Here is a 144,179-nt window from a genome sequence, read left to right on the forward strand (position 1 = left end):
AGAATCTTCAAGGAGTTATCACATAGATTTACAAGGAGAGATAGTGTTGTTCTTAGATCATTTGTTTAGACTGCTTTCTTAGCATTGCATATATTTGTAAGCTCTTAACCGAGCAAGCTTCGGTAGTATAAATCCTCTTACAAGGTACCTCCCAGAAGGAGTGTTTAAAAATCCTCTAACTATGTAGCTTTAACATGTTTTTTGTAATCCTCATAGGTTATGAACATTTCTAATAGAATGTGTTCTTTGAAAGAAGAGTTGTAGCCTTTTAACATGGCAATCTTTACATGCATTAAAGGGCTATTAGGTAATATTACTCCAACCATGGTTTCTATCCTCTTGTCGAGGGTTTCCACATACAAGATCATTGTTTCATTGATGTATGCATTTACATGTGAGTCTGAATGGTTTTATAGTGTTGTATTTATTGTTTAGTTGTTTCTTATAATACTAGCATCAAAGGCTATACAATTTGGAGCACATAACCAATATAAACCTTTGTACTAATTTACCCACACACCCCCCCCCCTCGTGGTCCCCACCTCTCACTACTGGTTTGGGACAATAATTAGTATTAGAATGTAAACCCTAGTTGTAATGAGCTTAACAACTTGAGGGGAGATCTAATGGAAGCCTTTAGATTGTAGAAATAACTCGATAAAGCTTTTGACACTATTGAGGATTTGAAGGATAAGGTGGGAGAGTTATTGATCAAGAGGAAGAAGCTAATGAATAAGTTTAGTAAGAGTTATTAACTCATTGAATAAATTGAAGATAAAAGCAAATCAAAAGAATTGGATGAAGTCATAATCAATCTCAATACTGACAACGAGAGGCTAAAGAAAACCATTGCACAAACGAAGAAAGAAACGAAAGAGTTAGCATCAATAATTAGAAAAGAACAAAAGGAATGAGACAATGTCATTCTGAACAAAGATGAAGCTGAAGAAACACTAAGAATAGCCCTAGAGGCTAAGAGAGAAACTAAGGAAACAAGGAGAAGAAAATGTGCATATATAGTGCAAATGGGAGAGGGGCGTAATCATCCTTACAAGGAATAGTTCACACAACTGACAAAACAAGTGCTCAAACTAGCTAAGGAGCTAAAGAGTGTGAATGATAGGAATGATAAACTAATAAAGTTTAATGAGAGCTCAAAGAAGACATATGAACATCTACAAGCTTAGAGGAGAAATAAAGGCACCACCAGTCTTGGGTACGAAGGTGAGAGGAAAACTAAAGTAGGTGAGACTTTTGGAGGAGAAGACCTGAACTTCAAGAAGTAAGGAATGACATCACCAAAAGGTGAGAAACGTGAAAAACCCACTTATTACTATTCTGGTAAGATAAGTCATACCTCAAATACATATTGGTTCAAATAGGTATCACCTGGTATTCATTGTACCTTTAATGAGTATTGTCACAATTGCTACCAGTATGGTCACACTACACAAGAGTGCAGATCTCATTTCAATGAGAAAAGGATTGACAGATATTGTTACTACTGTAACAGGTATGGTCATAAAGTTGAGGATTGCAAACCTAGAGAAAGATCAAATTAGTCTTCCCCAAAGTCAACAAGTCCTAGTGGAAGGGACTAGTTTTCCACACCAAGGTGTTCAACTTATGAAAATAAAGGCCACCTTACACCCTATTGCAAGATGGGGATAGGTTAGAGAAACAACACTTGACCCTGGCAAGGTACCAGAATGACATGTTTCAATTGTCACAAGATAGGACATCCAACCAGAGATTTTAGGAGAAAAAGTAGACTAGATAACCGATTCCCTAATAAGGAAGGAAAAAGCCAGAATGTTGGTAGAGAAGAAGTCAAGAAGGACTTTGCCAAGATGTGAATTATGAAGAGTGAGGAAGTGGAGGCAGTTAAACTTGTAGAGGTAGTGATCTCATTGGTCGGTGGTGAGACATCTAAGATAAATTAAGCTATCTCGTAGCTTAAGGGGTTATGCAAACAAGGAAAATCTTACACCAGTCCTTGAATCTAAATTGGTAAATTACATAATGTGATTCCAAAGATAGGTACACTGATGAATATGCACCACCTATAGCTATCAATAGAAGTAGTGTTAACACGATTGTTTCTCAACAAATTACAAGGATTAATGACATGGGTTAAGTGGTAGGTAAAAGTCTTGCTTACCATTGTAACTCCAATGTTACAATTCCAGACACATGACAAGTCATTACCACTTTTTAAACTTGAAATCTCTAGAGCTTTTAAACTTGTGAAACCCTATCTTTCGATATAAGCAATTGCAAAGTTTTTAGTGTTGAGTTGTGCAAGAACATAAAGGTGCAAGGAGTAATTTTCTTGTTAAGTTATTGTAACAAGTTGTTTAATAACTATCATAGGAAGATCCAAAACAATGGCTAAAGAAATCAACAAAATGATGAGGTCGATGGGAGGTTCATCAAACATCCTAAATATGAGGACACTCTGAGGGAGATGAAATAAATGTGGAAGGAGCACCGTGTTCAATCCTAATTGATGTTCTTATACAAGATGTTAGCGAGTATGTGGATGCCAAAATCCAAGAAATCAATGACAAGGTGATCCATCAATTGTATGAAACCTTTGGCACTGACCAATTTTTTAATGAAGAACACAAGCATTTGGAGAAGTCTAACCTACACTAGGCTATAGACATCCCAAACTTCTTCCATGAGGAGTGGGTGAGATTTGTGTTGGGCAGGGTTCATAATTATTATATGTAGTTGGAAAAACCATATAAAATCACAAAGGACGCAATACAAAGAGTTACCAGATTCAACTCTACTAGAGCAAAGATAACCACCAATCAATTTTGATAAATATGTTTTTAAATCTCACGAGAGGAAACCATAATGGAAGGGCATGCACAATAAATGACATCTTGAATCATGAGGTAATATTCGCAATTATGGTGATAGGTTACAAAGTATACTATTCAAGCAAGGAAAATAATATTTCCAGTGGTGCATATTATGGAGCCCATTAGATTATATATGAACAAGCTAAGTAGATGACTTCATGGGAAAATTATTGAGAACATAGGCAAGATCAAGATAAACTACAAAAATTGAGTTCTCAAGTTTGGTTCAATATTAATATGCATATTCTTCTACTTCAAAGGAGAATTCCCAGGGTTCCCACCCTTCAAGTGGTTAGAGGAGTGACCTGTAATAATACAAATCAACCGAATGTACAAAAATTAAAGGGAAAAGGTAATGTTATCCTGTGGGAATATTTCAAGAGGTTTCAACAAGAAATGCACTAGTGAGAAAGAATTCCTACCAATTTGGTGGAGAAATACAAGAGTGATATATGCTTCATAGCAAACACAAACAAGTGCATCGTGTAAGTCATACAACCAAGAACTTACTCTTTGACTTTTTCAGTGTGAGGTGAGTGAAGAAGTGGCTAGACCACATATCGTGTGGTTAATTTAGCTATGCCAAAAACCTGATTCTATCGAGATTTGGCACCTATATAGAGATACAAGACATACTTCTTAAGCAGAAGGAGGTAGAGAAAATTACATCAAAGAAGGTGACATGATGTCATGTAATGAGGTCATCCAAGTTCATAGAATTTGAATAGATGGATGATGAAGAAATGGAGGATGAACTCACAAGAGGGTTCCTTGAAAAGACTCAATCGTTCATGGATGAAAAAAAAGTTGCATACACACTGAAGATAGAAAGATGAGAAAGAATCATCACCAACACCACAGGAGAAAAGGTCATATGAGATAAAGACTGACATCGAGGTAACATAGATAGTGAAGAAAGGCAAGAGGAAATAAACCTCACTCTCATTAGATGATTTTCTAGAAGACGTAATGGAAAACAATAATTACACTATAATGTAAAATAGATTTTCTAAGTTCATAGAGAAAACAAGAACAAGATTGTATGTGTGATACTAGTAACCATAAGGACAATTGACAAAAGGCCATAAAAAAAAGAAGCAAACTACCTAAGGAACTAGGAGACATAGTTTTTGAAAAGTGGAGAGTAGGTGTGTAAAGGTATGTAAAGTTACTTGATGATATTCTATCCAAATTAGACACAATTTAGATGAAATGGACAAAAAGACACTAATAGAAGTATACAAACAAGACCTCAATATGCAAAAAAAAAAAAAAATCAAGGATAATCACTAGTCAATTGGAAGATGTACAAGATAATGCAGTTGATGACTCAAATGTAGTAGCTAAGCAAATAGATGAGTATATCATGAGGAGAAAATAAGGAGTCACAAAGTGACATAGTACGATGGAAGAGTGTTAGTGAATAGATTTGTCCTTCAACAAAAAAACACACATATTAATTCAAAATGCCCAAAAAGAAGAACAAAATGTACTAACAATTGGATGAGTTATCATTAATTGATAAGTCTCATCTGAATTGAGAGGTACAACTCCCTCTTAAGATTTTTAATGAATAAAGAACTTGATATGTCTTTAATCAAAAGACATTAAGGCATACAAACATCCATTCATAAAAATGGAATGAATGTGACTATGAGGTTTATCAATTTTGAAAAGAGAAGAGGCAAGCAAACAAACTCAAGACCATGCATTCAATCCTTCGCATCAGAGAGATAATGAAGGGAAACATATGTTTTATTTTGCAAACTATGAGTTTGTGAACCAAATGATTTATAGACATATATGCACTTGGCATGACAATACAAAATTGTATTCAAAACATGAAAGAAGTGACCACACGATCAGTTTCAATCCAAGAAATCTATATTCAAGCCTCAAGATCTAATATATATAAATTCGTTTTCATTGTAAACACATAACAGGATGACTGCACAATCATTTTGTCATTGCAATTGCAATTGAGGTGCAGAAAATAAAACAAATCCCCTTCTTTCCCTCTATTACAATTTGCACAAGAAAATGTATTCTCCCTCTCACCTAGCCTCAAGAGCACTAGAAAAAGAAAAACCATATTCTCGATTTTCCATCTCATACTTATTTTCACTTTCAATTATAAAAATTGATTATTGCTTATTCTTGTATTGTATCTATTTTCATCACTTCCTCCTTGATGCTTGATGTTTTATAAGCGTTATGTTTATAAAGATAGGAATGAAGACACCTATTGAATTAAGGGTTGATGCAGCTTTGATAGGTGACATATAATTTAACTTCAAACTTTATTTGCTCTAAATTTGGTGTTAATCCTTGCTATGGTTTGTTTGAAAATCGAGATGTGTATGCTTATAGTTAGCCTATTTTCTAGAATTCCAAATGGTAGTGACATACCCTATATTCCCTTTCAAGATTATTTCGATTTAAACTAGTAAGACTACCTATGTTTGTGCTCTACCCATTGGCTAGAATAGTGTCTCAAGTTGCTTTAACCCAATTTGACTCTATCATAATTGGGTTCCAATTTAAAGGTTCTTATGATGTCATTTTGCTATCATATTATGAGAAGAACTCAATTGTCAGGTCCTAGGAAAAAAAAAATTTGCATTTGGTTTGTCCACCATATACAAATGATATATAATCTCTCTCCAAAAATTATCAAGTCAATGGGCCCTTGGTCTACTGGTGAAGTTGAATGACTCACAAAGAGCCCACCAGGGATCAAGTCTTGCTGAGTGCAAGGCTTCGACATCATAAGGGATGAGGCCGGGATCGTACCCTAGATGATTTCAACGGTGTAGATGCCCTTTAGTCCTTGGCTCTAAGCCGAAGAGGTTTTAGACACGAGTGTGGTAGCTTTTACACTGTTTCTCCTTAAGAATAACAACTTACAAAATTTGATTGACACCTCGCCAATGAATGTTGATTCATTCTGTTTGTAACTAATTCTCGTCCTTAAGGCACTCGATGGTCAATCAAAGGGCTCTTTTGATTGTTTAAGCTTAATCATGATGCATTTCCAGGTCGGGCCCAACTCAACATTCACAACACCCATCTACATTGGCAAAAATTCTCGAATATAGCTCTGGTCTCTTCCTATGTTGGCTTTCCCCATGTCTTGAATTCAAAACCTCAATAGCAATGTTTGATTTCCAGTAGTTTCACTGCTATTAGGAATGCTGATTCATTCTCCACACTCGGGCTATGTGCAGGCGCCTTGTCCCATTCTTCACCTTCTAGTCATTCCAATATGATATACGCTTGGCTCTTGTTCACACATTGAGGATCTATACTACACCTTTTTATCTTCAAATCCAATTTGTAATTAATTGGTGCAGCCGCTCTGTTTGAGATCTTGACCTTATATTTGAATGGGCTTTCTGATCCTCGATTCATGAGAATCATTAGGCAAACTTTTATAGTCTTTGGGTGCGGCTGCTCTGTAGTTGTCTCCTATCTGTCAGCAATGACTGTCAAATGATGCATCGGGCTTATCAATCATTTTGATATCAGATTTGGTGCCTCCCTTAATGCATGCCACAGGGACAAATATTTTCTTTTCATACGCTTCAAAAGATGCGTTCAATTTTGCTCTGACAGAGTTCAATGGTTGTGTTTTCAACTCAGATGGTGCTGACATTTATCAGATAGTTTGCAGGTTTTCTTTCATCATGCATACTACAAGATTGCATCTCTTGAGCTTTGAGACAGGCATCGGCTACAGTGCAACATATTTGCAGTCGGAGAGCACACATAATCCCATCCATCCTGACATCTACCCTTAAGCAGTCCCATTTGGAATAGTTCTAAATTCATTTAGATTTGTAACTTATTATTATTTTGATACTTTTAGCCAGTCCCAAAATTTAAAATAGTTAGTGAATTTATTTAGATTATTCTGTTTATAATTAGTTTTTTAACTTTTTATTGTTAATTAATTATTATTGTGTTGAATATTTTTACTTTGGATAGATTTTTATTGTAGTATTTATATTGTAAAACATAAACTTATTGTTTTGTAATATGGATTTGTCAAATAAGTAAAAGAAATTCTATATGTTTAAAATAAAATTTTAATATTAAGATTTTAGTAATTTGGAAGATGAGATGAATTTTGTACTTATATTCTAATAAAATAAATTTATATATTATTAAATGAATTAATCATATAATATAAAATTAATTAATACATAATAATGCTATCAATATATTTATTTGAAACAAAATCAAATCTATGTTAAAGCACATAAACAAAAAAATTAATTTAGTGTAAAGCACAAAATAAAAAGTTTTAAAAGGAAGAAAAATTTAGATGACAAAGCCAAGTAAAATGATAGAAATAAATTAAGTCATAATAGCATGATGTAGAATTTTAGTTACATTTTTAATTTAGAAATTAATTTAAAATACATAATTTAAAAATTATGATCATTTTAATTTTATATTTATAAACTTTCAAATAAGTTATTTTACCACTAAAGTAGGAGAATAATGAATAACACCATAAAAAGTTACACATAAGTGTCAAAGACATAAAAAGTTACACATACATCATATCATATCTTAATATTATCCTTGAAAAATCTTTGTATTTTAAAACATTTTGAAACAACATCAAATCTAAGATATAAAATTTAGATTAAAAAATTATACAAATAAATTCTTAAAAACTTCTTAAAGTATATTATATTTTATAAAATAAATCAACCATTTTTTAAAATTTAGATATATTCAAATATTCTATGTTATAATATTAATGTTATTTAGTAATTTATTCTAAAATTATTTTATTAGATTTTATAATATATTGACAATAATATGAATGTAAAAATAAGAAACTATTTAATCTTCATCATCTATTGTAAATAAAAAATAAAAAAAATTCTTTATAACATTTTACTTATTAATTTTAAAATTTACAAATATACAAATATAATAATAAAGATTTATTTACAACAATACAAATATAAGAATAAAAAATATTTATTTTAATATTATATACTTTGAAAGTTTCAAAATTTACACAATAATAATAAGTTACAAATCCAAATGAATTTAGAACTATTCCAAATTGGGTCTACCTAAAACGTCTAACAAAATTGCAGCAAATGTCAGGATTTATGGGACTATGTCATCGCATGGGGCATATGATGTGTGGCACTCGACCAGTGCAAAATATGTTGCATCGTAGCTTGTGCCCTTGAGACAAGAAGGCCTTGATACAACTTATCATGTTTGATAGTCTAAATTGTGAACTCGAGGTGTTTGGTGTTCTATGATTTGGATCAAAACACAAGGTCCTTCACATGAAATATTTGTTGTGTCTAGAGATAGACCATTTTCTGAAAGTGGTTTCTTCCCTGGGGAATTATCACATTTTCTTCTTTTCATATGGGGTCATCATTCAATAATGTTTATGGTAATCCATGAAAACTTTCTCTTTATCTTTCAACTATTAAGATCACTGAATGCATAAATCCACTAGTCTTTAAACATTCAAGCCCATGTAGTTAATTTATAAGCTTTTAAAACTCCAATTAGAGCCAAATAGATGGAGTTAGATATTTTTTAAATCTAAATTTCTTCCCATCAAAGCCTGAACTATTTAGATTTCCAAACTTGTTGAATTTTGGTCATCTAAACATTCTGAATTCATACAAGTTGTACCAAAAACTTCAGATGTTGAACTAAGAAAATTATTGTTTTGATCATGTGGACTTGAACATTTAAGTTCAAGCTTTTAAAAGTATAGGTATCCATTTTAATTATGAGCCTTCAGACTTTGAACCTTGAACTTAGCAATTTGTGGTTCAAGTTCAGTACCACTTGCTAATGTCACCTTTTCGCAAATTATAACTTTAGAGAAGTATCGATAGAAAAACCAGGGAAAGTTTGGGGAAATTTCTCCTTTGGGCTTGATATCAAAATTTTAAAGGTTAAGTGTCAAAGGAAAGCCAACAAAGAGCCTAAGAAAAAGAAGAGTAGAACACATGGAAAAGGAGTCAATAAAGGTATAGGTGAGGAAAAACAAGTTGAAGCTTCAACAAGTCTTGTAAGAGAACAAGTGCCACAAGAGATAGACACCATAGACAAGCCCAAATCATCAATAAAATTGGGTCAGGAGAAACAAGTTGAAATCACCAAGGAAAAGTCCCTCGAGTCACTAGAGAAGCAAAGCGCAACATAGATTCAAACTCTTGGCTCTAAATGACAAAGTAGTGTTCTATTGGCCACACAAGACAAAGTGTCAAGTATAGACTCCCCTAAAGGCCAATAAGTGAAGATAGAGTTGAGTCACCTATCATCATGACTAAACTTAAGATAGAGGAAACCATCATAATGGCCAGACAAATAGAACAAATCATTTCCATATATAGAATAGGAACCAAAAAAGGACAAGTCACCTGAGCCAACATAGATCTCGATCAAGGAAGATGCACCATCAAAGGAGAAAAATCCTAAGCAGGAGGAAACACACAAATTGAAGAAGTTACTCAAAAAAGAAAAGTCTGACACAATAGTAGAGGAAGTACAACAAGAAGAGGTATAATTGCCTATAATAGAAGTGACATCATCGAAATCCAAGGTGTCTAAAGATAAAACATAAGTACAAAGAAGTATAAGAACCAAGTCTTCTAGAAGTAACTTGAGGATGGAAGGAAGTGAACCTGAAAAGAAAATAAGATGGAAGGGTCGAAGAATTCAACCCGCATCATCCTCGTCACCTAGTTCAGAGGATGAAGGAGAACTTTTTGAGTGTGATGTAGAGATTGAAGAGGAGAATAATTTTCTTGATACGATAATTGTAAAAATGAAGATGAGAGTAAAGAAAATGAGCCTTCCAGAACTCAAGCAATACTCAAGGCTAATTGATAAGTGTGAAAAGCTCAAGGTAATGAGTAAGAGACAATAGAGGGCTATAATACTAGTAAAGACTAGAGACATAATTATAGAGCTAGCTTCAAAGGCAACCTATGATCCTAACACTTATCTAATCAGTTAGCTTACTCATTTAGTTGACAACATTGAGGAACAACTTAGAGATGTTGAAATAATACCTAAAATGAAAGTCAAAGAAAAGAAACTTGAGTAACTCGTAAACCTCATTGAGTTTAGAAATGTGACACTACATGAGGTAAAGGATGAAATGTTCATAGCACTTAAGGCAATAACATATGTAGTACAAAAGGTGTCTCGTCCAAGTTTATTTACAAGTGATTTAAAGAAGATAGTACATAAAGCTCGACAAGAACTTTAACAAATGCAAAGGTCATTCTATACAGTGACATATTCAACAACAACATATATAGTTAAGACTCGAGGAACCCTTTACCTAATTTAGAAAGTAAAGGCTGAACAAGAAAAGTAGTATCTAAAACTTTTTGAACATTAAAGTATTTTGTCATCCCTAACAGGTGTCATCCAAGGGCATATTAAAGATACAAAGTCACTCATTGCCAAGCCACAAGTTAGTACACTAGATGGAATCAAAGAACACTTGGTCGATATTCGAAGTGAGACCATTTCTCTCACCAAATTAAAGGCATCATGGACCACACACCTTGCAAGTGCATATAGTCAATACGAAGATATATTTGACCAACAAAAAACATTTGCCATTAATGACAAAAAAAGGGAGAATGAATAAGAAAATGAACAAAAGAGATGAGAAGAGGGAGATTAAAACAAACAAGGAAAAGAAAGGCACAAGGAGGAAAAACACAGAACAATGGAAATATAATAGAAGAGACAGGGGGAGAATAAATAAAGGAAAAAAATCCATACTATGAGGGAGAAGTAGAATAAAAAGGAAATAGACAAGGAAGAGGAGATTGTTGACAATTGACTAATGAAAATATGTAATTGTTGTCGTTTATGGCAACACATGATGTACATGTTTATAGAAAACCTTGGAAATAAAAATACTTAGCTTTTGGTAATCAAAAAATTGTCTAAGTATGGAATTTGATATGCAACAGTATATTATTTTGTTTGATTAAGTAAAAGTAGGTTTTAAAGGACTCGAAACCTTTTTACAAAAAGTCTAGCTAGAAACTGAGATAACAATTAAGAGCAAACAAGAAATAGACCTCCAAGAAGAACAAAGAAGAGGTCACAAAGAGAACTGCTGAAAAAGATAGCAAACAAGACAACAAAGAACCAACTAGGTAGCCTTGATCAGGTCTAATGCTTGGTCCGCTAGAATCTGCATGTTTTCAGCCATTGCCTTCACCTTGTCCTTTTTGCTAGTGTCCTCAATCTTCTTTGAGTGAGCCCTAGTGCTCTTGTTGGGACCTTAACTGTCAATAGCCTAAGGGGAGTCCTGACCTTTCTCCATCTCCAATTTCTTTAGTAGAGTACTCACATTCTCAGCCATTTGTTTAATCAGTTTTCCCAGGTTGCTCATCTTGGTTTCCATCTTTGTGATCTTTCCCTAGTTAGCAATAAAATCTTTGTCCATTGCCCTATTCTTTGCCTTCAGCTATGGGATCTTTTGCATTAGGTTTTAACATCTTTAGCACTCCTGACTACCTCCATTAATCTATCAATGTGTTGCCCAAGAGTGCGTCCTCTGTGAGAAATTTTGCTGGCATGTCCAACTTCCTTCCTTAAAGCTTGCATATCCCGACCAAGCATTTGCATTTGATTTTTCATAACCCCAATTTCTTTCAGAATAGTGCTAGGGTTACCATACATCCCTTTAAAAGCCCTTGGTGTACCTATATACTTCTCACCAAACTCAAGGTGGATCCCCTGTTCTTGAGAATCCTCATCTCCCGCCTCTCTTTTATAGCCAAAATGCTTCTCCAAACGTCTTGAAGGAAATCTTTTCCTTTCCAACCTACAAGCTAAAATTTCATCATCTAAGGGGAAAAAAGCCTCTAAACTGAACTACCCTTAATCCTCTTACCCTTATTCTCACTTTTCGATTTATAATCCCTCACCAATTCTTCCACAAAATCACTCTCCTTCTTTGAATCAAAGTGACCAACCACTCTTTTCTTCTTCTTTGAACTACCCCTAGTGCCCTTGTTCAACTTCTCCTCACCCCCTTTAGCTTCATCCTGGGTTTCAGAGTCATAACCCTTCTCTAGGATGCTCCCTTCCATATCATAATCAACATCCTTCATGCGGCCTCTACTCCTCGCTATCCTCTTAGATTTTAAAACATTCTTGATGAGAACCGTGAGACCCTCATGGTAAACATGTTCACCATTCGGGTCTTTCTGAATGGATTGAACAGAAATACTAAGAGATTGCTTCAGATAGTAAGGAAAATTAATCTTGACACTGTGCCTAAAGTGGTTGGCCAGCATAAAATGATACCCATAACATTTCGTAAATCTCTCGTCCAGGGTTAAGTACTCCATAATCACAAATAAAACAAAGTGCCATGGGTACGAGACAGAGGCCAAATTGATACAGGACTTACCAATTTTAACCAGGTGACTCTTCTCCTGCTCGGATTCCATGAATTCCTCAATAGCTCTATCTGAAAGTTCTCGCTTCCTGTAGAAATTGATAACCTCAAGCTCCAAGCCCATGGCCTCCGCAATCACCTCCTTTGAAATCTCCATGCGCTGGTTGCCTACCATAATAGAGCCCTCCTTCCAAGTTTTGATAATATTATTTTGTTTATAACTTGTTGATGTCATATTATGACTAGCAAAGTTAGATGGAGATAGTATACATGTTGGTGATGACGGGTATAATCTCGGAAGTTAGTATGGATTGTAGGAAAAAAGAGATATTTGTGTTGTAAGTGAAATAGAATAACAAAATGGAAGGAAAGGAATTTTTTTTTACAAAATAATTACTTGTCCAATTAGGGCCGACATCCTAGATGTTTGCTCTAAGTTGGAAAAGTGTATCGTGGTCTTAGCTGACTTAGTAGCGATTTGTGTAAAGGCATGGTATTTATGCAAAGGACATCTTCTGATGAGAAGTGTGATTATGTGTGTTATCATGTAATTGTGATGCTGAGCAATTGTATGCAAAGTTTTGTGAAAGTGATATATGTGAAGTTTTGTGAAAGCTATTTTGTGATCCAAGATCAAGTTGAAGATTAGAGATCAATCGAGAAAGAAGTTATAGTACTTATATTCTAGAAGTTTGATTACTTGTTTGGGTAGTGAACTCTTCTTGTAATTGGAAGTGCATGTTTGGGTCATGGGCTCATCTTGCATCTACTGTACTACAACTCCTAACAGGGACTCCTTATACTGAATTTGCTCATTGACTCCTAACAGGGTCCATCCTCTAACAAGGAACTTATATTTTAGTATATAATCTAGTGGGTATCATCCCCACAAGGGTTTTCCCTTGGCCAAAGTTTCCCTAGTTAACAACATATGGTGTTATGAGTTATCTTTGTGCATGGTTATTGTTACTATTCAACATTACTTTATTACTTTGTTATGTATGGTTTAAAGTAAGAAATAATATCTAGTTGGCGACTAAAGTTTGTCGATTATTGATTCAACCCACCCACCCCGCCCCCTCCCCCCCCCGCCCCCTCCTTCTCAGTAATCCCTATTTCTAACAATTGGTATCAGAGTGTAGTTACTTTGAAGAGGCTTAACAGCTTGAGTAAGATCCTTATGGATATGGAATAGTTGATGAAGAACCTTAAAGAGGCTCTTCAACAAATTGATCTCCTTGCTGAAGAAAGAGATAAGTTGAAGGACAGATGTGAAGACTCCAAAGTATACATTGGACAATTGAAGGAAAAGATTAAACTTCTCAAATCCAAGCCTGAATCTACCATATTTAGAACTAGTGATGATGATTATTCAAAGTTGAAGAAAGAATAAAAGATCTTGAAGCATGAATTGAAGATTACAAATCTCAAGTTGACTTTGAAGAATGGTCCTAACAAAGTTGAATATGATTTGAAGACTGAGAATGTAAATCTTAGAGCAAGTCTAGCAAAGAAAACATCTAAATCTAAAACATTGAAAGAAGATCATTAAGAACTTCATAAGTACAATACTATTGTGAAAGGTGAATTAACTCAGTGCAAGCAACAACTTGAGAAGCTCTATTCTAGTAGAGAAAAGCTTGATGATTCAATATCAATGCAGAGACCTACTTATGATAAGATTGGTCTTGGTTATCTAATTAACATGTCTATGAAGAAACTTGAGATTAGATTAGATCCAAAAGAGAAAGATAAATCTGATGGTAAGATTGAATCGAGTCAATCTTCTGATAAACCTAAAGAAGTTGGACAAGATAAGGAGGTTGAAATTTTGGATGAACCAAAGCAAGTGGAATCTCCTAAGGAAACCAGGTATGAATTTAGAGGTAAGTGTTTTTTCATGTAATGAAATAGGTCGTATGAAAAGAGATTGTACAAATAAGTCATTTAATCATGTTAAGGATTTTTATTGTCATAATTGTCATTATATAGGTCATAAAGTAATTGATTGTAGGAAACCTAAGTATGATAATGATGGAAGAAATAGTAGAATGTCCATAAATACCAACCCTGTAGATAGAAGAAGATCTAATGAAAGGACATCGAGAGAAGAAAGACCTGATGAAGACAGAAGATAGATCGTGTGTTATAAGTGTAACAACTTAGAACACATTGCTCGGAATTGTCATGCACTTGATGATCAATAAAATCCTAGTAGCAAAGCACCAATATGTTAGTTATGTAACAACTTTGGACATACATCAAAGTATTGCAGAATGGACAGAAACTTCAGAGATGGAAGGAACAATGGAAGAAATAGAAGAAATAGAAGAAATGATGGAAAGAACGTTGGAAATGACAAAAGGAATCATGAAAGGAACTCAGGAACTAACAAAGACAATGAGGAACAAAGAAACGTAGTCAATGAACTTTGAGAAGAACTCAATGAGGCATTTGTAAAAGGATTAGACATCTCAAAAGATAAGTTGGATGATGGTGAAATAGGGAGATCGAAGTCTGTTATTGAGTTTGATTCAATTAAGTTGAATAAGCTTGTTCAACACATCAGTGATAGGCCAACACTGGGGCAAATAATAACAAAAGAATTAACAATTTATGACAAAGTTTGGCTGGTCTATACGTGTCAATCCGAGAGCATAAGCTTGTGAAAGGTGTCTGAGAAATATGCTATCAAGGGGTGCAGCTTGTGATATGAGCAATTATGAATGCATCTACAACACACGAAATTGAAGCTATGAAAAAGCCAAATAAATTCCAGCGACAAGAACTGTCACTTCCTGGCGACAAGAACATTAGAGACAGAAATAAACATTAATCCATAAAATAAGAAAAACAATAATTTATGAAAGAGATAACAATAACATAAATCGTCATAAAAATAATAAACTCAACTCTAAATCAACTAATCTGAACATTACTAAATAGATACAAATATGAACATCTATATTAAAAACATCAAATTCCTAAGTAATACATAAATTAAACACACCAAACTTAATTACAGAAATCAACAGTGTGAAATATAAAATGATTTACAATATTAACAACCTCACTAGACATTCCAAGAGCAGGCCCTTTCTCTGGTCTGCAAGGTGAGTGAATAAACTATACTGTTTTACGTTGGGCTGATCAACATAATCGTTGTTTTATTTCTCAACTTTTACAAAAGGAGAATAATGATACATTTCAATCTGCATATAGCTGCTCATATACATGCAACAAATAACAAACCTACAAATTTAGACCTGTTGTTAATAACTTACATAAACCTTGGCCATACATTATAGGCCAAAATGCTTGCTGTTATAACAATAGATCAATACGTTTCTCCTTAATATCCATCTCCCGATGAAAAGAAAGAGATGTAATCTGAAAATGAGTGTTTATGCAATGAATATCACAGGCAGATATTTCATGCCAAGAATAGATAATGTTTTTTTAAATATTTCCAACAAGCACCATTGTCTTCAACCAATTTTTAGCAAGCATCGTTGTCTTCTTAGCAGCAATAACCTTTCATGCTTGGTTGGATTCATTGTTGTCCACATAAGAATTTAGCTGAGCTGGAGAAGTTGAGTTGGTAATATGGTCATAACAGCAACATAGATAGAATAGACTTTGAAAATCAAAATCCCAACCCGTAATAGAAAAACCACGTTTTGAAAATGACCTCTAACTTTTCCATCATGCACGTTTTGAAGATTCTGCTACGTGGGATTGTAATTGGGCATGTTCTGGACAATACCCATGTCTTAGATTTTTGAGATTCATTCATATCTGTTCACAAAAGGAAATGCAAAATTGCCTATCCTTATTTTTAGTTGCTAATTTTTTGGCTAAGTTCTTTCTCAACATACTCCTTGGTCAATACTCCTGGAAGGAATAATGCTTTAAATTGTTGAGGAAATAATGAATTCTAATAAGATATAACAAGCAATACATTTCAAAGTAGATGAAACTTTGTATTTCTAAAATAGCTATATGAAGGTTTGTAGGCAACAAGAAGATCTGTGCTATAAATCAGCATGCTACAATATTAAAGATTAGTAAAACATAATCAACAATGGATTTTCCATATTTTAATCCCAAAACAATATTAAATACTACTTAATTATATTCAACTATATGCAACGTAAAATGGTAAAATGGGTGGTAATCGAATGGAAATGGAATATGGAAATGAGTAGGTAAGTGCATAAAATGGATTAAAATATGGTATTAAATGGGTCGTAAATGGCTCTCATCATTCCCCCAAACTTAGGTTATTGCACGTCCTCGTGTAATCATTATGATCATGAGGTCTTTAGTTTTAACTGAAAGCACTTTAGGTTTATGGGTTTTAGCTTTTTCTCCACTTTGAACCATGATAACTCATAGATGAACACAAATCCCTTTCTTTGCTTTACATGACAAGCTTTCTTCTTCTTCTTCTTCTTCTTCTTTTTTCAATAGGGATATCTCCTTTAACTTTCATAAATCATTTTTATTTTCTCTTTTATTTTTTTTATCTCTTTTCATTTTTTATAGCATCATGGTTCAAAAGGTTTCATATAGGAGAATTTATCTCAATTTGCATAGGAGGAGTTCAAATGGGTACAATAGGAGAGATGAGAGAGTAAATGAAGGCTTTTGTATGATTGATAAAAGGGATAATATGATGGGTTTGGTAAGGGCGATGGATGGAAGATAATATGGTGACATTCTTCCCCCCAACTTAAAGGTTGACCGTCCACGGGAAACAAGGAGAGGATAGGAAGGGGTGTTGCATAATGATCAACATAATTAAGTAATATAAATAAAGTTAAGAGATAAAATAAGGAAAAACAAAATCGATTGTTTCACCAACATGCATGTGTAGAGAGACTAAGGCTGGAATAGAGAGTAACTCAGCAATTGTCACCACCAAAATGGATGAATCATCAATAATGAATGAAGAGAGTCATCCAAAATTTCAACACCATAGAAGACCACGATCTGACGAAAACCATTGAAGAGAAGACCACTGGAAGGAACCAAAAAATTAGGAAAGTGATTGCAATTGGTGGGGCCACCATCAGCAACTGAACTAGTATAGATCATATGGGAAGGAGCACATTTCACTTGAAAATACTGCAACTAAATAGGCAACTCAGAGTATGGGCAATCAAAGATTTGCGGATCACATTGAGGCTCAAAAGTGAGTGACAAGAAGTGCCAAAAAGGAAAGAAGCACTGAAACCAATGAGTGTTCCTGAAAAGAAGGATTAGCAGAAAGACTAGGAACACAAGTTATTGCTTTTTTTTTTCAATAACTACATAAAATGACCAAAGAACAAGAAATTATGATATGGATGATGGAAAATTATACCATCCAAAGTTTGAGTTTTGTCCATGACCTCACAGAAGGCACTATTGAAACTTGATTGCATAAGGAACTTGAAATGATCACCAAGAATAACCTCATCAAAACTGGAACCACAAATCAAAGGATGATGATATAGCAGTTGGTGATAATGATTTGTTGTTGAAATTGGAGAAGGATAAAGCAGAATACATATTTCAAACATATGATGAAATTACCCAATCAGCTCATCAAGCATCCTTAGAGAAGGCATCGCACAAGAAGATAGAGTATATTATGAGGAAAGCTTTATTAGAAGTCGATATGACTGAGAGTGAGTCTGAGGCAGTCAGAAAACCATGAAACAAGACATACTAAATATACAACCTTTGGTAGTATTAATAGAGCATTCCATGTGCAACAGTATCAGATGTGTAACTTAGTGAGCCAAAGAGAAAATCTGAGAGATTAGTGGAAGCAATGACCACAAAGAAAAAAAGATTCAAGCAACAAGCCACTGGACTAGGAAAAAGACAAAATATATTGTTGACAATTGTTGAATCTAGCGATGAAGAAGAAGAAGAAGAAGTCATCAAACAAGCAGAGAAGGTAACAAAGTAATCAACATGAAAAGCTTGACAACCCTAGAAGTCGAAGATAGAAAAGATTAACTCAGCTATTGCTATTGAGGGTAACTTTGTTCAGATGAACACATTTTATGATTTGTATAACAATTTTGAGAAAGATTAGATTGATATCTCTACTATGAGATACATTATAGAAAATAATTTGAAATTGAAATATATTGAGGGTATAGTAAACCAGAAAGTCTATGATAGACTTATTGAGAAGAAGGCACCAACAAGAGAAGAAGATTTACAAGTTTAGAAGTCTATGCTATTAACTATTTCCAAGACTGATGACGAAGAAGAGATTATTGATTAATCTTGCACCTTATTTGAGGAATAAAGTAAGACCATTTTTGTTTATGGTGGGTGAGAAAGATAAATTAAGAAGTGAGACTACAATAATAACAAGTTAGATGTTGACAAAATCTAAGGCAACGTCTCCACAACACTTAGAACCTCAGAAGTGTTAGTGAGTGGTGACACTATGCAAATGGATCAGACCAATGTTACCATTAATATTGATGATACTAATCCATTTGAAGGTTTCAAATAGAATGTACCTAATACCAAGAATATTGAAGACAAACTAAGATAAGTTGAAGAGGAAAAGAGGTTATTTGAAGAAGAAAAGAAGAAAGTAGAAGAGGCCAAGCAAAAATTGCTTGAGGATGAGAAGAAAAAAAAGGAAGAGGAGGAAAAGAAAAGAATAGCAAAAGAAGAAATAAGAAAGAAAACAAAGGAAGACAAGAAGAAGAGATTGGAAGAGGAAGAGAAGAGAGAAAATGAAAGAAAGGAAAAAAAAAAGAAGAAGAAGAAGAGGAGAGAAGAGTCAAAGAGGTAGCCAAGAAGCAAAGGGAGGATGACACTAAACCTTCTAGTTCATCTACTCTATCCAGCTTAGCAACTAATGATGATGATCAAACCAATTTGATCTCATCCTTATCAAAGCTTATTTAGAAGAATAGAACAATGAAGAGCCTACAGAAAACCTTGATGGAGGTTATTGACAAACTACACAGTACTTTAGCAGTTTAGCACACAAAAGCAAAGCCAAAACAAAGAGCACAGGCAATGCTAAAGTCATTTGATGAATAATTTACTAATTTGTTAAATGTTTCCAAAGCAAAGGCAAAAATTTCACATGATGCTAACCTATTTAGCACCATTTGTCAAAATATTAAGAATAATTTGATGAGTCTTGATACTTGTATCAAGAAACTTAGGAAGTGTCAAAAGGATGGTAAGATATTGTAAATTAAGTGTACTCTATCATATAAACTAACTAAAGACATTGACAATCAGATTGGAAGGAAAGATGAGTGAGCTAGAGGCTCTATCTAGCCCGTTACAACATCCACATTGTAAAGTTGATGATTTTGAAGGACAAGTGGCCAACATTCACAATGATATCAGGAAACTGGAACTTCGGAAAGAATAGATTTTGAAGAGATTATCAAATTTTAGAGAGTCCATTGTTCTGAAAGTATCTTTTGTTGAGAAACAGTTGGAGGAATGTGTCAAGGCCAAGGACACTTATTCTAACTTTTTGTATTCAGATCTGAATGCAATTGAGAATGCATCATATGCCTTGTATGCAATTCTCTGTTGGAAATCTGATTGAAAAAGAGTACTATCAAAGAGGGAGATTGTTGATTAAGAATGTTTTCAATCATTTTTTTGTCACTGATGTCAAACCTACTATTTGTTGGAATCACAATTGCTTATAAGATCCAAGTACTATCACTTAGTTGATTGATGAAGATGATTTAATCAACAAGATGTAACGAGAGTACCCAAGGGAAAGGTTGAGTTATGGTTTTGTAATGAAGTGCAAGGATAAATTAAGACATTGGTAAAATGATGTATTGATAATATGCTTGAAGATATAGAGGTTGGCCACACTTAGAAACATTGGAAGAATAAGTTGTAACAAGGTTGTCTACAAAGCTTAACTAAGTTCATTAGTGAGTGTTGAGCAAGCTAGTTCGAGCCAAGCAGATTTTTAGTCAGTGTCGAGCAAATGAAAAATCTAGTGTGTGTCGAGTGATACAAAAGGAGTTGAGTAAACTTCAGGTGTTGAGCATCAGAAATACTTAGTGGATGCCAAGTGAATCCATGATAGGTGTTGAGCATTAATAAATGTAGTTAGTGCTGAGTAACATAGTGTGTGCCGAGCACAAGAATTTTAATAGTGTCGAGTTGTTGCATTATGTGAAAAGTCAAAGATTCACCAGATCTGAGCTGACAAGTTTGTTACCTTTAATTTTGTGAAGTAGATGGAGGATAAGGATGATGAGCTGGTGGCACACAATTTTAGATAAACTATTTTTAGGTGAATTCAAGAGGATTCTTCATGATGTTTCTAGAAGGAACAAGACATGGGTTAGATTCAATGAATCCTACTTAATCCATTTGAATTGAAATTAAAGGAGTTCCAGACTTTTATTTGAGGAGTCGCAGGCCAAGAAGTTAGAGTTGCTGGGGCGCCAAAATGTGAAGTTGTTGAAGGATATCAAGGAGAAGGCATTAAGAAGGAAGAACAGAGCACATAGACTTTGCTTTGGTAAGTGGTCATATATGAGATTACATTGGTACATCGAGCATGAAGACTCAAGGAGACTATGCTTGAAAGAAGAACAAGTTGTTAGAGTTGTAGAGATTGAAAGCTAGGCAAATTGTGAAGAGTTGAACTGTGATCTGAAATCTGCAAGTTAAATTTGTGAGTTATATAAAGTCAAAAGCCCTTGTTGTTACTCTTTGACAATTGTACAAGCTAGGGTAAAATCCTATGGACTTAGGTTGGTTTGACAACCATTTGTAAATCCTTTAACAAGGTGGCATTCCAAGTGAATGTTCTAAAGTTCTCTAACTAGGCCCACTTCTAACAAGGTGGTTAAATTCTTTAACCAGGTCACATTTAATGGTGTGTTGTAGCCTTTAACAGGGCAAGCCTTTCACAGGGCATCACTTCAGAAGAGTGAGAATTGAGTAGCATGTTACTAGTGGTTTTTCCCAAATTGGGTTTCCACGTAAATCATTGTGTTATGTGTTGATATTTCATGTGTTATGCTTGCATGTTGATTTACAATAACTTGCTAAGTAGGAAAAGTTTAAGCTCAGATGAATGAATAGTTTGATGAAGCTCACTTTACTTGATGAAAAAAGTTTAAATAAGATATTTGGACCTTGAATAACTGATTCACCCCACCCCCCCTCCCCCTCCCCTCAGTTATTCTAAAGCATTTCTAACATTCTCACCTCTGTTGAATCTACCAAGGAGACATGGACTAAAGATATGGACAGTTTGAAGGCAAATTTTGATGATTTCATGAAGATTCTAGTAGCTTAAGGCAGAAGGACAACATTTGTGACAACAAATGGATAGTTTTGGACATATTTTGACATTTTGACCTTTGTCATTGATATCAAAAGGGGAGAAATACAATGTGAAAATTGTAAATCAAGTAAAGAGAAGATAAATATTGTAAAGTGTATTGTAAGGGGGAGCATATGTAAAAACTTAACATAAATAATAGATGGTAGTTTTAGTTACTTAGCTAGTTTTCTCCATTTGTTGCCATTAATGCCAAAGGGGGAGATTGTTGACAATTGGCTAATGGAGATATGTAATCATTGTCATTTATGAAACACATGATGTACATGCTTACGGGAAACCTTAGAAATAAAGATACATAGCTTTTGGTAATCAGAAAGTTGATTTAGTATGGAATTTGGTATACAATAGTATATTGTTTTGTTTATAACTTGTTGTTGATGTCATATTATGAATAGCAAAGTTAGATGGAGATAATATACATGTTGGTGATGATGTGTATAACCTCAAAAGTCAGTACAGATTGTATAGAAAAGAGATATTCATGTTTTAAGTGAAACAAAACAATGGAATTGAAGGAAATGATTATTTTGTTTACAAAAATAATTACTTGTCCAATTAGGGCCGACATCCTAGATGCTTACTGTAAGTTGGAAATGTGTATTATGGTCTTACCTGAGCTAGAAGTAATTTTTGTAGAGGCATGGTATTTATGCAAAGGACATCTTGCGATGAGAAGTGTGATTATGTGTACTATCATGTAATTGTGATGTTGAGCAATTGTATGCAAAGTTTTGTGAAAGTTATATATACAAAGTTTTGTAAAACCTATTTTGTGATCTGAGATCCAGTTGAAGATTAGAGATTAATCAAGAAAGAAGTTATAGTACTTATATTCTAGAAGTCTAATTACATGTTTGGGCAGTGAGCTCTTCTTGTAATTGGATTGGGCAGTGAGCTCATCTTGCATCTACTATACTACAACTCCTAATAGGGCTAGAATCTCCTGACAAGGATTCAAAGTCTCATAACAGGGATTCCTTATATTGAATTTTCTCATTGACTCCTAATAGGGTCCATCCTCTAATAAGGAATGTATATATTAGTATATTATCTAGTAGGTATCATCCCCACTTTGGCTAGGGTTTCCCTAGTTAGCAAAATATGGTGTTATGAGTTATCTTTGTGCATGGTTACTGTTACTTTTCAACATTATTTTATTACTTTGTTATGTATGGTTTAAAGTAAGAAATAATATCTAGTTGGTGACTAAATTTTGTAGAATACTGATTCATCCACCCCTCTCAGTAATCCCTATTTCTAACAAATATTACATCAAGGGGGCTTCCCAACGTTTTTCAACAAAGTTGGCCACATCGGTGTAAGAGTCTTCTACCTATTTAGTCGAACAAATAAATAAGAAATAGATTGAAGCCAAATATTTTGAAGGAATGGTCCAAGGATTGTTTCAAGTTTTTCCATCAATGCCAAAGGGAGAGATTGTTGGACTTGGTAAGTGAATGGTGAATGATGAATGGTGATGACTATCATGTAGCATTACAAGACATTGAGTGTTGACATTGAATGAAGATCAATTGGAGAAGATGAAGAGGTTGCATGCCATTGTAATCATTGGTAGAAGGGTGTATTGGTTAAGATGCGTATGGTGACTTAGTCGAAGTCACAACAAACAAACAAGAAAAATAAACAATTAATGAAGGAACAAATATGAAGGGTCGCCGAGGCTATGACATGATGAAATGACAGTTAGAGAGAGTCATGCAACAATTATACAAATTGAAGCAGTTGAAGGATGTAATAACGTAAACTACTTATAAGCTTACTCAGAGATTGGTAGGCCTACCAGCGTAGACCCCTACTAGTAGCTGTCATAGGTGTTATGTGACTAGCTTGGGTATGTGATTCAAATTTTGAATACATCAACTTTGAGAAGGATTTTCTTTCAAGTGTTGACACCCAAACATTGGTGAATGCATATAACATGTAAACTTCATTTTGTAAATTGTCTCTTAGGATCAAAGAGAAATAGAGTGAAGAAGAACACAGTTGCAAAGTAGAGAGCTAAAGTGCAACATACTAGTAATTAAAAAACATAGTCTAGTAGGAAGAGAGAAAGGTGACACAATAGTGATCACATAGAAAACCAAATAAAGGAAGAAGATTAGAGAATCTTCGAAGAGTTATCGTGGGGACCTATAAGGCAAGATAGTGTTGTTCTTAGATCATTCCTTTAGAATGCTTTATTACCATTGTATATATTTGAAAGATCTTAACCAGGTAGCTTTAGTAGTAATCTTTATAAATCCTCTCACATGTACCTCACAAAGGAGTGTTTGAAAATCCTATAACCAAGTAACTTTAACAAGATTTTGTAATCCACACAAGTTATAAACATTCCCTAACAATGAAACCTTTACATACATTAAAATGGTAGTGGGTATATTACTCCCACCATGTTTTTCATCCTTTGACTAAGGGTTTTAATGTACAAAATCCATGTGTCATTGGTGTGTGTGTGTGTGTTTATATGTGGGTTTGCATGGTTTTATAGGCATTAATTATTTTTGTTGTTGTTCAGAACATTGGTGTCAAATGTTATACATTTTGGAGCACATATAACAAGTTTAAAGTTTGTATCAATTTACCTTTCCTCTTAGTACCGGTTTGGGATAACATAAGATATTTGTTTTTGTTTAGTGGTGAGATAGAAGCACTTTAATAGGATGTAGACATCCACTTCACATTAGAGCATTCAAATATGTGTGTGTAGGGAAAGGGAGTATTTCCATATATGATTCCCTTTTGAATCCAAATTAGATTAGCAAGATCCCAAATAAAGAAAGGGATGTCAATATTGAATTTGAATTGTGTAAAGTAATGCAATATAAGGAAATTCACTCTTTACTCAGTGCATGATAGTGTGTATGCAAAATTGAGCTAATTGATTAAGTAATGTAAACCTAGATGTTAAGTGCATACAATCAACCCAACTAAGATACTGAATGGAAATCAAAGATGGAAGAATCACCTTGAATTATGTAGAGGAAGTTGTGTCTTATCTTTGAAAAGTAAGGATTTGGACTTGTAACTAAAAATCAGACTGTAGATCCTTGAACAAGATGAAAAACCAAGAAATTGACTTTTCGGTTGAGGAGTAGAGAATAGGTTGACTTGGAAATAATTATTTTAGAATGATTCCTATAATGTCGTCATGTTCTTGGGGCACTATAACAAGATCAACCTAGATTCATCGAAAATCTTTCAAGGAGTCATTTTTTAGATTGACAATTACAATTTTGCTATCCTGCTCCTACACACGTAAAATTGAGGTTTTTGTTGTTGGGTGGATGAGGGCTTGCCTTGGTCAAGCCATAAATTAAGAAATCAACCTTGAATTGAAATGTAATTGAGAAAGGAAATGCTAAAATGTAATAAGACTGAATAATATCTATGAAAGATACAATCACCTTTGTAGATACAATTGAATTTGATAGGTGATCAAGTATGTAAATGTAATAGCCTTGACTCAAAGAAACAAAAGGGAAATAAAAGAATCGAAAACCTTATTAATAGGAATCTATGTGACATGCCATGATGAATGATAAAATAATTTGAAGGATCTGGGAATGATAGATCTCCTCCTCTAAAGCCAAAATCCACTACCACCTTGAAGGAAGAAGCTTGAAGTAAGAAGGAGATGTTTGATTTTGAATGAACATTTGATTTTTTGAACACCTTGAGATCTTGAAATCCTTAGATGCTTCATCATAAGTAATTTGGATGTAAGCTTGTTGTGAAAATGAAGCCTCCAAGCCTCCTTATACACTAGTTTGTAGGTAAGAAATAATACAGTCCAATTTGGAGAAAGAAAGAAATAATTTGTAAGTTCGAGAAACATCATGCCCCACAACCCAAAATCTTTAAGGAAGAGGTAAAATTGTAAGGGATGGTTAACTTGGGAGAGAACATGTCGACCTTAGGTTGACTTGTTCTAGAGTAGGTCAACCTAGGTCAACCTATTCCTGGAGAAGGGAGCAAAAAGGGTCCCTAGAGGTCTTAAAGAAGGTGCAAACATAGATGGAAGATGGTTGAAACTCCAAGAGATATGGTCAAAAAGGTGATAAAATAACACCTAATGGATCATGCTGGGAGATGAGAAATGATTTAGAAGTGTGAGATATATTGGGAGAGGAGAGAGAGAGAGACAAAAACTCTGCTAAGGAGGGCTAAAAGGTCTCAAACTCAAGTGCATCCTTTTAAAGTCGGTACAATTGTAATGTCCCTATTCATATCTTATGGTGTTTAGGGTTGAGTTTTTTGAAATTAAATTACAAGATGATTCTTTTATCTTTTGAGTGTAATATATAGTTAATATTCTTCTTAAGAAGTATGCATCAATGCCAAAGTAAGAATGACTCTTAATCTAGAGCCCCTAACATAATAGTATTGACATCAATGTCTAAACAAGGATATTTTTGATATTTATATAGGCATTTTCAATCTATAGGTTGGCAACGAAGACCTCTTTATAATTATTGGTTGATGGGTATTCTTGACAAGGGTAAAATATTGAATTTGAGAAGCATGAATTTATTTTGAGTATTAGTTTAATACCAATATTGATCACTATGGAAGTAAATTATCAGTATGGGACATGGAATGATGGTATGACTTAATATATTAAGGGTTTGCAAATAATAAAATTAGGATTGCTTGGTTATTGATTTGATAAATAAATCTATGCATCAATATTCATTCGCTATTTTCATTTTTAAGCATCGTTCACTGATATTCCCTTGGTTAAAAGCACATTCTCATTTTGTGGGAACTTTAACAATAATAAAATGTTCAATATATTTTTCCAAATTTTGCCAATAATTTATTCTCTCTTATTAGTACTTGTCAGTAAGCTAAATACTATTTTGATACTTTTTGAATTTTATACTATAACCAATGATTAGTTTTTTTGTTTTCTATGTGTTCGAAATAATCATTCTTTAAATTTCCTTATCAAACTATTATATTGCATATTATAGATGCAAGTTTTTTAAATTTACAATTTTTAGACAATAGTTTTCTACAATTTGATTGGGTGAACTCATTTATCTCTTATATTGACCCGATATGATGGATTTTAAAACAAATACTTTTTAGGACTGATTTATTATTAGGCTAATGTGATTCATTAATGTTTAATAATTTTTTGAATGTAAGTGAGTTGATTTAGATTTTAATATTGTATTTTCTTATAATATACTTTGTCTTTAAAAATACTAAAAAAATTATATTATTCATATTATATAATCGTTTAAGAAATATTATTTTATATTGTTATTATGAAAATATTACTATTTTCATATTATAATTTATTTATAATATATCAATAATTATATTTATAATTTTTTTTTAGCATATTATAATAAATTTATTAAATTAAAAATAGATTTATATAAAAACTAAAGGAAAGTACTAAGCCACTATGTGACACTTGTTTATTTTATTTACTAGTGACATCTATTCAATCTTCTTACTGTAATATCTAAAATGTTCTATGATATCCAACAATGAAATAAATTGTGAATAAGATTTCTTCATCACTAATAGTGATACTAGGATAGTTTTTAGTCTAATATGTTTATATGACCAAATAAAGCTTGCTTATTACATGTTTTTACGACCAAGTATTGCTTCTAATAATTAGGAGTTGTATCTATTTATTTATATTCGTACTTAGTTATATTGCTAAGTATGTCTCCTTTTTTCCCCCATTCCCCAATGATTGCATGCGTTGTCTTATACTTAGTAGTTGGAAAGTTTACTGAGGCACAACCCATTATCATCTCTTTTTGATAGTGCTAATTGCACCACTAATTGTTGAACACAACCAATCTAATCTAAATATTAGTTTCTCCTTAATCATTATCTTCTCAAGGCAATTAATAGTCTTCGTAATAGTGGATGAACATCTAATTGACTCACTATCAACTTGTCTTCTTAATGTTGTATGAACATCTGATTGATTAACTATCAACTTGACAAAGGGATATAAGTTATCACTTCTTGGTAGTATATTTTGTAGAAAGGAGTTTTGGAGGATCATATTCTAGAAATACATTTCTAAAAGTTATTTATATCAAGGTTGTAGAACTTAGGAAAACCTATAAAAGCCCTCTTTATGATTTCATCAGCTTATACAAGAATAAAACTCACTATATGGCTTGGTGAGTGCTACATTTATCACAATATGTGTTTCAATCCTATGACAAGTTTGAGATTGAGTTATGATGGGAAATGTTTGAAGAATGTGATGAACTCTTTGATGCCAAATGAATGCTCCGATACCACAATTGTTGCTCAATTGTGTAGTGGGACATTTTTCCCCAATTTGAAAATAAAGTTAATAAATAACTCTTCAATATTAAACAAATATAGAAAAATAAAAGATAATGTGATCCTTTGGTTGAAATAGAGATTAATAATTACAATTAGTTATAAATAATATTTTTTAAGTGGGAGGAATAAATGTATTTAGTAAATAAGTTATAAATAAATATGTTGTGAAAGGGTGGGATGCTTTGGAAACCATCCCTCAAGTCTTATACACACCATTTATGTGGGACTTGGAAAGGGATATGGAAATCACTTAACAAAGAAGAAGGTGGTTTGGTGGGATATAGAAATTAAAGAAGAGGCAAATAGAATTTGTCCAACTCAATGTACAAAGCTCATTCAAGATTGTCTTGGTTGGGATTGCTACATATGTTGAGTGATTACTTTAGAGTGTGTCATGTTATACACATTCAATAATTACTCTAGAATATAGTGTGTTTCATATGTTGATTGACTAGTATTGAGCATGTTGTGTTATGCATGTGAAGTAATTTCTCTAGATCATGCTATTTTAAGTTTGGCCTTGAGAACTAGTGTTGAGTGTTTACTCAGTTGACTATAATTCCAGACTACTAATGTTGAGAAATTCATTCATGTTGAGTTCCATTTTAAAAATGTTCCTTATTATGTGTATCACATCTATGCGACCAATAACACTAATATTCCTAGAGTGAGAGTAAAATTTCCAAGTGCTCTAACTTAGATGAGGATTGAAAATTATTAATGACAAAATATATTGAGATTACACAAACTTTGATGTTAATTTGATTGCATTATTCATTTTACTTTATTAGTTAATATTAGTTGTTTGTATCTATTTTGATGAAATTGTTTCGACTTTTGTAATGGCTATATTTAAATTCATTACAAGTACTTCATTACCTTGTGAGAAAAGTAATATTTTTTGGTGAATGCATGCTTAGCTCTAGTGGAATCAATTGTCTTTCCAATTTCTCTCTCTCTATAAGATGGAGCTAAAAATATTTTCATCTCTTGATCTTCCAAATTACCAAATATTTTATCATTTTTGAAAGATGGGTTAACTTAAGGGAGGCCATAAATTGATATCCCACACCTTGTTTTAAGTTGGATCTCATTCGTATAGTGGTTTTAGTCCTATCTTCAATTATCCTAGGAGTGTTGTTGGTAGTCTTTTGAACTGAATGCAACATTTTAGGTAGGTTAGGATATTCAAAATTGTTATGTAAGTTGATGGGCATTAATGAGGCCGTGCAAACATTGGTAATGAGTTTTTTGGTAGTAAATAATGTAATGTGTGTTTTGTAGATATGTTTTCACACCCTCTTTTATGTTATCTAACAACCATGCGATGATTGCGAGATTGTGCAAAATAAACAAACCAAACAATCATAATATTTGTGTAGAGTCACCCTTTTGAAAGAATCTTCATTAAAGAAATAAGACAAATACATAAACCTTCAAAAAATAGATGCATCTAGTATGCAAACCGTCTCCTCACTTTGATAGCCTTCAATTGTAATTGTATGCCTATGAAAATCTATTAAATCGTTATCTCATGGCTCTAATTTATAGAAAATGGGAGAGAAAAACCAAAAATGATTTTCCATAATAAGTACCATTAAAACATGATAAATGGAAAAAAAATCTACATCCAAGGTTATAAGATCTTCCAAGAATAGTAAATTTAACCCCTAATGAGTTGTGAATGATGAAAATACCCTCCATACCAATAATTTAGACAATTTCTTAGACCTTTAACTATATGCAATTGACCATATTTAATATATATGTCCAATTTCATCACACAAATTGTATGAGACATACCAACAACATGCAAGATAATTTACTAATTGATTTGCATGCTTAAGTTTAATATATTTGCACTTGATATATGTTTGAATCCACCAATTAAGGCACCACCTTCTTTGTGAGTGCATATAACAACTCGAGACACCTAATTTGATTGTCAAAATCCATAGCCAAATGTCACACATAAAAAAACAAAGAATCAACGCAAGAATGTGTGAGTTTGCGACCCCTTAGACTATTTAATTTCACGACATAATTAAAGTCCTTCAATTCAATTCAAAATTCATTTAAGATTAAATTCTTGATCTCTTAGACATTTAGTCTCATAGTGGACATGAAAGGTAAAAATTGGCTGCTAGTGGCATAATTAAGAATGAGATCCCATCATTTGTGGTGTGAGATGGGTAGGTGGATAGTGCCTAAGAAGGTTTGGAAAGAAAGAAAGTGCATCTATTGCAATAAAGGGTGTGTTGAAACAAAATGACAATTTAATTTTGAGTACATCGCCTAATAATTTAAGGACAATCTGAAAGAGGGCCAACAACTTTTTGAAGAAACAAGACTACTAAAACAATTATTTTTTGAAACAAATTCATAATAGACAAGGTGACATTAAAAAATCATAAAAGAAATCCCATTAAATTGTTGACCTCTAAACCTTCATTCATAGAAATTATTAAAATTTCGTCATTCATTTCCTCCTGTACTCTTTCAATCCTTTAATTTGAATCACCCGAGCCATTCCTCGTAATTTTTTATAACCAAAAACAAAAATACGAAAGAAAACAAAACAAAACCAACAAGAGACGTAATGCGTCATAGTTCCTGCCTAATGCATAATGGTTGTAGAGGTGTAGATGAGTGAGAATCTAAATTAACATTATGAATGCATTAATTTTTTGCTTAGAAATGCACTTGTGATCTGATAGGATTGATCATATTTTGTTGTTAAATTGTCGTCCTAGAAATGCGCTTGTGATCTGACAGGATGGCTCATATTTTGTTGTTAAGTTCTCGTGCTATATTATTATATCTTTGGGCATTTAAGCCCAAGAATAAGAGGCCAAAGTCCCCACTACGACACTAAGTACTTAATATCATACTATGATCAATACATATGCTTTAGACAAATTTGCACCTTCTACATTGACAACTTAAATTATGTGCCATGAAGAAAGATATCCATACCAATATTTGAATTATAGAACTTGAAGAAGTGATGAAGCATTTGGAGTATCACATTATACGTTTAAGCATACCATGCATGTTACTAGACAACCATAAGTAGTTGGAATAACTCCTCCAACTATGTATTATTCTCATCTTGATTATCAAATGGAACTCACACTATTTTTAATTAGTAGCACTGGACAGAAACTAGGATAGAGATATAGATAGAGATAAATAACAGTATACAACAATAACAACATAAACATATATGTAGAGGAAAAAATGATAGATAATATAGAGGAGGAAGAGGAAGACAGATAAAATAGTAAGATAGAGTGATACCAACATAAGTCGTGTGTGTGTGTGAGAGAGAGAATTAAATATAATTATTTTTCTTAATAAAACAAATAGTCGAAATAAAATCATGGTTATAATAAAGAATTAAAATATATTATATTTTAATTAATGAAACTAAGACTTTAATTTTTATACAAAAACTAGGATAGAGATATAGATAGAGATAAATAACAATATAGAACAATAACAACATAAACATATATGTAGAGGGAAAAAAGATAGATGATATAGAGGAGGAAGAGGAAGAGAGATAAAATAGTAAGATAGAGTGATACCAACATAAGTTGTGTGTGTGTGTGAGAGAGAGAGAATTTAATATAATTATTTTTCTTAATAAACAAATAGTCAAAATAAAATCATGGTTATAATAAAAAATTAAAATATATTATATTTTAATTAATGAAACTAAGAATTTAATTTTTATATTAAAACTCACATTTCTATAAGAAAAAATGAAATGTATTGAAATATAAAAATATTTTATAAGTAAAACTAATTGTTTAATTTTACACAATAGTTTACTATTTAATGTTTTGTATTTCCAATTTCTCATAAAATTAAGTAATTTTTAATTATGAAATAATATCTATATAATTTAATATGTACATTTGTAAATAATAAATAGACGTAATACATATAAATTTGATGTTGATGAATAAATATGATGTAATAAATAAGAAATAAGATATAACTATTTAATTTTAATACATAGTTTATAAAAACCTAATAATAATTTATATATCTTTTAGAATTGAATTATTTCTATTTTGTGGTTATTTCTTTAGTATTTTTTTAATATAAAATATAATTATTAATTTAATATTAAAATATATATTTAAATTTTAAATGTATTTAAACTAAATGATAAATTGTTTAAATAATAAATAATAATAATAATAAATAATATAATTTAAAAATTGTAACACTTATCAATTATGTATATTACAAACACTATTATAAAATTTAATTAAAAAATAATATTGTTTAATTTATTTTTATAAAAGTAAAACAATAGTGATAATTTAACTACTTTTATTAAAAAGCAATGTTCTAAAAATATTAGAAATTCAAATACAAAGATATAACATATTGAAATTATATTAAAAAGACACACACACACACATATATATAAAAGTATAATTTGAACTTATACATTAGATGAAGTTTTAGGAACATGATATTTGAAATAAAAAATAAAAAATATTTAATAGATTGTGATAATTAATATTGATTAGACATGTTGTGTGAGGTGGAAGATAACATGATTGAGAAAATAAAATCTTATCAATTTGTGACAAATATGGAAAAGATAAAGTTATAATTAATACATTCATTAACAAGATGAATGAAGTTGTTAAAAAATATTTATATTTTTTAGTTTAAGAAAATTAATTTTCTCCCCACCAAAAATAGTATAGATCATAAAATTGATGGAAAAAATGTGATTTATAAAGTAATGAAAAATTAGAAAAATATATAAACATTTGAAATTTCATATAATCTTTTAAATTCTTAAATTTGATTGATTAGTGTTAATGTCATATTTGGATTGATCGGCCTTCGCACGAACTAATATTCCTGCCTTGGCACAAACTAACAAAGATACAAAAACCCAATCGCACGTCTGCGACGTCCAACGAACATACTCAAAACTGAAGGCTAAAGAAATTTGAAAATATTCACTGGTTATTGCTGAGACACTCGGGACGTAAATTTGAAAAGCAATGCATCCGCGAATACTACCTATTCGAATATGCCGGCTTCAATTTCGTCGAATGTCAGATCTAGTTCCTGGTAACAGAGCCTGCTTAGTCGATACCATGGCCCTGGTATGGCCCATTTACAATGGTTCTTTGCTTCTTCAAAGTATCTTCTGTTATCTCATCCTCTGATTGTTTAATTTATTTCAATAGGCCTTGTCGTCTACTCGGTATTAATTTGATTTTTCTTTTACGGTAGTGAAGGTAAAGAGGTTGGAGAGAGAGGGCATGACACAGAAACAAGCAGAAGCAATAACAGCAGTTGTGACAGAGGTTCTCCAGGACAGTCTGAACACCATTGGTCACTCCTTTGTCTCCAGAGAAGAAATGATGAAGGTAGGCTTGAAATTACCCAAGCTTCTCTTTCTAAAAGAACTATATTCCACTTGCAAGGGTCACTTGAAATGGGGATGCCTAAAATTATTACCGCTACCCTGATTGATATTTGAATTAAGCACGGCGGCTGCGAGAAGAAGATGGGGACGTGGTAGGCGGGATAATATTTAATTATAAGATCACTTGTTTGCATTATTTGTGTTTGGGATAAGGTGAAGTGAAGAGTCAATCCTATAAGCATTTCTAAATGGGTCAAAACCTAGTTGGGATTAGGTATAACTTTCACTATGTTTAGTTTTGTTAGGCTAAAGATTCTCTTAACTGGCTGTCTAATACTCAGGAAAATTATATAAACATTCCAAAGCAGCAACTTGTGGACAAAGATGTGCTTTGTGGACAAAGATAGTCCTGTTCTTATTATCAATAAGGCTTTTGAGGAATGTAAAAGATCAAGGCCCAAAAGAGATGCCAAGAATACTTTCATGGATTAATCCATGGTTCGATGATGAGTGGAAGATGACAAAAAAAAATATGAGAGGGAAAATGAATAAAGAAAACAAAAAGGAGAATGAAAAGTTGTTAAGACGAAAGAAAGAGCAGTATGTGGTCTTAAGTAGGCTTGAGTTGATCAACCTTGCTAAAAACAATCCCAAGAAGTTTTGGAAGAAGCTTTGACAAAAAAAGAAGTAAATAGAGACTAACATCACGGGGACTCAATGGCTGAAGTATGCCTAGATACTTTATGAATGCGAGTTACGAGAATGTAGAACCCCGATTGGTGATAACTAAGAGTCCACAGTGGATCTATTCAGCAATGGAGATATTATCCAAGGCATAAGGAGGCTAGCTGCAGGTAAAGCACAAGATATTGATGGGCTACAAGCTGAATATTTAAAATGGGGGGTTCATATTCATGCACCTCATATTAGTCGTATCTTCAACAATGTCAATGAGGAGGGTTTCCCAAAAAAATGGACAACTAGTGTGGTGATACCACTTCACAAAAGTGGAGACATAAACAACCCTTCAAATGATTGGACTATCACGATCAACCCCCTCGTCGACAAGTTATTTGGCAGCATAATAGAACGGAAAATTAGTAAATGGGCTGAAATAGAGGGAAAAAGAGCAAAGGGGCAGGCGGGTTTTAGACCGATGTATTCCACTATCAATCATGGGGTCACTCTCAGATACCTGGTTGAGAAAATATGGGACACCTAGGGGGCTGAGGCCATTTGCTTTACAAAGGCTTTTGACACAGTGCCATGAAACAAACTCTTGGGTAGAATGGAAGAGCTGGAAAGGAACTTAGGATTGTAATTCATAGATTGTATGAGCACAGGCTAAATTTAGAATTACGGATTGGCTGTCCGAATGCTTTGGCAGCGACATTGGGGTCAAACAAGGGTGTTGTTATCGCTTACCTTGTTTGGGCTTTACATTGACAAGTTTGAAGAATGGTTAAACAAGGCCAGCGGTGAGGGGGAGCAGCTGGCTAGCTATGTGGTAAAACTACTTTTATATGCGGATGATCTCATCATGATCGCTAAGACAGCTAATGGTTTGAGAGAACACCTGAAGGCATTGGGAAGCTTTTGTGAAGAGGTGGGTATGCAAGTGAACACTAGCAAAACCAAAGTTACGATCTTCTCATTGAAGAGAAATAGGAGGTTCTTGGGCATGCTTCTCTCTGAGGGCAATCTAGAGATTGCGACTGAGTGCAAATATTTGGGAATCAATTTTCAAAACAAACTCAGCTGGGAAACATGCAGAACAAGAAGAATTCAAAGGGGCTGGAAGATGTTGTATTCTCTACAAAATAAGTGTAGGAATGCAAAATTACGGGGTTGGAAGACCAAGAAAATGTTATTCGGTGTGCTTGTCATCTTGGTGGTCTTGTATGGTGTGAAATTTGGGGCAGCAGTATGTCAGATAAAAAATGGAGATAGGTTGAAAGAATACAAAAACACTACCATGAGCAGTCTCAAAATCAAAACCACTGTTCCTTATGAGATCTTATTGGCAGAAGCTGGTTCCTTCCACTTAGAAGCCGTTGCATGGGCTGGCTGTTATGTTACTTAAAGAAAACTCAGGGTATGGAAAGCCATTGCTGGCCTAAGTTAGTCACTGGGAAAAAGCTTGATAGGAGAAAAGGCACCTGGATGAAGCAAAACGACAAGTGTATACAAAAATGGGATGTTGACATTCATAGGTGGCGGGCTAGTAATGAAGAAATAAAGAAGTTTGTTTGTGAAAAATTTCATAGTATCATATGGACAAGGCACAAGGGGCGGAAAAAATCTTATTACATCAAAGAATTTATTCCTATTACAAACCATGAGGAAAAACCATATATAGGAGCAGCTATTAAATGGAGAGAAAAAATGCTTATAGCTTAGCTTAGAACTGACTCTCATTAGTTAAGATGTGAAACGGGTAGATGACGGGTGTGAAAAGAGGAATTGGAAAACATGATGTGCTTATTTTGTGGCATGGAGGCTATTGAGACGGAGCATTGTTTTGTTATGGAGTGCTTGGCGTACAATGACATCAGATTCTGGTATGTGGAGATTTTAGAGAATGGCTGCTTGAACTACTTATTTGAGGAAAAGAAGTTAGGCAAAACTGCAAATCTGATTATCTAACCACTGACAAAGAGATGAGTTAGTCAGGAGGTTACAACTTGCTTATGTTCTTTCCCTTTTTTCTGGGGCTGTGTGCTAGCATGTGGGTCATTAAAATCTTTCATTCATTCATTCAAAGCTACAAGGTTGAGGAGTTTCTTTTAGGAAATAAACATAAGCAATCAATTGGTACTCTTGAGGCATCAAAGTATTGGCAAAGAAATCATGAAGCTCACCTAACAAAGCTGATGAATTACTTTTGGGAAGTAAAAAAATAATCAAGTGATAAGTCTTTGGTAAGGACTTCCTGACTTGATATGGGAATAATGACCATTTACTCGTTGTATATTGCTGGCGATCTCTTCTGTTGTGATCTTATCATTCAACAGGGGCTTGAGCTTGTATCGATTCACTTTCTCCGGACCACATAAATATTTGTTCTAGTGGTCGCTAAATTCACTATAGCAGTAATAGAATAGATCAGAAGAAAAATGCCATGAATCATGTAGGTGCACAAGAACTTTGTATCAATCGTCTGCACAGGACTTAAATCCAGTACCCCCAAGCTAGTTGTAGACTCAGTTTGTCATGTCACTCGTAACAGGTTCAGCAAAGATTACAGAATATCAGATACATTTATATTGTTGCCAGCTCGGCTCTCACAAGGAGTTAATGATCATTTTAACATTAACCAGTTAGAGAGTAGACAAGACCATGGACTTAAAATGATAGCTAAGGATTGGTCTGAAGATTTTGGTAGGGAAATAAATTAGTTGTCTAGAGTTCAAAGATTGAACACCAATTAACATCAAGGTCTATTGACCATATGGTTTTAAACTTTTAGTTATGTAAGAGGTTCGCTATGTTGTATTTGGTATTTCATTTGATATTCCAATAAAATTCACTGTAAAGCCTTTCCAATAAAATTCACCTTAAAGCCTTTATAAATGTCATATTATTTGATATTTCAATAACAATCATTGTAAAACCTTTAAATACTTGTGGTGTATCGTACCTTCTAGGCGTACGTGGAATATTTGCATTGGCTTTGTCATGAAATTCAATCTCAGTAGATTTTGTGATTCTGATGTTGCTTTCTTCACAGTGACAAGGCAAGCTGCATGTCGACATTTTTTGGAAGCTCTAGTCTAAATATAATATTGTCCTCTGGAGCTTTTCAAAAGAGTGACCTCTTGTACCTGTATGTGAAGGTGATCTTTCAAAAAGGTTGTTTTCCACATTGCACAGTTTTGAAGTTTCCATTGTTCTTCCTTTTGCATCTTCTTATGCGTGGACCTCAAAGTTGTTCCCCTTTCTAATTACAAGGGTCCCACAAATATATTTCTGTATTTTGTCTAGGTCGACAACCGAAAGGCTCTTGCTGCAGTGCATTACAAAAGGATTTGTAACACCATTTCTTCATGTTGTTATGTAATGTGAGCATCATCTTGAATCTTGTCTTCATCAATCTTGAAGGCAGAGTGCACCCAAAATTCCACGTTTGAAAGTTCTTAAGTATTTCAGATTATCTGGCACTATACCATCCTTGCTCCTTGGGGCCTCAGGTTCTTCACTTTTTGTTCAATTGAGAGAATATGTGCAATATGCTCGAATCTTTTTATTTATTTAAGATCTTTTGTGATTTACCAGGCTATCTCCAGCTGAACCGGTCTTAAAACTTCCATTTGAATTTTGAAAGGCACTTTTGAGGAATTACCTTGTAAGTCTTAATGTAAATACGGCTTATCTACCCCTATCAATCTTTGATGATTACTCAAAGCCTGTCAAACTTTCTGAGTATTTTCTCTTTATCACTTATGTCCTTCCTCTAAAATCCAACCTATTTCTTGACAATATATTCTTAGTGAGTAGGTGATTTTACCTAGTTGTTAACTAGGCAAGGAAATTTTGAAGTAGATCTTGCAGCTAGATACCAAGCAGCACGAGAGCCCTCAAATTGTTGATGGAAATAATTAGAGAATGGCCACACATGCCAACTTCTTTTGTTAATTATCAAATTTATATACTTGCAAATAAGCTCCAACACTTGATCTCCCAAGGCGAGCAAGGGAAATATAAAATGATTTTACTGTAGACACCATACTTGAAAACAGTGTTCTGTAATACTTCTTAGGTTGACCTACAACATGGGTTAATGATTTTCTTACATTTGTCTAATGTGCTTGTTCGGGAGACATCAATAACAAAAGGAATACTGAGATATCCAATAATCCGAACTGGCTTGTTAGTCTTCTAGCAAGAGTTCAAACAGGTTGATCTAGTAACTTGACCAAAACAGATGCCTGATTTTTTTTCTTTTCTGATCTCTACACCTGGAGGCTTTGACAAAGATTCCAAAAATGGCATTGGCCCTTCTGTGGATTTTGGAGTCAGCTACGGAGTAAGAGCAGAACCATGTACAGTACACATATTGAGAAGCTGCTTACCATCTTAAAGAAGGATTGTTTTGATTTGTTTCCAAATTCTTTCATCCCTGAGAAGATAAATTAATTGCTTCAGTTTCTTCTACAAACAAGTGTGGTGGAAGAGGGCATCTTTCTCAGATTAACCTTTGCAGTAAAATTTGCTCCAAGTTTTTTCATTAACATTGATTTCATCTAAATTTTGGAGGAAATGAGGAGCAACCATTACTCATCAAAGCATGTAGAGGATAAAGTTCCACTCTTTATTTCATTGAATTTATGAAAATGTATCTTCATAATCAATTCTTTTCAATCTATTTCATTGGTGCACTCTATGCTATATTGGCTGTCATAAAGCTGCCTTTGATGAAATCTTCTCTTGCTTATGGTCATAGTTTTAGCTTCAAGCATCTAGTAAGCAATATAGGAAATATAATAAGATATAGGATGATGATGAATTCACATAGCTTGTAACACAAACATGCATGCACACACACACACACACACATGTCGTATATTGAATTTTGAGGGAGAGGTGCAAGATTATAGCAGGATTCATGAAAAAATTGCTTAATGTTACAATAAGAAGCCTTAATATTAACATTGCTATATTATGTTGAGATATCTTTACTTTGTTGTATTTTTGGTGCTCCAATGTACTTCAAATGCATGCCTTTTTGTGACTGTAAGTGTAATTTTGTTTTGTCTTTTAAGTTTTAACTGTGCCACTAGGAAATCTTTTTGATTTCAGATACTTATCTATTGCACAAGGATTAAAGTAGCCTTCGAGGCATACACACCTAGTTATCAAACTGCTTGAAATGAAAAAAGTTTTATCATTTCATTAATGTTATTCAATAATTTATAGAAGAGGCAAGATAATTTTTTCTTATATTGACACTAAACCTGGATATGGAACTAGCCTGGGCACTTATATTTTTGAACCTTGCAGTCTATTCATCTTTAGAACTTCTTTTTGTTCCGTTAACTTGATCTGTGAACACAAAACCTTGATTAATTTTAGTTGTTACTTGTGTATTCTTCTTGGATTCCTTATGTTACCTTACTATTTCTAATATAAATATTTTATTTACTCATTTTAAGGAGGCTATTAAATTTATTAAACTATTTAATATTACTATTTGTAGACATTTGACCTTTCCTAAAAACTAAAAAGCTTTAAAGTAATTTCTTTCATTTATATCTTGAGTAGAGCTGTAAATATTGATGGGAAGGGCTTTCTAGGTTCTAGTCTATACATTTCCTTTTCAATTTTTCTAATGTCACATACTATCATCTAATACAACAAAGTATATTTTTTATCTGCAGAGTGAAATGCTTTATGAAGCAGCTTTATCAAAATACAAAGGAGAAGTTAAGAGCTCTCAGGTAATTTTTAAATCCACGTTCAATGTTGAACTCAGTATTGAATATTTGTATTTACTTAATGAATCATTTCTATGAAAATTCATTGCAAAGTCTAAAAACAACCAAACAACCATGTTTAAATCTCTATTATCATGTTTATATGATTGAATTAACACTATTGTTTCTATAATAGCTATTGTCAATGAGGTTCGATGCACCGATTGACAGTTTGTTTCTATGTTGATTTATTTTGAAGAAAACGCATTATTAAGTGCGTATGTTCTCTCACTTGGAGGCTTAGTTGTATTTTCTAATGGGGCAAGCACTTTGTATGCCACAGTCCCAGGGTACAAGAGATTTGGGAACAAATGTTATGATCTCAGATGGCAAACCTGCTTTAACAGCTGTAAACCTTTGATCACCTGGTCTGAAAAATTTGAATCTGAAACGAAGAAACAGAAATCTAAATCGTACATCTCAGCTACAGTTGTTTTTTCAGGGTAACCTCTGCTTGTGTTGCACAAATAACAAAACAAGATGTTAGACCATATCATCGTAATCTATGGGAAATAAAATGAGCATATGCATTCCATCATCCACAATGTTGACATATTATAAATTATAATATAATTAATATTTAATTTTTTTATCTGTCACTCGGCGAAAACATTTATTAAATCTATCCTGATGAAATCCCATTTTTGATCGTGAAGAGGGGATGGCTGAAACCAATTACATTACACATTATTTATGCTTCTATCCAATAATTTATTTCTTACCTTGAGGTAAGGCTTAAATAATCAAATATGACCTGTAATAGGTGGAAAGTTAAATAGTAAATTCGGTTAAGACATTGTCTTTGTACCTACAGTTGGGTGCTTATGTAAGCGAGTATTCAACTCTTATAGAATACTAAATCACATGGAAATGTATATATGCTTCTATATTTAAGTGCCTTCTTTGGATCTTGTACCATATATCTTCTATGTCTTGGCATGCAGAAGACCATGGCAAGGACTCAGCCCTGTGAAGTTTTTGATGATTGAATTCAAATTTACAAGTAGTATTCTGATCTGCATCTAGAAAAAATAGTTATCACAAGTTCAGGAGGGTGAATGATGTACTCACCATGAGATTGGTTAGAGATATACAAGGAGATTTCAGCTGAAAAATCTCTCCCAAGGCCTTTCAACTGATTGACAAGTTCGGAAGTCACTTATTTAGTCTTAGCGGCTCACCTTCATCAGAGTAGGAGCTTATGATGATCTACTTCATTCCTTGCCCAAATATGCAGAGGATAAATTTGGTCTGATTGAAATATGCAGGCAAATTTCAGAGGGTAATAAAAGATGTGCAGAGAGAAAGAAACCAAGAACCTGATTCCCCATTGGACTTGAATGTTATCTGTGCAAATCCTGATCACATGCTCTCAACATTGAGAGAGACAAATGAGGTTTCATGACAGTAAGGATTTTGTGAAGAACAATTTGAAGGTTGGCCACTCATTTCAACTTGTCCCAGAATGGAATGTTATTGGGCAGATTGTTTAGATGATTGTGAGGCAAGGAAAATAAATTGGATGAGGACAATCCTAAGACATTGTAATATTTGGATTGGGGTGGGATTAGTATTGGTGTTGAAGATGATAATTCTGATTTAACTGATCCCATCTATACATCTTGCACTCAAATGCAACCAGTAGTTTCTTGACTGGAGTCTTAAGCAACATAGGGATCTTGATTCTGTTGAATTTGACCTAGAAATAAATGAATGCAGAGAACTGAGATTATAACTAGCAATCGCACCAAAGGGTGCAATAGGTACGCTGAATAAGTAATTTGATTTGAGTCAATGACAAAGTAAACAATATATTTGTAACAAAATAATATATGCAAATGGAGAGTAAAATTGAAGTAGTCTTTAATTTTAGTATGTACCTTACATGGAATTCATCAAAGTTTCTTCAAATGTGTTTAGATGTAGATTCGTTATTGTTTGTAAATTAAGTTCTTTTTTTTTTTTTTGCCAAAAGTGTAAGTCATTGCTATAGTAATAAGTAACACTGGTACAAGGTTCATGAGGGAAAAAACCAACAAGAAAACCCTCAGTCCTTACCAAATACAAAAGAATGCATAGTTAGAGGCTAATAAGGTAACTCATAAGAATAGATAACAAGAGAGTGGAGCTTGATATCTCAAAAGTAGAGGTGTTTAGTGGGAGTTGTGGAGTGCCCTTAAAGTTATCAATAACCTTTCACTACTAAAAATGTTTACTTATTAGTGTCCATATAATGTTGCCCTTTCAAATGTCTATGTTACAAATAAAGGAGGGGTGAAAATTTATTCAAGCTGAAAGAGAAACAAGAACAAAGAGAGAAAGGGCATCAGACAACCCTGTCAAGATCAACCAAGTGATCAAGTTGATGGGACAGGATCATCGGAAGTTGAGTCTTATCAACAGAAGCCCACTTCGCCAAACAATCACCAACAATATTCCATTCCCTAGGAATATGAGTGAAAGTAACAGACTCCAAAGAAGTACACAAATTATGAATCTGGTCCGTAATCAAAGCTAACTTCCAACTAACAACTTCAGAATGTTGCTGATTCAATAGATGTATCACCACTTGTGAGTTAGATTCACAGATTAGCCTTCTCCAACCAAGGTCACAAGCATTCTTCACAGCATACAAAATAGCAATGGCCTCCGTCAAGTTGTTAGTGTGATGACCTTTATAAATAGAAAACACAAACTGGACATCCCCCTTGCTATCTCTACCAACACTACCAATGCCAACAGGGTTTGGATTTCCCTTGGAAGACCCATCCGTGTTGATTTTAAGAATACCTTACGGAGGGGCACTCCACTTCCGCATCCTATTTATCTTTCGCAAGGGATGTCTACACCTCTTTCTTAGCAATTTTCCATGTGAGGGGGGAAAATCAGACGATTATTGAAAATATCCTCCCCTGGTTCCATGGCCTTAGAAGTATCACATTTTGCAGAAATAGTTTCCCCCAAAGAATGGAGAATTTTCCACCATAAGTGAAGAACCTCTAAAAACTCATCCTTAAAGATACAATGGTTACTTTCCAACCAGATATACCAAATAATAAAGGAGGGTCCAAAAGTCCAGGCAACTTGAAGAAATGAAGTTTTGACAGGAGCCTTACCCCAGCGAGCAAAGAATTCTGCCAATGAGGAAACATGCCATCAAGATTGGTTCCACACATTCCACCAAGAGTGCCAAATATGTCTAGTGAAAGAGCATTGGAAAAAGAGACGAGAGATATTTTCTTCACTAGTTCGACATAGAACACACATTGAGGGTCCTTGGAAACCACACTTGCATAAATTATCCCACGTAAGACATCAGCTATGGACCACCAACCACATAGAAAAATTACATGTGGGCCAAGAAAACTTGTACCAGACTTGCTTCCACCAAGGCATCTGAATGTCCCATAACGTTTGCCTATGAAGCTCAACATATCCTGTAGACACTGAAAATTTTCTAGACAAATCTTCGCTGTCCCAAGCAAGAACATCATTACCAACCAAAGTAGTACACTCACGAGATTGCAAAATCTGAAACAACTCCTTTCTATCCTCCTCAGATCCTCCTGGAGGCCATTCATAAGGGTGTTTCCAACGAAAGGAGGGAGCCAAACCTCTAACGCACCCATCTTATAAAAATCAACTGTGTCCCAACCAACAGCACTAAAATTTTGATAGAGGGCATGTAGCTGAGGATGAGTGGTAAGAATAGGAGGGTGCCCATCCCAAGAGTCGAGCCAAAATAAATGTTGTGATCCTGAATGACAAATCCAAAAGAGACCATCTTTAATCAAACTGCAAACTTTAGTGTATTCCAAATCATGGATCCTCTCCCTTCCAGAGGAAAGCGGTGAACTTCCACCACATCAATATCAAGAAAATACTTATGGGTGAGAATACGAGCCCAAAGTTGATGTTGGTTAGTACACCAACACCAATAAAGTTTTGCAGCGAGAACCTGTCCATTTAAAATAGCTGATCATAAGCCAAGGCCACCCTCCTTCTAAGGTCTACACAGTGTTTCCCATTTAACCAAACTCCATTTAGAAGTTGAAAGGTTCCCACTCCAAAGGAATTGATTGGATAGAGCATCAAATTCTTGAAGAAAATACATAGGAGCAGCCTGAACAGAACACTTGTAAATAGGAAGGGCTTGAATAACCGATTTTAATAGAGTCAGGCGAGTAATAATTGATAGCCATCGATGAGTCCAATGATTAACTTTTTGCCGTAGTTTATCAAGCAAAACTTGCCAAGAAGATCTAGGATGTCTACCAACAGTAAGAGGGGTGCCCAAATAAAAGAAGGGAAGAGACCCAATCTGAAACCTCAAAATAGCAGCAATACGCCTTTGAATAGCCTGGGGAGTATTGAAGAAAAAAATGGAGGATTTGTTCTCATTAACGTTCTGTCCCGAAGCTGCAAGATACACATCCAAAGCATGCCTAAAAGAAGTAGCTTCCTGAAGATGAGCCTGTCTCATAAATGAAGTATCATCCACAAATTGAAGATGCAAAATAGGAGGCAAACCAGCACCTCATTTCCACCCATGAATCAAACCCTGGTGAACATGAAGCTTAAGCAAGTGGTCCAAACCCTCAGCTAGAGGCACCAAAGGGTTCTGAAGGAACACCATTCACTAGAACAGAGAAAGAAGCTGAAGTAACACAACTCATAATCCAGTTCACCCACTGTTGGCAGAAACCAAAGGCCAAGAGTATCTTTTGGAGAAAACTCCATTTGACTTTGTCATAAGCCTTAGCCATATTTAACTTAATGAACATAGCTCGCTCTTTTGATGTATGCATAGAATGTATAACTTCAGAAGCAATAACAATTCCATCAAGAATTTTCTTACTAACCACAAAACCGCCTTGTTCCTTTGAAATCACAACTGGAAGGCATATCTTGAGTCTGTCAGCAATCAATTTGGTGATAATTTTGTACACAACATTACAAAGAGCAATGGGACGATAGGAGTCAAGATTATTAGCACCTTCTTTCTTAGGGATAAGAGTCAGTAAAGTACAGTTTAATGCACGAAGCATTTGCTTATTCTAAAGGGATTCCTTAACCACCTCCAAGAGATCCATATTAATAATTTCCCAAAATTCCTGAGAGAATTGCACAGGGAAGCCATCTGGGCTTGGAGCTTTACCTTTATTCATCCCAAACACAACCTCTTCCAGTTCAAATATCAAAATTGGACGAAGAAGAGAATCATTCATAGCACTGGTGATAAGAGAAGGAATGCATGAAAGAATTAAGTTCTCCTCCTCAGCTGTAGGCTGAGAATCCTTAGTAAAAAGGTTAGAATAAAATTGAAGGGTTTCCTTGGTCATAGCACATTGAGAAGAAATCTTAAGTCCTTCAGCAGTAGCAAGAGAAGAAATATACCCTTTACTACGATGAGCCTGAACAAAATGATGAAAAAAAGAAGTACTTCTATCCCCTTCCTGCAGCCAATCAATGCGAGCCTTTTGTTTCCAGTAAATCTCTTCCCGAAGTTCCCATTCTTCCACATCGTGCATAGCCTGGGATTCAACCCTGCCAAGAGCCTCTGTAAGCCCAGAGTCCCTGATTTGGCGAGTTATCACTACAAGATGATCATAAGCATTCCTCTTTCTAGATTGAAGGTTCCCAAAGCACGAAGTATTCCATCTCTTAAGATGATATTTGACATATTTAAGTTTCTTCTCAAAGACAAACATAGCCGTGCCATAAGTTGGGCCACCCTCTCTCCACCACTTAGCCACCAAATCATAAAGGGACGAGTCTCGAAGCCACATAAGTTGGAATCTAAAAGAAGGGTTCTTAGGGAGTGCAACAAGAGAAGAAGAGAACTTAATTGGCTAATGATCAAAACCTCTCCAATCCAGAATTTCAGAACTCATAATTAGGCCACCGCTAACCCAATAACATGAAACAAGAAACCTATCCAAACGTTCTGAGATAGCTTCCTGACGACTCCTTCTATTGTTCCAAGTGAAAACCCCATTTGAAGGCCTAACATCAATAACAGAAAGAACATCCACTTGGGCTTGAAAAAGATCAGAAGCAGGGCCAAGCCCAGGCCAACCTCTTCTTTTCTCCTCAAGACTTAAAATAGAATTAAAATCGCCTCCTAAAATCCAAGGAAAATAAGGAGCACAAGAACACACATACCTAATGTGATCCCAGAGATGACTCTTCCCACATATGTGAATAGGGGCATAAACATTTGTCACAAGAATAGTCTCACTAGAGTCCAAGGCAGTAGCCACCATAGAGATTGAATAATGACTAGAAATCCACCAAAGGGGAGAAATCTTTTGAGGGTCCCAGAACAAAGCCAAACCTTTAGAATTGCTTTGTGAACCAATACTTTGATAGTGACCAGCATACCAAATATGTGGAGCATGCTAATGCATAACCTCAACAGAAACCTTAGTCTCTTGAACGCAGAAGACATCCAGAGAATGAATTGCAATCAAATCATGAATAGCTTTTTAACAATAGGTGCTATTCAAACCCCTCACATTCCAAGAGAGAATAATCATTGAGGGTTTTGAGAAAAGTGAGCATCGATAGGTTTAACAAACCCATATTCCACCAATAGATTTCTAGTCATTTTTATCTTTTCAAGGTCTGTCTTCCGCCCTTTTGAGGAGCTGTTAGTAGGACCTTTCTTAAGGGGTCGTTTTTGCACTCCCAATCTATGAGATGAACCCTTATTTTGAGATGAAACTAAAACTTCTCTAGCTAAATTTGCCAAAACAATGTCATCCTCTATGGAATTATTTAAAGTCACTTGAGCCACTTGTTGTCCCTGAATAGCTTGAATTGGTTCTAGTTCAAGAGCTAGTACAACCTCCATTCTGACCCCAACACTATTAGAAGTGACCACATGTGGGAACCCTTCTTCCAAAACTAAATTCTCTAGCACCTCAAACCTATTAAAGCCTCCATCTATCTGTTTATCCTTGAATGGCCTCTTCTGACCTCGTCCTTTAGCCTTAGTTTTAACAGGTACAAATCTTTCGTTGTCATTTCCCTGAGGTTCAGCCATCATGGGAGCTTTCCCTTTGTCCTTTTTACCTAGAGGAGGTGCCGAAGAGGGGGAATGAGCTTCCTTACGAAATTTAGGGCAATGTCGTAGGAGATGGCCATACTCATGACAAAACTGAAATAAAAAAGGTAGAGATTCATAATCTAACTATTGAATCCATGATGAAGATCCCAAACAAATTTCCATTGAATCCGACAGGGGATTATTGAGATCCATCTCAACACAAATCCGGGCAAAAGAAATCACCTATTTATCTAGGGTTTGTGTAGCAACTGCCGCAGGCTTTCCCAAGAGACTAGCAATCTTATGTAAAATGTCTTTTCACCAAAACTCTAGGGGGAGGCGAGGTAGACGAATCCAAATAGGAACTCGAGAAGGTATCTCTTCAGCTGAATTAAAACCTGCATGCCATGATTTAATAAATAATCCAACCTGATTATAAAAATACGCGCCACCTTCAAAAACTCTATTGTAATTTGCAATATTCGAGAAAATAACCATAAAATAGCTATTTGCCGCAAGCATAATGTCCATATCTCCTTCAATCTGCCAGGAACGCCGAATCCAAGCCTCAAGAGTGGACAAAGGAATATGAATACCAAGAAACTTGCACATTAGAGCATGTCTACTCCAATACGAGACATCTTCTTCCACCAAATCAGAAGGAATGACCAAAATTGTGCAATCCTGGGTTCTAGGAAGACACCCATTAACCTTCTTCATATTAGGACTAGCACTCGTATAAAATGTATTGTGCATGCATGCTTGAAGAGGACCCATTATGAGCCTTGTCCATGCGAGAAAGACCCACAACTGATGCCATAGAAATCTCTGCCGTGCAAAGATTGAAACCAGGAGAAACAAACAAAAACCAGAACAGCTGCCAGCAAATAGAAAAAGTCACCGCAGATGCCAAACAGAAACAAAACCCATTGCAATAAACAAAAAACTACTTTGCTGGTGAAACGCTTCTATAGAACACCCGCATGCGAACCTGCAACCAAGCTAGGGCACCTGCATCTCTCCTTTTGGTTTACACAAATGTATATGTTAGTATCAAATAGTTTTGGAATTTTGATAGACAACTAATGCTTTTCAAATTTCTCTAAATGTTACTCGCAATTTACTTAATTATTTATACACTTTAGTAATATAATGTTTCAAACTTTAATTGATTGAGTTTCTGACTTTGTACAATTAGTAACTTTGAATGTAATAAATTTTGTTTTTTCAAACACCTGCAGAACATATCAGATCATAAAACATTGGTTAAATCTTCATCAATCAAAACGTCAAATGAATTTAATAACACATACTCCGAATATGACTTCCTTTTATTAAACAAATTATTGTGGTTATTTTGATACTATAGCTTGAAAACAACACTTGTGTAAATATTTATTAAAGTAAAAATATATTCAAGGCAAAAAGAACTTTGGTTATTGTTGATTCCCTTTGTCATTTATATTATTAAACTTTCCACTATAATATAATTATAAGGTAATAATATTTAAGATAATTAAATCTAAAATAATTATTTAAACTAAATTAAAAATTTAATTTATAATAAATATTTAATCAAAATATAACCTTGAACAATAAATAGTATTAAAATAAACTCTAGATATTTAATTATTTGCGAATTATCTAAAATAATTATAGTATTGTATAATTATTTACTTATAAGTTTGTTAAATGAATTGAAATATCTAACTAATTTAATCTTAAAAATTATACTTTTTAGACATTTAATAAATAAATAAAAAAGAACTTAAAACTTTATGAATTTTCAAAAATTTCGAGATAAATTCAATCAACATGTGACGACAGTAGTAAACATAACAAAACAAAATAAAACAGAGGAAGGAGGAAGTATTTACTAGGAACATGTCATGCTGGGAACTTGGTGTCAAAAATAAATGAGATCACGAGTCTCTCAGAATCACCAACAATATTTAATCTAGAGCCAAGTCTGTAAGTTTTATTTCCATTCCTAACAAGAAATCACTAGCAGCTACATTCCCGATTGGAGAGGGATTTTTTTTTCCTATCACATATCTGCTCTTCCTCATCATTAATTAAAATAGCAACTAATAAACCAGCTTGTTCCAGAGAAGTTAGATTTTAAAAGAAAACCCCTTTCCTAAAGGAGAAGTACATTCATGTTTTCTGATACATGGTTAAGAAAAGAAAAACAGGGCACATCCAACGCCTATCATCACAAGCCAAAAGAAAAATGAAATCCTTCATACGCTGCCTTTCAGAGATCAGCTAGACAGATAATAGGTGGAAATGCTAAAAGTTTCTACAGATACACTCAGACTGGATTTTAAAAGGCTTTACTCATTAATGGCATACCACGGAAATTTGGCTTTCTACGAGCTAATACGACGTCTCCTTTGTCAACTAGTGACCCTCTGCATGATGAAGCTTCTCACTCATTACTGAGACGACCCCTATTTGTGTTCTCCTGAAAATCTCTTGGTTAAGGAACATAAATTAGATAGTTAATCAAACCAAATAATATATTTATACGAACAGAGCAGCTAGAAACTGCTAAATAGATTGATATAATTCCTTTTACAAAGGATCTTTCCATTTTTTCTTCAATCAAGTAAATAGAAATGAAGAGGGAAATCAATCGAACAAACATAAATGATGAGGGAAAGAATCAATCATTCCATTCAACACTAAATGAAAATATACCCAATCAATCAAGAGATACCAATGAATGAGCAAATCAATCAGTATTATTCAACGCTAAATGCAATTCTGGAACTTGGAAACGTAATCTATAGAAGTCGAACTTACCAACATAAGGCTTTGAAGAGTGCAGCCAAAAATGTCCAAAGACCAAATGATTGCAATCGTTTGGCAACACTTCAAACAGAGTTTGACAACAAAAATTCCTTTTATTTGCAAATGTCATTGTGATGAGCTGAATTTTATGAAGATGGAAGATATACATTTATAGACTGCAGCAGAAGATTCTGGGGAATTAGGAAACCACTACAGATTGCAGGAAAAAACGGAGAACTTTTCAATCACTTGTCATATGGTTGGAGAATAGGGAGGGAAGCGTGATAGACATGACAAGCAATTATATTGTTTGATTACAATTGAACATTCATTGAATTGACTCCCTGGTCACCTGCCGAGGTAGACTTTTCTTTCACGTCTCAATATTTGTGGTCGCCTGAGTTTTGGCTTTATCAGATTAAAAAATAAATCGTGACAGATGGACTCCAGTGTGTGAGTAAAGTGGAACAGAATAAACTATCTACATTTTATAGCATTTCAAAGGGACAAGCATAAACATGCCATAGAATGCTAAAATCGTTTTAATCTTCTATAGCTCGAAGCAAGCAGATAGCCCAAAACCCTCCAGCCATTGGGCTTCACAATCTCTAAAAAGTAAGGAATGTTTGTGCTTTAAGTCATCGAATAAAAATGGCAGGTGCAAAAATAAAATTCCCCTTAAGAACTCAAATATGGATTCGTCTAATAATTAGCCCAATGATGAAAGCAGATTTCCAAGCTATTATCACAAAACAAAATACCCTAAACAACTTTCTAATGCATTCAAAGCCTAAACGTATCCTGTCCATGGAATCCACAATATATCACAGATGCTGCCCTCCCTAAGGTAATCGATCAAAGTATGGAAGCAGGATGGACAGTTGTTTGCAACCAAAAGAAGAAATTAAATCACGACAGATGGACTCCAGTGTGTGAGCAAAGTGGAAGAGAACTAATCAATGGACATAATGATTTGAAACGTCTTGCAAGGAGTTTAATACACTTTCAACCATTGATAAAAAATAATAAGCTGTTTTCCTCAGTATAATATGCCTTTGGTGTAAAAATAGAGAACATAAGAATTATCCAGGGAAAAACCCTCCTCACCGAGGGAAAAAATCCAGCCTGTCAAAAGTTGAAGCCTTTAGTTTAAAACTCAGATATAATTACAATATGATTGAATTCTTCAGGATCAATCAATCAATAAGCCAGAAATAATTCAGATCATCATACATCTAATATATATATGCTGAACTATCACAACATGCTAAACAAATGTCTTTAGCAAAACTAGACAATTGACCATTGATTGCTAGACTCAGAAAACATACAAGCAATTGTAATATAGGGTATAAAACTGAATGCAGACCAAAATCGGAGTACCCTGATGCTATGACAGTCCGTTTACACAAAATCACAGAATTTAATATCAATCCCGACAACACCTTTCATCACATGATAGCACACCCGAAGAACATCTTTGAGAAAAAATGATATCATTGAGAAGAGGAACATCTGAATAATTGCCATTGTTTTAATAAAAGAACCAACACATAAAGAAGTATCGCTAGGAAAGGCGAACCATGGCAAAACTGTTCAGCTTTCGTCTTAACTGACATCAATATTAATAAATGTGACCAAGGAAAAGTAATCGATGCCGAGAGAAGTCAAAGAAGCACCAAGTCATGCTGCCAAGTAAGAAAGAAATGACAACAAGGTGAAGAATGATAACTGGGATTAGGAAGCCACGATGGACGAAGACTTCAATGCACAACTTGCTGTGAAATAGAAATCATAAAAAGCACAAACATGAAGAGCCTTCGATGTAATTAGGAGAGCAACAAAATTCTGAATGAACAAGAGAAGCCGAATGAAGGTAAGAAAACAACAGCCACAAGAAGAATTTGGAGTGAGAGAGAGAGAGACTAACGATAAGGAGGGAAACAACTCGGACACATAGAGGAAATCTGAGAAAAACTTAATGTAGGCGAACATCATTGTTGTGAAGTCTCTATCCCAGCTATACGATTCAACACTCCCTCTTAGCAAGAGAGAGATCTTCAGTTTGTCTTCTAATGACAAGTAAACATTTATGCAACCAAAGATAATGTCAACACAAAAATCTCATCATTGTTTTTCTCAATAATTTGTTACCTCAATATAACAATATTCACCATAGATACTCCTAGAGGGCGAACCATAAAAGCACAAAATGTAGTTAAGTAGTCACACTCATGGCATCCCCCATGGTTACATGCAGCGAGTGGATCAAGGGATTTCACCTCAAATTTCTCTCTCAGAGAAGTACTCATTAACAAGGGATTGCACCTCAAACTTCTCTCTCAGGGAAGAACTCATCAAGGGATTGCACCTCGAACTTCTCTCTTAGAGAAGAACTCATTAACAAGGGATTGCACCTCGAGAACTTCTCTCATAGAGAATAACTCATTAACAATGGATTGCATCTCAAACTTCTCTCTCATAGAAGAACTCATTAACAAGGGATTGTGCCTATACTTCTCTCTCAAAGAAGAACCCATTAACAATATGCATGGAATCATTGAAGATGGGATTCTCTCTTAGCAAGAGAATCATTTTCCACTATGCCAAGCTTATTTTAGAAGTACCAAAACTTCACTCTTGGAAGAGGCTTGGTAAGAATATCTTCAGTCTGTTCCTACATAGAAATGTATTTGAGCCCAATAGCTTGCCTTTGAACCATATCCCTTACATAGTGGTATTTAATTTCAACATGTTTTGACCTGTCATGAAGCACTAGATTAACTGAAAGCTTCACACAACTTTGGTTATCACACATGATTACAAAAGGTAAGGCTGTTCAAATAGATCTGCAAGTAGTTTATGAAGCCACACACCTCCTTTTATAGCCATACATGTTGCAACATACTCTTCTTTAGTTGTACTCTGAGCAACACAGGATTGCTTTCTGCCTAAGTTGCTGATTTAGGTTCTGGTTCGGGTACGGATACGTGGTTCGGGTACGTGGGTACGAAATTTTTTTCCCTCCTTGCGGATTCGGGTTTGTCCATATATGTATGTATTTATTTTCAACATCAAAGTTACAAATACAAAAAGAAGATTGATGCTCATAAATCCATATTGGGCAATAAAATTATAAATAAATAATTGTATTACTAATATGGTTTCAGATTACATCCGTTACAAATTGACATCAATTCAAACATGATCAACAAACATAACTATTGGCTGGATTATACAAATCTATCAACAGTAATATACTCAGAGCTTCAAAAAAATAAAAAAATCAATTCGTGACCATCAAATGAATCAAAGTAGGTCTGTTCACTACTGTCATAAACTAAGGGCATTACATAGACCAATTTTAACTTGAATAATACTAGCAAGCTGTTGCAAGACACTATCTAAAGCTAATGCAAAGAGCATGCTGATGAACAAATCAGAAATACATACATTAACTAACCTATTGCCTTGAGGTACATCCTGGGTGCCCACGTTTGTTGTGTGTCCTTCTATGAAGGACACAAAGAGAATCCATGAAGTACCCTGGAAGAACCAGTACCAAAACTGTACCAGTACAAGGACCTGGGCCTAAACAGCAGTACCCAGTAACTGAGCTTTCTGCTGCACCATGAGATCATGGTTGGTGCTAAGCTGAAGTACTCTTCCTGTCAAGTACATGCCATGCCCAATTTGAAACAAAGAACCATTGTAAGTTCAGCTCAATACTCAAGGAACATTTGAGCCCATATCCTACTGTACCGCAAACATGTCTCAATATATGTTTAGCTACCACAAAATGAATTTGCCTCGGTTCACAAATAAATGGACTCAATGTATTAATTGCATAACATGTATTAGGTCTTGTGTTAACCAAGTACATTAAGGAACAAATAAGTTGCCTGTACATAGGAGGATCATCTAAATCTGAAACATCTTCATGTAATTTTTTTAGATTTACTTCCATAGGAGTGCCTATAGGTTTACGTTCTAGCATTCCAAATCTTTTCAAAATATCTTTTGCATATTTACCTTGAGACTTAAAATAATTTCATTTGATTTTTGCCATACCTTAAGTCTAAGGAAATAATGCAACAAACCAAGATCCTTCATTTCAAATTCTGAAGTGAGTTCTCGCTTACAATGAATAATGAGATCATCATCCCCAGTAAGAAACAAAAGTACAAGAATCAACACCTTGTCATCATTTACCTTGAAGTATGAGTTTGGATCAGCATTGTTTTTATGGAAACCTAAGCTTAGAAGATAATAATCAGTTCTCTCATACCAAGCACGGGGAGCTTGCTTAAGACCATAAAATGCATTTTTTAACTTGCAAACGCAAGATTCCCTATCATGAATCACAAAACTTTCTGGTTGCTCAATATAAACTTCCTCTTCAATCATTCCGTTTAGAAAAGCTGTTTTTACATCCATCTGGTGAAGTTTCGGGCCCTTCACTACTGCAATAGCAATGATAGTTTTGATGGAAGCATAGTGAGCTACAGCAGCATAGGTTTCTTCATAATCTATCCCTTTAGTGTAAAACCTCTAGCAACAAATTTGGCCTTATATTTTTCTATACTACCATCAACAACATGTTTAATCTTAAACAACCATTTAGAAGAAACTACCGATTTACTTTTTGGTCTTGGAACTATATCCCATACATTATTTTTAATGATTGACTGATACTCTTTCATCATGGCATCTTTCCATACTTGCTGATTATAGGCTTCTTCAATGCTGGAAGATTCAGATGCAATAATATGGCATGCGGGGCTGCATATTGTTCAACTTCTTCCACAATAGTTCTGGCCTACAATTGTCTTTTCTTGTTGGCTAGAGTATTACTAGGACTGGCTGAAGTATTGATAGGATCCACTGGTTCAGCTGAATCATCCAAATTTGCATTATCCCTCTGAATCTCAGAAGTTGGATCCAGATCAGCCATTGCTGAATCTAGAGGAGGCTCAAAATCTTCCCTATCATTTTGCATGTTAGACTTATTGGATATCTTGCAAGCAAGATCTTCATCAAAAATAACATCCTTGCTTATTTCAATTTGTCATTGACCTAGAATATAAATCCCAAAGGCTTTTGAAGAATCACTGTATCCAATAAAGATACCTCACTTTCCTGAAAGTTCTAATTTTTATCTTCTCTCTTTTGGAATGTGAATATAAATAGGACACCCAAAAATTACTGAGTAACTAATGTCTTGTTTGATACCTATAAAAGCTTCTTCAGGGGTCATGTTGTCAAGAAACTGATGAGGACCACGATTCTGAATATGAACTGTTGTCCCGCATGCTTCAACCCATAGAAAAGTTTGATTTTGATCATGAATAATTGCCCTTGGTGCCTTAATCATTGTTCTGTTCTTTCTTCTAGCTTCACCATTTTGTTGAGGATTTTAAGGAACACAAAACTCCCTCTTAATCTTAACTTCTATTACAAAGTAATTAGTAAAATACTAGCTTGTTAACAGTGATCAATAGATCAATATATACAAATAAATAAATGATGTTTCTTTAGGGAACGATTGTAAAGAATAAAAATTTTCTATTCTAGCTAATAGTTAACTAACAACTAACTAAAAATTAGAAACATTTTAATATTTCCAATAGATTACAAATAGATAACCATTAAACAATAATAGAAATTATCTATAATCATAATAGCCTCCTTTAATGGTTAATTTATCTACGACACCAAGCTGTACCCCGAATTTGACAAACTTATTAGGACCAAGAGGCTTGGTGAGAATGCCTGCAATCTAATCAGCTATAGGAACGTATTGCAAGACTATTGTCCCGTCTTCAACTAGTTGTCGTATGTAGTGACTGTGAACATCCACAGGCTTGGTTAGTTCATGGAAGATTGAATTCCATGCTAATTTGATAATGCCTTCATTATCAACGAAGAAAGTGGTCGGTCTTACTGGTGACATCTGCATATCCCCAAGCATTCGACAAAACCAAACAACTTCACAACCTGCCTTAATTGTCTCTCTGTATTTAGCCTTTGTAGAGGAGAGAGAAACTGCCTGTTGCTTCTTATTGGTCCATGTGACAGTGCCGGATCCCAAACTAAACACATATCCAAAAGTTGACTTTTTATCACCAATAGAACCTACCCATCTGAATCTGTGAGCTCACTGATTTTAGGATTAGAACTCGGAGAGTCAAGAATTCCATAGTCTGTAGTGCCCTTCACATAACGAAGCACACACTTTGCTGCCATCTAATGAATAGTCTCAGGAGCTGTCATAAAATGTGAGATGTAGCTGATTGCAAACCTAATATCAGGTCTAGTAGCAGCGAGGTAGATGAGGCTGCCTACTAGTTGCTTGTATGTAGTGTCATCAACTGGAGGAGCATCAGACTTGGTTTTTAACTTTAGACCTTTCTCCATGGGTGTGGATGTAGGCTTGCTCCTGCATATGAAATTTGTATAACAGAGCCCTGACATATTTGGACCGAGAAATGAATATACCAAAAAATTGTTGCCAAACCTCAACACCTAGCCAATAATGCATGAGCCCTAGATCAGTCATTTTAAAAGACTGGCATAAACTCTGTTTGATTCCCTGAATCTAAGATGCTGAACTGCAAGTGATGATCAAATCATCCACATAAATGACCAAAAGGATGATGTCATTGTCAGTAGTCTTGATGTACAAATTTGAGTTTGAAGAACTCCTCTAGAAGCCTTGATCACCGAGTTAGTTACCAATTTTCATGTTGTTGAACTGCAAGTGATGATCAAATCATCCACATAAATGACCAGAAGGATGATGTCACTGTCAGTAGTCTTGATGTACAAATTTGAGTCCGAAGAACTCCTTTGGAAGCCTTGATCACCGAGTTAGTTACCAATTTTCATGTACCATGCCCTAGGGGCCTGCTTCAAACCATAGAGAACTTTCACTAACCTGAGAACTTGATGTTCTTTACTAGCAACCTTGAAACCAAGAGGTTGCATAATGTAGACCTTTTCTTGTAGTTCACCATTCAGGGAAGCACTCTTGATGTCCATTTGATGGACGTTCTAGCCAAATTGAGCTGCCATGGCTAGGACTAATCCGATAGCTCTCATCTTTGTTCTAGGAGTAAAGGTCTCGTCATAATCAATGTCTTGATGCTGAGAAAAGCCCTTTGCAACTAAACGAGCTTTGTGCTTATCCAAAGTACCACCAGACTTGTATTTTATTTTGTAAACCCATTTGCAGCCAATCAATTTTTCCCCTGATGGAAGATCAGAAAGGATCCAGGTGTGATTCTTCAGTAGGCTTTGGTGTTTTGATTGCATGGCCTGTTCCCACTCCGAAATTCCTTTAGCCTCGGAGTATGTTTGAGGTTCAAACACTCTATAAATGTTGGCCATAAGAGCAAAATTAATTGACTCTGTAGTTTTGCTCTTTTTACGAGTAGTTCTCCCATGATGAGCTCATCATCTCGAAGATCGACAAGTGTCTTAGCCCACCACTTAGGCTGCAGAGAAGGACCAACATTAGCATTAGAAGATGCTCTACGATTAGGTTTCTCATCAGAAGAATCCAGATCAAGGTGAAGCATCTACAAATCTAGGTGATCCTGTAGGAGAAGTTGGAGGTGTTTGTACAGGAATCACTAGTAGAATTGGAGCCGTAGGAGCTATTGGAGCCCTCCCATCAGGTGGACCTAATGGAAGTCGAACTCCCAAATCATGATCCTTTATAGTCTGATCTACTAGATCAGGAACAAGAGAAACATGCATTAATGGTCCTTGTTGTTCATCAAAGACTACATCACAACTGTACAGAAAACAAGATGTCTCAATGTCGATCAAGTGGTAGGCTTTGTGAAGACTATTGTATCCAGCAAGCACGAGTTTGTGACTCTTGGCATCCAACTTGGCATGTGACGTATCAGGGATCCAAACATAGGCAAGAGAGGCAAAAACCTTCAAGTGACTGATTTTGGGTTTGCGATCTGATCTGGCCTCTTTCAGAGTCTTACCTTTGACTGCCACAGTGGGTGACCAGTTCAAAAGATAGACCGCAGTGTTAACTGCTTCTGCCAAAAAACTTCTTCGGAACATGTTGATGTTGAAACATGGATCTGGCCATCTCGGTGATTGTTTTGTTTTGATGTTTAATTACACTATTCTATTGTGGTGTGTGGTTAATTGGCGCTTGATGCCATGAATATCACAAAATGTAGAGAATTCAGTAGAACAAATTGCCCCCCCCCCCTTACACCTCCTAAGAGCAATAATAGATTTCCCATACTCTTTTTTCAACTAGAGGTTTGAACTTCTAAAGTATTGTAAACACATTTGATTTATTTTAAAGAAAATATATCCACATATTTCTATTGAAATCATCAACAAACAACAAAAAATACCTAGACCCAAGAATAGGAGTAGCCATAGGGTCGTAGATATTGGCATGAACAAGCTGAAGTAATTGAGAAGTGCACCATGAATCGCCACCAGGAAAAGGTGTGCAATGTTGCTTCCCAGCCTGACATGCATCACAAACTCCAAGCTGAGTCTGATCTCAGGCAAACCGAGGACACACTCTTCCCGAGCAAGCTAAGAGAGATAATGCACATTTAAGTGCCCATACTGCTGATGCCAAAGTGAGCTGACAAAAGACCGCCGAGCAGCCATAGCTAGGTGTTGAGAATCACCAGAATCAACAAGTCTGAAAAGACTACGATCCTCAAGGCCAACTGCAACAACATACTGAGTATGCCTATCAGTGATGGTGCATTGATGTGAACTGAAGATGATATCCAACTGTGGAGAGTGTCGCAATGTCTGACTGACTAAGAGTAGATTGAGTTCCATCCCTGGAACATAGTACACATCGAAGAAAATGAGATTCTTCCTAGTAGATTGAATTTGAATGTTGCCTTTATTAGAAAGTAAAGTCCACCAAGATAGCTAGGGGGGGTGAATCAATTATGCAATTAAAACAACTCTTAATATTTTTATTAATTCCAAAACATGTAAACAATAGATGCAACAACCATAGTAAGATCACTATACACAATAACACCAGATTTGTTAACTAGGGAAACCATTGATCAGAGGGAAAACCCCAGTGGGGATGGTACCCACAAAATGGATGCTGTTAGGAGCCCATAAAACACATTCAGTACATATCAGTCCCTGTTAGGAGACTTTGAATCCCTGTTAGGAGATTCCAACCTTGCCAGGAGTTGTGGAAGACAGAAGGACCCACTATCCAAACAACTTTAGGGCAAGACCATTGAACTCATTGTCCAGCTGGCCTTAGTATTATCCTTAAAAGAATAATACAAGTTTACAACTATCCACAACAACTTCTTTCCCAAATATAATCCAAACATCAGTAGCTACTACACAGGAACTTTGTCTATACATTGTCTTCACCAAATCTCGAATAACTTTGCACTATCTTCATATTTCCGCATGCACGCTTAACAATAGCATCATAACACTTTGTAGAACATATCCTCAAGTTTGCATAAGCTCTTGACTTCATTCCTCAATCCTCGCAAAACCACTCTCTGTTTGTTGCTCTATCAGTTTTTACAGAATAACCAGTATGTTGACATGAATGACAAACACAGTCATGAATGCAACACACAACTTCTGAATCATGTCTTTAGCAATGCTAGGATCCTCCCCCATAGGAATATCACCAGCATTCATACTAATAGCCTTTGCCAACAACAATGTACTCTTCCCCTCCACAAAAAATAACTGAATCTGCGAAAGGTTGGAGTCAGTAAACTAGTCTCTTCTGTGGGTGAAATAAGAGAGGCACTTGAATCAATGTACCAGGTAGAAGACATCACATGATCTATAGGTCTTTTAGCCATGAAGGCGTAAAAGGCAGATTCTGTTTGCTCAGTGTGCTCTACGTTGTTCGCTTTGGGCTGCAAACTAGTTTGCTTAGCTTGGGCAGCTAAATGTTCCCCACATTCAACCTTCATGTGACCATACTTCTGACCATTGAATTTCTGATTTTCCTCAACCAGGATATTAGTGAAAGATGCCATATCATGTTTTTCAGTGAAAATGCTTGAAAATCTGTGAAGGCACGTACTTCGAGGCAAAATTTCAGAAGACCTAGAAAAAGTGAAGAGGTACCTAAAAGAGAGCTTGAAAACCTCCCAAAAAATGTGTTGTCTGGATCTGTTGGCTCAAAAATTGAGGCACAAAAATCGAGGCACCCAAAAAAATGGATGACAACCCAATCGAGCTCTCAAAAAACCTGCCAAAAATTTGTATTTTTTGATCTGGTACAAAAAATTAGGGTTTCAAAAAAAATTACTTGGATTGAAGAAAGCTTAAAAATGGTAGATTTTGTAGGAAAGTATTGCAGTTGCTGGGCAGAGATTAAGAGAGGTTGGTAGAAAACCCTAGACTCTTGTAATATAGCAAATGATCGAAGAGGGTCAAAAATTTGAAAAAAAATCCATGTTTTTGAAGAAATGGGTTAAGTAAACAGGCGAACAAAAAATTACAAATCGTGGCCCAACAATAAAGAGAACGATGCCCAAAAAAAAGCCTTATTCAGGTTTTTCAAATCATAGCCCCAAAAAGGATGCATGAAAAAATTTCGTTTTTCAATAGTAAATAAATTTTTCATTCAAAATTTTTCAAATAAACGAAAGATTTTTTGAGTATTTGCTCAGCTACCATGTTACAAAGTAATTGTAAAATACTAGCTTGTTATTAACAATGATCAATAGATCAATATATACAAATGAGTAAACCAGTGTTTACGTCCCCAGTATATTTTCAGCCGTTTCCATCCCAGAATTGTCTCGGAGACTTGGGGACATCTAGGGGACTTTGCCTTCAACTTCTAGAACAAGTTAGACTTTAACTCTCAAAGTAACACAAATTTGGCGTATGAATTCTGCTGATTCTTATATTTTTAGGTTCTATTATGTATAAGTACATGCTTTATCCATGTTTTCATATAAATATTTTGAATTTCATAATGTTATATAACTGTCCCTATTTGACGCCTCCTCTCGTCCCCAGAATTGGCAAAAAAAATTGCCGTCACGGAAACGCATCACACTATCCCTTGCCATCCCCGTTTTGGAAACTTGGGGGAACATAGATATAAACGATGTTTCTTTAGGAAATCATTGTAAAGAATAGAAACTTTCTATTCTAGCTAACAACTAACTAATAACTAACTAAATATTAGAAACATTCTAATATTTACAATAGATTACAACTAGATAACCATTAGACAATAATAGAAGCTATCTATTATCGTAATAACTTCAACACAGAAATCATGATATACCAAAGACATATTCTCTGTAACATATTGAAATTTCAGAAACTCACAAATTTTAATTAGGGAAAACATATCACAATTTTTAACCGAATGAAAGGAGATACCGTTAATTCAGATATTGAACTCTTTCACATGAAATGGAAATACAAACTAACTATAACCACATATCAAATAATTTGGAACTAACAACCATCTAACTACCATATTCATATGACATACAATTACTACCTACTACTCCATTTGCAAAATCAATTTTGAAATATTATGATGAAAACATGTATAGCAAATAAAGTAGAAGTAAAACATAAAAGGGTTACTAGAATAAAAGCAGTTGATGTCACTGAGTTGTACAAGCCTTGGCATTTGGAAGAGAGGAGAAGCATTGTCATGGGCTTAACCTCCTAACTGCGAACCCTTAGTATCTCCACACAATCTCCAATGAGAAAAGCCCTCCCTACCCTGGAAGTTGGCTTAGGACACTCTTATCTAGCCACTGAGCATCCTGGTGTTAGAGTGTCGACTAGTCCATTGTCGAGACTGAGGACACATTTCAATCAACTTATCCTTTAATTGCTAGCAGCTTGACCTCTGGTGATCATGATTACAAACACGCCATTAACTGCCTTGGCCAAGGATTTCGGATGGGCAACATATGTGCTCGATCACCCACCGCTCAACTTGACAACAAGATAAGAAATACAAAGGATTCTCATGAACTATCTTTATATTTGATGTAGATGTTAAAACTGATTACATGCATCATGCTGTATTCGACCTATGGCATCATAAGTTATTATGCTTTTCTTTCTGTTTGATATCATCTACAAGGAGAGACATTTCGTCTCCGAGATATATTGATTATATCCCAGTATGGGTCTCATTCAATCAAAACATCTATATATGCATCACAACATTCATTCCAGGCAGAGTATGTCGGAGATTCAATAAGATTTCTATGGAAAATGTTCACATCTGACTCTGAACTTTTATCTAATAAGAAAGGCCAAAGCTGATATGAAATCGACAAGTTCAAAAAATAAATATATACAATGAAAAACAGAAAACATGACCTGGTCAATCGACGTGTTTTGATGTAAATGAGAATGGTAGTAATGCCGAAACCCGAGATTCTATTGGTGCCTGATATGTGCCATAGTCTTAACCCGCGAGCTTCGGCTTAGTAAAAATATAACCACTGTCTAGCATTTGAGTGTGAGTACAAGCAGAGAACACGATGATGTGATAACAAGAGGAATTCAGGAATGTAATGAACAAAGAGCAAAAATGTGTGTCCCTGCGGCAAGAACATATAGCATAAATAAGAAACAAGAAATCAACCTTGATGAGCAATGGTCACTCGCGGTGTGCTCGGTTATGCCAAGACGGAGGTGGCAAGAAACATTGCAAGACTTTTAAATTCAAAAATATCAAAAGTGATATTATAGTCCAATGCCATAAGGTGGCAGATACTATATAGGTGGTCATTCCAAGCAATTAAATAAACGACCAAAGTCAAGGTCAAGAAAATATATAAAGTAAAGATGGTAATATATGCCCGACCCATGCGTTAGTATATTAATATCATCCCTATATATTCGTGCTTGCCTGAGTAATTATGATATGTAGGTATATATATACATACATATATAAGTTAATGATGAGTTTTGCATACATACACACACACACACACACACACATATATATATATATATACTTATATGTGTATATATACATATTTCTTACCCACCCAAGTATGAGTATAGACATGATATTACTATACTAAGACATGATAGCTCGCAAGGTACACAAAGATCATTACACAATGAAGGTAGCATTTCTTATTTAATTCTTTATACTATTTTGGTTATCTGGATAGCTCATGGTAATCCTTGTACTTTTCTTGGTTGTCAAGTTGTTCTAGTCCTTGGTCTAGGTGGTTAGGTTCATACATGTTGGCTTGACGGTGGATTTGGGTGTCCCCTTCCTAACTCTCATTTTGGCAACACTTCCCCTCATTGTCATGCTCTTTGCAAAATGGAAATGGTCCTAGGTAATAAAATATTTCCAATTTATTTTTCAAATTCATCTTAAGGGCTAACTATCTGTGTGTCAAAAATGTGGACACACTTCTATAAACCATTATACTTGAGAATACCCATGATGAAGAGCATCTCAAGAGGCGGCTTATAGCTTCCTATCTATGACGTGCAAGGCTGAAGCAAGCAAATAACAATATAATAATGGCTCTCAAATGAACCCACTTAAGAAACCCTTGCAGGGTGCACCATAGAGCGGAAGATTCAAATGAAATACAAGATGCTAAATGAGATGCAAGACCTAGCTATGGTGAAAGTAAAAGTGCAATGCAATGCAATGAAGACAACAAGCTAATATAGGAATGAAATGCAAGATGGATAGATGCTAACCTAGCCATGATGAACAAGATCCAAGATGCAAGATGAGGGCAAGCTCGAAGACACCAAGAATGCAATGAGATTCCAAGGTACCAAGGCTTCAAACTGGCAGCGTGACAATAGCTCCAACTCCTTCACCTATATGCAAGAATGGGGAGAGAACCTCCTTTTTTAAGAAAAATGGACGGTGGAGATTAAGAGGCAAAAGAGGGATAATCAGGGGAGGAGAATGCATCTTGAGTAATCCATGTGCACAAGCATTTCCACCAATCACAATCAATAGTTGACTTTTGAGAGGGTTTAAAATGTGTGAAGGAGAATTGAAGTTATTTTAAAAATAAAAGATTCCTCCCAAATAGAAAGTTGTGCATTCATGTGTAGACAAAACTGCCTTTTCTTTTATGTTTAAAATAGAAATAACGCTTTATTGTTCACACATAGGATAAGTGAGAAGTGGGGATTTTTATTTAATTAAAAGGGAGAAAGTTCTTATAATTAAATAAGAGATTTAGGATAAAGTGGTCAAACTGTTACAAGATTCAAGAATTGGTAGATTAACGGATTTCCGGATGATTGATTGATTAACAGAGGAACAAATGTGTTCCTTATAAAGAATTACAAGGACGTAACATAGATTGAAGACGAAATTAGAAACAAAACTGAAGATAGGATAGGAAACATTCCTATCTGGATTGAAGACAAAAGAGACAGGATAGGAAACATTCTTATCTAGATTGAAAGACGGACTACAGACAAGTAGTTGATCATTATAGAAAGTATAAGATATTATCTTAATACCCTCCCTTAATGGTCAACGTATGATGTCAAAACATTTTGTGATAACTGAGACCCTCCCTGGATCTACAAAATGTTGAAACCAAGAAGCTTTGCTAGAAAAGTGCTATTACTCAAAACAGGGTGCAATTACAAAACTTCGTTTTTGTGGAAAAAACGGTAAAACCCAGAATCTCACGCAACCTTGCGTATTATAGACAACATGAAATGATTTTTGAGGAGAAAATCAATAAACCCAAAAAAACAAAAACAAATTCAGAAGGCGAAAAATGTAGCTTCGCCTTGATTAGGAAGCTCGACAACTTGTGTTGTTGTTTCATGCTACTCCTTCAGATATTTCTAGATTTTTGCAACAGACTTGCTGGAATGAATCTGTAGTAGCTGATCATTGATAATAGAGAGCTTGAGAAGCATAACAACCTCTCGATTGCGATCATCAAACTTGTCCTGTTCTGCTTGGTTGGAGGTTAGACAAGTCTTTGTGCCTAGAACAAGCTCATCTAGGTGATAGTACTCGAAAACAGTTAGCATGCGCTGCTTCCAAGTGTTATAATTGTGGTCATTGAATCGTTGACTGCCCTCCAACATCATATTAGTCAAAGATGCCATTTCGAAGAATTTGGGTACAAACTTCAGGACTAAAATTCAACAGGCACGGATTTTAAGGCAAATTCCTAGCTGACCTAGAAAAAATGGATAGGTACCTAGAATTGATACAAAACCTAGAAAGAATCTGAATCAGATTTCATATCTGTCGGCTCTAAAATCAAGGCACGGAAAACAAGGCACACACAAAAATCTGATGATGACCCATTTGAGATCTCGAAAAACCCATCAAGAATGTGTGATCAGAAAATTTTTCCGAGCCAAAAAGTTAGGGTTTCGAGAAAAGAACCAGGTCGGCAGCCATGGAGGTCAAAAACAATAGAAAAATGGTGGTTGTAAGTAGAAGAACTGTCTGTTTTTTTCGGAATAGGGGCGTCTTGACTGAGACGGTAGTTGGGAAGAAGATTTGATACTTAAACATGCGGATTTTGTTCCTTAAAATTGCGAGTTTGCTGGTCGTGCGACTTCTCAAAACAATCTCAGAAAAAAACGTGTTAGATAATGATCTAAACCAAAACCATGGATTCCATGTGTTTTGGTAGGAAGATACGAGCCCTAGCAATTGCAATGTGAGCCTCCAAATAGCGCGGGTGCAGGTTGAAGACGCGAAAATGAAGACTGTAAAAAACATGTTAGCCAAAATGTCTGAAAAAAAAAGTGAGCAGAAAAAATGACCAGAGCAAAAAAAAAATTGCGATATTCATGTGATGAGGATGCGAGTTGCCAAAAAACAACCTCCAGATCTGCAATTTTCAGCAGACGTTTCTTCTAAAAAAAAAAAACCCAAAAAAAATTAACACATGAATTCTTCACAAAAAAATTGAAACCCTAGCCGGGTTTATGTGAAAAATCTTAGAAATTTGAAGTATTTGCTCTGATACCATGTTACAAGATTCAAGAATTGGCAGATTAACGGATTTTCGGATGATTGATTGATTAACAGAGGAACAAATGTGTTCCTTATAAAGAATTACAAGGAGACGTTTCTAAAAGAAACAATGTAGACTGAAGACGAAATTAGAAACAAAACTGAAGATAGGATAGGAAACATTCCTATCTGGACTGAAGACAAAAGAGATAGGATAAGAAACATTCCTATCTAGACTGAAAGACAGACTACATACAAGTAGTTGATCATTATAGAAAGTATAAGATATTATCTTAATACAAACCATAGGTTATAACTGAATAAACAGATTTGATCAGGATAAATGATTTATGGTCTAGCATTAGAATAATTTTAAAAAAGCAAAAGGGGCCTTATAATTTACTAGACCATATTTTGGTGATTACATTTGCCCCTCTTTGACTAATGTGTGATCGATCTGGGAACACATTACATCAAAGAATGACGATGTCAAAGAAAAAGAGAAAGATCCTACCCTAGAATGAAACAAGTGGCTAAGAAAAGGGGTCTGAGCAAAGACAAATCAAGGACTGAGCAAATTGCGCAAGAATTGAGTAAAGATGAAAGATGATTGAAGACTGAGCAAGATTGAACAAAGCAAGTCAAAGACTAAGCAAAGACTAAGCGAGGCCAATTGGAAACTGAGCAAATTGAGAAAAGATCCTGCCCTTGAATGAGAACAAGGATCAAGTAGTAGATATGTCTGCCCCCTCGGGATTGAAATCGAAATGATGATAGAGGATATGCAAAAATCCAAATAGATAGATTTGATCAAATCGATAAAGAATTAAGTCCAAGATAATCGATTAATTGATGTAGATAAGTGACCACTAGAATGACAGAACATGCCCCAGTGTAATCAAGTTGACCAAGAATGATAGAGCATTAGAATTAGGTCAAACACCTAGAAAAAGATGAGATAATGCCTCAAAAGAATAGTCAACTGTGCCGAGGAAGAGAAAATTTTAAAAAGCCAATTTGACAAGAAAGATGAACTTAGATTTTGATCTGGAGCCCGAAAATTGATCCAAAATGTCAAAATCAAGTAAGAGGTCCAAAAGGGTAGATAAATGTGAACTCCTTTTGACGACATGATAGCAAAGAGGCGAATGAAAGATCAAGAAAATGAAGAGATATGATCAAGAAGAAAGTGAAAATGAATGTAGTCGACTATAAGTCCATAAAAGATGGAGTAGGTTCTCTCGACACTTGAAATGCAAGACTACTTCTAAGAATGAACCCTAAAATTCAAGCTACACGATGCAAGGGTTGCAAAAGTAGGTCCTCTTTATTGGTATTTTCTTATCATCGAGCCTTATTAGGGACATCGCAAGATCATACAACCATCACTAGGATGACCTATGGAGATATGAATATGATCTATATCATCAAAGACGTATAGGTCAAGATGACTACGCAATTAGATCCCCTTGTATTAGTGTAGCGAGATTGTGCTTGCATCAAGACACAAGAAAGTCGAGATGACCATAAGTACACACTCGCAAAACAAACAAGGATGAGGCCTTTGAATTGATCCAAGTGTCCGTGTCCATGGGACCAAGCAAAATGCTTAAGACACCTAAGATAAAATCGAAGAGAACACCCGCAGACAAAAATCAAAGGAAAACATGCACCATGCCCCCAGTCCTCTAGTCCATGACATCCTCAAGAGACTATTAGGGAGGGAACGCTCATCAAAGAAATCATCATAGACAACACACAAAGAAAAAGAAGTCAACAAGTCTCAGCCAGTTTTTTTCTAAGTGCGTGTGTGTAAGTCACATGACTGTCTTCTTTAGGACATCAAATTTGCTAGTGAGAAGCATCACGACATTCTAGATTGTAGCAAAGTTATCTGATAAATTTTGAGAAACACTCAATGTCAGGGAGTGTTGAAAAATACTGTTTGCAAGAGTTGCCAAAGAAATGCCAATGCAACAAAGAAACCCTACATAAAGCAAAAGACTACCTATGCCCCCTAGACTAGACTAGGATTAACTCCAAAACCAGGAATACCAAAGGACATATGAAATGGTTTAAGCTTAGAGCGCAAAGCGATATGCTGATAGACAATAGTACACGGGTCTCAAGTAGTCCCTGTTTCTAGGTTTTCACCACTTGGCAAGATTTTTTTTTCAGGACTTTTTATGATTTTTTTGTATTTTTGAGATATTTGATTTTTTGTATTTTTTCAGGATCATAAAGTATGTACAAATGCTCTAAAAGCGAGAGCACTAGGCATAGAACCTTTTGAGATGAACAATGTTGATAGGTTCAGGGAGCTGTTCTCCCTTAGGTGTAGACAATTGACAAGCACCAGATCCAAAATCAGCAGTAACAATGTAAGGGCCTAACCAATTAGGTTCAAATTTTCCTTTATGAGTTCGATTCTGTTGATTCTTTGGATTCTCTCTAAGTACAAGGTCACCGACTTGAAACTCTCTAGGGTGAACTTTTGTAACATCCAGTTTTTCTCTAACTAAATTTTAGTCTTGAACTAATCTGATTTCTATTTCTTGTTCACATGATAAAGTTTTCCAACAACTATTTAAACTGAAATAAATCTAATTACAGTTCTGATCTGCTAAGATTAAAAATATAACATCATCAAATTACTTGATCAGCTGAAGATAAATATTTAACTATTCCAACTGAAACTAATTAACAGTTGCTCTTGAATGGAAATTCAGATCTAATTACGTAAGATCATTTATCTATTTTAAGTAATATCTATCCTCCAAATAATTGACATTTAAATTTGAAAAGAAATAACTTAACTTACAGGTTTAAAAGAACATACAGATTATTTGTGAAGCTTCCTTAATCGGTTGTCCAAGCTCTGGCTTTGGTGAGAGGAGAAGCATTGACATAGGCTTAACCTCCCAGCCGCGGACCATTACTTATCCCCATAGGTTCTAATTTAATAGAACGGCCCTCTCTACCCTGAGGTCAGGCTTGGGATGTTCATTGATCTAGCCATCAGAGTATCCAGGTGGGTTGAGGTCCCAACAGTTATTCGACAAAATAACTGAAGCGTCTGGACAACAACAAGATCAATTGTTCCTGCAAGTCTGCCTAATTCCACCCTGGCCAAGGATTTCAAATTGTGGATTTACAACCCGATCTCCACCACTCAGCTATTTCAGAAGTGGAACTTGCATGAGCTAATGCATTAGTTATTAAATATGTATTGTTATTGATATCATTCTTGTATTTTCCTTCTACAGGTTCATCTACACCTCCTCACCATAATCAGGCTATCTAGCCGGTGATTCCTTGGTGCCATCAAATTAACTTTATTGATTTGCCTTGTACCTTCTTCACCATATTCTGACTCTTAGTCTGGTGAATTCCTTGGTACTCTAGTTTAATACTCATCTCAGTTATATACATTATTTCAAATTGTATATTAATTTTTATCAGAGAAGAAAGCCATTCAAAGGAGATTTACAGAGTAATGCATATTTTGATAATATAATGAAAAACAGACTTAAATTGAAACATTACTATGGCAGTCTACCGATCTTGAAAATTTATAGTGAGCTTGGAAGGACGACAACCAGCTTCAACCATTATCTTATATCACTAATAAACAAGAGGTAGATTGAAAATGGAAAACGTATGGCTTATTTCACAGCTCGTATTCTCTTTTACATGAGGAAACAATATACTTGCAAGATTACTGGAAACAAGGGAATTATATTGTCTTAAACTTTAAGCCGACTCAGTATTAGAAAAGGTAATTAGAGAAATGTAAAACAACCCTTACGTGACACACTCTATCACCGCAGTCTAAGAAGGCTTCCGCTTAGCCATCAGAGTATCCAAGTGGGTTGAGGTCCCAACAGTTATTCGACAAAATAACTGAAGCGTCTGGACAACAACAAGATCAATTGTTCCAGCAAGTCTGCCTAATTACACCCTGGCCAAGGATTTCAAATTGTGGGTTTACAACCCGATCTCCACCACTTAGCTATTTCAGAAGTGGAACTTGCATGAGCTAATGCATTAGTTTATTAAATATGTATTGTTATTGATATCATTCTTGTATTTTCCTTCTACAGGTTCATCTACACCTCCTCACCATAATCAGGCCATCTAGCCGGTGATTCCTTGGTGCCATCAAATTAACTTTATTGATTTGCCTTGTACCTTCTTCACCATATTCTGACTCTTAGTCTGGTGAATTCCTTGGTACTCTAGTTTAATACTCATCTCAGTTATATACATTATTTCAAATTGTATATTAATTTTTATCAGAGAAGAAAGCCATTCAAAGGAGATTTACAGAGTAATGCATATTCTGATAATATAATGAAAAACAGACTTAAATTGAAACATTACTATGGTAGTCTACCGATCTTTAAAATTTATAGTGAGCTTGGAAGGACGACAACCGGCTTCAACCATTATCTTATATCACTAATAAACAAGAGGTAGATTGAAAATGGAAAACGTATGGCTTATTTCACAGCTCGTATTCTCTTTTACATGAGGAAACGATATACTTGCAAGATTACTGGAAACAAGGGAATTATATTGTCTTAAGCATTAAGCCGACTCAGTATTAGAAAAGGTAATTAGAGAAATGTAAAACAACCCTTACGTGACACACTCTATCACCGCAGTCTAAGAAGGCTTCCGCTTGTCTTTAACCCACCTCATTGCTATGAATCCCGCGGTGAATGATATTACTATGAGAGGATGCAAGCAATTTAGAATCGGGTGCTAATGACTTAGTAAACTGGACAAGGAAATCGATGAAAAATTCACGAATGAAAAGAAGCCGATTACAAGGTGGTATGCCGGTACACGACAAAGGTTGCATAAATAAATTTGAGCCGACCTTACAGCTACCCAACAGTTACAAAGATCATACTTGAATCTTTAATCAATCGGCTAAAAAAAAAAATAAAGAGGAGGGAAAAATTGAAAGAAAAGAAGATGAAGAGTTTTTAAATAATTAATATCATTTATATTTGTTTTATTTTCTTGATTAAGTTTATAGGTACTTATTGGTAAGGTAGCATCGTTGGATTAATATTTTTAATGTAATGGTGCCACTTTATTATTATTTAGCTATGATCATAATTGAGAGGATAAATTAATATTTAAATGATATTATTACGTGATAATTTCTTAAAGGTAAGAACTTATGTTTATTTTGTATTGTTTTTAATATATTGTTTTTACTTATAGCTCATGCGGTTCCACCATGAAATTATGTCGCCAAGTCCTAATAACCTTGCCAGGATGGTTTTAGGTCAAACCTGTCACTTCTGATGATTGAACCTTATGACCATCCCCTTCCGATGACCTCGTTTCGCAATGCTTCCCCTCTCTTTCTCTGGTCTTCATCCTGTAATCATTTGTAACAACATTCTTGCCAAGACATCAATTCAAGTTTTATAAAATTTTAATTAAAATCAACAAGTGACCGTTAGGAATTTCATCAATATCATAATAACTTACTAATTCATCATATATGTACATCGGTTACAATTAACCGATTCTATTTCACACGAACATGAATAAATGAATACAACGGCTAGAATTAACTAACTCAATTTCAAATGATAATTAGATCAATACAACCACTATAATTAACTAACTCAATTGATACAACGACTATAATTAACTAATTCAATTTCAGATGAACATGAAGAGATAAGTAATGACTATAACTAACATGTTATAACAACGGCTATAATGAACTAACTCAAATTCACATGAACATGATGAAGTAATTTTGGTTCAATGGCTATAATCAGTTAAAATTTTAAGGCAAAAATTGGGATGTAACAACTTTCCTGTTGTAAGTAGTGGACATACGCCTTTGATAAGCTCTCATATGGTCAAATGCAGCTCTACGACGCTCATCAAGCAATTCAAGCTCTTGTATTCTCACGACTCTGTAATCATCATCAATAATAAGGCCTCTCAAAGACACTCGAAGTGATGGAATCTCAACCTCAAGAGGCAACACAACTTCAAAACCATAGACCAAAGCAAAAGGAGTAGCACTTATAGGTGTGCGAATACTAGTATGATAGGCCCATAAAGTTGGATTGGTTTGCAAGTGCCAATCTCTACCATATTTGTTAATTGTTCTGTGCAATATCTTAAGCAACATTTTATTTGAAACCTCAACTTGTCCATTTCCTTGTGGGTAATAAATAGAAGACCAATGTTGTTTAATCTTGAATTTCTTGCATAGTTGTTTTAGGTCTTTATTCTTGAACTGTCCTCCATTGTCAGTAATTATAGAAGAAGGTATGCAATAACGACATATGATATGGTTCAAGATAAACAAGGAGACTTGTTTCCCAGTTGCAATAGTGTTGATTTCAGTTTTGTACCACTACATAACATGTTAGCAATTGAATATTTGATACGGAGTATCAAACACGCAATTCCTCTCTTGAAAAGTTAATACTTATGAAGACATAAGCAAAAAGTCCAATGTTCCTTACACCTGTGGATACTAACTCAGTATATCGATGTGATTTGCTGGTAATCATGTAGGCAGCCTTACACTATTTGTTTGAGGACGATTTGAACTTTGGTGAATGATGGTGATGGTGATTTGGTGTGAATGCTAGATGATGTTGATGGAGAAGGTGATGATGATGGAGGGTGAATGGTTCTTATGACTTGTGTCTTTCTAACTCTCTTCTTCAAAATTCCAACTACTAAACTACTTGCTATTCTACTTCTACTCCTATGAATGGAAGATTAGCAAATGGACAGGGATTGAATCTAATGAAAGTTAACCGGCGGCTCCACCTCCATAGATGAAATGATTCAAAGGAAAATGAACTAGCTTACCACACAAGGCTTTCAACAAGCCGCTAGGATGCTAGTGGTCTAGTTATTAATCCCTATCAAACATCCACTAATACTACCATGCAACTATCCATTTGTTTTACTTTTACTTAACAACTTGAAATGCAATCCACTTTAAGAACTTGAAAAGAAATTTTATTCTAACTATTTGGAAGTAGAAACCATGCAACAACTCCAAAAGCTCTTGTCACCATGCAAGTCACAACAATGAGAAAGAAAAGCAATTTTTGGCATTATCTTTGCAACAATTTTCTCCAACCCTTACAAATGAGAGCAAATGGCCTTATATAGAGGCCAAAATATACAATTGATAGTAGAGATAAAGAGGCAAAATTGACGATCCAAATTGAATCCTAGAAACCCTAATTAGGGTTGCCACCCCATCGGCCAATGAGAAGATGCCACCTCACCAATGGACCAATGAAAAAAGTGGAAAAGTAGCAACCAATGAGAAAGTACCAAAATGGTGGCCAATCAGAATTAGACACTTGTCCTACCCTAGAAGAAAGAGAAATTGCCACTTGGGCTTACATCAAATGATCTTCTAATATAAATCTTCCTTTTTCTTTTGTTCTTTTAGCTAAGGCAATGAACCTAGCTAGCCTTTCGTTGACTTCCTCCATGAAAGGGCAAGGTGTATGCTTTATCTTGAGCTCAGACGATTTCATCATGCTGCTTGCTGCCTGTAGTGTCTTCTCATAGTCCTTCTAATACTCTTTTGCATATCCGATAAAGGCATTGAGGGAGGAAAGGGTTCCCAAATGTTTCTTTTTAATAGCAACCTTTCCTAACTCATCCAATCTTGATCTAAGTCTTGTCTCAACAATGTCCTCTTCTTTGATGTTTTCAAAATCAAGTGCCTCCTCAACGTCGATTATCATGGTTGAAATGGAAGTGTCGATGCTTGGGCTATGCTGTGCAACTGCATTCTGTATTTCCTCGAGTTTTCTCAATCTAGTAGTCAAGGCAACAAACCAAGACTCAATCATACTCAATCCTCTTTCATAAACCAACTTGGCCCTTTCCAAATATGCTTTCGGCAGCCCAATGAACGCCTGTAGCCTAGGAATAGCTAAATCCTTGACTGGAAGGAAATCCTTCCACTCCTCTTCAAATATTCTGAATTTGTTTATAACAGTCACTAATGACCGGAATGTCGAGATGAAGGCAAGAAATTCTGCCCGTCTTGGATTGTATCATGGATCCAATCCCTGACTTCATGTAGTTGGGCCGATATCTCTTCTAGATTGCTCTTGCTGTCTTGAGGAAGGGCTGCTTGGTGCAACTGTTGGATAGGCTGGCAATCTCTCCAATATTTGTTCTCGGCCTCCAAATTTATGATCCTTTCATTTGCCTTCCTCAACCTTTCTCTGATTGAAGCTATACCCTCCTGGATCTCTTCACATTCCATGTCATCTGTGTTTCTTCCCAAATTATGCTCCACTATCTCATATTTTTGGGCCAAAATCTCATCCAATGCCTTGTTGACTGTTGGTATAGCAATCTGAACCTTTCGATGACCATCATTGTCGCTCTTGATTACCTTTGCCACCATTTTTGCAATCTGTTTCTAGTTCTCGCTATCACCCTTCTCTATTAATCCTTGGATGTCTTCCACTGTTCGAGCAGTTACTACCTCGCCTCTTGACATAAGCATTTGCTTTAACTATAGTGGTGCGGTGCATCTCCCCAAATTTGGATTTGGTTCGACTAACAAAGCATCACCAACGGCCTCGGGTGCCTAACTCATTTCGTCAATATCAATTGGCCCATCTTCTTCTTCATTAGTAATTGCCAAGTCATCTCCATGTTGGTTTTCTGAGAGAGGAGAGTACTCGGTGCTATTACTGTAACCACTTGACTCTGAATCAGAGCTCACTTCTACCACGGTCCTTTGTTCACTTGTGTTATCTTCTTGGCCTCTAGCCTCAATTATACTTTCCCTTGACGGTGCTACGTGCTGCCTCTTTGTTAGAGGTTCTGGATGTTCTTTTCTTTTCTCAACCTCCAAAGCTCTCTTCTTGCTAGCTGTTTCTTGTTGCCGGCTACTTTCTTCACCCTTCTGTCCGACTGATTCCACTGGACCTTCTTTTGGCTTATCTTCTCATTAGTAAGGGGAATCCTTTGACTTTGTAGCTTCCTTAATCTTTCATTGTACCATGACTCTGTATGCAAATTAACTGCTCTTGTAACTGCCTCCAAGGAAGGATCCTGATGATCATCCCAATCTGCTGGATTCAACTCTGTTCCTTCTATTGTATCATAATCTTCTCTCAACACATTTCCATCATCTTCTAGTTGATCGGGAATATCAAGGCCTCTCCATCTGATATCTCTCATCATGTTCACCGACAATCTTGAGAAAGCTAGATTTCTCACATGAAAGTCATCCTTGGCATTGGCCCAAAAGTCTTCTATAGTGGGAACATTTTTAAACGCATTCCATGAGATACCTTGATAAGACCATTAGGATCGAATCTTTGCCTTGCTTTGTACCATCCTAGATGATACTATTCCAATTCCTTCTCCACAGCTGCAAAGGCGACACGATTGGGGCAACTGTCATTGCCAATTCCGAATGAGAAGGTAATCCCTGTCTTACCTTCGAGTCTCATTATTTTGTCATAATGCTCAAGTTGCCGAGCCAATTCCATCAAAACTACCTTGTTGGGTGGGTATCTTGGAAGCCTCTTGGGACAAATTATGCTTCTTGCTACTCTAATGTAGGTGAATTGCGGAAATTGGATAAACCAACTCCTATATTTCTTTATCTTTGCTTTTGCTTCCAATGAGAGTCTCCTAGCAAGTGTCCCATGTAATACCCTTAGTGTTACTGTCTTCATGGCAAAGCCATCACAAAACATTTTGTAATCGTTGTTGTTGTGCAAATGAAGCTACGGATAGCATTCATGCACCAAATATTGCCTCGACCCACTGCCAATTTCTCCTAAGGCCTTAAGTCCCAAACTTTTATACAATCTAGCAATTAGGTAAAACAGATAGGATCCCATGTAGAATTGTTTTTGGTTTTGTACGGTTCTAAGTTGCAACTCTAGATTCTTGCTTATGATCTTCTTTTTCCTTTTTCAATTTCATCAATAAACATGTACATCCAGTTTTCTAATTGCATACCTTGAGCTAGGCCCATGATTTGGTTGAGGAGCACAATGAGATCATCGTATTTTGATTTGAAATTTGCCATTGTGAGCCTCAATGATTTGGTTACTCCTTTCTTTACCTCGTGTAGCCAATCCTATTTTAGATGCATGAAATAAGCTTCCTGGTTATCCTAAAATGATTTGGTTGCCTGATCCATCATCACCACTGTCATGCTCTTGTACTAGGGAATGTTAAATGCTTCTTCGATTTTCTGTCCACCAAAGTTGGTCAACACCCTCTTCCCTTCAAAAATGATGGATTTACTAATCAGATCAAACTTGGATGCGCACTCTATAACCAATTTTGGACAAGGCAAGGTAGGAGGAAAAGTTGCTGCGTGTACAATTCCACTCCTGTATATCTTCTTTGCCATGGGGGATTGTCCTTCCTTTAGTCTGTTCTTTACCTGTATCATATTTACTGTACCGACATTGGTATTGGTTATTCGCCTCATTTTCGAGGAGAAAGTTGTTTTCAGCATCATATCCTCTTTGTCTTTCTTAGTGTTTGTTCCTTTAGGGTTCTTGTTTGCACTAATATCTACCATTCTAGAGACTTATTTCCAACCTTCTTTCTATCGATAGATTCTACACTTATTTATGCCTCGCCAAGTCTTATCACTACACTTATCAATCTCCAATTTTCAACCTAAGATGGGACTAACACTTATTTCTGCCTCGCCGTTACCTTAGGATGGACTACACTTATATCTCCCAACTTCAACTTAGGATGGTCTAGCTTATTTCTGCCTCTTCAAATGTTCTATCATGGATTCTACCCTTATCAATCTCCAATCTTCAACCTACAATGGGATGATGAAGTGGTGGATGATGAATGCAAGAAGAACCAAGAGAAACAAAACTAGACAAGAACAAAAGAACAAAATCTGCGTAAGGACCACTTTCAACTCTAAATGAATTGAATTTACCTTTACCAATGGCCGGGTCTTCTTTTGAATTTCGGATCAGACCCAAGAATTTCAAGCCCCTTGCAAATATTGATGCCCTAGCTGAAGAAATCAGAATTCTGTTCATTTGAAATTGCCTATGCACGTGCCAAAAAATCAGACTTTACCACTTGTTTTCTTCACCAACCAAAATCGGCCACCCACTAGAAAAATTGCAGCCTCTCTAGAAGAAATCAGACTTCAACAAGAATTGGCCTAGGGCGAGGAAAAATAATCAGATCTGCCTTCCAAAAGTTGCAAAGAATGGGAAATTCTGTCCTTAAACCAACTCACCAAGCATGGAGGATGTTCTTCTTAATAAAAAATGCCAAATTTGGAAGAAAATCAGACTTAGACCATGAGAAATCTGCCCTTGAAGAAATTCGCCAAGCAAGAAGAGTGCGATCTGCTCTTAAATAAATTGCCAACCATGGAGAACAGCTCCAAGTTGCCTAAAAAAATCGCCAAACACAATGCCAATCTGCCCTTGCAAAAATCGTCCAAGGAAGAAGAAATCTGCTCCTTTGCCAAAATCGCCAAACACAATGGAGAGGAAGATGGAGAAATGAAGAGATAAGGGGAAAGAGCTTCCTCTTGTACCCATTTTACTTGCTCTCCTTAGTTGGCCGACTTGCACCTTGGGAGAGAAAAAATATTAAATAGAGCACAAATCTGGTCCCAATTAAATGTTTAGCCAAAAATTAATTTTGCCACAGTGAAATTTGCAATATTAAATTGCCAGTTAGACCAAGATTGCAAAATAAAATAAATAAAGCCTTGGAGATGCTAAATGTTTCCATTTAATGACGATTTAGTAGTTAATATATCATTAAAAATTAGATTTGGCAAGCCAAAAGCAAGTTTTTCAATTTTAAATTTTAAATTGTTAGTTGGAAATGATACTTTGTAGTGCCAGTGCAGAAGTGAGATCCTTGTATGAATGGCCTTTGTGCTAGTGTGAGAGATGAGTAACTTGTATGAATGACTAGATGAGAAATGGATAATAGTGTCATTCTATTGGACTGACACCATGGAGATTAATGAGACTCAAAGCATGGGGTATGCGAGATGTTAAGATCTCCATTTGACCACCATGGTCGAGAATCAATGGATAATCTCCATGTGCCAGAATATTCTTATGTTCTCAACATATGCATATGTTATTGGCCTTGGATAGAGGATGTCTTGTCCAAGAAGAACCTTAAGGGGTGTGCTCCCAGGATGATGACGAGGTAGCTATGAGCCAGGAAGCTTGATTTGGAGACATCTTTAAGATTGGGGTAGGTTAGAGGGTAGAGTAATTTAAATAGAAATGTTATAATTATTATTAATGTAATTTCTAATAAGTTTCTTGCAGGTTTGTCTAATCCTGTTAATGCTACTAAGCAGGGACATTACACGTGGTTAAGAGCGCATGAAGAAATATGAAGATAGTATACAATTACTCTAGATTTAATGAAGATAAAGTTTTGGCAGATTTCTTGAGAAGCAGTTTTTGGTAATTGGATTATATATCCTAATAGAGATTGAATCTGGTTAAGCGTAGTTAGACATAGGTAGAAGACTTGACGATGATGGCGTGGTTGATCGCGTTGAGTCTAAGGTTGCACGTGTGAAGATTGGGAGCCGACAGTGCTATGAATTATGAAAAGATGTATTGTAATGTGTATTGTATTATTTTAATGAGGTCTTATTGTAATTGTAAATTGAGAAAGCCTCAAGGTCGACTCAATAATTAGTTTGAGGACTTGGTATAAAGGAAAGTTGTTTTCCTTGTGATTAAGTGAGAATGTGTGGCAAGTGATTGCGAATTATAAGTGAATAAGCGATCTAAGGGATTATGTGTGATGTGAGTATGCGAATTTGGTATTGAGATCAGAGAAGTGTTTGGTGCAGTAAAGGCACAACGAGAGAGCAAAGTGATTATATTTGGCAGAGAATGCTAGTGGACAATTGATCATTTGGTATTATTCTGAAAGGAATACTACTAAGGCCAGTTGGACAATGAGTTCAGTGGTCTTGCCCTTGAAGCTGTTTGGATAGTGGGTCCTTCTGCCTTCCGCAACTCCTAATAGGGTTGGAATCTCCTCACAGGGATTCAAAGTCTCCTAACAGGGATTGATATGTACTGAATGTATTTCATTGACCCTTAATGGGATCCATCCTCTTCCAAGGAACTTATTTATTAGTACATCATTTTGTGGGTACCATCCCCACTAGGGTTTTCCCTTTGATCAAGGGTTTCCCTAGTTAACAAATCTGGTGTTGTTGTGTATGGTTATCTTCTTGTGGTTGTTGCACTTGTTGGTTACATGTTACAGATTTAATAAGGTTAAATAAGAGTTGTTTTAATTGGATAACTGATTCACCCCTCCCCGCCTCTGCTCTCTCATTTATCTTGGTGGACTTTAATTTCTAACAAAAAGCTACATCAGAGAATATTGTTTGAAATACAAGCGATACAAGGTGTGATGAATATCCAAAATCACAATTTCTGAAACAACCAACACATAACTGCAACATATGTTGACATCAATGACAAGACCCGAATGTCAACATCCCAAACAGCAACAATTCCAACCAATATCCAACACATATGACTGTTGATGCCTTAATACTAAGACAAGCAAAGCAACTAACAAAACTAGTAGGACCCTAGGTTTCTTCTCACGACAACTTAAGACCAATCCTTACTTTAGGCAATGAGAATAGCCTCTGATGGAGACAATCAGCAATGCACAACCATTCACACATGACATCGAACAAATACCTTGCTGCAAATTCTCTATGACAATCAGGATTAACAGCCCTAGTTAGAGCAAGGATCTTGTGGTGATAATATAATTATAATTTGAAGGATCCTTGGCATGGTAGGAATGAAACCAAGTCAAGGGACAATAATAATAATAATAATAATAAATGGCTGTCTTATTAACTCCCAATATCGAGCATTTTCATATTGCCTATGACAATTTTTTTTGTTGGTGGTCAAAGCTGATTATTGATGACTGTTTTATATCTTCCCATGTTCAATAGTCCATGAATTAATTATCATAAGTCAACAAATACGATCCCCATGATGTGTCTGCTACAAGCACCCAAGTATATTAAGTGTGTTTCAACATCGGGCTTATATTTGATATATTCTTCTTGTATTTCAGAGTCTTATGATAATGACCTGGATATTAGTGGGTATTTGTGCCTTTGGAAGTTTGGACTATTATAAAGTTTCCATCATGTACTCTGATGTTCCATTCAATAATAATTTTTGGTACTGAAAAAAGATCCTCCTTCGTGGATAGAAACTTTGCATAATCTCCATAATAATAATCAGTATTTATAATGAGCTCCCCAGAAAAACGCATTCCTTAATCATATTGACTCATTTATCATATTGGCCTTCCTCCATGTGATGATTGAGGAAATATGTTCAATAGCTGTGAATAGATGAACGTTTACTTAACTTGGCCCAATCACAATACTTCCAAGGTGGCAATGTTTTTAATTCTGACAGTAGTTAAAAATTTATATTTTATAATAATCTCTCAACATAGTTCACTATTCTTAATCTTCAATATCGCAACTGTTTTTTGAATACTTAATATAAGCAGCAAGTTCAACATATAGGTGGAGATATGTAATACTATGAACAGCAATTCATACTAATAAGCAGTGATTATGAGATGCCATTTGCTTTGAAAGAATTTTATATCATTATATCTGCAACTTGTTCTACTCAATATGGCCATTCTAATTATTGTGAGGTCTTTGAGTTTGTGGCTTTCCAGCATAGTCAATCACTGCTTCTCAATGGTTCTGATATGTTTTCTGTACAGGCGATATTTTGTGTTTTCCGAGTCTTCTTTGATTTGCTCAGCAGCAAAAACCAGGATGTGAATGATACCAACAACATTCTCCACAAGCTAATTTTACAACCTCTCTCAATCACCATACTGAGAAGAATGTGTTATATGATACATTCAGCTTATATGTCACTTGATTGTGGGACCCTATTCTTTATCCGTTGACTTCCTGTGATTCACAAGACAAGTCCTTCCATCCTGAATACATCATTCTCCACCATGCTGTTTATAATGTCCTTCATATTCCATATATACCTTTTAAGTTTTCGTGTCCTACAGGTATGAAGATGAATATTTTGTAGAGTATGTTGTGGTATTTGTTACAAGCCAATATTATTAACAGCATGTGTAATAATATAGACGACAGTTTAAATGAGCAAAAATGACCTCTGAGAATTATTAGAATATTATAATGTTGCTTTAATGGCCATCTTAGTAAAGTCTTTAGTTTATTAGGTAGTTTCTATTTCGTCTTTAGTTCATGATTATTTCTTTTAGAAACATCATCTTTGTAAATCTATATAAGGCTATGCTCCACGGAGTTTCTGGGACGGGGACGTTTTAGGGGACGGGAACATGTTTCCGGTACGGGTACGGGTCGAAGCCAAAATTTAGGGGACGGGACCTCAGGGGACGGCTATAAAATATAGGGGATTTTAAATTTTTTATATATGGAGAATTAGACTTCTTTAGAGATATATTTCTGATATGCATACCATAACAATGATAAATCATAACATTGATAAACCATTCACCATAGAATACATGGAAATTGAAAACTATTAAGATTAGAATCAAAATGAGAATATGATATGATGATATATCCGAATATCGCATACAATTAGCAAAAATGCCCAAAGGCTCCAAGTATCAATCTATCATCATCATGCATGAAATGAAAATCAAAATGACACAATGAAAGTAAATACTAGAAGTGTAAATGAGATGTCCAACTCCATAATAATCAAAAGCAATAATGTATCTGAGTATCTGAAAAGCAGAAAGCCAAATATATGGCTGTCCTCTAGGAATCTAAATCTCTATCTAAATCAAGATCATCATCAATCTCATCCTCTGAATCACTGGCAGGGGTAGACAGAGGGTCCTCATCCAATGGAACTCCAAGCAGCCCTGGGGGTGTGTTATCCTCATCAATCTGCAATGCATCCTCAGGATTAACATCCCAACGTAGTGCTGGAGTCTGTCGATACTCAAGACTCTGTCGCTCCTGTAGTTGCAATACACTATGAACAGCCACAAGCTTCTCTGATCGTCTAGAGGTAAGGTTGTTCCTCTTGACCGATTGAATGAAGCTATATGTAGACCAATTCCTCTCTGCAGCAGAGGAACTCGCAACCTGTGAGAGAAGACGGGTGGCAAGGGCTTTCAGCTCGGGTGCATCTCTACCATGCCATGTCCACCATCCAATCGGGTCCTTTTGAGCTAATGTAGCTCTATTAGTCCTCGCCTCTGGTCTACCAAATGTTGGACCACGAAGATTGGCAAAGTCAAGCCATTGCCCTCGAATTTTTGCAGCATCCTCTGCACTATACATTTTTGAAAGGGCCTTGAAGAAGCCGTCCTTCACCTATATTGAACAAACAAAAATTAAGAAGTGAGAACTTAGAGTTTATAAACTTTACAAATAAAATAAAATATTTAAAAATGTATTATAAAATCAGAATTGTTTAATAAATTAAACTCACCTCCTCATCATTAGATGGAGGCACTCTCCCAGGCCTTGGTGCATACCATTTTGGATTGACTGCATAGGCTGCCATATGAAGTGGGTTCTTCATAGTGTTCCACCTTTTCATTACAATGGGCTTAAGATGCTCCTCATAGAACTCCAAAGTAGGTTCCTTATCTTTAACAGCTTGCTTGATCTGCCCAAGCATGCTATCAAAGGTCTCATAAATCTCTCCAAGGCTAGGAGAGTCAGTATCAGCATATCTAATGACCTGCACAATAGGGTCAATGAAGGAGCAAATGTATCTGCAAATGAAAGAAAATTGCAAGTGAGAAACATAATATGTTAAAAAAATCAGCAAGTGCTTAAATCAATTTTTTTTTTTATTAAATCAGCAGTAATAACAATTATGATATCCACCAATTCTTAAGTTTCTTACCTCATTGTGGTCCACCAATTTTCATCTAGAATTCTTCGTTTGACAAGTCTTCCATCTGGGGTGCTTGATTCATGCCATCTATTCCACTCTGCATTGACCACCATGGATTGTAAGGCCTCTTGGACCTCAAGCATCCTCTCCAACAAAATGAAGTAGCTAGCATATCGAGTCTCCACAGGCTTGAGGAATTCTTTTTTGGAAAATGTCCTAAATAATGCAAGAGATGTGTGATGATTGCAAATAAACATTTGCACGTCTCTAGCCTCAAACACCATAGTCTTTATCCAATCAATTTTCCCAAAGTCCTTCAAGGTGTTATTCAATGCATGTACACAACATGGGGTCCAAAAAATGTGTCTATAGGTGCTCTCTACTATCAATCCAGCGGATTTACACACACGGGCTGAATCAGTGACTACTTGCACAACATTTGAAGTCCCTACCTCTTCTATAGCATCCTTCAAAATCTGAAATTGGAAGGATGCATCCTTGTTTTTTCCCGAACAATCAATGGCTCTAAGAAAATAGGCCTCTGCTGTACTAGTAACAATAAGATTGATGAGTGGCCGATGTTTGATATCGGTCCAACCATCCATGATAATAGAACATCCATCACTCATCCATGTTTGCCTCATATCCTCCATCAAAATGTTTACTTTTGAGTACTCTTTGTCAAGGATAGTGGTGCGTAATTTAGTCTCTCCTGGTGGTACAAATGAGGGACCAGCAGCATAAATATCTTTGCACATTTGTTTATAGAATGAGGAACGAGAAACATGGTATGGTATGCCATGAGCAACAAGAAATCTGCCAATGGACTCTTCAGCTCTATCTTTTGCTTGTATGTTAAATAAATCAGCCACATTGGTATCTCTCTTAGTCTTGGCCTTTCCCTTCCCTTTACTAACAGTGCTAGTGGGAGTCAATGAGGGTGTGGGTGTGCTACTCATAGGACCCCCGGATTTCAATAACTCCCCCTCCACATACAACCTATTGGCCTCAAGTTTTTCTTCTTCCGTAATTTTTTTGCAACCTTTCACCCCTTGCCCACCTATCCATAAAAGATGGCAATACACTCTTGTGTAGCTCCCAAAATAATGCTTCTTACATAAATGACACTCCCATTCCCTACTACCCCCCGAATTTTTCTTCTTATTCTTGTCTACTTTTGTGGCAAATTGTAGGAGAGGTTTCTTAGGGTTGAATGGGCCTTTGGCATATTGTTTTAAGGCTTTGGAAGGGCACTCAAATGGATTAGGCATTGCATCTTCCATAGGGACATCTACATTAGGCTCATCAATGGCTGCCCTAGGTCTTTTTCTTGGTCTTTGTAATTGTGACACTTGAGTTTCTTGCATGGCAACTTCCATGCTATCACTACTTCCCTCACTCTCACTGCTGCTCATGTTTTTGCCTTTGGATTTTACAATGATTTATAGTATACTGCTGCAAGTTATAGAAAAAAAAAAATTTCAATGTTCCATTAACATGCCCTCTTTATGTCATTGAAAAAAATGAAAAATGACAACAAACAACAATGAAGTTTGAATCAAACAAAAAGAAAATAAAAAACATACCTGGAATGAAGTAGAAATGAAGGCAAAACTTTCTCTTCCACCTCCAAAACACACTCCTCTTTTGTTGTTGTTGAATGTTCAATGTTTTCCTCTTCCTCTTCCCAACTTGCAAACAAATCCAAATGAGCAATGAACTCCAACTTTAACTATTTAAGAAGACACATTAGGGTTAACAACTTAACATCCATGTGGGCCCTAGGCGGAATAGAAAAGATTAAATTAAAAAAAAAAAAACTATTTTTTTTAACTTTTTAACTCACCCGCGGCCGGCTGGAAAATAGGGGATGGCGTGGGCAAAAGGGTATGGGCGAGGGACGGGAACGCCGTTCCCGGTACGGAAATCCGTACCCAAGTTTTCTATGAAATTTTTTTTTGCGTTTCGGGGACCGTCCCCTTTCCCCTCAAAAAGGGACGTCGTAGGGTACGCCCAAAATCCGTACCCGCGTCCCCGTTTCGTACCCGGTACGGGTACTAGGGTACAGAGGCAGGGGACGCGTCCCCGTGGAGCATAGATATAAGGAGCTTTCATCTCCTTTGTTTAATACAACTACAGCAACATCGATTTACCATAAGATGGTATCATAGTAGGTTGATGGGATTTCATAAAATTTGGTGGATTTTTTAAGAAAAATTCGAGCCTCTTTTGATCTGATTTTTTTTTCCAGAAATTTGCTTTTTAATTTTTAGAAATAAAAATTGTTAGAGGTATTTTATGAAACTTTTATTGTTCGTCTTCGAGGATTTTTGCTGGAAATCACAAGCCTGGTTAAGGGTTTTGATCCTACGATTTTGTGGTTTGGGTTCTCGCAGGTCCGCGATTTTGTGGTTCGTCTTCCAAGCGGCCGATTTTTATATTATTAATATAATAATAATTATATCAGTAATTATATTATCACATAAAAATAAAATTATATTAACTCACAAAAATAATATAATATGATATTATACCAACAATATAATAATTATATTATCAATAATAGTATTCACACAACCTTTACATTATCTATGTCGGTCTAAAGGCCTTACAATAATATCTTTATATAGAGGCCTTACTTAGTATTTATGATATTGTCTACCATTTCCCACTGAATTGTGTCTTTGGATTTATATACATGGAAAGCTTTATTACAAGCCTAAGGCAAATTGAAATGACAGTAGTGTGGATTACTAAGAGAAAAAAACAGCACAGCTCTTAACTGTTCCATGTTAATGTTCATAGCATCAAACATAGAAACACACTGAAGTATGTGTCTCTGTTTAATGTCCATAATATCTATTAGAAATGTCCATTGAAGGTCACCTACCTGTGATTTGTGTTGACAACCTGTTGAAATATCATGAACCTTTGCCGGTGAACCATGTCCCAATGGCTAGTGCTCAGTTCTGTTCTAAACATCAACAAAAAAACCTGATTAAATAGCAATTTTGCCTGGTTAGGGTATCATGACAAGTTGGTGGATAGTACATGCATTTCTTGGGTGATCTTTTTGCAAATTTCTCATTCTTTAAACCATTGTTGAAACTTATGGCCGATTAAATTGTGATTTTTTGGGGAAAAAATTGTTCGGCTGAGGATTCACTAAAAATTGCTAAAATCAGGATATTTTGAGGATTTATGCTTCTGTGCATTTACCAAAAATGATTACCAAGAGAAGTTACATATAGGGATGTGAACCAACCAAATCAAGGTATGCTAGTAAATTTATAAAGGTGCAGATACATACAAAGACACACACGTATTCATATAAATGCACACAATAAATTTGTCACACTTACACATCTGTATAGATCATACATAAATATGTATCTTAGTGTCCTTGTCTCTATACTAGAATTGGTGACTTTGTTGGCAGAATTTATTTTGAATGGCATTTAGCACCTTGTACATAAAAGGACATTTGAATTTTTTTCAGAATGACACCTAAGTGGTGATTGCTTTCATCATTTAATAATAATAACTAAATAACTTTTGGTCCTCCAACCTGTTAGCATTGCTCTTATCATGTACTCCTGTTTACAGCACCTGACTGAAATGTTTATTGTTTGTATCTGATTACTGATCTTTAATTATGTGGATTTAACTTTATAAGTTGACAATATTGAGTCATGTTTATTGGTCAGTAACAAATGCATTAGTGTTTGGTCAATGCAGGATCATCATTTCTCCTTGCTCCAGCGTGAAACTGAAAGATTAAGAACTGATATTGAAAAACTTCGGAGTGAACTCAAGTAAGATTCAGTCAGTATTCTCATATTGAGTTTTCAGACTAATCTCTGCATTTTTGCTCTCATTGATTGTTACAAAGTTCATGTTTTTCAGGCCTTTGAAGTTTTGTGTACATTGGTATTCGACTTTGGTTTTGAGGATCATTTGTTTATTTGCAAGATATGGCTTGTCATGTTTGTTACCTTATTTCAGTTCTGCCAGCATAGATTCTATTGGCCTTTCCTTTAGAAGCATCTGTGATGGCCCAGCTGTTAAGTTCCTAAAGAAGACTCAAAATATGGAAAAATGCTGTTGTCCTAAGATGATTGTGGAGGAAAGACTAGATATAAGAAAGAAAACATGGATGAAGAAACGAGAAGTTAACATACAAGAATGTCCAGATACCAATGAGGAAATAAACAAGTTTCCAAGGGAAAAATTCCTGAGTATCTTATGCTCAAAGCAAAATGGGCATAAAATGGTCTCTTATACAAATAATTAATCCCATGGCAGATCATGAGAAAAAAGCATACATAGGAGCAAATATTAATGAAGAGCAAAAATGTTAACAGTTTTACTGAGAAGTAGTTCTTGGTATGGTAAATCGATGTTGCATTAAACAAAAGAGATGAAAGTGAGATTTACAAAAATGATGTTTCGAACAGAAATAATCGTGAATTAAAGACAAAAATAGAAACTACCTAATAAATTGGAGACTAACTAAGATGGCCATTAAAGAAACATTACAATATTCTAATGCCCTCGCTTAATGGTCATCATCTAACTTCAATGCAAATGACTACATTTCTTGTGGTCTTAAACTCTTTAGAACATTCTGCTTTTGTTGATACCCTTCCTGGATCTGCAGAATGTCAATAATCCAGAGTACCGAAATTCATCTAGAAAAAATAAAGATGGCTGGCACTAACCCTCGCAAAATTTGCAAACTTTTATTCAAATATCATCACAAAACGTCAAACTTGATGTTGGATAATGGAGTTGCCCCTCCCTGTAGCTAGAGACACACCAAGAACAACTGCCAGGACTTCAAGGAAAGATTGGGCAAACCCTCCAAATTTTTGTAGTAGAGCACAATGCCCAAGAACAAAATGTAAAAACCCCGAATTTTAAAGATTTTTTTATACCAAACATAAGATTACAAATCATCATTTTGTTGAAGAAAAATGGTCAACACTTACAAAGGAATCCCATACAACTTTGAGAATTACAGAATCCAAAAATGAATTTTGAAGATACAATAAAAAAATCAAACAAATAGATGGCACAAAATCCAAGACATGGATTAACATACAAAATATCATTCTAAGGAAAAAATAGTAAAATATATCTAGAAACTAGAGAGCTCTCCTTATGAGCAAACCGTTAATTTTTGAGGAAAAAAATTATTAGCTCCAAATAATTTTTCGAGGGACAATATTTGTAAAATCCACAAGAATTTTTTTAAAATGAGAAACAATTATGAATACCCATCAGAATTTTTTTAAGGGAAAAAATTATGGAAACCCCACAAATTTTTTTCAAGGGAAAATGTTTAGGGAAACCCATCAAAGAAACATTCATGTAGTAAAACATGAGACTTTGCACATGGAACTCACTAAAAGCAACAACATATGCAAGCAACATGTGTCTCACAAAAGAAATATGCAAGTACATGTAACCCTAAAAAATCAAAGACTTTTGCTCAAACCAAGATATTGCGTTATCAAAAACCTTGATTAGGCTCATGATTTTTAGCAAAATATTTGAAGACAAATCAAAACACTTTCATAAAATATCTCCAATGATTTTAATTTAAGAAAATAAAAAATCAAATCTTTGGAAAAAAAATTCCAGATCGAAAGAGGCAATTTTTTCTGTAAAAAAAGCCAAATTTTATGAAATCCCATTGACCTGTTTTGATACCATGTTACAATAAATTGTTGTATTAAACAAAGGGGATAAAAGTTAGATTTATAAAAATGATGTTTCTAAAAGAAACAATTGTGAACTAAAGACGAAAATAGAAACAACCTAGTGAACTAAAGACTAACTAAGTTGACCATGAAAAAAACATTACAATATTCTAATAGCTTTCATCATTTGAGGTGTGAAACATGTAGATGGATGATAGCTATAGAAGAATGAGAGAATATCTTTTTTACATGGGAGTGGTAGGGACCATAGTTTGAAATATCGTTATGGACAACTTATTGCCGAGGGCAAAAAAAAAAGATATTGGCAAATGTCGGTAAGTCAGGAACTTATTAAGAAAATATCGAGAACTTAAAAATTGCTTAAATTTAATTGGATTTTTTTGTTTTGTTTTTTATTGGCAAAATTCAAAAGGAGATGTCTCTAATGAGCTAGTAAATGAGTAAACAAACCAAACTATTTGATCTAGGTATATATAAATCCAAATAGGATAGAAAATTTCATCGTCATGTGGAATGTTGATGGGTCATAGCCACAGTCAGATACTTTGAACTCTAAAGAAAAATAAAAATAGCAAATTGTCTTTATAAAACTACAAGCAAGTGCAAGTGTCAAGTGCAATATCAAAATAGGCTACATTGTCTTGTTCCCCTTTCCAACAACTCTAGTAAGTCCAAATAGGATACAAATCTCATCCTCATGTGTAATGTTGATGTGTCATAGCCACAGTTAGATACTTTGAACTCTAAAGAAAAATAAAAATAGCAAATTGTCTTTATAAAACTACAAGCAAATACAAGTGTCAAGTGCAATATCAAAATAGGCTACATCTTCCTCTTCCTCTTTTTAACAACTCTAGTAAAAACTACTAGAGTGGGAGTCTAGCCCTAGGAGTCTATTGTGGCTGTGGATGGGCCACCATCTTGGATGTACATGGTGCTGACATTGACAATGCCTCCTCATCTACATCCTCCTCACTCTCAGTGCCCTCATCCTTCTCATTAGTGTCATCCAATTCTGCTGCAAATCCACCCTCCTCCATAGCTTGCCTCTCCAAATCATAGATGTTATTGTTAGTGAACAATTGAGGCTGCTTTTGTGATGTCCAATCACTGTAGGAATCCATGTCATCCAAATCATGTGAACCAAGTGGTGCTAACTCTACCTTTCTTATAAACAACTTAAGGTTATAATGCACACAGACAAGGTTATTGAGGCATTTATGTACTAATTTATTCCTCTTCTTCATTTGAATGGCCTCGAATAAGCTCCAATACACTCACAACTGGATGAGCTTACATGGATGACATAAGATGCGAAGGGCATGTTTTTGCAGATTTGGAACATTTCCACCCCAATTTTGCCACCAAGCACCTGCAATATAAATATTAAAGAGTTAGAAAGCAAGTTGAAAACATATTTTAGTAACTTAGGTTTTATCCACTTATCATGCATTTAAATTCCAAATGTTATATTAGTGGTTTGAGTTTTTCTTCCTTTTCTTGCTAAGTCTGAGGAGAATAGCTTTCCTGTTGCATACTTATACACTTCCATCTCGGCCACAATGAGGTCTCTCACCTCAACCTCAAGTACCATCCTCAGCATGCCATCAATGCAGCCTTCCATGACTTCTGTATTGGGATCCCCATAGGATGGAGAGAAGGGAAAACAAGGGTCGAGGAAGTACCCTGCCGCATGAGTGGGTTGGTGGAGCTGATTGTTTCACCTCCTATCAATAATTGCCTGTATGGGGTCAAATTTTAGGCTATCTCCTTGTAGTAATTTTTTACAGCCTCTTTGGCCCTATCCATGGCCTCGTAAAGGTACCCAATTGGGGTTTGATCCCCATCTACCAAGCGGAGACCTTTAACTAAAGGCTCTGTCACCTACAATAGAAAAGTAGAAAAATATTATCATTAATTAGTGACCAGAGTTACAAATTAATAATGAAAAACTTGATTATTGAATACAAACAAATTAAATATTTAACTTTTGAAGTGTCCAAGTTACCTTCACAATTGTTGTAGCACCATCAAAAAAATGGTTATCAAAGACGATCTATGCAACACTATGTCCATTAGGCTTCTTTGAATAGCTTGAGTCTAGCCATGGTTGACTCACAAATAATTGTTTCAAAGAAGCCAGAGAACTAATAGTACTTTGCAACGTTAGGAAAATCGGTGCAAACCTTGTGACAACATGTCTAACGAATTCCTTCCCATGGGTGTATTCTCTCAGGAAGTGGAGAAACAAAGGGTGATTGTAGATATATTTTGTTACCTTATTTGCATCCTCTACAACCGGTCTCACCCAATTCAATTTTCCTATGTCCTCCAAAAGAAGGTCAAGGACATGCGTTGCACAAGGAGACCAAAAAAGTGTGCTATACTTATCTTGAAGGATCCTAACAGCTGCCAAAAATGCTGCTGCATTTTTGGTTATTATTTGCTCCACATTAGTGACCCCCACCTCTGTCACAATTTGCATGAGAGTCTTTCAAATGTCTTTATCTTGTCCGAGGCATCCAAGGATTTCAAAAAGACCATTTGATCCTTGCAAGAAACCAAAAAATTGATGATAGTACTGTTTCTTACATCCGTCCATTCATCTAAAAGTACAGTGCAGCCAAATTGTTTCCGTTGTCATTTTTGGTCTTCTACCACATCTTTGGCTTTAAAAACACTATCTTTGAGCAACTTACAAGCACAGAATAAAATTAAGGACACAATTTTGATGGAAAAAAACCTTACATTAAACAAAAATAAGTAAATTTTAGAACATTTAAAAATTAAAACGATTGAACTAGCCTCCCACTCAAGTCAGTAGAGTAGGCACCTTGTAGCCCTTTCCCGCCATAATAATTCCAGTCATAAAACTCAGCCAATAGGGACTTGCTGCAAAATTGAACGAGATGTTGCTAAAAATCTAAAATTGACACATTAACTGTCATTTTGCTAGTGCACATCATTGTTCCACCCCTGTAACCTCCAGTAATGGCTATGCTTCAGGAGTGTTTCTGTGCACAAAAAAACTATCTATAGAAGATGTGTGTAGCGGTGGTCTATTAGATTCAGTGGAAGTGGAAACCAAGGGGATGGTAGATTTGTGGATCTGCGGGCTATGATGAGAGTCCACTATGCCCTCAAGCGCTTCTTCTTCATCAAGGTTGGCTGGGATACCTAGTCACAACTCACATTATTTCATTATGAAATGATCATTGTTTTAGTAAAATCTAGATTCTAAACTAATTATGGCGATTGTAAAATAATAAATGATTCTTAAAAAAGAGATAGTGTGAGCTACTTGTGATTTGGAACTGACGGCCCTCACGGCCAATTTTGCCCTTTTGCAACTTTTTCTCTTCTTGGACAGCATGCAAGGCATACATCTCTCTCTTTATTTCATCTATGGTGAATTGACAAACCCTTGTGTCATGCCTTATTATCCTTTCAAGGTGGTATTTGAAACAAGATATGCCTCCACTAATTACTTTTTCACATTTTATGCATATAACTGTATTATAGCCGGGTCCTTCAAAAGCATATCCCCATGCATTGTCTCTAGCCCCTCTAGGGTGCATTCCTACATATCTTGATGGACATGCATCTACTGGGGCATTGATAGATCTTGCAGCTGACCCAGTTGTAGAGGCAATTCTATTTGCCTTTTTTACGAAGAATCAACCTACACACTTCACATACAAAATGAGAGTACAAATTTAGAAATTTAATAAAGAAATCTAGAAACAAACTAAGTTAGTTTAAAACTTTAGATAAGTTTAAACAGTTGAAAGAAAAAACAAAAAATGTGTTAGGTTATGAAATTTTTAAGAAAAATCATCTTTGAGAAAAAATTCATTACCTTCCAAAGTAAGTTAGAGTAGAATGGAAATGGTATGATAGTGTTTGTATAAACTTGGATGCATTTAATACAAGAAAAATTGATTTGAAAACAAAAGGGAAAGAATTTTGAAAACCTACTTGTGAATCCGAATTTCCTTGAAAAATATCTTTGAATCTGCTCCAAATACACAACAAATCAATCCAGAAGGCTGCAAATGATGGCCTTTCTCAACCCAAACCTTTCTACCCTTTCCAAAACTCAACTTGTGTTATAAAAATTTATTTTGGCCCTTTTTTGGGCCGTTAGACCTTATCAGGTTGCGTGCGTGAGAGAACAGCTATTTATCACCGATATTTTGGCAATATCTCTCCAATAATTCATCACTTGCTTGGCAATGAGTTCCAGTTCCTAGGCAGCGATAACTTGTTGCAGTTTCTCACCATCCTCAACTTCTCGCGAGAATTGTATTCTCTGTGATATTTTGGCGATAATGTGTCTATGGTAGAGAGTGTGATATTTTGTCACAAAGTGCCCAGCATACAATGACATCCATTTCAGCTGTGTATATTTTAGAAGCGGACAATTTAAGTGCTTTATTTGAGGAAACATAGCTGGACAAACCAGTAAATCTATTGATCATAATTCACCGTAGAAGGGCAGATCTAAAGAAAAAGTTACAAATTGTTTAAAGCTTTGGTTCTCTGTTCTGGGGTGTGTGCTATCCATGGGTCCCTTAGGCTTCTTCGGCCTCGTGGATGTTGTTACATTCATTCATTCCTTTTCTGGATGTTTAGTGTGTTTTAATTAATAAGTTATTCAAGGAGGCCAACCACTGTTTAATGCTTGAATTAAAATTGCTTTCATTGTGAAGCTTTAGCATGAGTATGTTTACAATTGTACTGTCGACATTGTGTTTTCTGTATCCCGTTTGTCTCCTGGCAATGATATGAAACTCTTATGAAAACTTTTGTTCTGTGTAAATTTGCAGATATGAAGTTGACAAGGTGACTGCTGGGCAGCGGTTAGATTTGAATCTGGAAAAGGGGTAAGGTACATGCTAGTCTCTCTGTTCTATAACTCCACATGTCTTGTCAAAAGATTGTTTTGGTCACGATTTATTTGTCATGCTGATGGTTCCCTTCACTTATTGTACCAACATGCTATCCCTTTTCTCTTTTTTCTTTAAATAACCAGTTCTGTACGTGCATTACTCAAGAAAATTCAGTTGAATATTTGAGATGACCGAGATGATCGATACCCATTAAGAGTCACCTCTTCAATACCCATGATCAGTCTAGTTATTAAAGTAATGAACATAATTCCACTTCAATTCAGACTTAGTAAAAGATTTAATGAATCTCCCCTCACAGAAATAATTATTATGGGTCCAATCAAACTCAATACATTCAGCAATTTATTTAAGGGATATTGTGCTGCATAATTACAAACTTCCACAAATGAAATGAACTTGGTGAATTCCTTACTCGGATTGTGGCCTTGGAAACCTGACTGCAGCCTTGAAACACAAATCGCAGGCCTGTATAATTGATTGGCAACTCTATTAATTAACGCCAGGTAGTGCTGGGCGGAAATGAGTTCAGCTCCCTAGTCCAAACGCCAATGCTAGGAATAGATTGCAGGTGGTAGATAAATAATCTCTATGCCTCTAGATGGCCACGTGGGCTGGAAGTTAGCTATGGTGATTCTGAAATAATGCCCAATGCTGCTATAGGATTAATGGCAGCTTGAAACAAACTCACGTGTGCTCCTGATATGAAACGCAGGTATGCTGGAAACTCACAACTCCTTCACAAATCAGTCAACCTCTAATCTCTCCTTATCCACAATAATAATACTAGGAGAGGAGAGCAAATTGTTTTACAGCAGTAACAATTTGCAATAACACTTCATTGGAACTCAGTCTCAACCCTTATACTTCAGCAAGGGCTTTGATAATTCAGAACCTCAGAAAAGCCACAAAGGCAACAAAAGAAAATATATAATCAAGCGTGTCTTTCCCAATGAAGTAAGCTCCCATATATAAGCTTTCGTTGGCAGAAGTTTTCATAAAACTCCACTTAAGAAAACGTGGAACTTTACCAAAAGAATTTAATACTAGAAACTTTCCAACTTGTTTTTTAGAAATATCTCCAAAAGTGATTATTATAATAATATAAACATTATTATAATAATGCAACTCAATGAATAATAAATAAATAAGAGCTCATGTAATTATTAGCCTAATCAACTACAGGTGACGACCAACTACCAAGCCACCCCCTACATTGCCCAGAATAGCAACTACTAAAAATAGTAAATCCATAATTGAGACCCCCAAAATGCCCTGTCAGCTCACGAGGGTCGCTATGATGAGCTAACTCTATCAACCGCACAGATTGGCCAAAAACGGGGACATTACAAATCTACACTCTGCAACAGAGACACTTCAATCATTAATTTTCAGAGGTTCAAGCAAGGAGAAAAAAGTCTTAGCACAAGCAGATATACACATCACAATAGTCAAACCCGACTCTTCATTCAAGATCTCTGTTCCACAAATCTCATGGCGGAAGATATTTATGGAAGAATATAAGAAATATCAGAAGATTGTCACATTATCTATAGCAAGATATTGGCTCCCAAAAATAGTATCCACAATGGACAATGACATTTCAAAATATGACTTGAGCAGCCACAAAATTCACATCCATAAAATCAATGTGACTAAAAGTCTTCAGAAATCGATTATCATATTGCTTATGAATCGATCACATTCAACAAAACATATGAAACAAGACCTTTTATGTAATTGGCAATATAAACTCTTCAACTTGAATACCGTGACATTTAAACTTCATCATATTCAGTGTAACAAATGAATTTTCATAACCAATTTTAAACTCCTAATAATCTGAAATAAGTAACTGATTCCATTTAACATGACAATGGCTTCTACCAACTGATTATGACTGAAAAGAAACTTCTTTCCAATCTAATTGTCTTTCAAGTTCAGCTGATTTCATGAGAAACAAAAAAAAATATATATGTATTGCTAACAATTTAACTATTTCCAACTGATAACATATTCAACTGAAAATAAAGTAATGACTAATTATATCAACTGAAATGCTTATTCAACATAAAAGTAAATGTTTACTCTATCTAGAAATTAAAATGTCTAACTGTTCTTCTAAGGGTTAAAAGTAAAAGATACATACAGTAATAAAGAAAGAATCCCTTTAACTCGTTGTCCAAGCCTTGGCATTGGTGAGAGGAGAAGCATTGACATAGGCTTAACCTCCTAACTGCGGGCCATTACTTATCCCCACACATCCTAAATTAATAGAACGACCCTCCTTACCTCGGGATCAGGCTTGGGATGTTCATAAGTCCAGCCATTTGAGTAATCAAGTGGTTTGAGTGTCCCAACAATTATTCTCCAAAATAACTAAAGCATCTGGACAAACAACAAAGATCACATATTCGTCACATCTGCCTATTTCTACCCTGGCCAAGGATTTCAGTTGGGTTCGTAAACCCGATCTCCACCACTCGACTTGACAACATATTTCATAACTGGAACATGCATGAGCTATTATTGTTTTTGTCTATTATTTATTTATTTTGATTCCATTCTTGTTTGTGCAAACTCTCTACACCTCCTCACCTTTTCAGGCTACCATGCTGGTTATTCGTAGGTGCTCGCGAGTTTATATCCACTATATTTGCTTTACACCTTTTCACCTATAATGGCATCATTGCTAGGTGAATTCCTTGGTGTCTGATATTATTTTCATCTCTGTATGGGTATAATTGAATGAACTAAATTTAGAGCAGAATTAATTATTCATGGTTTTCATTGCATTTCCATCCTTTATATACATGGTTGATACACGATTATGAATAAAGAACATCATTGATATAAAAGACAGACTCTATGAACTAGAAATCTATTTAAAGTCTACCCCGATTCAATCTGTAATAAATTGGCATCAGTGTTTGGCTTTCATGCAAAACATGATACACGATTGGCATAGCAATATGAAACCACATGGTTCGGCGATATCAGCAGTTGGTTTTTATGATAAACATGACTCACGATTGGCATAAGAAAATAATAACATGGTTCGGTGGTGTTAGCATTTGGTTTTTATGATAATCAAAACTTCCGACTGGCATAGCATTTATGAAACAATGTGTGGACAGAATCTAAACAAAGTTTGCATCTACGTGACCCACAGTCGGCTCCTTGCTTGCCGCGGCTAGAAAGATGAACTCCTCCCTTGCTCTAAACCCGCGAGTAAGGAAAGCCGTGGAGTGAATTGGAAAACAAAAAACAAAAGAATGAAGTAGGTGTTACACATAGATTCTCTTCCTTTTGGGTAAATGTATGCAGAGAGAAAGAAAGCCACCAAATGCAAAGAGGAAAATAGACTATGGTAAGATACGATCATGAGACTCTATTTTAAAAAGAAATAGCTTGGCTCTTCGGCTACCATCAGTTACAAGAAGCCATTCGAATGCCATTCAAATTGAATAAAGAGGAGGGAAAGAAAAATAAGAAGTTAAAGTGTTTTTATTATTATTTTATTATTATTATGCATCCTTATTTACGTTCATGTGTATGTATTGATAAAGTGGCATCATTAGATTATAATTTATTGGTGTCACCTTATTTTTATATACATATGTATGTATTTGAGAGTGTATAATAATGATTAAATAATAAATTCATTAATAATTCTTCAAAGGTATGAATTGTGTTTAATTTATATTATTTTAAGTTTTTTATTATTATATTGTTTCTCTAATAGCTCATGCGGTTCCACAATGCAATATGTTGTCAAATCCTAGTATCCTTATTAGGGTAGTCTTAGGTCAAACTTGTCGATTCTGATGATTGGACCATTCGACCATCCCCTTCCGATGATCCTGTTTAGCAATGCTTCCCCTTCCTTCAGTCTTCTTCTTGCAATCACTCAAACAAGCGTTCTCGCCAATACATTAATTCAAAGATATATTAATTGTTAATTCAAAACCATTGCCGATCATCTAGTGACCGTTATAGATTTCATCAACATCTATAATAACTAACTTATTTCACATGATCATGAAAATAACTCATTATCAGTTGATACAACTTATATAATTTAACTAACTCACTTCACATGATTAGGAAGGAAATAAATTGATACAATGTCTATAATTAACTAACTCACTTCACATGATCAGGAAAGAAATAAATTGATGCAACATCTATAATTAACTAACTCACTTCACATGAAAAATAATTCGTTAAACCAACGGCTATGATCAATTTAAAAACTTAGGGCAAAAATTTGGGATGTAACATTCAGAAAGAACCTTATTCCCAAATAAGGCATATATAAAATACAGTTTTGCAAATATCTTTATTACTGCAAATTTGTCTTCAATGACAACTTCATGAATTTAGCCCAATTGTGAATCCTGGTTGAATCCACCCTTAGAGAGAGTTAGGCTTCCATCCAACCCTTTATCAATCTATAAGGTTTCCATCCTTTGAGATCGGCTCATATAAAGCATCATGTGAATTTATCATATCCAAAAGCATGCCTTGCTATAGCTCAAAACGTCTCCTTATAAAGACCTCCATATATATCTAGAAGATCGGCCACATGTAATATTTAGCAAGGTCTCATTTAATATTTGTCACAATCACAGAACTTATTTAATAAAATGATTGTTTTAATATTTCATTATTTTCATTTTATTTTTTTGTTTAATCAAATTATAGGTCATTCTTTTGAATTACCAGTAATTTTTGGACAACTTAATCACTTAATTTAATTAAGTCACTTTATAAAAAAATTGGGAACATTACATTCCGGATGAATGTACAAAATTACAAGTCAACCTTCCACTAGCACAACATGACGTGGATCTAGAAGATAATATATCATTTCATAGTGCATGTTATGATTTCTACTCTTCTAGCTATTTAGTATTAAGGAAGGGATATATGGTCATTCATTTTCCTTCCATAATTCATTTGAAAGGTCATGTTATGATTCAAAGTTGTTTAAATATTGAATCGGAATATGCCTTTGGCTCTTTGGTGCAGGAGCACCTAGGCCAACTAGTGATCAGTATCAACCAATTTTTTTTATTGTATTCTCCTTGCGTGTGCCCAATATTAAGCTCTGGAAAATGGTATGGACATCCATCAAAGTACGGCAATTATTGAACTTGGTCAGATGTAGTTGCCACTGCCCTGTGAAAAGCATTTCTACAAAATGTGGAAGCATAGACAAGGCATGCACAGGACACCTTCAAAGAACCATTGGTTGCAGTTATTGCAGGATATGCATAAAATGAATTTGTTGAGAGGCTTTTGAAGATTTCAAGCAAATAAATTGGCAGGTGCAAAGCCAAATTCCATAATCTCCGCCAATATCTTCCTAGCTTGTGCCAAATGGGAACTTTAAAAACAAAGTTTGGACTTCCATCAAAGTACAGTAGATAAAGAAATTTTATTGAATGTTGTAATGTCCAAAAAATGTCAAACCGCATTTTAACGGTTGGCAAAATGCCTTCAAAAGAATTTGTCTCAAAATGATTGCAGGATATGCATGCAATATTGGCAGGAAAAACGAAAGCCAAAACCCCACAATCTTGAGATGCTTGGCTGTTACTTCATAATGCTATGAGATTAGCAAAGGAGGTGGTTCCAGAAACAAACTAAATGCCATGGAAAAAGATAAGGCGAGGGAGTTGAGAGCTACTTTGCCCAAGAGCAAGGAATGGAGTGTTGCATAAAGATTTGAAGGAGCAGCAAGCACAAGAGGTTGAGAGGGGAGTCTTGAAGGCTATGCAAGAGGAAGGGGACATCCGTAGAGTATATAGGGGAAGGAAGAGGTCCACGTGGAGATGGCTGGGAGGCTGTGTAGGAATGGCAGCACAGTAAAAGAGGAAGCGGAGTATGTGTGAGGCTGAGTTCATGAGGGGCTGCTGGCTGTGTGAAGAGAGGAGCGGTCTCAGAATGCAAGGCAGGGAAGAGATTTGTCTGTAGTTTTGAATGTAAATAATGAATACATCATTTATTTTTATTTTTACCATTCATAATGTTTGGTTGTGAGAATGGTGAGTTTGAGAGGTCATAAATGTGAAAAATTATGGTGCAGATTTGATGAGAAGAGAATGTTTAACAAATTGTTTTTTTTCTTGCCATATATGTTTGATTTGAAAGCAGAGAGTCTTTGCATTATTTTTTTTGTATTAGTAAGTTAAGAAGTTGTAGGCGAGAGGCTCTCTTTCATCAAATAGTATCAAAGCTGGTGGTTTGGAGTGCGTGGACAGATTATATAGATCGCCAACCATTAGGTAGCCTGCATGTGAAGGTGAGAAGCAGTCGTGGAGCATTCAAAAGGTTTGTTGGAAGTGTGCGAATTCCTGAGCAATTGAGAGCTTGAAGCCACAAGGAAAAGTGAAGGTGAGTAAAAGATTGCAGTGTTTGAGAAGAGGTCGAGTTTAAAAAAGAGGAAGATGAAGTAGGTCATAAGGAGGTTCGTGAAGATTCCGTTCTTGAAACAATATTGGGAAGAGAGTTATGGGAGGTGGAGAATCCTAATAAATAGCGATAATTTCAGCCGGAAGGGGAAAGAAGTAAGAGAAGCTCACACCCTTCCTTTCCTTAGTCCATCTTGGAGGATAACTGTCCTTCTCAATTGAGCCCAAGAACATGGAAGGCCAGTCTTCCATTCCACGACTTGGCCGGTCTTCCATTCCATCTTGGGATTGTGTACTTGATAAGATCATGAAGGTGGGTCTTCCTTCGCCTCTTGTGAACTCACAAGGATGGCTTTCCTTCCTATTTGCAACTTGTTTCTCTAAATTCAGAAGGACCTATAATACCAATCTTCCATTGCACGCTTGTATTTAAAAGAGCATTTAGATTAGTCACAAAGATCAATAATTTCTACAAGTATCTTTATGGCATGAAGACATATGCATAGATTTACAATTCTACTGACTTATCAGCTTTGTCTCTTAATTAGTTTTCTGCTAATATTAATTCCAGTTCTGATATCAATTTTGGTTCTGCTTATTTTTCTTGATCATTGAATGACCCCTCTCAAAGTAAACTGCCTTCTTTTTATATTTCCAATTGATGGGGGTCATACTCTTTATCACTTGAAATGACGTATCCTTCCAAAGAGAATCACTGCCCTGATTTAGTTTGTTACGTTTCATTAACATTATCCCAAACATTGCCTACCCCACTTAGCATCAGATGATTACTCATTAATTCCATTCTGAAGAGGTCTGATTGGATTATATGTTGAAGTGCCCCGTGATGGTAATTGCTGATTTTAATCAACCAATGTATGCTTAAACTTAAAGCCTTAAAGTCTTACTTGTTAAGCTACACACCTCTTGGAGAATTGGTGTCCATTGTCTACCTACTCTTTGGTGTTTTTTTCTGCAATAAATTTTGCTAAGGCTGGGATCTGAGTCTACATGGTGGGGGCATGACACAAAGACTGTGCTACCTCAATGGCAAATAAGCAAATGTAAGTGCATTTCTTTACTACCACCATATAGTTTACTTATCTCAGCTCTCTATTTTAAGTTTTGTGCCAAATTTTCACATATTTTACATCTTTGTCTTGGGTATGGAGGAGGTGGGCATTAACTCTGCCAATGCTGCCTTGAAAGTAATTTTTACAACAACGGCAGTTTGACAATCTAGCCCCATCAAATGTCTCAAGCTTTAGTTGTAACTTAGTTGCAAATTATTTTAAAGTGGACTTATGATCAAAGGGACCCTTATCATATTTTTCTAATATTTTGGAAGGAAAATTAACATTTTCACTCTCAATGGAACTAGTGGCTACACTGCTTTCTGCTTTTGTACTTCTGTCAGGTGCCGGATTCAATTTCAGCTTCTTTAACCTCAACCTCGCTGATGCTGTGAGAATTCATACTCATTGAAATACTGCACAAAATGATTTAAAATTTGTAAGTTTATATTTTAAAAACTAAAATTCAAACCATGCACAATGCAAAAGGAGATTTTTCTGTTTCTTTTTATTAGTTGACATTGCACAAAGAATAGTTGCAGAGGATACACAAATAGGGATCTTTTTTGTTCTTAACCTTTGTCAAACAAGGATTTGACTTTTTCTTTTCGTACTTTAGGTTACACAGTACAAAAATAGAGGACACATAAAAGTTGAAGCCCTAACTTGGCAAAATGAAAAAACTGATCTAAATAACAAATGCTGCTGTTCTATGTTTTTTTTTTGAACTGGCCGTTATTCACTTTTAAAACTAAAATAATATATTCTAATTAAAGTTTGCGACAATGTAAATATAAATTCCTAAATTAATTACTAAATTTTCAACTAAAATTAGTAATTACTAATCAGTTACTGAAATGAGCAATTAAAAAAGCACTCATGAAGGAAGTCTACCTGTGTGCTGGAATAATACTTTGAATCCTTTGATTCAAGGGTGGATTGTTGTCACTTGCCTCTTGCTCTTCTTCTCGCTCTTCCTCAATCCAAAATGCCTTCACTTGCAATCTTTCTCACTCTTAGAGCTTGTTGTTACAACCTTTCAACTTTGTTGTTGAAACTTTGGAGTCAGGTGGGATGAGGCCTAGATGCCTATTTGTAGGCTTCTTTGTGGTTATTTAGGGTTTGGGTGGGGTCCGTAGGCCATGAGTGTTAGGGCTTGTTGCATACAGTTCAAGAAGACTTTTTGATTTCATTTTTCAAATTAACTTGTGTAGGACAAGTATTGAGATCCAATACTTGGCAAGCTGTAATTGCTGGGGAAAGCAATGGACCTGTTTACACCTCGGAATAAAGTTTGAATAATGAATTGGTTTTTGAAGGTTGGGACTAGGAATCCTCCCATTGATTCTTCAAGAAGATGAAATTTGTTGATTCATCTCTGTAATGAATAGTGCTACACCACTGATCCTCATATTGATTAAGAGCTCATAAAGATTGTGGAGTTTCTCTGAAGAAACGTTAGGACCCGCCACAGATCTCATAGTACAATGGACACCAAAAGTGCCCATCTGTTTGTGGATTATTGGTGCAAAGTGTGCGAGTATATCAATTGCTGGAAATATAACACTTCTCTCCGGCAGAGGTGATGAGAGCACAACTGCAAATTGGCCCAAGGGGAATTTCAAATGATCAAATCAAATGAGAACATAATGTGCTTTGAGAAGAATAGTGCTACCATCTTCAATTTGAAGGTAATGCTCAAAATAGTTATGCATTTTATCAACAATCATTGTACTGGTTCTGTTCAAGTTGATTTTACATGAGCTTTAAAGTTTAAAGATCTCATCTCTTATGCCACCTTGGATATCTCTTTTTGACATATGAGGAGAGTTAAAGACACATGCACAGCTTTCCAAACATAGCTTTATGGATTATTGGAGTCTTGGACAGATATCTATTGTGTGCAATTGTTGTGTGTCATACATGTTAGTCTATGAAACGTCTATGTAACCTGAAATATAAAGAAGATGAATGCTAAACTCAGTCAATAATTGGATGTGGAATTGACCATATTACCCACCAAGTTTTGGGAAGATGGAATTAAGAACAATATTAACTCAGTCCTAACTAACATTGTGAAATCTAGGATCCCAAACCTTACATTTAGTAGAAAATTGTTTAACTAGATTTCAGAAGATGTACAATTTCTCATTTGCATCATGAAAATTGGAACCAAAAGCATTATCTTTTAACTGTACTAAGTGCAAAATAACTCTTTTACAAGTTCTCTTTTGCAGCAGGAAGCACATCAAGGTATGTGTACGAGGAAGCCAAATTACCCAGACTTTGTGAGTAAGGTTTGTTCAGTGTGTCTATAGTTGTATTGAAAACCATGTTCTTTCGTTTAGTCAAGTTTAGAAGTAGACCGTGAACATTACAAAATGAGCTCGGAATATCAGGATGTTGGTGTAGGTCTGCAACAGTATGTGACCCATAAACAATAAAATAGTGATGATATATCATAATCATAGATTAAAACCTTCATCTATTTTCCTGGATTTTTTTTCTTTAATTCATCTACGAAGAGACCAATAAGAGTAAGTGAAAGAAGACAACTCTGGTTAATACAAATGCTGCTGTTGATATCACTTGTAAAATCAGCAGGAATGTCAACCTGGCCAATGCCTCTCTCATGAAGTGTCAATACAAGAACAATTGAATACTCCATAGTTTTTAATTTTTTAACTCACAAAGCTTCTAAATTTGAAGATAAGAAAAGACTATATCCAATTTTGTAAAAGAAAGGTTGCATGATAGAAAAAATTTTTGATGGAGCCAAGAGAAGGGATTTGATGAGGAGCAAGGATTTAGTATATGTTAGTGAGTACAAAAAATAACTCTCAACCCAGAAGGACTTCCAGTGAAGCCAATAGAAGGAAGATTGGGAGGAATGGTTCAGTTAAATCATAGCCAGGTGCAGAACAAAAGCCGGCATCTTTGACAGTAATTTGAGAGGGCCAAAAAAAGGAGATGCAAATAATATTCTTAATATCCTGTTGGGTTAACTTTATTATCATATTATGAGAATTGTAAATGCTTTTGATCTTGCAAGCTATATTAACTTTGCCCTATTTTGAAACTTTGATGACACCAGCTTTATGAAAATTAATTTGGTGTAGTTTTGTCGAAATATTGATCAGTAAGAATTGAATGTGCAGATACTATATGTGAATGAGCCCCTAATAAAGAAGTGCTGAAATACTGGTGAACTGGTCACTTTTGAATAAAATGGTACAATTTGATGGCATTTACGTGCTAATGTTAGATTTCTCCGAGAAAAATAGTTGAGACATTTAACACATTCCAGCTTTTTCAACCTGTTGGATCTCCTACTTATCAATAGAAGCTATATTAAGCTTTATATCATTCTGTTTGTCCTTTAAATGAGCTATTGGCATTTCGAAAGGACATCAAATAAAATGACATTGCCGGAACCAAGCAATATTTTAATTGAACATAAACTGTATGGAAATAGATGTCAGTACTTCTGATTGAGATAACACAGATTACCTTTTTCAGCTTTTGATTTATACTAAATTGTCAGATATGATGATATTTATGAAACCCTAATTTGGGGAAGTGGTAATGAAGAACCATATATTTCTTGCAACATTCAATCTGTTTTGAGAGAATGACACTCTTATCTGCAGATCAAGTTCAGGGATCAATTCTTTAATCTATTAAGCAGAGAAAACTGGTTGAAGCATCTACTTTTATGATTATCTTATGTAACAGAATATTTAACATTACTATGAAATATGAGTAGTGTTACAACTTGAACAGTCATGTTGCATATCTTGAATGGTACTGTTGACAGAGGTATAAGCTTGAACGGTACTGTTGAGTAGTGTTACAACTTGAACGGTACTGTTGACAGAGGTATAAGCTTTTGACATGCGCTGGTTTGGTATACATGAAATACTTCGATTTATGCAATTAAGTTATTCTCAGTTTCTTGATTGTTAATGACTCGATCCTTAATGAAGGGGTTCTTTTCTATTTATGTTTAGCACAACTCATGTTTCTGCTCCAAGATTTTGAATTTGATAGATTATAGATTAGTAACTTATTGATGAAGCAATAAACTATTTAACTATTCTTGTGGAAAATTTATACTAACACATTGCTTCTGTTTTCAGTCACATACGAGAAGAGCTATCCAAGCAGAATTTAGAAACTTCAGATCTTACAAATAAGCTTAACAGGGTAAGCCTGTATTGCCAAATGCCATGTATTCAGGATTACGAGTAAACTATTACATGGATCAGATTTTCCCGGGTTAATGAGTCTCTCTAACATGCCTTTTCTCAAGTTACTGATGAACAGGAGATTCATGCTTTGAAGACGCAACTAGAAGCTGGCAAGTATGAAGTGATCAAATACTGTATAGGTCAGTCTGAGTTTCTTGGTCTGGACACATTGTGCTTTAATATTACTGTCAATAAAGGGAAACAAGAAATATAAAAAGTTGCACAGATCAAGTATTTCAATTCTCCTTTGATGAACTAAATATTTGTTTGGTTGTCAATACAGGAACTGTTGTTTCCGTAACTGCTGTTGGCCTTGGTTTATTGCGTATACTGAAGTAATTAAAAACAGTGAAGAAGTTTATGAGAACAAATCTGATTTCAATTGTAAGAGCCTAGGAGTTAGGATTGTGTGAATTGGAATCAATTCATTGGCATGAGATGTTCAATATTCAAAATTGTGCTTGTTGATATATTCCATTCCTTATGGTTGCACTAGAAATTTTGAAATAATGGAGGGTTCCCACATGAGGCTGGGTCTGCTAAAGTTTATCAGAAATGAGAGCACTATACCTTTAATTACATGCAAAAAGTTACTGAGTTTGGTGCTGTTATCTATATGGAGTTGATTTTTTGGTACCAATATATTCAGGAGCCACAACTTTTTCTTCTTCATTGTACATCAATAAAATATTAACATAAATGTTCGACTCTTTCTTCCAACTTGTTCTTCATTTGCTTTACCTCGTTCCAATGATTTAGTGTTTATTTCACTTGGTTTTTGATCTACCAATAATTTGAGGGCTGAGAATTTACTTAGATCTTAAAAAACATACTCTTTTGTCATATGTTACATTATATTTTGTTTATCTTGATCAACAAGTGAACTGTAACTGACCAAATTGAGCAAATGCTTCATTCAAATCTGTCTCTGACCTTGGAAAAAGGAACAGAATAGCCTAGTTTTGTAGCGAATGACTAATGGTTTTATCTATTACCAAAAAAGTGTTTATACCTTACCATTCTCAGTTTCTATAACACATAGTTCAGTGACATTAAGCTGCATTATGTGGCGTAGGTGGGCTTCAACTAAATAATAGCATGCAAAGAAAAAATGGTAAGGTCAATTTCTCAGAAATAATTACCTGATTTTCTCAACGACAGATAACCAGTGTAACTATATTATTATTCCATCTTTGACTGTTGAGAAAGGAAACATAATAGCCTATCCTAGTGTTAGATGGCTAATGGTTTATCTATTACCAAGTATTTATGCCTTACCATTCTCAGTTTCTGTTACACATAGTTCTATGTCATTGAACCACATTATGTGGCTTTGGCGGGCTTAAACTGAATAATATCATACACATAATCTAATTAGTTTCTCAACTAAGAATCTATTACAACTCAATGATGCTACCACAGAGAGATACTAGTATCTATGCTCATATATCTCTGTTAATGTAAAATAACCTTTTTTATCAAACTGATAAGTAATAATCTTTCTGATTTTCAGTTCTTTAAGTGGACACATTGCTACAAGAAACTTACCATAAACTCTACTCGTTGAAAAAAGATGAAAAGATAACAAATTTGATGCCATGGTTAGGTCATTTACGTATGCAATATTTATTAATGAGAGCAAGACCTAATATTCCAATGTGAACCATGCTGCCTTAAATTCTTTGTATAAAAATAAAAAAGATGATTGTCTGATTGTGCTTAGTTCACTTCTAATTTCTAAAGTAAAAGGTTGTACAATAGTTTGGTGAATCTCAACTATGCTAAGCAATTTCTTGTTAATGTAATAATCATCGGGGGTTCCTCCCATTTCTCATTATTTAGCTTATTTTAAGTTTCTTTAAGGGAGTTTGTTTCTACAGTTTATGTAACATCCAGATTTTCCAGGTCTAAATTAACATCTAACATATGCATAGAATATGGTTATAACTTCGATTTCATGGTTAGAATATGGTTACATCATTCATGTGAATGTGAAGAAGATTTACTGTTTAAGTCAGTTAAACAATTTTTTTAAAACTAAATACTTGAAATACCTTTTAATTAAATTACTTCAAAAATTGAAATCACATACGTTGGAAAAAAATTGAGACTGAAAATCATCTAAGTATGCTTCTACAACCACCCGAGTTGGTCCACAAATATACTATAACAATTTTTCAAATCGATTGCTATCTCAAAAATCATTTGATGAATACCACTAAATACCAATATAACTCAAATTAGGGCATCACATATCATCTTACCAATTAGGGCATCAATTACCATCGGTTTATTTAGGGCTTTTGGTACTGCTTTACCACTTAGAGCTTCCGCGACCACGGATTCAATTTAAGGCTTTTGCGACAACGGATTTTATCTAAGGTTTTCACAACGACGAATTTAATTTAGGGCTTCCGCAACCACGGATTCAATTAGGGTTTTCGATACCACGGATTCAGTTAGGGCTTCCAATACCACCATACCAATTAAGGTTCCAGCTGTCACACAATCAATTAGGGCTTCAAATTTCTTTTCCTTCAGATTGCTTATCTGTGACAATTTCTCAAAATTAGATAATTACTTATATTCAATATTCATTTATATGAAGTAAAATGATGATAACAATGAAATACTTCAATTTAATCTTACCTTCTCATAAACAAAAATGATAATACCTGTTTTCGATAAACAATTGATTTCATGTCTTATCTCTGTTTGACGCATATCTGACATTTTGAGAGAGGTGAAACATTGCTAGGGGCTTTACCACCCAACCTTGGACCACAATATATATTCCCACATGATCTCTAATGAGAAAGGCTCTCCCTACCCGGAATTGACAGGGAACATCTTACCATTCACTGGGCATCATGATATATAACACGCCATACGACTAGGCAGCAGGAGATCATCATAATAGGAATATGCATGAGCTATTATTAATTCATATTAAATGATATATATTAAAATGTCATAACCGATATTACTGGTTCTTATTGTTGATGAATCTTTCCTCACGCCCCCTCAACCTCATCAAGCCTCCAAGCCTGTGATTTCCATGTACTTGTTTGATATTAATAAATTCACTCTTGCAGGGTATGAATGTTTGTAATACATTCTAAACTAAATTAGTTAATCATAGTTTTTCATTGCATATCCATATCTTTTATACATGTTTAATACTCCCTTATGAATAAAGAAACATTTATGGTTTAAGGCAGTTTCCAAGAACTAGAATTCTTTTACTGACCACCTTGATTTAGTTTGCAATTATATTAATGAAAAAGAGACACATTGAACATTCTTGATTCAACAGTTGCATTAGAAAGAAAACAATACTGGCCATTCTAAATTTGGCAACATTCTTACTTGTCTCCTATGCTTATATCTTCAACCAATTTTCAATATCTATATCCTTGAGAACAAATTCTCAATACACACAGATACAACAGATGAACTCATATTATATCCAACTTGCAAACTAGAAAAGAACAACTCATTGCACTCACTAACCATAACGGATCTTTAGATTAGTGTCTCCTCGGTACCTGAACCGTTACGTCTTATACCTATTCATAAAATTAAGACTCTACCTTCTCAGAATTTCCTTGGTATTCAGATTTGATCATTATTACTATTTGTTTGTTTGAGAACAGAGCTTTTCATGACAAAATCTACAGATTTAAGACATAAGTGGTTTGATAAAGGTATAGTTTGTACTCAAAAGTATTTTTGAATTAAGTGATGGCAATCGATATTATCAGACAATGAATAAGATGAGAACATAAAGTTTTATTACTTCCATAATCGACTTCTATCATAAACATCAACTACTTCATTAGCAACCACGTAAACAAGTTCTGTTGGCTTTCTTAAATAATCTGGGCGTAGGGTAACAACAAGACTCAATACTGTGCACGCAACTCTTATATTTTGAATCAACCCAACTCATAAGGGACAAAACGTGAGTGAAAGTTGGAAGATAAAAACAATTCATCACATCCTTACTTGGCTTTGGCAATATAGATGGGTTACTGGATCTTTCTTGGTGGCCTCTTCAGATATCCGTTGGAACCAATGATCAGAATGTGCAAAAATGATTTCGTGGGAGCTCAGAGAATATAATATCATGGCAAGACAGGATGATGTTGCAGGATGGTCGACGGATTTTGCAGGGAGAAAAACGTGATTGTAGAAAGAGTTTGAGACAGAAATCTCAGGATGCCTGAAAGAGGACAAGGCTAGCTCATTTATTAACTCAAACTTGACCCTACGGCTTTCTGCCGTTACAAGACTCAATTCGACTTGCATCCATCCATTGGAAAAGAAAAAAAATGGAAAGGAAGATATACTAAATCAAAGGTGAAAGATGAAAGGTTTTATTTTATTAATATTATTTAATGTTTAAATCAATGACTAAGTGCTAACATTAAAGAATATTAAATTAGAAATAATAGACTAGAAAGTGAAAATAACACAAATATTATTATAATTCGAAAATGATTAAAATCTTATAAGTACTTTTTAAAACATCATTCTATTAATTTATTAACATATAAAGATGCCAAAACATTTTTATATTCAAATGCACATATACAAACTATTATCAAAAATAATACGACGAAAGATAATTTAAAATCTTTTAAGAATACGTTTATATTTTAACTTAATTAATTTATTAACAACTCATGCAGTTCTAGAGATGAGTCTTGTTACAAATCGCTTGGTCCTCTGCTTGTCTGTCCAATGATGGTGATGCCCTGCCTAATTCTTTTCTGACAATGCTTCCACCCCTTCGACAAGCTCCCTGCAAGGAATTTCTTTGTAATTAAATTATAAATTATAAATAATCATATTAGTTAACCTTTCATCTTAATTCCACGAATTCGCGATTAACGAATAACTATCATGTCATCTTCACTTGAAATCATAACGACTAACTATCTTACCATTTCACCAAATTATATCAAATTAAACTGCCAACTGACTTCATGTGAACCTCAACATCTATATTTCAAGTTAGGTAAAAAATTGGGATGTAACAGTTTAATTGTCCTCTATACATTATGCCTCTACATGTAATTTCTGTGTATTAATAGTGGAGAATAGTATTTTGGTCTCTTGGTGTTCAATTATAATTTCTGGGCCCTAATAGTAACATCAGAGCAGTTTTGATTAAAAATGGAAGGTTTCTGTTGAGGTAGCAAGTATTCTTATTGAAATCAAAGGTTGATTGGATGTAAAAATCCCTAAAATCTCCAAACAGTATATAGAATTTGCAATGTCACTATTCCACAGATGCTAGTCTAAATTTTTGGCCACGATTAGTGTAACTTCTTGGAATCTATCTCCAAAATTGGGACATACTAGGTTTATCTATTCAATGGTATGACAAAAGTTAATGATGGAAACTTGCGCTATTAAATAAATTGTCTATTTTCATGTGGACAATATTTATTTGATTAAAATCAGAGGATGATTAACCATGCTTGGACAAAAGAATCTAATTGCATGGTATTTCATAGTGTCATGTTATGTATGTGGGTGTTATTGGGGAAAAAGTGTGTGATTGTGTGAGGTTTAAGGCTTAAATGTTTTTATTAGTGAAACCTAGGGATGTGCACTTGGACCAAAACCTAGGAGTCCCTGGTGCGGGGGTGTCCTCGGGATAGTACTTGTAGTACCCAAGTACCCTCACCGCCACCCAATTGTCTCTGCATTGCGGTCTCGCTCACCACCACACTATTTGGGTGCTTGGGTGCTTTAGGGGTGTTTCATCCACTCTGTTAAGAGCAACAAATTTTGGTGTTTGGATACATACTTCTAATTAGAGGTCTTATGTTTTGGTGTTTTCACCAACTCTAGCCTCTGGAGTTTTGGTGTTTGGATACATGCTAACTTGAGGTCTTATGTTCTAAGAGAGAATAGAAGCTAGTTGTTGTACATAGTGTATTGCATATCATAGATTGCAAGACACACATGTACAAAGGGAGCCCAACAACACAATGGGATGTAGAGTTAGATTATCCATCTATGAGGAAAATATCTATGTAGGGTTGGAACTTGAGCATGAGGGGTCTAGTAGTTTCAGTAATGGGGACTTTGGCTTGGGGATTTGATTATTCTCTTGATATGCATCTCCCTTATGAGGATACCTTGGTGATGAGCTATGATATTATAGTAGAAGAAATTGATATGGTTGTTCCTTCACTTAAGGCCACTTTACCTTTTTTTCATCTCAATGAGTTTCCCTCTAACAATGTGTACTGTCTCAAAAGTTAGCACCCATTAATTTGGAAGCTCTAGAGACTTCCTAGGCCTCATTTAATGATTTTGTAGAACATGGATTCATTTATGCTTGAATTGTTTCTTTTTTTTTTTTTTTCCAGTTTTTACTCATTTTCAAAATTTATTTTTCCACCCGTGAGATCCTGAAGTGCATCTTGATGTAGAAAATTCCCTTGTGTAAGGCACAAGTCCATCCCTTACCCCAAGAAGGGGGAGAGGTTGTCACGTATCCAAGGAGATTTTCCTAGGATCCTAGACTTATTTTAAGGTTTTCATTCTTTTCCCACTTAAGTGTGGTCAACCCCATTTGAATTAGATTATGAAATTGGTATAAAAGGGGTGGCTTATTCACTTCATTTGATCATTGACAAGTTCTAAGAAGCAATTTAGACTTTCATGAGAAAGCATACATTAAAGTCATCATTTGCAAACAAGCTTTCAATTTGCATTCAAGAAGTCCAAGACAAGAAATCAAGGATTCATTGAGGCCCACATTCAAGGCATTTCCTTCTCATGATCTAGCTTCTTTCTTTGTAGGAGATAGTGGAGTTGGTCATCAAGGAAGGAGATTAAATCTATCAACATAGCACAACCATTCAAGCATTCACCCTTTAAGCATTTAAGATCAAACTTATATCCATGGATCTATGATTTGGCACTTGTAGATCTATTGGATTTGTGGAGACATCCTACAATATACATTATACAGATATCTTCATACAAAAAATTATACTTTTTTTGGATAGTGGATTCGAGTCCATCCATTGAGATTTGGAAAGTAAGGTGAATATTTACATTTATCTTACTTTTACATGCTTTCTCATTTCAAGGTTAATTCCTAAATTGGGAATTGACCAAGGCCAACCCTTCCTCCCCAACAATTTACATTTTTAGAGCAAATTCACAGATTTTTGAAGCAACAAATTCATATTGCAGATCTAGTGTTTCTAATTTATGCTAGAATTTTAGATTTGCATATTTTTAGCACAAAAGAGTTCAAGGAGGACTTTGGCCCTACTAGGTCATCCCTTACATGGAGCTTCCAAATTCTCGAGGTTTGCAAATCATCTCTTGGTTCTAGAGCCTGCTCTGTTCCTATTTTTGTTTAAATGCAACAACTAGTTGAAGATCTAAAGTGGCATCCTATACTAGCCCTCAAAATGAGTTTTGATTCTTCAATTTTCATTTCATAGTACATACTTTGATGTATCATGTTTGATCTTTTCAAGTGCCTAGTTATCACATGTGCTCTTACATTACTTGCATTTTATTTCATCAATCTACTTGCATCAGATAAATTCATTAAAATCATAATCAAATCAAATCCATACATAACATTAAAGGGAAACAACAACCAATAGAAAAAGATTGTTTGAGTGTGCACATTTGAAAGGACTTGGATTTAGCATTGGAACCCCTTTAAATCCATTTTTAGTTGTGCTAATCTAATTTGGGCCTTTTGGAAGGATATGGTTGAAGGTCCATCTTTCTCTTTCCTATCATTACTTCTACCAATTCCACTATTAATAGCCTAATTCAAACCATCTCTTCTTTGCAACAACAAATTACTTCTTTGACTCAATCCAAATTCAACATTCCCACATATGACATTTCTAATCCGTTCTCCTTTGATATTATCTAAGTTGTTATTTGTTAACATGTTGAGATCCCTCGTCTTGAAACTTATAATGGTAAGGGTGATACTGTGACTCATGCAAAAACCTTTCAAACCTTGTGTAGAGATTTTTCTCACAGCTATATGTTCATAACTAAGTTGTTCAATGGGACCTTTCAAGACAAAGCTTTGCAATGGTATTGTTTCTTACCTCCTTATTTCATTGATTCCTTTCAAAAAGTCTATACCTTCATTCAACAATTTTTAAACAATATTGGTCCTCGAGCTTTTTTGACTGACTTCAAGCATTGCAAATAAGGAGTTAAAGAAAAAGTTAGTGACTTTATTGGTAGATTTAAACATTTGCATGCTCATATTTCTTATCTTGTGCCTGATGTTGATATACAATGCATATTTATTTCTAATTTGCAAAAAGACATCAGAGGTAAGACTATCCTTATGAAGTTTACTTTTTTTTCATAATTATGTACAATGCTTCAACATTATCAACTACAAGTGACTCATTTTTAGAGAAACACTCCAATAGTTCCTATTACCATTGATAAGAGTGACATCACACCTCATCCTAATAAGTTTCATAAGCCTGATAATTACATCAAGATCAACAAATTATTGAACATAGTAGACGACCAAGTGGTGGTATCATCTAAAAATGACTCACTTGTCCTATATTTTTAGCCATAATTTCACTTATACTCCATTATCTGAATCTTTGCATATTTTGATGAAAAAGTTAATATATGCTAATGCTAACATTATTAAGTTCCTCCTTTCAAACCAATTGAACCAAAAAAACTCTTTCTAGAACCTTTAATTACATTTTTTTTTGCCAATACTATTGTCAACTTTGTCACGAGTCATGACACTAAGAAGATGTATTCTTTAAAGAATGCAATTCAATGCCTCATTGATTCTAATTCTATATTTATTGAGAATGATATTAATCCTGAAAACAAATCTATTGCTAATGTAAATATTGTCATGTTAAAGATGTTTATTAGAATGAACAAAACTATTAATATATTAATTTCAAAGGAATAGTGATATGTATCTTGGAATATGTCACAAAGTTAAGAAGAAAATCGAGAGGGAATATTTGAAGTCAATAAAGACACAAAGTAATCAAGACTAAATGGACATCACGTGTATAAGCAACAATCACAATCTCAAAAGACTGGACCAAAATGTAAATCTTGATGGTATGTGGTTTGTTGGGTTGTTTGCCCTCTTGTGGGGAACTTGGGTGTGTCCCTCTAGTTTGTTAGGTGGTTTTCCATAGTAGTTTTAAGATCCTCATTGTTATATCTTTCTTGTCCCTTTGTACAAGGTTTTGGGTCCTTTCAAAACTTTTTTTTAATTAATCAAAACAATCACAAATATGAAGTATGAAATAAGTATATTAATATAGATATATGAAGTAAAGTATATACTTCATCTATAATCCAAGTCAATAATATATAGTTTGGATCAACTACAATGGAAGAAATGTACAGATTAAGTAACATCTAAAGGTATCTTCAGATATACATATAAAATAAGACATTAACGCTGCAATGTTGAGACTTTCCAAGTCCCACGTCTTTCACAAAGATGAAGTAAAGAGATGAAACTATGTTATTCCTGAACTCGATAAAGTTTGAACAACTACCTCCTCGTGCATCATAACAACAATGTGTACAATGACAAATAATATGGCCATCAATCTGCCTCATTGGGGGCCATGGAATAATACCTATCAAAGTGAAGAGTATATGGTAGTAAATAATATATGTTAGTTGATTTATAAATGAAGGTTGCATATTATTAACATCATTAAGAGTTCAATTAGAGGAAGCATAAAGACAACGATTTGATTACAATTCAATGTAATCGATACAAGAATAACAAGAGCTCTGGAGAGCTTTAGTCTCGCCTTATGGAAGAAAAGATAGAATCCAAAGATTGTAAATTGAATCATATTTCAAATTTAATAACAAAACATATATTGAAATTGGACAATAGATTGTATCATTGCAAGAAACATTTTTTGCTATATTATTGAATGCTACAACAATATATAAATTTGGCACAGATATCACCCAGAGTAGAAAATTGACTTAGAAATTATTGAACTAGAAAGTTAAGATCAAGAGGTGTCATATGGAAGGAAGGAAGTTGTTCCACATCTTGTGTAGAAGATGACTATAACTTTTTAAATAATTTAAATAATTTTTATCATTTATCTAATTTGCAGTGAGAGAGGATCCAAATCAGACCCTCTATTATCCATCTAGACTTCAATTATAAGGAAAGCATGCCATGTTTCTAAGTTTCTAAACTATGTATAGTCTAATGTATACACTCCATTACAAATGCAGATAAGCATATTAGCAACATGGTGCACCATCATTGGGGGTTTCAGACCATCATTATATGGTTCGAAAAGTTTCTAAGGACGGGGGTGTGGCTGATTGCTCACCTTGATCATTCTATGGTAGTTGCTATTGCTGTTGTCTTGGATGCTCCTGATGTTGTCTCTAAGGCGGCTATGGTTCAGAATGTTAAGGTTGCCCCTTCTATTGCTAATGTCTCTATTTAGAACATTGATGCTGACACTAGTTCAACTGTCTTATCTCCTATTGCTATGGGTATTGATGCCCATGTTTCTCCTGGGAGGGTTTTGGGGGTTAGTTGTGGTGCTAACCCATTCCCTTCTATGGATACTGTTGCTGTCTACCCCTTAGTGGGTTCTCTGGATTGGCAGATGGCCGTCGAAAAGGTGGAGGATGGATGGACATTAGTTAAAGGAAAAAAAGTCAAATCTTCCAAACCTTCGATGTCTTTATGCTCTCATAAGATTGGGCCAAAATGATCTTGTTGGTCCTTTGTTGTGTTTAGCTAGGTTGATTTTAGCCCTCTTGATGGAAATTATGGTGAGTTCCTCTAGTTTGTTGGGTGGTGTTTCACAGTTGTTTTACATCTTTCATTGCTATATCTTTTTTTTCTCTTTATACAAGGTTTTGGGTCCTTTCAAAACCTATTTTTACCTAATCAAAACATAGTGTACAAAAGAATATCCTCTTTCCATGACATAAAAATATTATCACTACCTTCCTAGACATTTGTTTGTATTGTCACATACCATTCTGCAAGATTTTGATTTTAAACTTTCCACATATTAACTGTAATTGTCTCATTAATTGAATGACATTATGTACAATAGTGCTAGGCTTTTGGGAATCACATGTAGTGTCTTTTGTAAGAAATATTCAAGAGAAGAGATGAAAACGTGAAATGAATATTACTTTATGTTATATAGGGAGTTTTGGGCAAAGAGTTCATGGCTACAAAATTTAGATATATTTTCCATATTCACTTTTGTATTACTAGACTTGGGTGAGGTGAAGAACACAATAAGAAATGTGGTTAGTACTTGATAAAAAGCTATGTGCATAATAGTGATATAGAGTATTGTGTGGCTCAACACTCTGTTAAGAAAGCTCATGTGAATCCAGAATTGGTAGTAATCAGGGGTCCGTTTGTTTTGCGGAATTAGCAAAACTAGGTTTTGATTCATATCCTAAATTTTTCAGAATCAAGTTTTATTTTTCGAAATTGGGTTTTGGAAAACTCGTTCGTCCCTTTTGTTTCACATGGAAGATGAGTGGGAAGACACATCTTTTGTGTTTGGTTCGTGAAATTGGAATTGGAATTAGACACAAACATTTTTTAAATTTTTTAAATTTTTAAATTTATGAAATTTACAATTTTTAATATTTTAAAGAAGATTTAAATTAGAATCATCTACATAAATTTTGAAATTATATCAGATATACTTCGAGTAACATAACAAAATAGATTTATCATAATTTTTAGAATAAAATTAACAAATTAATTGATCTACAAATTTTTAAAAATAAATCACAATATTTTAAATTTATTAATATTATCACATTAAAAATTCAATTATTTAATAAATTTACACTTATTAAATTTAGATATGCGTTTAAGATCACAGTAGAATCACCATGAAATGGTATGATTGTTTTAGATGTACGGCCTAAATTATATTTTATGCAAAATATAGTGCAAAGATCATTCACCACCATAACACCTTGAGAATATTTAGTACAGTATGCAGTGATGAAACCAGTAAACATAAAAGGAATTCATTGAGCTTGGAAATTGAAAAGCTTTTCATCAGGTTTTTTTTCCTTTTTTCTAGTATTTAAATTTTGATTTGATTTGATTGGTCAAATATAAATTTCAGAAAAGCAATTATTAATATGGGATTGTTGAAGAATTAAGGAAATGGCAAGAATTCAGATTGCGAGCACTGATCACATTCAACACCTGAAAAATAAGTTACCCCCCTAATTTATTATTGTGTGATGAAGAAGTGTATCTGTGAAATTGAGCGGTGGAGGTGGATTTTCTTTATACAAAATGTGTCTGTGAGTTTGATTCTGTGAGCCCCTCTCTTCCAAGCCACCGATGTCGCTCTTCTGGCAGTATACAAAATAATTAAAAATCACCAGACTTCAAAAATTAATATGTTTTAATTTGTTTCCAATTCTTAAAAAAGTAAAATCTGTAAGTCAATTCCCAATTTCACCTATCTGGATGGACGAGTGGTAAGTCAATAGATGTGAGAATGGAAGAGACAAACATCAGAAATAAATAAGAAGTCAGGTGTGAGATGAGATGTTGAAGATGAGTGTTTGAAGTAAGTCAGATGTAGAAGTATAAAGGAATAAAATTGAAAATTCATATATTCAGACTCAAATCTGATATATATATAGATATATACACATATATAATAATAATAATAAGTGTGTGAACTAAAGTAAATAAAGAATAAGGAGGAGTTCAAGTGTAAAGAATAATATATGTGGCAAATGGAAATAATAAATAGATAGATTTATATATATAGGAATGGACATAGAACACATATGAAAGATATAAAATAAGAGGAAGAAAGACTTAAAATGTGTTTCAACTATCCATCATCATTTGAGTAAGCAACATCACCATGATGGAAAAGAAGTTTAAGTGCAGTGGGTTGGTGCTCATGAAGGCAAACACTGGGAGTTGGAGCTTCCAATAGGTTGGAGCCTACGAAGTCTAGGAGTTGGTACTTCCAGTAAGTTGGTGCTCATAAACATAGGGGTTGGAGCCTCTAGTAGGTTGAGGCCTACAAAATCATTGTAAAAGAACAATTTATATAAGAAAGAATTTATTTGTCATGGTTTTCTCCCGCATTGGGTTTCCACGTAAATCTTGTGTCATTGTGTTCATGTGCATAACTGTTTATTTCTGCATTTGAAGTTAATTAATTGTATCAAAGTTTTAAATTGACAAAGTTGTTATTATATTGATTCAACCCCCACACTCAGTATAATTGTGTGCTCTTCAGTTGCACCTCCTAATTAGAATTTGCAAATTTACTCTAATCCTTTACCATCTCATTCCACTAAGCATAACCTTAATTTTATGCTACACATATTATTTATAATTATAAAGTTAAAGAAGCCAATAATATTGTCAACCATGTTGAGCATATCCAATGTGAACTTGAAATTAAACCTAAACTTTTAATTTCCTTTGATAATGCTAAGACAACTAAACCATATGATGGTCCTCTTCACTTTACTACATAGATTGCTTGTGTTCTTCCCGTGGTGTCCTTGTTGACCCTTCTCCCATGACAAATGTTATAATTAAAGAGTGTCTATTGAATATAAAGTTGCAAAAGGATTTCTATGATACATAAGATGCTTGGATTCAAAATATGCAATGGTTTTCTTTATCATCCTCATGGATCCATCTCTTTTCCTATAGAATTTTGTGGTAAAGTGGTAGGTACTACATGTTAGAGTGGGGTTTGCGTTGCACCAAAAGGTCGACCTTTTAGTGCTCGATACAACCACTCAATTTATAGTGCACAGGAGGTAGTTAAGCCCTTGTCACGAATCTCAAGGGGAATGCTAAACATTTTGACAATAATCTCCCCCTTAACATTACCCGAGGGTCCGAGGATTCATATATGTGACTAAGTTTTGATACCACTTGTTAGAGTGGGGTTGCCATTGCACCAAAAGGGCGAGCTGTTAGTGCCCATCACAACCACTAAACTTATAGTGCATAGGAGGTGGTTAAGCCCTTGTCATGAATCTTGAGGGGAGCGCTGAACATTTTGCCAACACTATCTTCATTATTATTCCCACTCGTAATCAATTTTAAGTTAAGCTTGGTCTCCCTTGGCTCTCTTATATGCAAGTTACGGGTTCCCCTATTCACAAATGTCTTAAGTTCCATCATGATGGTGCTATTAAAATCAATAACCATATTCTTCATCATCCTTCTAGGCCTTGAGATTTTGTTGACCTTGATTTCTTTTGGCTTTCTTTACCTCAATCTCTGTCAACTTATCCTAATTTTCTCTTTTGATCATATCAAGCTTTCAAAATCCAAAAGATTTGTGAATTTAGTAAACCCAAGCTTGATATTAGCCCTGGTCTTCTTCCTATACCACCTATTCCTCCTTTATCAACTTCTTCATCTCTGACTATGTATCCTCCTATTGCTATCTCTCAACCTAGTGTGGTTTCTTTAGTTCTTCATTCACAAGGAGAAAAGACCTGATGTTGATTGATCTTACTCAACTTAAAATATCTACTAAGACTACATGTAACCTACATTCTCATGGTCTTCATTGTAAGCATCAAGCTAGATCCCACAACCATTGTTCTCAAGCTATTTCATCATGTACTACACTTGCTGCTTCACTTCCCTTTCACCATCCCATGGTTGAGCTTGTGGAGGTAATAAGTTTGAAAAAGGTTAAAATTAATAAACACGATAATATTATTCATATCTTGGATTCTTTTATGATTAATCTAGATGAATAAGATACTCTTGATGATGTTCATGATACTAAAAGTGATATGCATGCTAGTGATTCTGATTATTTATATGAGACTACTGATCTTGTTCATGATTACCAGTTATGATTTCTACACAATTATTAATCACTCCTAGTAATGAGCACTATATTAAAAACATGGTCCTTGTTTGGAGCTAGCCATTGTTCCTTCAACCATGCTTGATGTTTCTCCTCTTGAAAGTTTCCCACATCCCCTAAACACTATGGACTAAGATAAGGGTAGCTGATATACTTGATTATCTCCTCTTGTGTAGTGGATTAAATATGTTTTCCTGTTGTAATGTACTTCCCTTGTGATGTGATGCTTGTTATATGTTTTGTCAAGATTTATTTAAATGACCCTTGTTTCTCTATTGGAACAATGTAATTCTTATATTTGTACATTACTTCTATATGTTGTCACCTATTGTATTGTCAATGTGCTATTATTTCTAAATATGCCTTTGTGCAGTCCTCTTGGGATGATGCAACATGGTAGCACCTATTTTTTTGATCTCCATGATGTTGTTAATACAAGCCTCATTATTGGGGAGGGGGGAGGGTGGGGGGTTAAATTAGTAATCGCCAAATCAAAAAAAAATCTCACCAAGTTCACTGGTCTAAATTTTAACCTCTTGAACATTCAATCAACACAATAGGTAAAATGAGCTTTCTGTTGAGAATGTTAGCATTATAGTAAATTGAAGCAAAATAACATATGCTAATGTTGATGAGAATCTAGTAATGGAAGTTGATTTAATATGTTCACACACACACAAACACACACACACACAATCATTAACTTCTATCTACAAAATAATTAATATCGATCAAGTCACAAATCAGGTGTGTTAGTTCTGTGTAAAGAATACTGATTAGTATTGACTATCGGGCGAGTTGTAAAATAATATAGTTGAGACATGACCATGTAGGGTCATGACTCTACATGGCATGTGCCACATACGATCATGCCCCTACATGGCCATACCTCAAGATATATTTAGATTTCGTGCACCAAACTGTAGATAGGGTTTGATCAAAGGCCTGCATTCATCATCATAATTCCCTTAGTAGAGTTTAAAGGGAGCTTTGTACATATCAAAATCATTGGTCATCAATACAAAGAATATAAAAGAGTTAAAGTAACTCATCGTAATTAAGACACGAAATTAAATACTGCTCTGTTTAGTGTGGCAGTCTTGAAAACCGTTTAGGTAGTCTCCACCAATAAAAATCCAATAAATAACACTTTCAAAAACATGCAACCATAAAAAAATCAATCACATAATGTAAATACAAAATTTATCTCATGAAAACCTAATTTGGGTGAAAACCATAGTGTGAGATGATACACACAAATTATGTACTCTTCTGGAATATGCTTTATAAGGAGCTTGCCTGGTAGAACTATTAAAGTCTTTATCTCGCTAGGAGAAATGTGGTTATAGGATTTTGAACACTCTTTCAAATGCCACTTGACTAGAGGATTTTGTACTCTTCTGGAATATGCTTTATAAGGAGCTTGCCTGGTAGAACTATTAAAGTCTTTGTCCTGCTAGGAGAAATGTGGTTATAGGATTTTGAACACTCTTTCAAATGCCAGTTGACTGGAGGATTTTACAATAGGGACCTGTTAGGATCCACCCTGCTAAGGTATTTTTTTGTTACAATGGTTAGAGAGTAACATAATGAAAATGATCTATGATTTGCACTACCTCTGCATGATCTAATTCTATTAAGCTTAAAAACTCTTTAGCATACCATATTCTCCTCTCTGGATTGATCACACTTCTTTCTAGTACTTTCTTTGCAATCACAACCTTATCTGATTCAACAATCAACTTGTTTCTTCATTATTTTTCTCTTAAATAAAACTTCCTTCGACCACCTTAACAAACTCTAGATCCATTGATCCAAATCAAGTTTGATAAGAAAACACATATCTAACCATCCATAAAAATAATTCCTCTAACAACGTTAGCTCACATTTGTAATTCACCTTGGAAATTGATCCAACTCATAAGCAATTGACAAAATAGAAACTCCTTGAATAGTCCTCCTCAAACATATTACCTCGATTAATGTGTTGTCAAATATTTTCCACAAATCACGCAACTACCTTCTTACTCTTTGAAAATCATCATCAATCCCTATAAAAATTGAATCTTATGATTGCTCCATAAATCTTCATCAATTGGTCTTCACTATGTGTTCAACCTTTACCTATCTACATGTTCATCCAATTCACTTGTTTGTCTTGTTTACTTGTTCGTCTAGTTCACCTGTTTGTCCTGTTTACATGCTGCTGTCATCATCACTTCTAGATCAATAAACTACCTTCACCTATAAATATTATAAGGTGCTATCTTAACCATATAATCTTGACATCATAATAAATGCTATCTTTTGATCTAACCAATGAATACTTCACCAATCTGAAGTAACATCCAAATTAATTGATTTTTTTATCACTGACTGTTTTAGCAATTACCCAATTTGATCTCATCAATCACAACTTAATCAATTATTCATATGGTGCTATGATAAACATAACATTATAACTCATATCTTAACCTTCCTTTATGATAAAAACACTTAATTCATACCGCATGATGGGCTTAGGAAATGACATAGGCTTATAGGTTAGTATGGTTATTGAAGGTGTTTCTTCTTTTAAGTTTGAAGACTTTTTATCATGATACTCTATATAAACCTATATTTACTCTTCTTTTCTATGGTTTCTCAACGTTATATACTTTCATGAACATATTATTATGGTTAAGACTTATATGAGTTAAATGGGATTATATATGTGTGTGTTTATAGATAAGAATTACTTTTCCTATCCTACTTGTAAGGGGTAGGTTCCTACAACCAAAGTATTATGAGAAAGGATTGGTCTATATGTGCATTAAATTATTATTATGAATTATGAGAAATAATATGTGCTTTGGTATATTGCATGCGTATTAATCTTTTGCAGGAACAAGTCAAAGGAAGGAGTGTGCACAAAGGAAATAATGACAAGGTTATGTGACCACTATTTATTTGTGATGCAACTGAAGATCGGTTCAACATAACTAATAACTATCGTGCAAATGCAGAAGTTATTATGTGCTATATTTGCTAAAAGACTTTTTTAGCTGAGATTCATGTCATGATGATGTAATTTATTGTGTTGTTGTATCCTCAATTGTTAAGGTTAAATCTTAGGAAGTTAGTTTTTATAGTTTCTTTAAATAAAACTATTGAATCAAGCTCTGTATATAGTTGAAAAAGGGAGATTGTAATTGCAATAACATTTTCAGATATAGACTGTCATTTTCCAGTTTGTACTATTTTATGGTCTGATATCAATAAAGTTACTATTGTTGTGTTTTAAGTAATTGATCTTGAATTTGTAATTGTTCACTCATCCAAGATGGTCCATTTGGTGAGAAAACTTCGTAGAATTATCTTTCACTATCTTAGGATTAAGTAACAACTTTGTTGCTCTTGCAACCAATGGTAACAAAACCATTAGTTGTTCATGCAACAAAGGCAAACAATGTAGAATATTGTTTGTATTTCCATTTTTGTCACCTAAAATAAGGTTGTTTATGCTTGCATATAGATTTAGTATTTCTGTTCTTGATTCTGTAGGTTGAAAATAACAATTAGAGAGGTTTAAAGCATATACTTTACATACATCATTTCAAGTTTACATCCCTAGTCGATAAAATAAATAGGTCTAATGAAGATTTTTGGATGTTATCTTGGATGTCCAATCCATGAGCAAAGGCCATAGTTTCTAGTTCAATCATTTAACCAAGCATTTTTGGTATTATTTCTAGGGATGGAGTCAATTAAACCTTTTTCGAGGGTCATTTTAGGAGTTTGTGTGCATAATTAGTTGTTTGTAGTTTCATTTGAGTCAAACTTAGTGTTATTTTATCTATATGCATAGAAGAAGAGACCATCTTGGGAGATCTCTTCCTTAGAATGACTCACTAGAAATAGAAGAAATTGTGTATCCTAACCAAGAAGACCCCCAACCTAAGGACCAAGAAGAAGACCAACCCCTTAAAGAAGACCAAGTTGTTGCAGAAGAACCACCATTTGAAAATTGTTTTGTAGCCTACCATATAAATCTTCCATTTCATCATCATCTAACAAATCATTAGTCTTGAGTAACCTTTTTGCTATCCCTGAATACCAGGATAATCCTCTAGCCATTGTCATTTATCAACGAAGAAATCAACCACCATAATCACTGAGAATGACACAACCTACCTTTCCATTTCTCATAGCTAACCTCTAGGACAACAATAATCTGAAAAATATTCCTACATCTGCACTTCCTAAGTTCTATGGCCTAATTACAGAGGACCCTGGGACCTTTTTCTTTGAATTTGACATTCTTTGTAGAGGGCATGACTATATAATTGAGTCTGATAGGTTGAAGTTTTTTCCCTCTATTCTAAAAGAGGCAACTCTAAGATGGTTCATGGGGCTGGGGGCTAATGCTGCAGTAGATATACAATGAAGAACTTTTTTTTTTTTTTTTTTTTTCTAAATGCAAAGATTATTGCAGAGGAATTATGGGAAGAGATGATATATTCAAGATACAATAGAAAGAGGATGAGACTCTTGAGGACCATGTTTCAAGATTCCTCTATAACTTTCAAAGGAACACTAAACATCAACTGAATGAGTAATCCCAGAAGCATCTTTTCTTAAGAGGTGTTGATAAGACATGTGTACAACCCATGGACCTCATGGATGGATGAGACATTACACAAAGTACTTGGGAGGATATTAAGAGGTATTGCAAAAAATACTCAAGGAATAATGTGAAGAAAGGAAGAGGAATTTGTTCTAGTTCTTTGAAGACTGGTGGAGTTGGTGTATCAAAATTGGATCCTTCAAATTTGTTGTTTGACTTCAAGAAAGACATTATTAACAATGTTGCAACTCAGTTGGATACCATATAAGCCAGGAGGAAATGTGAAGAAGATGATGTTGTGTTGGCTGAGTTCTTCTCCCACTATCGAGAGAAGAAGAGGAATTGCAAATGTAAGATGGTTGCTGATGTGGAGACTCAACCATGACATATGCCAATGGAGTTCAAGGAAATTGATGAAAATGGAGATATACTATATGTTTCTCAAAGAAGACCGTGGGATCAATGAAAAGGTATGCCTCAAGACCCTCTCAAAACTTTAGGAATTTTATTAATCAATGGCAAACTTCTAATTTTTCAAAACCAAATCATTGGAATTCTTCTTGGCATACTCAATCTCAACCCATGTGGAATAATCGAACTTGGAAACAATGTCCACCTGACTAGTGGAAACAACAAAATTGGAAAGCCCCTCCAAAACACTGGCAGTAGCATGATCAAAATTGGCAGACACAACCCAATCAATTACAAGCCCCACAAGCTCATTGCCAACAATCACCTTAGTGGCAACCTAATCAACAATATAATTCTCTACAAAAACCTTGACACCAAGATTTAATGCTACCTCCTCCAAAACCAATACCAATCCACCAAAGCAAACCCAATTACCTACTTAACCAATGCCAAATCTGAATAACATGCCTATTCAAAAGCAAGTGTATTCCTCCAATGATACTTAGCAACACATCTATTCAATCAATGCTACTAACCTTAGGTCTGGAACCACTCTTCCAAATCCTAAAGGAAAAGTAATAACTTAAGTTACTTCTAAGGATGCCTTGAATAAAGAATCCCTTCCTATTTTATAGTCTCCTATAGTCAAGTCTCCACCATTTCCATAAAGACTTGCCCAATCTTCTACCCCCCCTAAATATCCTCCTATTGGAGAACTACTCACTCAGTTTAAGAAAATGATAGTAAAAATACCATTGTTAGATGCTCTGAAGGAGATCTCACCATATACCAAAGCCATTAAGGAAGCCTGAATAAAGAAACCTGGTAGGAAATGAAAGGACCCTCAAATTGCTAATGTCACAGGTCAGTTGTATGACCTCATGTTGAATAAGTCTATAGTTCCAAAATATGCTAACCTAAGGAGTCCAATTGTTATAGTTCATATCAATGGGGCTCAAGTACATAATGCTTTAATAGACCTAGGAGTATCCATTAATGTAATGACTAGGGAAGTACTTCTACACTTGAATTCCATTGTTATAAGAGAGACTCCTACCATACTTCAGATTGTTGATAGCTCTACTATCAAACCTAATGGTATGCTTGAAGATGTCATAGTTACTTTGGATTCTTGGGAATATCTAGTGGATTTTGTTCTCTTGTCACCCAAAGAAACTTTGGGAGGTTATCCTATTATCCTAGGAAGGCCTTGGTTAGCCAACATAAATTCTTTTTTAGCTTTTCATTCAAGAAATATGACCATATCTAATGGTTCCACTATCAAAATGTTAGCCTTATACTCTCCTGCTACACTACTTTTGCAAGATGATCAAGTTGTGAGGCCTAATTTAGGGGATGATGAACCCAAGATAAATTCATTAAGTCAAATTATGGTGATTGATAGAAATCTATATATGATTCCTCAAGATGATGATTATGTCCTCACATCTATCTTGTCTAATGTATACGGTGAAGATTCTCCTCTATGCAGTGACAAATATTGTTCATTATAGATGATTCTTTCTCCTAGTGGTACACCTTATTTTCCTCTAGCCACTAGCTACCTTCATACCTTGTTACCTCATGAGATTAGGTTGTCCAAATTTTTTGAGTTAGTAATGTTAGATAAGGTGACTTGAGTTGAAGTAAGTCCTTTTAAGGAGCTAAATTAAAAACCTTACTCCTTCCAACCTAGAAAGTATGCTTAAGTTGCTATAGGAAAATTAACAAGAATTCACTTGGGACTACATAGATATGAAAGGACTTGACCCAAAGCTATGTACTTATAGAATTTAAATTACACCTGTATACAAATGTGTAAGTCAACCCTAAAGAAGAATCAATCCAACATTGCGAGATATAGTGAAAACTGAACTATAATTTTTTTTTAGTGCTACATTCATCTATCCTATTTTTGATAGTCAGTGGGTCTCACTTTTGGTAATAGTGCCTAAGAAAGAAGGTAAATGGATGACATCTGTGGATTATAGGGAACTTAATGCAACCACTAAAAAAGATCACTTTCCCTTACCTTTCATTGATCAAGTTCTTGACAATTTGGATGGGAAGAAGTATTTCTCTTTCCTAAATGGATTTAGTAGGTATAACCAGATTCAAATAATACTAGAAGATTAGGATAAGACAAATTTTACTTGCCCTTGGGGTACATCTTCTTATTCAGTACTACCTTTTGGATTGTGTAATGCTCTTGCTACCCTTCAATGAGTTATGATAAGCATTTTCTCTGACATGTCTGCTAACTGTATGGAAATCTATATGGACGATTTCACTGTATATGTATCTAATTTTGAAGAAGCTAAATCCAATTTGGATAAAGTTTTGAATAGATGTTAGGAAAACAAGGTTTCATTGAACAATGATAAATCTTATATGATGATAAAGTAAGGGGTTGTGTTAGGTCACTACATTTCTTCAAGCGACATCCAAGTTGATCCCCAAAAGATAGTAGTAATTAGCACTTAGCCTACACCTAAAAAACAAAAAGATGTTAGAATGCTAGTTACTACAAGAGATTCATAAAAGATTTCAACCAAGTAGCAACTCCATTGTATAATTTTCTGAAGGACTCTAAATTTTCATGGGATTTAGAATGTGACAAATCATTTCAGCAACTCAAAGAAGTCTTGACCAAAGCACCTGAACTCAGAGGTACCAATTGGAATCTTCCATTTCATATTCATACTGATGTTTTAGATTATGCCATAGGTGTTGTGTTAGGAAAAAAGGAAGAAACTATTGAGAATACTATCAGCTATACCAACACAAATTTTTAGGGGGATGAATTGAATTATATTGTCATTGAAAATGAATTGTTGGCTATCATTTATGAACTTAAAAAATTTACACATTACATCATTGGTTATAAGATTTTTGTGCACATTGATCATGCTACCATCAAGTACCTCATGAATAAGTCTGCCATTTTAGGAAGACTAGCTTGTTGATAGTTTCTTATGCAAAAATTTGATATAAAAGTGGTAGATAAACTAGGAAAGGTGAATGTAGTGACAAATTTATTTTCACTATTGCAAGTGTCTAATGATCCTACAACCATTGATGATAGCTTTCTAGATGAAAATTTGTTCTCTTTGATAGCACACAATCCATGGTATGTGATATTGCCAATTACCTTACCACAAGAAGAGCCCCATCTCATTTCTCTCCTAAGGATAGAAGACTACTAGTTGAAAAGAGTTTCCATTTTCTTAGATAGTTGGTTGCGTGTTTTACACCAGACCTAATAAAATTATGTGAAGATATATAAGAGAGGATGAAACTTATGATATCCTATGTGCATGCCGTGATGAGCCATGTGGGGACATTTTGTAGCTAAATTAACAACATTCAAAATGTTGACAACTGGATGGCCAACTCTTCATAAGGATGCAACAAAATATACCAAGAAATGTGAAAAATGTCAATGAATGGGAAAGACCAACTAAATCAAATGAAATGATCCTCTAGCCATAGGTATTTTTTACACCATTTGATAAATAGGGAATAGATTTTGTTGGACCCATAGATCCTCCATTAAAAGGTAAGTCTTACATATAAGTATGTATTGATTATGTAACTAAATGGGATGAAGCAAAACCTATGAAACATGCTAGGGATGATAATGTTGTAGAATTCTTGTTTGAAGTCATTTTTACAAGATTTGGTGTCTCTAGAGAATTAATGATTGATCACGGAGCCCAATTCACCTCTAATCTCATTAATGCACTCATGAATGCAAGATATACCATGTTAGCATGAATGCTGATGGTATTCCTTTGTGGGAGTATCCTAAGAATTGGTGAGCATGTGACAATACTAACATGTTGATTAATGATTGTGTTTGTCATTGATGTCAACATAGCAGTAATTTTGTGAAGACTGACAAAGTAGTTGTTAAAGATCAAGGTCATACGAACAAAGTTTTGATTGTCAGGTGATGTGCGGGTAAGGACATGTTCCACACTGTGTCCTAATGACAAGGCTAAATGTGCATAAAGTAATTCAAAGATTGAAGTTGTACAAAAGATATGCTTGATTTACAATGAGCAATACAGAGACAAAGTACCTCAGAAGTAGTTTCTGGTGATTGCATTATATCTTCTAATAGATATATAATCTAGAGATGCATAGTTAGTCAGTGATAGAAGATAGTCTGATGGTTACATCAGTGAGTGTGAAAGCCCTACGGTCACACATGTGAGAAGTTTTATAGACTGTGAGCTAATAATGTTATTATAATTATGAAATAATTGTTATAATTCTTTAGAATAACTGAGAGGGGGGTGAATCAGTTATTCAACATCTTGTAATGTCCAATTCAAACTTTCTATTAAAATAGGAGTGAATCAGAAGTACTATCCTTTTTACTTTCTTAACATGCATACAATTAAACATGAAAAGTAAACAAGCATCACACCATAACACAAAGGATTTTGATGACCCAGAAACCCTCCAGGAATAAGAAGGTAAAATTGGGGTGGGGATGATACCTACAAAATAATTGCGCAATTGATTTCAACCACTTCTGATGGTTTGCCTTGTTAAAGGTCTGCCCTATTAAAGGCTACAACACATTGTTAAATGTGACCCTATTAAAGGATTTCTACACCCTATTAGGAGTGTGCCTTGTTAGAGGACTTAAGAACATTCAACTTAGAATGCCACCCTGTTAAAGGATTTACATAGAGCTGTTAGGCTCACCCAAGTCCATGGGATTTATAGTCACCTTCTCAAAAGAATATTTTATCCCTCTCTAAGTATCTCCTATCCTTCTCCTAAGGATATCTTTATCCTTCTCTTGAGGATCTCTTATCCTTCTCTTGAGGATCTCTTATCCTTCTCTTGGGGATCTTCTATCCTTTTCCTAAGGCTTATCCACCTAGCTGTTAAGCTAACCTAGCAATGTAGGATTTCAATATCTAATACAATGGTAAGAGAGTATTAGAAAGGTTTTGACCTGATAAAGATTGCAACCCTATCCTTGCAGATTTTAGATCACTCTTCAGTTCCTTTCTTTGCTTGGCTTTTCTCCCTTGTAGTGCTGACAGCTTGTTCACCCTTCAAGATATGTCTCCTTGAGTTCTTCCACTCATAATACCAATGCACTCTATGGTCACTTGATCAACTCAGAGTCTTGATGCTCTGTCCTTACTCCTCACTATGTCCTCTTCTTGACACTTTACACTAGCCTTCTCTTGGCTTCTCCACATGACCACACTTATGAACAACTCCCTCTCGCACTCTCTTGGTCTCACTTATAAAGAAGTTCTATTGTTTATTTCCCGCTCAAATCTTGATTTGATCTGAGAAAATGATATTGTTTTCCCTCCAAATTGCTTCTTCTAGAAACTTCATAATAAATCCATTAACATTCACCTTGAATTGGTTTGCATGGTTTACATAAAATTCTGTGACATCTACTCATCATTCTTATCATCCAACTAATTCACAAAATTCAATGTAACAAACTTATCGTTACTGATCTGGCGAATCTTTGACTTAACAAATAATGTAGCAACTAGACATCATTGGTTTACTGATGCTCGACTCCTTCTGTGTTACTTGGCTCCTACTATATTTATTGATGCTCGGCACCTGAAGAAATTTTTTTGACATCCATTACCTTTTTTTGATACTCGGCACCTAAATAATCACTCGGCTCACACTGAAGTTGAACTTACTCAGCTTCAACTAAGAATCTGCTCGGCTCTAACTAGCTTGCTCTACTTTCTCAAATGAACTTAGTTAGGCTTTACAAATGACTTAGTTAATCCTTACATCTTTGATGTGTCTTAGTGTGTCCATCCTCTTAGAGTATGTCATCAATACACTATTTCATCAATGGCTTAGCTGATCCTTATACTTCATTATAACATCATAACTTCAATCTTTCTCTAGGTGCTCTAGTTACATCTTATTGATTGCCTCCTTGTCAATCAACCAATTGATAGTATTTGGATCACTTAAGCAATTGTCATTCTTGCAAGTAGCAAGTTTGACATCAATGACAAAACAATGATTGAAATTTTTTTTTACCAGTTCCATTATTCTTCATTCATGATCTTTTTCAATCATTTTCAACAATAATTAATTATCTTATTATAATTAATTGGGAAAGTATCAAGGCTGACTCAAGGAATTATTTTCAATATATGGTATAAAGGAAAGACATTTTCCTTGTTTGTAAGTACGGTGATTAAGTATTTGAAGTAATCAAGGAAGTGTAAAAAGGAGAAGAGTGTTTTGTGAATGCGAGTGAAAGATCCAAGGGATTATTGGATGCAAAGTTTTTGATTTGGTATTAAGATCAGAAGGAGTAGAAGTCTAGTTGATAGGGCAGAGAAAGAAGAAGGAGCAATACAATTCTATTCTTTTATTTTGCAAAGAATAATATAGAGATCATTTGGACAGTGGGTTCATTGGTCTTTCCCTTGAAGCTATTTGGATAGTGGGTATCTGCATTTTACAACTCCTAATAGGGTTGGAATCTCCTAACAAGGATTCAAAGTCTCCTAACATGGGTTGATATGTACTGAATGTTGTTATATAGATTCTTAATACGGTCCATCCTCTAACAAGGAATATTTATATTACTACATCATCTTGTGGGTACCTTCCCAACTAGGGTTTTCCCCCCTGATCAAGGGTTTTCCTAGTTAACATATCTAGTGTTATTGTGCATGAGTATCTTGTTATAGTTTATAATTATATTGCTTGCATGGTTATTTTTTATTAAGGTTGATAATTGTGATAATAGTTGGATAACCAATTCACCCCCCACCCCCTCAGTTAATTATATTGGTGGACTATATATTCTAACATACCATTCGACATGGTAAACCATCTCCTTACCATCCTCAAGCTAATGGACAAGATGAGATAGCAAACAGAGAGTTGGAAGCCATTTTGACAGAGACTCTCCAAATACATAAGAAAGATTGGGCATTCAAGCTTCCAGAGACATTATGGGCATATCATAAAATGTGGAAACCAACAAAATAATTTAATCATTTTGAGTTGGTGTATAGGAAAATAGTTGTGATGCCAATTGAGTTTGAACAAAAAACACTTAGCACTATATTGGAACTCAATATTGATCTACATGATGCCCAAAAATAATGCATCTTGTAGTTGAATGGACTTGAATGGAGATACACCTACAAAAAGGATAAGATTGCAGAATTGGATTTGCATTTTTCAAGATGCTAAAATGATGGAAGATGAATCTGTAAGAAGCTATGTTGGTAGGATATCTAAGATTTTTGCAGGAATCAAGTCATATGGTGGAACCAAGGAAGAATATGAGGTTGTGTGGGAGGATCTTGAAAACTTTGAGACTACCATTCAAGAAAGTAGCACAAATGATTGAATTGTTGATATCCTGTACTGAGAAGTTAACAAGGGAAAATTTTCTTGGAAGATTGGAAGTAGCAAAAGAAGGTTTGAGATAGTCTAGAGAATTGACAAGATTTGAAACAACTTTCAGTGCCTTAAGTGTTTGACCAAATTTTTCTAGAAGTGCGAGCACACATGGAGATTTTTCTAGCAGTAGTAGAACCATATGTGATGAAGATAAGAAGATTGAAGAAAGTATAGCCCTTATTTTAAGAAGAGAACCAGATGGTAAGAATATCTTTAAATGTTGGACTTTTAATGAATTTGGTCATTATGCATCTAAATATCCTAAAAGAGAGAAAAAGTATAAGGGAAAGTTTAAGCCTAGAAGACCTAGAAATTGTTTGTATGCAACTGAATATGAGGAATTTCAAGGAAAAAGTTTAGAGTGAAAGTGATGATGACCTAGGATTCATAACCATTAAAGAAGATGATCTTGACATAAAAATTAGAGAGGAAAAAGCTCTAGTTTCTCAAATTGAAAAGAAACTTGATTGGATAATAGATACTGAATGTTCACATAACATGACTAGTGATATGAACAAGTTTGTTAAATTTAAGAATCATGATGGAGGTATTGTTATAGCTCGTAATAATGTAGCCTATCACATTGTAGGGATAGGATCTATTACTATTGATAGAAAGACTAACACTGATGGCATTTACTTTGTTGATGGATTAAAGCATAACTTGTTGAGTGTTGGATAGTTGGTGGATAAAGGTTATTAGTTGTAGTTCACAGAAAGTACTTGCATTATCAAAGATAAAGATGGTAAGCTGATTGGAACATGAACAAGGTCCAGAGGTAATCTATTGTCATATAAACCTTGATAACATTGTGAAGGTTAATAACACATTTGTAGTTATAGATCTTCCTAAGATAATAAAGCCTACTAATATTGTTTGCAAATAATGTATATTGGCTAAGCAGAAGAAGATATCATTTCCCAGCAAGAAGTTCACTACTAAAGAGAAGCCAAAGATTGTTCACACAGATTTTAGTCACCCCATAAGAACAAGAGGACTCTATGGAGAAATTTATTTCATGATTTTTGTTGATGATTTCACTGGAATGATGTGGGTAGTATTTCTTAAACAAAAGTTTGAAGCATTTGATAAGTTTAAGATATTTAAGAATAGAGTTGAGAATGAATCTGGTGTTAAGATAAAATGTTTGAGATTAGATAGAGGAGGAGAGTTTACCTTTAGATATTTTAACATGTTTTGTGAAGAGAATGGAATAAAGAGATATTTGTCTTGACCCCTGAGCATAATGTGATTGTAGAAAGAAGAAATATATCATTAGTAGAGGCAACAAGAGAAATGGTGTTTGAGAATGATGTATCCAAGACATTTTGGAGAGAAGCAATCAATACAATAATGTACACTATCAACAAAGTACATATTAGAAAAGGTTTGGATAAGACCCCTTATGAATTATGGTCTGGTCATTCACCCTCAGTGAAGTTTTTTAGAATCTTTGAAAGCAAATGTTATATAAAGAGAGATGATGATATGGGTAAGTTTGATTCAAGAAGTGATGAAGGTATGTTTCTTGGTTATTCATTGAAAATTAAAGCTTACATATGTTTTAATAATAGAACCAAGAAAATAGTTAAATGCACAAATGTAAAAGTTGATGAAAAGTTTGGAATTAAGAAAAAGATGATGGATTACAATTTTGATGAAGAAGATAATAATAGAATTTTTAGACAGAATGTAGAAGTTTTCTTTGAGACTAACAATGATCTACAGAATGATGTGAAAATTTTTAAGCAAAGAGGAGAAAGATCTAAACCAAGAGAAGAAGTAAGAATTGAGTTAGAAAATCCTACCTATAACATGAATCTGTCAAAAAAATCACCCTCTAGAGTAGATAATTTGAAGCAAAGACAAAGGAGTGATGACAATTAACATAGTTAATGAAGAGATATGTTTGATTTCTCATGTTAAGCCTAAGAGTACAAATGAAGCATGTAAAGATAATCATTGGATCCAAGCAATGAAGGAAAAACTATATCAGATTGTGAAGAATGAAACATGGGAATTAGTTCCAAGACCTAAAGACAAGAATGTTATTGGAACCAAATGGGTATTCAAAAATAAGATGAATGAACAAGGTGAAGTTGTAAGAAACAAGGCTAGACTTGTGTGTGAAGGATATTCACGAAAAGAAGGAATAGACTATGAGGAGATGTATGCCCTTGTAGCTAGAATGGAAGTACTAAGAATGTTCTTGCCTTATGCAAAAAATAATAAATTCAAAGTGAATTAGATTGATGTCAAATCATCCTTCCTGAATGGAGAACTTGAAGAAGAGGTCTACATTGAGTAACCTGAAGGTTCCCCTTTGATGTAAGAAAAAGACATGCTATGTAGACTGAATAAAACCCTACATGGTCTGAAGCAAGCACCTAGAACCTAGTATGCAAGGTTGGACAATTGTTTGGCAAAGATTGGATTTCATAAGGCACGATAGATAGTAACTTATAATTGAAAGAAATAGAGAATGGATTGTTGATAATAGTACTATTTGTTGATGACATAATATTTGGAGGTAATGATGAAGCAAGTGATAAGTTTGCTGAAGAAATAAAGAATGCGTTTGAAATGAGTATGATAGGAGAAATAATTTTTTTTCCTAGGTTTGCAAATTGTATAGAACAATGATGGTATTTTTATGTCACAAGCTAATTATCTAAAAGACTTATTGAAAAGATTTGGATTGGAAAGTTGTAAACCTATTGGTATACCAATTATAACTAGTCACAAGTTATCTAGCAAGGATGAGACACCTACAATTGAGTAGAAGTACATATCCATGATTGGAGGTTTGCAATATTTGAATCATAGTAGACTAGATATAGAAAATTCGGTTGGGATTGTAGCTAGATTTCAAGACGATTCTAAGGAGTAGCATTATGCAACATTAAAGAGGATATTCAAATATTTGAAGGGAACATCTGATTATGGAATATGATATGATAGATCAAGTGATTTTACTTTGTGTGCTTATATTGATGCATATTGGGTAGACAATATGGATGATAGAAAGAGAACCAATGTTGAAGCATTATTTCTTGGAGGAAGAGTGGTTTCTTGGTTGAGCAAGAAACAAGATTGTATTTTTCAGAGTGCAACTAAGGCAAAGTATGTAGTAGCAACAAATAATTGTAATCAAGTGATGTGGATGAAAATGCTGAAAGATATTAGGACAGAATATTCGGAACCTGTTATCATATACTGTGATAACACAAGTACAACAAGCATGTCTAAGAATAGTTTATTGCATTCTAAGACTAAGTACATATCTATTAAGTATCATGTTTTGAGAGGGAATACAATAGAAGAGGAGATCATATTAGAGTATATGAGTACTAAAGATCAGATTGCAGATATCTTTACAAAGTCCTTACCTAAAGATACATTTGAGTACTTGAGAGGTATGCTTGGGGTTATGCCCCTATCTGCTTTAGAGTAGATGATGCAAAAATTGCATCAGTCTAGTGGCACATAGGACTATTGTTTGACTAGACTAAATGTTGATGCTTCCTATATGGGGGAGTATCTGTGATGAGTATACTCATTAAGGACTCTTGGTATTTGGTATTGAACAATGTCTTTGGACACTTGAGCTAGTTGAAGTCTTGAAGTTGTAAATTAACATAATGAAGCCTTTGTCATTCAATGGGGGAAAGAATGCATGAAAAACATCTCCTAAGTATGAATGAGGGAGAGATAGTTATTAGGAAGTTTTAGAAAGATTCATTTAAGTTAGCTAAGAATTTTCATAATGAACAACTCATGATGTCAATCTAGAAGATGTATAATAGATAAATGTTCCACACGATTTTAGATTTGAATAAAGAAGAGAATATGAAAAGATGAGAACAACAACAACAACAACAAAGTATTGTTTGGTATTCTTGGAACCTAGATGTTTTTCATCTATTTTGCCATCAATGCCAAAGGGGGGGATTTTTAGCATGAATGCTAATGATATTCCTTTGGGGGAGTATCCTAAGCATTGGTGAGCATGTGGCAGTATTGATATGTTGTATTCATGACTTTGTTTATCATTGATGTCAACATAGTAGTAATTTTGTGAAGATTGGTAGAGTAGCTATTATAGATCAAGGTCATAAAGACATAGTTTTGATTGTTAGGTGATGTGTGGGTAAGGGCATGTTCCACATAGTGTCTTGATGATGAGGTTAAATGCATGTAAAGTAAGTTGAAGATGTCTAGAAGATATACCTGATTTACATGGAGCAGTACATAGACAAAGTACTTGAGAAGCAATTTCTAGTGATTGCATTATATATTCTAACACAAATATAATCTGGAGATGCACAGTTAGTCAGTGATAGAAGATAGTCTGATGGTGACATCAGTGAGTGCGCAAGCCCTAGTGTCACACATGTGAGAAGTTGTATAGACTGTGAGCTGAGAGTGCTATTGTAATTACAAAATAATTAATTATCTTATTATAATTATTTGGGAAAGCCTGAAGGATGACTCAAGGAATTATTTTGAAGATACGGTATAAAGGAAAGATGTTTTCCTTGTTTGTAAGTAGAGTGATTACATATTTGAATGCGAAGTAATCAAGAAAGTGTGAAAGGAGCAGAGTGTTTGGTGAGTGTGAGTAAGTGATCCAAGGGATTATAGGATGCAAATTTTGTGATCTGGTATTAAGCTTAGAAGTCGCAAAATTCTAGTTGATAGGACAGAGAAAGAGAAATGAGTAGTACAATTCAAATCTATTATTCTGCAAAGAATAATATAGAGATCATTTGGATAGTAGGTTCATTGGTCTTTCCCCTGAAGCTATTTGGACAGTGGGTCCATCTACCTTCTACAACTCCTAATAGGGTTGGCAAAACTCCTAATAGGGTTGGAATCTCCTAACAAGGATTCAAAGTCTCTTAACATGGACTAATATGTACAAAATGTTTCTATAGACTCCTAATAGGGTCCATTTTCTAACAAAGAAAATTTTATATTAGTACATCATCTTGTGGGTACCACCCCCACCGAGGTTTTCCCCTCCGATCAAGGGTTTCCCTAGTTAACATATTTGGTGTTATTGTGCATGAGTATCTTGTTATAATGTTTGATTATATTGTTGACATGGTTAAGTCTTCTTAAGGCTGATAATTGTGATAATAGTTGGATAATTGATCCACCCCCCCATTAGTTATATTAGAGGACCATATATTCTAACATACCATTCAACATGGTAATTCATCTCCTTACCACCCTAAAGCTACTGGAAAAGATGAGATAACAAATAGAGAGTTGGAAGCCATTTTGTCAAAGACTTCAAATATATAAGAAGGACTAGGCATCCAAGCTTCCAGATGCATTATGGGCATATTGGAAAATATAAAAAACAACAACATGATTTACTCCTTTTGATTTGGCCTACAGGAAAATAGCTATGATGCCAATTGAGTTTGAAGTCAAAACACTCAACATTGCATTGATGATGCTAAAAAAGAATGCATCCAGCAGCTGAATGGACTTGATGAGTTTTGAAATATGCCTTGAATAATACAAAGTTAATTAAAAAATAATGCAAGAAATGGAATGAAAAATTTATTAGGGATAAGGAATTCAATGTGGGTAATTGGGAACTACTCTATGATTCTAGATACCAACATAATCTACGTAAGAACCAAACTAGATGGTTAAGACCATATGAAATAGAAACAATGTATGAAAATTGAGCTGTGCAGTTGTGCACAATCGATCCTATCAGATTCAAACTATTGGTAAATTGCCACATACTAAAAATCTACAATAAAATATAGAGTAAAGAGGAGTTCCTACAACAATCCAATTTTGTAGAATCTCCTATAGCCGAGGTAACTGAGTTTTCTACTCAGCATGCCCTACTTCTTTGACTTTGATCAAAGTTAATAATAATTCATCACTTTCTCCATAATAAATTCATCTCACCTTCTCTCTACACCACCCATCCACCTCACCCTCACTTCAACATTTAGCTATGCGGTGATCCAATATTTTGTCAAACTTTACCATAAGGTTAGTACCATGCATTTGTCACTACTTGTTTATTTCTTTTAATTTTATAGTTAAGTCTTTTATGCCTATACAATGCTTTGCTCTCAATGCATAGTGGGACCCATGACTTCTTTTAAGTTGAATTGTATGAAAATCTTATTTATGCACATCATATCTCATAATCACACGATGAGTTAATATGTTGTACTACAGGTGATCATTAGAAGACATGCCATATCATAGGTTTTAAACTCATTAGAATGAAGTGACACTTACCTTGCTTTTACAAAGTACAAAAATAGAAGGCATTTATGAAATGAAAAGGATGAGAGGTAAGTTTAATAATTACATGATATTATGTTATGGCATGTTATGAGATGATGTCAGTTGCTTCAAATATTTATTTGTTTTATGTTTTCCATCATTTCAAAAGTACTTTGCAACTCTTTGAAATTTTCCTTTCTATTTTTGCCAATTCTGTGTTTGTCCTCTGAGTGGTATCTTAATAGTGTAACAATAGGGGGATATCTAATATGCCATGAACGCATAATTCATAATATTTTCCTACAGGATAATGACTGCTGACCATTGTTTAAAAATCATGGATGAATTCAATATTCTTAGAGGCTTACAACTTGGGATGAGGAGATTGTATTTCAGTTCATGAATTCCTTTAACAATGTGGTAGCCAGGGTAAAAAGACCCAAGATTGAATGTAACCAAGAAATAACTATAGAGGTCTTTGGGTTATCATAGGAAGGTGAAATTCTTGAAGAAGACATGGACCCATGTTCAACAAGGGCACAATTCACCTTGCATACATATATGTCATTGGAGATAGATAGGAAGCAAGCCACAACGTGGATATCTATACAAGAACCCTAAAATCGATGTGCTCTATTTATCATGTAGTAAATTACATGTGAGGGAAAGTATCAATGGTTACACAATATTCATTTCAAGCTTCTTAGGTGTTTGAAGTATGCCAACAAACCAATCAATCTTCCACATTTCTTATTTATCTTGTTGAAGAAATGAGCTACATCTGTACAAGAAGGTAAGCCAAATTCGGTCTCAAACTACTATTTTATTAAATTTCTAGTTGAGAGGGCCTTAAGTCAAAATTGTAATTTTTCATGGGATAATTTTTGGTTAGAGTGATTTTTTTTCCAACAAGTGGAGGAGCTAGGGGCTTAGGAATAGGAAGAAGGGTTTTTGGAGCACCAATACTATCAAAGTTATAGAATGAACTATATCCGTTGAGTCCTTAGGAAGCCCTAGGTCATCTAGCAAAAAAAGAAGAAAATGGTAGAAAAATTATCATTTATTCCTACTGAAAGGAAAGGAAAAGAAACATTTGTGACTAAAGAGAAACCCACCTCGGCTCAATCATAGACTGGTGTAAAAACTAGGTCTTCTATAAGTAAGGGTGAAAAAAACTAGTTTAGGAATAAGAAGAAAGTAAACCAAATCAAACAAAAGAGTCAGAGGATGTCAAGGGTACAAATTTCATGATTTCATTCTCTGTTCAAAGAAATAAATTCCAGAAAGGGACTCTTGCAACTTGTGCTGAAGGAGAATCTTTGAGGAAGAATAAAAAGATGTCCAAAACTAAAACACCTATAAGGAAAAGTAAGTGTATCTTTAAAGGTTCTTTTTCCAAATAAAATATTTTTGATGAAATTACTCAAGAAGCTGTCTCTAAAATTAATGAAGAAATCTCTGAACATAATAAGGTGGAAGAATTGGGAAAAGATTCAAAAAATGTGACATAGGATCTTAGTTAGTCTCAGGAATATGTTATTCACATTAGGGATGACAATAGTGACAATGATTTTGATCATGGTAACTTCATTTTTTAAGGTAAGGGAAAAAAATACTCAAATTGTGTTTGAGTCTGATAATGATACCATGTTTTTTCCTGCTTGAACAATAACAACCTTCAAATGATGATCCACATAATGTTGATGAAGATTTTCCTGCATTTAATGTAAACATTGTTGAACAAGTTGTGGAGAAAATGGTTAATGAAGGTTTGTAAACCTTAGTGCATGTTTCACAACAAATGAAAGAAGAACCTCCACTACAACAACCAATAGATGGTAACCTAGAGAGAGGCACAGTCTTATGGAAAACAAATTATGCTGCTAATCCTCATTCAGAGGAGCCCAAAAATGATGAAACATACAATGATGATAGTTTTTGGTGGGTAGATATTAATAATTAGGGACCAATGCCTCCATCGGACCTTTCTACACTGTTAGTAGTAGGACTAAGCCCTTAAGCCCTTACCAACAATTTTTAATAGAAAAGGCTATGTGGATGGAAGAAAAGAACAAAATGTTGTAAATTATTAATAATTAGTGGTGAGAATTGTTGGATCAAGAGGGCATGATTATAGTTTGAGAAGATAAGGTCACCCAGTTGACTACATTAGTACCTAAACTTCTTTACTATAGGCCTCCAACATAAGTTTATGCTTTGTTTCTTAAGGAACTGATGTTGAATTATAAGATGACTCAAGTTTTTCAAGGCCTTAAGTCCTATTATGAATTCCAAAAATCTCCTACAACTATTAATTTTTTTGGTATGATTTGTACATGCATAATCTAGCTATTCTAGATGACAGGGAATGGAATCCATTAACGTATGTAGGGGATATTCAACTTAGAGCATTTATTTCCTGGGCTCAAAATGAGATCACTAGAGAGAATCAAGCGAGACTATATAGATAAGAAAAGGAATTGGAACCTTCATGTCTAAGGCTTGAGACAAAAGACCCACAAACATATTATTATGAATTGAAGATATAAGTAATTAAAGAGGGGAGGAGCACATTAAGCCTCTTAGGAAGGTTATTTATGAAGAATTTAAGGAATTTTAGAAAAAAGAGTTGAACGAGGCAGAAAAACCAATAATTCAACAATGGATAAGACTTCCCCATGTTTTGCAAGTACGAGATTCACATTCTCTCCAAAAATTCATTATGGCTATCCAACGAGCCCCATGGTATGTAATGTTGGGGCAAACTAGAGGGACCTTTTGGATTCCACTCCGATTTCAACCACCTTTACCTATGCATCCACTATTGGGAATCAACAAAGATGTTAAGGTGAAATTTGGGAGAAGGTGAAAGAGACTAAAAGATATTACTAGAGTTGGAAAAAAGGAGGATCATGATTAGTATTGCAAAGGATTTTAGGTTGAAGGATAGAGTAAGAAACTACATAGTTGTTGGAGGACCAAAAAACCCTTAAGTTGGGGGGAATGATGGGCTTAGGAAATGACATATAATTATAGGTTTTTATAGTTATTGAAGGGGTTTATCCTTTTAAGTTTGAAGACTCTTTATCATGATATTCTGTATAAACCTATATTTACTCTTCTTTTCTATGGTTTCTTGACGTTATATAGTTTCATGAACATACTACTATGGTTAATACTTATATGAGTTAAATGGGATTATATATGTGTGTTTATACTTAAGAATTAATTTTCCTTTCTTACTAATTGTAAGGGGTAGGTCCCTGCAACCAAAGTATTTTGAGCAAATATTGGTCTATATGTGCATTAAATGCTTATTATGAATTATTGGAATGAATATGTGCTTTGATATATTGCATGCATATGAATTTTTGTAGGAACAAGTCAAAGGAAGAAGTGTGCACAAAGAAAATAATGCAAGTTTATGTGACCACTATGTATTTATGATGTAACTAAAGATTGGGTCAACATAACTAATAGCTATCACATAAATCTAGAAGTTGTTATGTGTTATATTTGTTGGAAGACTTGTTCAACTAAGATGTGTGTCATGATGATACACTTTATTGTGTTTTTGTATCCTTGGTTGTTGAGGCTAGATGTTAGGAAGTTAGTTTTTGTAGTTTCTTTAAAAAAAGCTATTGAATTGAGCCCTAGATATAGTTGAAAAAGGGAGATTATAATTGCAGTAGTATTTTCAGATATAGATTGTCATTTTCCAGTTTGTACTATTTTATGATTTGATATAAAAGAGCTACTATTATTTTATTTTAAGTATTTGAGCTTGAATTTATAATCGTTCACTCTTCTAAGGGGGCCTAATTGTTGAGTGAACTTAGTTGGTAGAATTAGCTTTCATCATTTTAGCGTTAAGTAAGAACTATGTTGCTTTTGTAGCCACTAGTAACATAACCATTAGTTGTTCTTGCAGGAAAGGCAAATAGTATAGAATCCTATTTGTATTTCCATTTATGTCTCTTAGAATAAGGTTGTTTATGCTTGCATATAGATTTTTTTTTTCTTGATTCTGTAGGTTATAAATGACAATTATAGAGGTTTAAATCATATACTTTGCAAACATTATTTCAAATTTAAATTCCTAGTTGATAAAGTAAATAGGTCTAATGAAGAGTTTTGGATGCTAGCTTGGATGTTCAATGCATGAGTAAAAGCCCTAGTTTCCAATTCAATCATTTAACCAAGCGCCACAACTCATCCTTCACTCAATCTTTATTTGGTAATATGCTAAAACACTTAGTCAAATAGTTGAAATCAATGACAACCAATAATTGATTTAACTATCATCAAATCTGTACCAATCCATCATAAAAATATCATGTAACATGTCTATAACAATCTCTTTACCAATTACGCCAAAAATATCATCTCTTCATAAGTTATGCCAACAATATCCGCCTCTAGAATTGATTAAAACACTATAACTTGTTTATTGATGGAAACACATTTCATTCTACATATACTCCCCCAAATCAAATACTTCATCTCTTTTCTTAATCAACACACTTTTTAACTAATCTCATATGATTTCCCCTTGAACATGACCAGTATCCTCCTTATGTCAATAGACACTCTTATTGTCATACATTCTCTCCCCCTTGTAACATTCACCAACAACTTATCTCTTCTCCTCCTCCTTTGACAATCATTCATTCTTAATCTCTCCTCATTAGTACACATCTCCCATAGTAAATCTTTCCCCCTTTGACAATAATGCCAAAGGAAATAAGTTAGTCTTTCATGTATCTGTGTATCTTTCCTTCACTTCATTATTTCATTTCTCTTCTTTTTTTCCTCCTTTTCTCACCCTTCTTTATCTCACTCTTCTTTGTCTCACACCAACAATACATTCATCTCTTGAGTGTACTTCTTTTCATTCTTGTTTGTCTATTGCACAATCTTTAATTATTATTTTCTTGTCCTCTCCTCATCATGACATACAACATCAACTTAAGACTATAAACTTGTTTAGACTTCTCCCATAATGGAATATTCCACCTCTACATCAATTTGTACATATGATATTTTGATTAACACACATGAGCTGATGTGATTGCATCAATCTCTAGTTAGTTGTAGATAGAGGAATGAACCCTAGTCTACCTCTAAGATATTTGAAACTATATTTTTTATTGGCTTGGTAAATATGTTAGAAAATTGTTCTTTAGTAGGCACATACTCAAGCCTTACCTCTTTATTTTGTACTTTCTCTCTCATAAATTGACAATTTATTGCTCTATATAATATTTTGTTTTTGAATGCATGAATGGATTCTTGAAAATATTTATTGCACTCGTGTTATCACAATTAATAACACTTGATTCTATAACCTTCTCATGAATCCATTCAAGAATATGTTTTATCCATATCATATGTTTGACAATTAATAGCAACAACATATTCAACCCGTGCAATAGATT

The 144,179-nt window shown here is 34.7% G+C and overlaps 2 protein-coding genes and 1 long non-coding RNA gene across 5 annotated transcripts; 1 reads left to right on the forward strand and 2 right to left on the reverse strand.

The window, feature by feature from the left end:
• Nucleotides 1–32,901: 32,901 nt before the first annotated feature.
• Nucleotides 32,902–105,810, forward strand: LOC149554951 (protein FMP32, mitochondrial-like). Of its 3 annotated transcripts, none has more exons than XM_089828969.1 (8): nt 32,902–33,208; nt 33,302–33,438; nt 39,815–39,874; nt 86,451–86,527; nt 93,268–93,324; nt 104,980–105,046; nt 105,153–105,230; nt 105,374–105,810. In XM_089828969.1, the coding sequence occupies exons 1-7, from the start codon at nt 33,067–33,069 to the stop codon at nt 105,180–105,182; spliced, it is 570 nt and encodes a 189-aa protein (XP_089685095.1). In that variant the 5' UTR covers nt 32,902–33,066; the 3' UTR covers nt 105,183–105,230; nt 105,374–105,810. The 3 variants fall into 3 exon arrangements, with proteins under 3 accessions (XP_089685095.1, XP_089685093.1, XP_089685094.1); XM_089828967.1 differs by having other exon boundaries at nt 105,167–105,230; XM_089828968.1 differs by having other exon boundaries at nt 32,909–33,171; nt 33,307–33,438; nt 105,167–105,230.
• LOC149554952 (uncharacterized) lies at nt 81,617–82,646 on the reverse strand. Its single transcript, XM_089833625.1, has 2 exons — nt 82,299–82,646; nt 81,617–82,180 (listed from the first exon to the last, which is right to left on the reverse strand). The coding sequence occupies exons 1-2, from the start codon at nt 82,488–82,490 to the stop codon at nt 81,617–81,619; spliced, it is 756 nt and encodes a 251-aa protein (XP_089689751.1). The 5' UTR covers nt 82,491–82,646.
• On the reverse strand, nt 83,555–84,410 carry LOC149554953 (uncharacterized). Its single transcript, XR_016365271.1, has 2 exons — nt 84,299–84,410; nt 83,555–84,167 (listed from the first exon to the last, which is right to left on the reverse strand). It is a non-coding gene; the product is annotated as an uncharacterized LOC149554953 (long non-coding RNA).
• Nucleotides 105,811–144,179: the final 38,369 nt, after the last annotated feature.

This window comes from Cupressus sempervirens, chromosome 5 (assembly GCF_028749045.1).
Source record: "Cupressus sempervirens isolate cs-2001-9-10 chromosome 5, ASM2874904v1, whole genome shotgun sequence".
NCBI lineage: Eukaryota > Viridiplantae > Streptophyta > Pinopsida > Cupressales > Cupressaceae > Cupressus > Cupressus sempervirens.

Excerpts from the sequence above, each read along its gene's own strand:
- LOC149554952 (XM_089833625.1), bottom strand. The coding sequence starts at position 82,490 with ATGCTTGGGCAGATCAAGCAAGCTGTTAAAGATAAGGAACCTACTTTG. Across the intron at positions 82,181-82,298 it reads CTCCATCTAATGATGAGGAG|GTGAAGGACGGCTTCTTCAA; the intron begins GTGAGTTTAATT and ends TGTTCAATATAG.
- LOC149554951 (XM_089828967.1), top strand. The coding sequence starts at position 33,067 with ATGCATCCGCGAATACTACCTATTCGAATATGCCGGCTTCAATTTCGT. Across the intron at positions 33,209-33,301 it reads TGGTTCTTTGCTTCTTCAAA|TGAAGGTAAAGAGGTTGGAG; the intron begins GTATCTTCTGTT and ends CTTTTACGGTAG. Across the intron at positions 105,047-105,166 it reads TTACAAATAAGCTTAACAGG|GAGATTCATGCTTTGAAGAC; the intron begins GTAAGCCTGTAT and ends ACTGATGAACAG.